The 144,179-nt window shown below is 40.5% G+C and overlaps 2 protein-coding genes and 1 pseudogene across 8 annotated transcripts; 2 read left to right on the top strand and 1 right to left on the bottom strand.

Moving 5' to 3' along the window:
* The first annotated feature begins 34,805 nt into the window (after positions 1-34,805).
* Positions 34,806-67,228, top strand: NFE2L2 (NFE2 like bZIP transcription factor 2). Of its 5 annotated transcripts, none has more exons than XM_090281122.1 (5): positions 34,806-34,822; positions 63,147-63,413; positions 64,308-64,397; positions 64,963-65,148; positions 65,549-67,228. In XM_090281122.1, the coding sequence occupies exons 2-5, from the start codon at positions 63,150-63,152 to the stop codon at positions 66,776-66,778; spliced, it is 1,770 nt and encodes a 589-aa protein (XP_090137248.1). In that variant the 5' UTR covers positions 34,806-34,822; positions 63,147-63,149; the 3' UTR covers positions 66,779-67,228. The 5 variants fall into 5 exon arrangements, with proteins under 5 accessions (XP_090137248.1, XP_090137213.1, XP_090137239.1 ...); XM_090281087.1 differs by lacking the exon at positions 34,806-34,822 and adding an exon at positions 35,103-35,299; XM_090281113.1 differs by lacking the exon at positions 34,806-34,822 and adding an exon at positions 36,771-36,832.
* Positions 67,229-73,716: 6,488 nt separating this feature from the next.
* Positions 73,717-81,737, bottom strand: HNRNPA3 (heterogeneous nuclear ribonucleoprotein A3). Of its 3 annotated transcripts, none has more exons than XM_090281027.1 (11): positions 81,597-81,737; positions 79,448-79,570; positions 79,211-79,357; positions 78,912-79,122; positions 78,520-78,609; positions 78,341-78,436; positions 78,175-78,249; positions 77,596-77,742; positions 76,778-76,903; positions 76,612-76,681; positions 73,717-73,827 (listed from the first exon to the last, which is right to left on the bottom strand). In XM_090281027.1, exons 1-10 carry the CDS (start codon positions 81,666-81,668, stop codon positions 76,629-76,631), a joined length of 1,140 nt encoding a protein of 379 aa, XP_090137153.1. In that variant the 5' UTR covers positions 81,669-81,737; the 3' UTR covers positions 73,717-73,827; positions 76,612-76,628. The 3 variants fall into 3 exon arrangements, with proteins under 3 accessions (XP_090137153.1, XP_090137144.1, XP_090137161.1); XM_090281018.1 differs by lacking the exon at positions 73,717-73,827 and adding an exon at positions 74,561-76,519; XM_090281035.1 differs by lacking the exons at positions 73,717-73,827; positions 78,341-78,436 and adding an exon at positions 74,561-76,519.
* A 39,400-nt stretch (positions 81,738-121,137) lies between these two features.
* Positions 121,138-121,911, top strand: LOC150022289 (ephrin-A5 pseudogene; annotated as a pseudogene).
* Positions 121,912-144,179: the final 22,268 nt, after the last annotated feature.

Genomic DNA, 144,179 nt, shown 5'->3' with positions numbered 1-144,179 from the left:
TTAGCTCTTAAGATAAAAGCTCATCTTAGATAGCTCTGTTTTAAGAGTCAAGGTAAATTCCAATCCGGAAGCAAGAATGACTTAGAACAGATGCCTTTTTCCAGTTCCACCCCAGTGGAACCCTTAGGCTGAATTTTACCTCTTAAAAAAAAAAAAAGGTCAGGATGTGTATGGACTCAGTAAGGGTGGAGAAAGGAAAGCTGATAGTGACTCAAGACAGTTTTTGGAAAGAGGATTATGCTTCCACCCCCACAAGCCTGATGCTGGGAACTACCACTTAGGAAGATGAGGCAGATCTTGACATGAAAGCAGGTTGAAGTAGTGACCCACCCTAAGAAAGAAGCTAAATTCATTGTTAGCTTCTAGATTGCACAGTTAAAGATAAAAGATCAGCAGTACACTGTACCCAGTATACTCAAAAGCCTTATCTTCTGGTGAGCAATTTCAATTTTAGGACTCTGTGCTAAGGAAGTATTATAATTAAGCGTATATACAAAGATTGAGCTACTAGGTAGATCATCCAAGCCATGTTCATCATATAGAAATAATTAGAGCAACCTAAATATCCAACTGTAAGAGTTTAGTTAAATAAACACATTTGTATACAGGATGGAGCAAAAGTAGGTTTATTGCTGTTCATATGGGAAATAATACAATAATGAATAAATAATAATTCAAGAATAAACTCTTCCACATACTCACAAGTATAAACCTACTTTTGCCTCACCCTATATTATGTACTATTATATTTAAAGTAATGGTATAGATAAATATTTATTAATGTGATAACATGTCTAAAATTTATTAAGGACAAACACAGGAACCAACTAATATGTACTCAATGATTCCATTTTTGTAAAATAAATAAATGTGTGAATATAAGTTTGGTTTTAAAGACTCTTAAAGGGTTTCTGGCTCAAGGTAGCTCTCCAGATCTCACTAAAATGATTTTAAAACACAAGTACTCGCAAAGAACACAATTTATAAAAGTGCAAAAAGAAACTCGTCCTGGCTTTACCCCAACCCAACTTTGTGTCTTGCTTCCATTTCTTCAAGCAGAAGAATGCTGAGGAATGAGACAAGAGGGTTGGAAAAGATTTTTTTTACTTTTTGTTTTATACTTTCTGTATTATTTGAATGTTTTCATTAGTACGTATGTATTTTGGTAACTTTAAAAAATATTGAAGGATAGATCTGAATGTGTTAATATAGTAGCATCACACCATTTTGCACTTCGTTTCACATAAACTTGGTAAGGGCAGAAGGAAAAAGAGAAAGAATGAAAGAGGAGAAAGGGAGGAAAGAGAAGAAGAGGGAGAGAGCAAGAGAGAACATTTAATTGGTGTGGTGATTTCTGCCTGACCTTTTTTTCAACTAGGTTGAACTTAACCCAAAGTAAATCTGAAAGAGATGATGTGAATGTGACCCATTTCTGATCCCTAGTGCTTTTCATACTTTGAGTGTCTGGTCATGGGGAGTGTGATTCTAGTGTTAACAGATCCTCTTATTTCTGTTTGTTTACATTTAAATAACATGGCTTTTAAATACAACTACTTCATTAGATGCTCAGCTGAGGATGCAACATTTTGTTCCAACCAATGGACTAAAGGTACTTTGAAAGATAATTCTCATTCCTCCCTTCCTTAATTTAAACATTAATTCCCAAAGCTATAGAAAGCCAGTGCAGAAATTAGTAATCAGTGGTGTTTTGTATTTTCTCCCCTTCTCTCTTTAGTCATATTTTCTATCAGAATAATGAGGAAGTGTTCCTTTTTACTATAGAAAATTATATTTTAAAATGTGTTAACCATATCCACCTTCACCTGGCTGGTAGGCACTCAGTGGTTTACGTGTTCTCTTTTCCAAGGGCAACAAGATTTTATGACTCTATTCTTAGAGCCATCTCATTTCCTTCTGTTGCCCCAATGGAGGACTTGTGATGCCACAGCATCACAATTTTGTACCATACAAAACTCACCCAATCCCAACCAGAGGGAAAGGGAGGTAGGGGGAGTTAGAAGAGTGTATAGGGGGCATAAATGGTGATGGAAGGAGACTTGACTTGGGGTGGGGAACACACAATGTAATGTACAGAGGATGCATTATAGAATTGTGCACCTGAAACCTGTATAATTATATTAACCAATGTCACTCCAATACATTCAATAGAAAAGTAAAAATAAATAAATAAATAAAGTTCTTCTGGGTCAAAAGGAAATCAAAAGTAAAATTAAAAAATACCTTTAAAGTGGCAATAACAAAAATATTAAAACCATAGGAAAATAAAACTTTACTTAAAACAAATGTACACCCTAAACACTTTGATTACTAGAATAGAAATTAATATGAAATAGTTATGCATTCAAAGCAAAACTTAGAAAAAGAAAAACAAATCAGCCTGAAAGAATAAAAGAATTTTAAAAACAGAAATTGATAAACAATTAAAATAATAAAACTGATACAGTAAAAGAAAATAAAGCTTTTCCAAAAGTTAAAAAAAGAAAAACCTCTCCCAATACCAATCTGTGTCAGATGGTACTAAATAACTTGACCTTCAATTGTTTTTTCCATTGTTTAAAATGCTTTGAAATTTTAAGAAACTAAAATTTATATTCATCAGTAAGAAAATTTTTTTCAGAATTTGAAAAAGCTTACTTTGATAATGCCATTTGTAGCAGAAACATTAAATAGGCTGCTACTTTATTATGTAAATTAAAGAATCATTCAAGAAACTAAAGGTATTATAGAAAAGCAACTCAGTTTTATTTTTGGCTGCAAAACTGAGCAATCAGGATTGGGCTGTCCCCAAAGAACAATTTTGAAACCCTGAAAGGGTAATCAACCATTTATCTCAGTGGCCTGTGGGATAACCAAATCCTTTGTCTACTTTAGAAGTTAGAGAGTAAGACACAGCTGAAAGCTGCCTACCCTTTAAAGGAGCCCAACCCTGTGGAAATCTGTCCCAACTGGTAGCCTGACCAGGTTTCGGGGTTAATGGTTCCAACCTGTAGAAAGTGAGACTCCAAAACTGTATGTTCTTTATGGAGGATGGATACTTGAATAGATGCCTAATTACAAGGGATCCAGTTATAATACCTTATTATGTGATGAAGAAAAATTTATTTAATCCCCTAGACTCCTTTATTTTTATGGATTTAAAATGGAAATCCTACTCTTTGTTCTGCAAATTAAATAAGAGGCTCCCTATGGGTGTTCAATGCTAAAATATAAAAATAAACTTTAAAACCCTGGCTGGAATGCCTCAGCTGGTTGGAGCATTTGTTGTCCCATACACCCAAAGGTCAGGGGTTCGATTCCTGATCAGGGCACATACCTAGGTTGCAGGTTCTTTCAGTGGTCAGGGCATGTGGGAGAAAGCAACCAATCAATCTTTCGCTCTCTTTCTCTTTCTCCCCCACCCCCTTCCTCTCTTTCTAAAACCAATGGGAAAAAAGAATGTCCTCAGTGAGGATAAAAAAAAAAAAAAAGAATAAGCTTTAAAATGTCTATTAAGAAAAAAGGATAAAACATGCAATGTATAGCAGAGTTGTTGGACCCTTTTAAGTGTGGGAAGCAGACAAGCAGTTCCTGATGAACCCAGTGGGCAGCCTGGGAACATTTTCATCTTCCCTTTTAGCATTTTGCACCTTGTTTATTTGTTAAATTAATACCCTGGCAACAAGAATTGCATTTTTCTTGCATGGAATCCATCTCTAAGAAAACACACACCTGGAAGCTGTCAACAACAATTTGCTGGCCAAGTTACAGCGGGCCCATTGACAGGGTTGGCATGGATCATCAGCCTTAATCCTTTCTCAGTGCTCTGAAAAGCCAAGGACACAGGAGAGTGCCTGTCAGGGGAGTTCACGTGAATCCCATTCTGCCTGCCCATCCACAGCAGGCTGGCACCACTACTGCCTCCCCTGTCACGTGACAGTACTGCAGAGGGTGCCCAGCTTGGCTGAAACTGTATCTGGGGAAATCTCAAACAGCTACAAGTCCGGATATAAGTTCTGAAAACCCTTGTTGGGATAAAGGCCTGTCTCCTCAGATCCACTAAGATGCCTGGGCCTCTTTGTTCATCACCTCCAAGATCTTGGATTTGCTGTTAAGCCACTTACCTGATACCCACCTGCACCCCCAAACTCACCACAACTTTTCTAGGATAGTCTGTCCATTGCACCACTTTACCTAGAACTCTTAGGTATGCTAAAATTTCCTTCCAGATTTGACTGTTCTTAGCAATCTAAGGTCAGTCTAATGATTATTCTCATGCCCACCTCCAGCAAGCCTGCTAGGCTGGCCCTACCCTAGGTCTCCACACCACCCTCCCCCACCCACACCACCACACCCCGGACCCTGCCATCTTCTTCGTTGGGCCAGCGCCGCCTTGCAAAAGCCAAAGTATAAACCCTACTAGTCTGTGGCACTCTTTTTGGCCCCTGATCACATATGACATATGACAGACCTTGGACATGTTTCTTAGAGTCTACAATATTTGATAATAAAAGAGATGCTGATGGCATATTTTCTGCTCCTCCTGCCTTTTGTTGTTGTTGTTGTTTTGTGTCTAGTTTATTTAACTTAACAAAATGTTTTCAAGGTTTTCTGTGTTCTAGCATGTATCAAAATCCCATTTTTTTACCCTCTTGCTTGTTAAACCCTCCTTATTTCCCTACTTCTGAGATGGGCACTGAATAAGGTACCAAAATGATCTGAAGAGGATGAACTAGTTGTGCTTAGATTTTGGAGCTTGGCCTCAATGGGGAGGAACTGGAATCCTCACCTACCAGTCCAGCCATGATATCTAATTTTAAGTTTTAAACATCTAAAATAAGAACAGCTATGAAAATACCAACCTTCTTGTGAGAGCGAGATAAAATGAGCTAATAGATATGAAAGCACTTTGCCAACTATTTAAAACAAATAAACCTGTTAGCAATCATCATAGTGGTTCTTTGCCAAGGCAAACTCCTGAGAACTTGAGTGGAAAGGTCAGTGCATTACCCACCTCCTGCCTTCTTCTTCCTGGCCCCACCCCTGATGTCCCAATGCTCACTGCCTCTATCAGACCCAAATCTCCCACTTCCTTCCTCACACCCTATGGAAACTTCTCAACTAGCTTTGATCTCATTATCAGATTATAGAAATTCACAGTAAGGCATGAGTAAGGATTAATTCTTCTGGAATACATTTACATTTTTCAAGAATTTGTTAATCAGAAATGAATAACTAAATATATATATATATACATACACATGTATATATGGAATGAACTGTAGAGAAAAACTGAGAAACTTTTGAAATGTATTTTAGGCTTATTTTTCAGATTTTAAATTAATGCCTATGATAGTTGGTGCAAATGCATTCATCTTTTCACCAAAATATTGTACAGAAATATTCATAGGCACATTATGTGAATAGCCCCAAACCACAACCAACCTGAATGTCCATCAGCAGTAGAATAGATAAATTACAATCTATTCAGGTGATGGAATACTACACAGCAGTATGAATGAATGGACTAAAACTTTATACAACAACATGGTTGAGTCTCACCAGCATGGTGATGATTAAAGAAAGCCAGGCACAAACAAGTACACACCACAAGACTCCATTTATAGAAGGTTAATAATCAGATAAAATGAATCTCTGGTGTTAGAAGTCAGGATGGTGTTTACCTATTTAATGGGGAGGTAACAGTGACTAGGAAGGAGGCACTTGGTCAACTTCTGGGTTTGTAATAATCGTGTTTCATGATCTGAGGCCTGGTTATGTAGGTGTATTGATTTTGTGAAAATTCACAGAGCTATAAACTTGTGTATGTATGCATGCATACTAAATTAAAATATGCATGTTTTAAGTTTAAATTTAAGTACGCATGCATATAGTACTTAAAAGTTTGCTAAAAAATTAGCAGCACATGTTTACTGTAGAAAATATAGAATATAGGAAATATATAGTGTTAAAGAATAATTTCAAAAAAGGTAAAATTATGACTGATTTAACTAGCAAGTGAAAACATATCACATATTTTATTTAATTCATTAATTAATGAGGGAAACAGTAAAATATAGCCAGTGCAAATGGATTTGACTTATGGAGATCTATATTATCTACCAGACAAAATTCACTTGCATTGCATTAATAGAAATCATTTATATAGCTACGAACAGAAAACAATCGCATACTATCACTTTTCTATATCTTAACCTTTTTCTCTAGAGTTTTAAAATAGTCTTGTCAAAAACAATGAAAGGAGAAATACCAGAATGAACAAACTAAATTTCACCCACTGAATTTCAAAGACTTTCTTACACTAGAATAAAATCAAAACACCTCGCAATCCTTCTATTCAGGCATAACCTACACATACATGTTTGTGCCATATTTTTTTTTTTTTCTATTGTAGCTTTTAAAATTTTATTTAAAAATACCAGAATCACATTTACTTATCTCCAGATTGTAGCAAGCTCTCCCTGGTTTATCAAGATGGTTGAAGTTGAACGTTCTCATCTGCAAGTTTTCTCAGTATTCCAGGATATACCTTATCTGGAAGAGTGGATTCACATCCCGAGAGTCTTCTGCTCTCTTCTGGCTGCTTCTACTGTTGCTCTTGCTGGTAGCAGCATAACAATCTCTAGGTTAGATCCTGGGCTCAAGCAGAGGGAAGGCAGAGAGGACTGGAGACACTTGGGGAGAATTTGGCACGGTGGCTTCGAGGGGAGAACTGGAGGAGCAGCCGACTGGGTCCCAGTGCTCTGTGCCATATTTTTTAATAGCGTGTGAGAATTGTCTCATATCTGTAGCAAAATTTTTAAAAAGTTTCCATTTTTTCTCTACAGAGGGTCCTTGAAGGCGAAACACTTTACTGTTTCCATATTGAGCACATATTTTGAGTACAAATTTTTCTTTGTTCCTGAAAGCATTTGTCCACATTTCTGATTATTTCTTTAGCATACTTTCTTAGAAGGCGAAGTACTGAATCAGAAGATAGGGCTATTCGAAGACTTGATACATATTGCCAAATATTATAAGAATATTTTGGAGTACATAGTTGAATTGGTTGAAGGGAGAAAGAAAAAACTTTTCTGGACCACTTGCATACTCTTGAATTTACTCCTACCAATAAGACTTTAGGAGTAAAATGTATGTTTATAGTCTTGCAAGTACCCACCACCTGCCTTCTTCTTTTCCTTTGCTTTTGGACTTCACTAGGATTGAGTAAAATCTTAGTCATTGACTAAGGAAAAAGCGTGGTTTGGCACAACACATCACAAAAACCACAAGTTCAAACACAAATCCAAGACTAGTAGAGGTCTCCCTGCACTGATGGCTTCATCTATGTTAGGTTATAAATTCCTTGGGGATTTTCCAGAACAGAACTCAAACCCCACTTCCTCCGTAGGACTTCCTGTGTTCGCACATATTTTCTGATTTGTTTTGCCAGTCTGGATTTTAAATTCTATAAGCTACATGTATCTAACCACGACCTCAATTATTCAATAGTGTTTATCAATTGCCTACTAAGTGCCTGGCTGATTGCCTACTAAGTGCCTGGCTGGTTTGGCTCAGTGGATTGAGCGTCGGCCTGCGAGCTAAGTGTCGCTGGTTCGATCTTCCAGTCAGGGCACATCAGAGAAGGAAAACTCTGACTCCAAAAAACCTCCGCTGCCTTGCGGCATACCTCTTCAGGGGAAAGGCTAAGGGAGTAAACCCCGACAGAAAATCCGGAGCCGGAGTCCCTAAGGCGGTTTGACGTTGTAGTCAACACCGGCAACTCCTGCGGCGCACCTGAAGCCAAACTGTATTGACTCCGTCTTTCCCTTGGACCCTTCAGCTGCGAAGAGAGGGGGGGTCTGCTGCATGGGCAACAGCAGACCCTCCATATCACCCTGCCCAGGCTCTGTAGCTTCAGCTTCACTGGAGAGGACACTCCAGCGTCATCACAAGATGTCGATTCAACACGGGAGGAGACAGATACCGTGTCACTCCCGAGTCGGACTGCACAGCCATTCTCGGCGGTGCAGATAGACTCTTAAGAAGCTACACCATCGTCTCTCGAGACGGACGGCTGCCGACGACTAAGTGCCAAGCACTCTGGTATGTTTCTGCCTTGTGAGTCCAAAAAGTATCATTACCAAATAATCCATAAAATATACCATATATATGCAATGAACATCATGCATTATAATGTCAAACTATTTCTTGTTTCATTGCACTTGTTGATGATTTCCACCCACATAAGACTCTCCTTGAAGGCAGGGGTTATGTCTTCACTTCTCTGGTATCTTCCAAAGTACTGTGCCCTTTAATGGGCACCCAGCAGAGAGCAACTGAACTGAAGACATTAACGACTCATGTCTGCATGGACCACGTAAGCTATTCTTTCCAGCTCCTCAAACTACTCATAGAGTCTCTGAGAGAGTAAGTACAAATGCTTGGGAAACATGAAGTAACTTATTACATAAGCGATCATTTTACATTTTATATCTTCACCAATAGGTGGCGCCATCAATTTTGAAATTATATTTTGTACAGCTCAAAAATCTAAGTATGGCATTCATTCAATAAATATTTATTGGGCCCTGATTGGTGTGGCTCAGTTGGCTGGGCACTGTTCCACAGGGTTCCATTCCTGGTCAGGGCATATCTCTGGGTTGCAAGTTCGGTCCTGGTCGGGGCGCTTACAATAGGCAACCGATTAATGTTTCTCTCCCACTGATACTTCTGTCCCTCTCTTTCTTCCTCCCTTCCCCTTCCTCTAAAAATAAATTAATAAAGTATTTTAAAAATAAATAAGTATTTATTGGGCACCTTCTATGTGGAAGCTGCTCAGACAGCCACCACTAACAGAGGAAAAATTAAAATTCTTCAGATATGCTTCATCATACTTCCTTTTCCAGTAATGCCTTAAAGGACATTCCACTTTCATCCTTGTTTTATAAAGTAACATCTAAATCTTGGATAGCTACTCAAAAACAATAGTTTTACGTTTGTGTGTGTGTTTCAACCCAACTTATTCCAAAGTTAAATAAAAAGCAAAGCAGAAAAGTCTGGATGGCTCTTTAATTAACACAAGTTACCACTTCTCAGTGAAAGGAACTTTCTTTCCCTTTGGAGGATAACAGAAGTATGATCCAGGCATACCAGAATTATTTATACATCTTCCAAGGCTGCACAGTCCATCTGGAGATAATAAAAGGTCCATTCCTCTGTGTTTATTTCAGAAGGTTTATTCTCTGGAATGACCTGAGGTTACAAACTGTAGAGCATTTGTCAGCTGAAGAAGGCTGCCACCTGAATGCTACCCAGGAAGCCTCTAGTCCCCAGAAGAACCCCTCTAAAGTCTCCTCAGAGTAGGAGACCCTTCTGCCCTTCCTGATAACATTGCCTTCTACAGAGGCTGAGATCAGAAAAGGAGCAAAACGAAACAGGGAGGAGGAGCCATGGAGAAAAGGAACCGCAGTAGTTGCATCAAACACCATACTAATTTATCCACCTATGGAGGAGAGAAAGGGAACCTCTGACTAAGTCTGTGCCTCTTTTTTACTGAGCTTCTTTAAAGTGTAATGAATAGCATTATGTGCTTTGGGAGCTGCAAAGATGGAGCATACAAGGATCTTTGCCATCCAGGAGCTCCTTGTCCAGTGTCTTGTGTAGTGGTGGTTAGAAGGGTGGGCCCCAGGGCTCTGTTTATTTGAACCCTGCTTCACCACTTAAGCATTCTTGGATAAGTTATTTTATTTAACCTCTTCTTGCCTCAGTTTCCTAACCTGCAAAATGGGGATAATAGCAGATACTTCAAGGAGTCATTAGGAGGATTACATGAAAATAGCATTAAGATTTTAACAAAGGCTGTCTATTGTTATTAAAACAGACTAATACACAAAGGAAATTGTGCCTTTGTGTGATAACTCAGAGGCTGGAGCAATAACTTCCGGTTAAAGGGGCAGGGCAGAGCAAAGCATTCATTGATGGCTTTGTGAACGTGCCATTGTGATTGAGCTTTGAAGAATAAGTAGGATTTGAACATGCAGAGCTGGGGGGAAGGAGGGTATTTCAGGAAGATGACTATAAACAAACGTGATGGAAAAGAAGGTCAGAAGGTGTGGAGTGTTTGCAGCAGAAATCGTGATTCAGTTTCGCTGGTGTGAAGGGCACAGGGAGGGAAATGAATGCTGAACATTTTACTGTAACAATAGACGGGAGCTACTTGCAGGGCGCATGTCAGGCAATGGAGTTTGAAAGCCATGGGAGGTGTTTGAGCAAGAAAGTGGCATGCTCACAACCATGCTCTCACAACTGAGCTGACAACCGCGTGTGACACATGTTAGAAGGAAGAGAGATGGGTACCACGGCAATAGCTGCCATCTGCTGAATGCTAACGTGCTGATTCATTTATGTGATGAGATAACAAAGGCAAAGGTAGTGGGAACTGAGGGAGAAAAGAGATATGAGATACTGAGGCGTCAAACATGTAGGAAACAAGACAGAGGAAGGAATCTCTGGCTTGGGTGACTGAGAAGATAAAAGTAAGGATCTAGCAGTCCTGGCGTGGAGAGTGGGGAACTCAGTGAGTTAATTTGTTTGAGTTTACAATCAGCCAGTGATGTCCAGAAGGCAGCTAGGAATGTGGACCTTGAGAGAAAAACGCAGGGCTACAGATGTCCTGCCAGGTATGACAGTAGATGGGAAAACAGGAGATTGGACGAAATTACTGAGAGAGAGCGGAGAGAGGGATGAAGGATGGCCAAGGACAAGAGCTGGGGGCACGCCCATATTGGGGAAAGTGAGAAGGAACTGGAGCCAGAGGAGAAGCAGATGATGAGAGGAAAGGCCCAGAAGAGCAGCAGAATAAAGAGACAATTTCAGTGTGAAAGAGAAGCTGAGAACAAAGATGAATGATGGGGAAAGATCTTTAGGTATTTCGATATGGCAACTAAATGGCCATTGGTGATCTTTGAAAGAGCAATTTAATTGGAATGAAGAGACAAGACACTGGGTTGTGAAATAGGATGGAGAGAGCAGTTTCTGAATTCAAGTCCAAGTTTTCCTCCTTAATAACCTCAGGCAAGTGACATGGCACAAAGGGACATGTGACGGACCTTCACACTCCCTTTTAAAGCATAAAAATCCCCTCTCCTCCTCTATGGTTTTTAGGAATTCTCAAAATACATTTTAAATAAAGTAAAGCAGCCCTTTCCCCCCTCCACCCAGCTGAGAATCTCTAGGATGAAGTCAGTGTAATGAAAGATTGCAGGCTCAGAGAGGAGCAAGTATGGTTGGAAACAGTGACTTTGCAGCATAACCACTTGATCAAATGTCACTATCACCTTGATAGCCTGTGGACAGGAGGAGAGAACTTGGATGGTGTGTCCTATCCAGAGTTGGGATCAGCAGGATTGGCTGCACAGGGCAGGGGTGATGAAACCAGGGACATTAGGCAAAGTGTTGCTAAAATATCTTCGAATGGAGCCCAAGCTGTGTAGCCTTGTGCAGTGGTTGCTCTTATCTGCTGTTTCACTTTCGGCAGTTTTCAGTTATGTGAGGTCAATCATGGTCTGAAATATTAAATGGAAATCTCAAAAGTAACAATTGATAAGTTTAAATTGCACGCCATCCTGCTCCATCCCACCCATCCAGAGTATTCACACTGTATACGAGGTCTGTCCAGAAAAAGTCCAGTCATTGTTAATAGAACGAAAATGGTTTGCGTGACATCAATGTAACCTGGCAGCCAAGGAGAGTGGACTGGAATGCACATGTGTGAACAATGATGACTTCGCTGTACTAGTCAGTGGGGACCATAGACATAGTTTAGTGAGCTTCTGCACTGTGTGGCCATCACATTCGAAATGACTGAGCTAGCCCTGGCTGGTCTTGCTCAGAGGGTTGATCACTGGCCTGCGAACCAAAGGGCAAAGTGCTTAGAAAAACAGCGGCACACAGTGAACACTCAACCACAGGGTCATGAGAATTAAGTAGAATAATACATATGAAGTGCTGAGTTACAGCTAGGTGATCCACGGTGTTCAGCTGAAGTTAATTAGCCGCTGTTGTCATAGTCATCATCATCATCATCATCACCATCATTTCTTTACACAGCCAACACCACTCCATTAGTTAGAGAGACCTGGGGACTCCTTTGCGCAATGGAAAGACAATGTTTTCTCCTATACTAATTCCACCTCCATCATTTCCTTTTGTGTAATCTTAGGCAAGTTGCTTTTCTTTCTATTCCGGTTTCCCCAGGTAAGCCTCCTATACCTGTTGTCAGCATTAAATCTCACTCATGACACATGACTCCTTTGGAGGCTCTGGTGTTAGAACCCTACACACAGTCTCACTTAGATATCGTACAGGACCAGAAGCAAAGGCAAGGGTCTAAGCCTCAGGGAAGTCAGTTGGTCCCAGTGATATTGCCAGACCCCTTAGGCATACTGTGCCTGTAACACAAGCCCCATCAGTGCAGCCTACATGTAGGGTCACTGGGAAGCATCCATTCCACTTGGAAGCAGAGGCCCAAACCAAAACGGGATACACTGGGCCACCCACCATGGCCTCAGGGGTTCTACTTGCCTGGTTCTGTCTTTTTGTATTCGGTTCTGTGTCAGTTACCCAGGACTTGCTCTGTGTCAGGTGTTGTACTGTTTCTCTTGTATTCTCTTACTGAATCCTCAAAACAACCTGGTGAGGAAAGAATTGCTATTCTCGCCATTTCATGGACTAGAAAACCGAGGCACAGGGAGGTTGCATATGCATTGCGCCAGGTCACACAACTAGAAAGTGGCAAAGTTACTAGCTGACCTTGAGCGGCCTGGCAGCAGAACTGCCTCTTAGAAATTTCCAGGGAGATTGATAGTTTGGATCAAAATGGAAATTGGACATAATCTTGATCCAACAATTTCATCTTAATGAATTTATCTGATAGATCTGCTTGTCTTGCTGTGTAAATGCTTATAATGGCAAAAGAAGAAAAAAAGTAAACATTCATTTATACCAGACTGGTTAAACAACTTATGCTACATAGTTGCCATGGGGTGATGCAGGCTCATGAAAAAGAACTGTACAAGTTTATATGCATTCACATAAAATGCTTACAGTCTTCAAAATAGTCTGAAAATTACAGTCTTAAGTAAAAATATAGCATGCTATCATACTGTATACTCTTCCAGAGATAATAAAAATCTAGAATACCCCTCCCTGCCACTATCCCACCCCCGCCCATTAAGTTTTTAAGGATTCTGAGGATCTCCCAGACTAGTGGTTCTCAAAATGTGGCCTTCGGACCAGCGGCAGCATTATCATCTGAGGACGCGTTAGAAAGGCACACTCTCAGGCCCTACCTGCTGAATCACAAACTCTGGGGTGGAACCCAGAAGTCTGTGCTTTCACAAGCCCTCCATGTGATCCTGATACATGTTAAAACGTGAGAACCACAGTCCTAAGCCAATGGCTTCACTTGGGAAACATTAAAAATGATGCCCGAGTCTCACCCCACCCCAGAGATTCCAATTGAACTGTCTCAGGATGGGTTTTTGATATTCCATGGATGATTGAGACCATTGTGACCTAGACCTGTGGAAGCAGCCACTTGCATCTGGGAATGGCTAATGGCACCAATGGCATCACATCAAACTGCAAGGACTAGCAAATATGTAAGAGCACCATGACTTTCCAATTTTAAGTCCTATTCCCTTCCTCAAACCCAGCATCTATCTAATCAAGGAGGCAGCGCCATGGGTGGGCAGTGCTGTTTGGCTAAGCAGGCATGGGCTTATTCGTTTAAGCACTTTAATGATGTTACTTACTTTAAGCCTCTAAATTCAGTCTTAGTAAATATTGAGAAGAGACAGGGGAGAAAAATACAAAATAATTTAAGAGAGAAAATGACATCTATAAATGGCATAGCAAAAGCTTAGTGTTACCAGCTCACTATTTCTTGGGCTTTATATTTTGTATTGAAGATGACATTATATCACATAGCACATCTCCGGCACAGTGGGGGTTCAGCCAGCATTTGTCTAATAAATGAATCCCCTAATCGATTAACGTATGAGTGATTCTGTCTTTAGCATCCACTTGACAACTCACTACCAATGCTGTGTTCTTAGAGTGGAGCAGGGGGGACAAAAACCCACTGACAATAAATGTGCTAGGATCAGGTGCAAGAGCTGAGTGTTACTTGAGGGACTATAAACCCAGATCGGGGCAGGGAGGGGAAAGCGGGTGTGGTGGTTATTACAGCCAGCAACCAAATATTTCCAGGTCTCCTCCTTTGCTTATAGTTGGGATGACACATCCCCACTTCTTGGAGGTCTCTGTGGCCACCTGACTTGCTTGAGTCACTGAAACGAGAAGTGTTGTGTTTTGATTCTAAACAGAAGCTTTAAGAGCCAGTGGGAGGTTTGTCCCACTTCTCAGGAGGGAGACCAACCTTCCTGGTTTGCTTGAGATGGAGGAGTGTCCCAAGGTGTGGAATTTTCAGTGCTAAAATAGAGATAGTTCCAGGCATCATTTCAGGTAGTGATCTTTCCATCAGCTTGGATCCAGGAGGGAAGGCAATTTGAAGCAGAACCCCCCCGCCACCTCCCAGAGATGCAGAGCATTGAAATATAACCTGTCTGTGTCACACCACTAGTGAGATCAGAGATGAACTCTAAAACACATCTGTCTGACTTCACAGTCCATAGTCAGGCGCCACACTACCAGGTGTAAGTAATCTTTATTACAGGTGTTTTTTTTTTTTTTTTTTTTTTAAAGATTTTATTTATTTATTTTTAGAGAGAGGGGAAGGGAGGGAGAAAGAGAGGGAGAGAAACATCAATGATGTCCAAGAGATACATTGATCAGTTGTCTCTCACACACCCCCAGCTGGGGACTTGGCCCGAAATCCAGGCATGTGCCCTGACTGGAAATCGAATTGGCAGCCTTTGGGGCCACAGGCCGGCATTCAGTCCACTAAACCACACCAGCCAGGGTGCAGGTATCTTTTTTTTTTTTTAATTTTATTTTCAACCTTGGAGACTCTGGTTCACAAAGGTAGGTGAAAACGCTACTTTCCTGAATTAATTGAATAACGTTCATTTCACAAACATTTATTGTGCTCTACTGTATTAAAGGCCCTGTGTCTGGATGTTATGGGTAACACAAGATAAAGAAATGCTATGATTTCTTTCCTCAGGAAATGTATGATGTAGAGGAGAGATAGACATGTATGTACATGGCTAACTGTATCACAAGACAGAAGCTGATAAATTTATTAAAACATATTATATACCTTTCTGTATTTGGCAAGTTTACTGCAATAAGCATATAGTGGTAATATTTCAAAAACATTTGCTTTAGAAAGCAACTTTTCAGGTTACCAATTCTTGGAATAATAATAATAATATCTTTTTCTGAAGATCAGTACCATTTATTTAAAGTACACTTGCACCACTGGTCTTCAGTAGGATGGAAACTTTAAGATTTTATTTAATGTTGCTAACAGATTTCCTATTGTATTGATGGTTCTTTCTTTCCTCTGTGTGTCCAGTGGCTCAAGTCTGCATGCCCACTGGGCAGAATTCTCCGTTGTGGATCCGGGCCAAGGCCAGCTAACTGGTCCAAAAGACATAGTTCTTGTTAAGGAGAGAATGAACAGCCCTCCCTAGGGATCCTTCCCACGGTCCAAAGGCGTTAGAATGAAGCCTTACCCACAGAGGGGGTGGTGAGCAGGCATGCCACAGAGGAAATTTGAAGCCCAAGACCTTGAAGATAACAGGGCTTTCTTGCCAGCCCTAGACAAAGAAAGTGTGGCTTCTGGGGAAAGCCTCGCTGTCCTGCTGTCTGCAGTTGGGCAGCCTCCAGCGGTGCAGTGAGCCTTTGGTCGCTGAGTATAGTCACCAGCACCAACTGCTCTGGTGGCTTGGACCAAAGTTAAGCTGCAAATGTGTGCGTGTTGAAGCTGTTTTGGGAATGGAGGTAGCAATAAGGAAACCTGCAAAGCGTACTGCTTTGAGATGCTTTGTAATAGTGGTGCTCCCTACAGTGTGGGTTTCCTCATTGCCTAGATCCAAGAGCATCTCCTGGGTCCTTTCTGTTAGAACACTGAATGTCCTTGGAGAGTTTGAGTGGACAAGGGAGGGGCTGTCTCCCAGTTAAGACAATCAGGCAGGGTAAAACCTCAGCAGCTGCCAGGAGGTAGTGAGTGCAGAGGGCCTGGGGCCTGTTCATTCCAGGTGAGAGATTTCTCCCAGGTTTATAGGTAAATTACTTCCACTGAGCAAGCCACAGACTTGAATGTCATCGTAACTTGTGCTTGACACATCTTTGCCCAAGAACAACACAAATTGAGCATTTATGTTCTTCATACTTCAGAAGGAAAGATATAGACTGAGCCACTTTCTCATGCCTTGAGACACCTCGTAAGATACATATACATACATGATATGTGTATATATCATGTTATCCTATTATGCTAGCCAGGATGGACTAGGTAATACATTAACCCCAAAATATTAATGAATTAATGTGACTAAAGTTTACATCTTAACTCACAATCCACTGTAGGTAGAGGGCTCTCCTGAGCAACTCCAAGAGGTTCCTTTCATTTTAAAATGCCATCGGCTTCAATGTTTGGCCTTAACAGTTACCGCAGAGGGCGAAGAGAGCACAGTACGTATAAGAACACACAATGGGCCCTGGACGGTGTGGTTTAGTGGATTGAGCACAGTCCTGTGAACTGAAAGGTCCCCAGTTCAATTATCAGTCAGGGCACATGCCTGGGTTGCAGGCCAGGTCGGCAGTTGGGGACAACCAATCAGTGTTTCTCTCGCACACCAGGGTTTCTCTTCCTCTCTTTCTCCCTCCCTTTCCCTCTCTCTAAAAATAAATAAAAATAAAAATATTTTAAGAACCCACACACACAGTGGGATTTGTTGCTAGGTCTACATGCACTGCCCAGTACTTCTGCCGCACCCCACCCGCAGAGCCTGATCAGATGGCCCCATCCTACCTGCACGAGATGCAGGAAAATGTTGCCTCTTGTGTGTCAGGAAGAGAAAATGAATGAATGAGTATCTATTCAACCTTTCCTCCAAGTTCATACAAATTGGAGTCATTACATACTATTTTTCTTCTAATTATGATTTGCATTTAATACTATTTAGTCTGTCTCCTTGCCTTGTACTGTGTTCTATGACATTCACATGCAGCATCCCAGTTCTCACAACAGCACTATGAGTTGTCAGGACAGGTATTATTACACACATTTTATAGATCAAGGACCCTGAGCCCCAGTGTAGCCACATGACTTATCCAGAGTCACATAGTATTAAGTGGCAACTCCCTTTCAGCTAAGTGGTCTCTCCATTATAGTGGTCTCTCTGGTGTAGCATGCTGTCTTTTCCAGTTCAAAATAAATTAAACAGATCTCAGTATACAAACTCAGGTATGCAAGAAGTATATCTTTATTCCACTAAAAATCAACTCAACTTATCTTTTAAGCCCTGGCTCTCTGTTGAAAGACGTCATTAATGCCTGCCATCATTTTGGTCCCCACCTTTGAGGGTGCGTCTAAGTTCAGAATGAGACTGGGTGGGATGCAAGGTTAGTGCCAAGATATTGGGAGATCCATTTGTTTTTCAAGTCAACTTTTTGAGGAGGCACCAACCAAGATGTCTACAGTTCCTTCTAGTCTTCTTTTATTGATGCTGATACATCTGTGCCTGCTTCCTGTCCACATGGCCCCTTTGTGTCCAGCAGCTCTCTGCTACTTTGGGGCCACTCCAGGCTCTAGAAAGTTCTGTAGGTCCACGCCACACAGCCATGCTTCTGCCCAGATTGCTGCCTTCCTGAGGCAAAGGGGCAGGGTAAGAGGGAAGGACCCACCCATGCCTTTCCTTTCAGTTTTCACCCATCTTTCCTCCGACTCAAGCGTTTCTAGTCTCCCAGGGAAGCCCCCCTCTCCGCAAACCTTTTCCTTCCAAATACTGTGGCTGTACTCGAAACCCTCTCCTGTGCTCTGAGGGCTTTCATAACACAAAACACGACTCACAGAAGTTTTCTTGTTCTCATTTTGCTTTTTATCCTGTCACATCATTCCTCCACCTAAGGCAATGAGACAAAGGCCTGCTGTCCATGGCAGAAGCTGAGGAAAGGGGAATACCAAGAAAAAGCCATTTCTCCATCACATGTGTGTCACATTTAACTTCACCAGGTCCTTGTGAGGTGAAGTCTCTGACATTTTCCTGAAACTAATGGTGAGGGGAAGAGGCACTGATGGGAGTTGCTACATTTGGGAACTACCGATGAAGGCCCCACCTGCCTGGCTGGGGTTGAACTGTACCATTCCTCCTCCCCCACCCCCCCCTCTATGGCTCCACCCCCCCATGGATGGATCTTACAATCTCGGTGATCAGATTTTCACTTAAGAATTGGGGACCTGTTCTTCTCAAAGCTGTGAAAGTCTGTCCATAGATGATTTACTAGTTTTCTAAATATGGGAAAGGTGATTTGTTTCTTTGGGTGTTTCAAGTGTTTATCACTTCTTCTTCCTCAGCTATGAGCACCTCCGAGGGTCACGCTATTGTACAGTACAACCACAGTGACGAAAGGAAAAGGAAGCCTTGAGACTTCTTGAGCGGAAAGATCACATACTGCTTGTAGGAGCTGAAGGAACTCACACCAAATGACAGGCATAGAGATGATGCATTAAAGCAAACTATTGCTTTTAAAAAATCTGACTTGCACCAAATCCTATCTGCAAAATGAATTTTAAACTTATTTCCAGGCTTACTAATCTTTCAAAAGATGTTTGTTTTAAAGAGTATGGTTGGCTTTTGGTCAAAAAGTGAAGTTTCGGTAATGCACAGTAACAATTGTAGCATAATTACTGGCCACAAAATACCAGGTGCCTAACCAAGCCTTTTCTACTCATTTAAGAGCCAAGCCAAACAAAAATGCCCTGCCTAGCCGTACCCAGTAGTTTATGAGCTCAGTCTTTGTCACCAGGAAGGAATTAATTCTAAGAGCAAAGCCATTATTAGGCACAACCAGGCATTTCTGTTGTAAACACCTTTTGTTAATACATGTTGGGAGCTGAACTTTCTCACATTTGAAAGAGGCCAGCTTGAGAGAGAATTTAAACCAAGCCAGTTTCAAGGTTCTTTTCTTTTCTTTTCTTCTCTTCTGTTTTCATTTTTAGATTTCTGACATCATATCTTTGGGGCCTGCACAGTAGGGAACTGCTGGCCTTGGAGTCCAAAGACTCCCCCACTTATCATTTGACCTAAGGATTGTAGTGTTCCCAGTTCTTCTGTGAACAGATTGCTTTTGTGCCAAGAAAATGAACTAGGAAAGAACAGACAAGACACAGGAGTGTTGTAGGAAAGAAACATATCAAGAGACTTCAAGATGCAATTCCTCATTATATGTAAGGAAGTTATTTCCTAGATTCCTTGAGGTATAAAAAGCTAAGTGACTTTGCTTCATACATTTTATTTAATTATTATGATAATATCATAGCAAAAATGTATATTTCTTCTCTTTTTTATTGCTTCCTGTTCGTTATTGAGAGAAGAAATCCAATGTGACTTTTTTGTACTCTATAATAATGAGGTTATCTATTTGTTTTGTATGGGCTTCTCAATGTATGTGCATGTGTGTGTACATAACTAAATTGAATAAGACAGCCACATTGTGTGGTTACTACAAACACAGATGTAAGGCTAATAATGGGGCCCAATTTTGTTAGAGCAAAACCCCATCATAAAAGCCCTCTGCTATGCTTTGGAATGGATTGCTCTGTACTAGAGGAAAAACAAAATCTTCACTTCTCAGAACAACCTGAAAAATCTGTGGTATGTACCTCATTCTCCTTTCCTCACCCGGGGATTAGAAGGAAATTCTACATTTAGCCAAGGTGATGGGCCCACCTTGGTTTGTCAGTGTTCCCACGACATGGAAACAGCCTGGCCCCTAGGAACAGCTGACAGAGGCTCTGGGCACTGTGTGCTTCTTTGCGGAGGAGGCAGCGATGGTGTAATGGACACCACTGAGCCGGGGCTGTGAGCAGGGAGACTGAGGGTCTTCACTGAGTCTGTTCTCTGTTCTCTCAAGGTTGGTGCCTGTCTGCATTACAGAGAAAAGAGAGATTAAGTTATCGGGCTTAACCATGGGGCATTCTTGTGTTTGCAGATCAAAAAAGGTCTAATATCAGTAAGCACATGTGATTCCACCTAATATTTGCCCAATATCACAGAGTGAGTAGGTGCTAATTCCAGAGTCTGACTCTCAGCTACCCCCAAATGATAACTGTATATCTGTATTTCAGGTGACAGACCAGGAGCAAATGCATTTAAAAATAAATAAATAGTGCTATCAGTAGGCTATTTCCTTTCTTCTGCAGTCTCTGGTTTCAGCTACTGATTTTATTCACGTCATAGTGTGAAAGTTGGATCTATGTTAGACAAGAGTGCCCTGCCTGTAGCTATGGGTCTTGCTGTGCAGCTGAAACCAGCCCGTCGCACCAGCTTTCTCAGGCTGGCTGCCGCAGAGCCCACCTGCCCCCAAATATCTTCTTCTCAGAACTGCACAGAGCCACACACCCCATCTCCCCAGCTAACTCCCACCATTAGAACCACTCAGCTATGGCCACATGCCTTCCTCCCAGAGCCATTGTTAAAATTCCTTTGTGAACCCTATTAACCTTGCCTGTTAAGTGAACTCAGGACTTGGATCAAATGCATTTTGTTTGGGAGCTGATGAGTAAACCCCGGAGCATGAGGGTAAATCATAGACTGTTAGATGTGGCAGTAACACAAGAAGCTGTATTGGCCAATCCCAGCATGCACAGCTGAGGAAGCTGACATTCAGGTGCCAAAGCCTTGGCGTCTTAATTTTAGGTTGACCAGTCACCCTAGTTTGCCTGGGACAGAGGGGTTCCTGGAGTGTGGACTTCCAGTGCTGAAACTGGGAAAGTTCTGGACAAACCAAGATGAGTTGACCACTCTACTTGACTGGAGTCCCAAACTCTTCTGTTTCTCTTCACAGGTTGAACAAAATTCTAGGTGGGCGAATAACAGCAAACACAAATTCACACCTCACGGTTTTATCGCAGCTGGTTCCCTTGAATGGTCAGTCTCCAGCCATGAGCTGGGTGCCACACGGAAGCCGCCGTGTGAGGTAAAGCTTTGTCTGCCTTGTGACTGACAGAATTCTTAGCCTCTTGGACCACAGCATTCGGAAAGCTGGTTAGATGGAGCCAGTCTCAGGAAATAAGTCCGTGGTCTGGTTTATTCACTTCCTTGAGCCAGAGCCGCTGTGTCATCCGCAGCATGGGGTTCAGCGCCTTCAAGATCAGAGGGCTGCTGCTATTTCCCTCCGCCCCCTGTGGCTGCAAAGAGAAGTACTAGCTCAGGGAGAAGGGTCAGCAGAGTGTCCTGTGCTAATCGCTTCCTTCTTCAGAAGTTTTGTCATTCCTGCAATAAGCAGTTACTCTTGGCTAACTTTGGATTTTTTTTTTTTTCTTAAATGTCAAGCACCTAATTTTAAAATATTTCTTGGTTTTATTTCTCCTCCTGGTCTGTTTCCCCCGCCCTTGGTTGCTTGGCGGTTGTTTCCTCCACCAGGCCTTCTGCTTTCTGTTCTGCTGAGACCCAGGCTCCTGCTCGTGCCTGCCCCTGGGGATTGGTGCACGCTGTATAAAGAAGGGAAGGAAAGGGTGAAGCGAGGGTGGAATAATGCAAGGATCCCAGTCAGGCGAAACTGTCATTGTGTAAGTTTTCCCTTCCCCTTCACACACCTGCTAGAATCTAAATTTTTCATGATCCACCCTTGTTCTCAACCAGCACTGAAATGCCCTTTTTAGTGCCCACATCAATTTACTGATCAGATAAATTAATCACTGCTAATGGGAGTTAAAGTCAGAAGCGAAGTCCTCAGAAGTGAATCTTAACTGTGACCTGTGTAGGTAATAGCCCTCCTAGGTTGTCTTAACACTTTAGTGAACCTAATTCCAGTGGAGGGATTTTGATATTGGAGGAGGGTTAGGAAACATAGTGGAGGATTATTATTTTGGGCAGAGCTGTGTAATGAGGGTTGCCAGATTTAGCAAAGAAAAGTATAGGATGACCAGTTGAATTTGAATTTCACTTAAACGATGAATTTTTTTTTGTATAATGATGTCCCTTGCAATATTTGTGAAATAATTATACTAAAAATTACTCAGTGCTTATCTGAAATTCAAATTTAACTGGGTGTCCTGTATTTTATCTGGCAACCACATGACCTAAAATGTCTCCCAAATATACAGCCTGTGCAGTAGAAGGCCAGGATTGCTGTAGAGTTTGGAACAGTTTTCAAATGTTTGGCAGAAGGGAACCAGCCTGCCCAAGAGGGCATCGTGTGGTACAGTCACATGAAATCTCTGTTCTGCAAGCCAAGCTTGCTGAGGTGTGGGGCATCTGAGGTAGGCCTGAACAGGATACCCCTGGAGACTGGCCGAGGTGCCAGTAACAAGGGCGTGTTCTGCTGGATCCTTCCCCAAAAATACAGTGTTTGGTTCCGGTGCTGACAACTGACCCGTCTGATATCCATCGTACTAGAACATTATTTTTAGATCTGAGGAAGGAGTGGCAAGTTTTTTTTAAATGAGGTAGTAGGTATAGGGGAAACTACATTCAAAAAGCTCAGTCCTGACCAGGAAATGCAATCCACGGGCCTGTTAGCATTAGATGTAGAAAGGTAAGCCCCAGCAGCTTTCTGTGTAAAAATATCTAAGAATAAGACCCCACACATTTTTTTCACTTTCTTTTTAATTCTCATCTGAAGATATGTTTATTGGTTTTAGATGGCAGGGGAGAGATAGAGATAAAGGGACAGAGAAACATCGATGTGAGAGAGACACATTGATCAGCTGTCTCCCAAATGTGCCCCAATGGGGGACTGAACCTATAACTTAGGTATGTGCCCTGATCAGGAATCAAACCTGCAACCTTTTGGTTTATGGGATGTGCTTCAGTCAACAGAGCCACCCAGTCAGGGCATTTTATTCACTTTTTTTTAATATATAAACAAAGGTGATGCTACTAGCTTCAAGAAAATTGCTTTTGCACCTATAATAATCTTTTTGTTTTCAACTAATTAAAAAGAGGCTGTTTTGTTATCTGTTATTGTCTTCTGCATTGGACACACCATGTCTGCTCTCCCAGAGTTTTGTCTGTCCTGCTCTGTGCTCTGGAAGCTGACCACTGGGGACTCGCTTGTCCTCTGTCTTCTGGCTAGTTCCAGCCAATGGGAGACTTCAGCAAGAGATTGGAGGTTGGAAGGACAAATAGGTCAAAAGAATAATTGTATTGTTGTTGGTGTTTATTAAAATGCTCATGGTATCAACAATCTTATAAAATGCACTCAAAATTATGAATAGATGAGTACTTCTTTAACATGATAAAATAAATCTGTATTATCCCAAAAGCCAGCATTCTACTTGATGAGGACTCAAATTCAGAAGCCATTTGAAAATTGATAAACTCAATTATGTAAAAAAAACTTTTCAATTCTGTGTGGCAAAAAATTATCATAAATTGAAAAACAAATAGCTTGAAACTAATATAAAATAATATTGAATGTCAACTATAATTTTTAAAAGTAAACTAAAAAATGACAAACTGAAAAAGTATTTTCAACTCATATCACAAAGTATTAATATCACATACAAAGCACTGCTAGAAATAAATAAGACAAAAAAGTTGACAGTGCAATTTTAAAATGTCAATGGAACTGAATAAACACAAGGTTCTGATACCAATTGCAATGTGTGGGTGGGGGAGTTTTTCCACGACAAGCAATTCTCAGACACCAGTTGGGTGGTCTACCATTCAACTCAGTGCAGACCTCTACCTGAAGTAATGTCAGATCCCACAGGTTACGGATTCAGTCCTACAAGACTGCCCACTTCAGAGGCCAATCACAAATCCAGACTGTCATCTGTGCTTCTAATGAGGGGGTATAGATCAGAAGTTCCAACGGCCCCCTCCTTGGGTTTGACTAATTTGCTAGAGTGGCTCACAGGACTCAGAGAAATGTTTTACTTACTAGATTACCAGTTTATTATAAAAGGACATCACTCAGGGAAAAACCAGAAGGAAGAAATGCATGGGACAAGGTATGGTGAAAGATCTCAGAGCTTCCATGGCTTCTCCAGGTACATCCCTCTCCTTGAGTCTCCACCTGACCACCAACCAGAAGTCTTCTGAACCCTCTGCTTTTGGGTTTTAAGGAGGCCTCATTACGTGGGCATAACTGATTAAATCATTGGCCATTGTTGATTGACTTCAATCCTCAGTTCCTCTCCCCTCTCAAGAGATTGGGGAGTGAGACTGAAAATTCCAGCTTCTAATCACACAGTTGGCTCCTCTCCCAACCAGCTCCCAGTCTTTGGATGCTGTCCAAAATCCACCTCATTAACATAACCATAGACACATTTACTGCTTTCCTCACTTAGGAAATTCCAAGAATTTTAGGAGTTCTGTGCCAGAAATGGGCAAAAACCAAATGTACATTTCTTCTTTTTTTTGAGTTTTAACTATTTATTTTTACAGAGAGGGGAAGTGAGGAAGAAAGAGAGGGAGAGGAACGTAAATGTGTGGTTGCCTCTCTCATGTCCCCAACTGGGGACCTGGCCTGCAACCCAGGCATGTTTCCTGACTGGGAATCGAACCAGTGACCCTTTGGTTCATAGGCCAGTACTCAATCTAGTGAGCCGCACTAGCCAGGGCTCCTAATGTACATTTCTTATTGTTAACCTAAAAACCCAAGAACCCAGTTAAAGGCAAAGCATTTATTTGGGGTCAAAGAATTGCAATTTAGGGTACACAGATTTAAGTGGAAGCACAGTCTAAATTATAGGGTAAAGTAAGGGTTTTTTTATGATAAAAAGAAAAGGATTAACAATTACATGAAAAGAAGGAAAAAATTCCTACTGGTGCTGATACGCTGAGCTGCTCTTAGCTGTACATGAGAGGTTACTGATTCTATCTTCAGTTAGAAGGTCCATGATCATCAGTCCTTGTGTTCTCTACGTCTGCTTTCCTGCTGACTTTACAAACAATAGGAGACTTGAAAAAGGTATATGTTAGACAAAGAAAGCACTATTTTCTGAGTTCCTGGAATTATGTTGTTGTGGCAATGCCAAATTTGCTTAGAACAGCAATTTTCAACCTTTTTCATCTCATGGCACACATATACTAATTAGTAAAATTCTGCAGCACACCAAAAAAATCTATTTTTTGCTTATCTGACAAAAAATATGTATAATTTTGATTCATTCACACCAGAGGGCTATTGTTGTGTTGGCTGTTGTCATTTTTTTAATTTGACAAACTAAGGGAAAAGAGGTCAGTGCCCCTGATTAAATAGTAAGGTATTTCATGTTTTAAAAATTCTGTGCTGCGGCACACGGGTTGAAAACCACTGGCTTACACCAAAGATAAGCAGCTGAAATAAATATTGATTCCCTTCTGCAGGCTCACAGTGAGCCTATGGGCTTACATAGCACATGCAATCCTATGTGACTTTGGGTATAAGTAAAAGTGAAATTGGAAAATAATTCTGAATTAAGTTGCAATGTAAAAGTGAATGGCAGAGGTCATTAGCTCTAATGTACTAAGCATCAAATGGATTTGAAATTAAGACTTTAACATTTCAGCAAATTAAAATGTTTATGCAGTCTGCAAATTCTTAACAGTAGTACCACAGAATATAGTCAGCAGGGGCTCCTAAGTTATAAATACAAAAAATTACAAGGAACCCTAAGAATTATTCCTTATTTTCTACCGCCATTACTTTAAATTAATAAAAATATTTTCTAAAAGTAATCTGACATTCTACTAGTGCAATAAAGCAAACCTCACATTACAAATACCCCTCAAGATCATGTTCCCTTGACTCAGAATAATTCCTTCATAAGTAGAAAATGAATGTTACAAATCTATTAACAAAAACATATAAAATGATATATACTGCTTCCTTATGTCAACATAAATACCAACGTCTCTAGTTAAACTAGCAGCTGATATTGGTAACATGCACCCTAATACAACACAACAAAAGTGTTTATGCAATGCAGTCTCTTTCCTATCATCTTCTTACAAAAGCAGTGTTAATTTTTAAAGGAATCTTAGAAATCAACAAGTCCACTGAAGCAATTATTTATTCACTTGACAAATATTTATGGAGTGCTTTCACATGTAATGTAAAGTAAAAAGCCATGGGATAAAATGAATGACACAGTCCCTGGCCCTTAAGTAGCTTAAGTCTAAGCCTATTTATTTATTTAAAGACTGTCTAGATCTGTTGCGTTCAGACCAGTATTTGTTTTCATTATGCCAAATATCAAGCATTTATGGATCTTTATGGATTGGCAGTAGTCTATTGTTACTTCAGTGCTCTTCACATAGTAATTTTTTGGTTTTGAATTATCATTTCAAAGGATCTACCTGCTCTCCTTCTTCACAAGTAACTTTCTATACATTATACCAGTTAGCTTCACAGCAATCTTCATTTCACAGATGGAGAAACTGTTGTCAGTGAGGTGAATCAGTTTTCCCAGACTCACATAGATCTGCCTGTCTCTGGGGCTTATATTCTCTCTTCAATAGCAACCAGCAGGATTTGCCAAAATGTAGGCTAGAAGAATTGTAATTTGTGTTAATACTTTAAGAGTACATGATTGTCATTTGACTTTTAAATCCTCTGCTTCTTCACAAAGAATTTCTTGAAGAAAGACAAATATATGGAAATCTTAAGTTGAATTTCAACATGAAAATTATGGCACAGTTTATATTGCTTCACTCCTCAAAGATTGTCATTTATTTAAATAAGTTCCATAGCAAAAAATTATATATTATAGTCCCTACATTATTTAATTATGCACAAAGCATTGAATGGTATCTTAAGACCTGGCTTGCCCCAGAGAATAGAACAAAGGTTTTGGAATGAGTTAAACCTATGCTTTCACATGAACTCTGCCTTGAACCCTTAGCTAAGGTACTGAATCATGGAACTGTGTGGCCTTGGCCACATTACTGGATCAGATTGAACTCAGCTTTATCACCTGTAAAGTAGTTGTTGTGAGGATTAGTAATAACACATAGAAAGTGTTTGGAAGTAAAGCCTCATATATAGTAAGTACTCAATAAACTCAAGTCTCACATAGAGCACTACACACAGTACACACAGTGATTTTTTTATTAAATTGAATTCATTATGAGGAGATACAGTGTTAGTATTATGTGGCCTTTTCCTGGAGTGGACAGTTGAAATTGAAAGGACATGTTTCTTGCTGCTGATAGTATAGTACTTACTTCCTCAAGAGACTAGTACAAGCAAACTTTAGCAAGAAATGCCACCATAATAAAGAAGTCTATAGTGTACAATAAAAACTTCTTCTGCCTTATAAACCACTATTGTCACAAAATAGCTATCTATTTAGTGTTTATAGCCTTAAAAAAATGAAACTTCAGTGACCTTGTCAGGGTAATTAAGAGATGACTTTAACAAAGTTGATTAAAATTGTTTATAGTAATAACTAGAGCTTCAAAGGAAGAGGAATCAAGGAGGAAAAAAACAGATAATAGTTGTTGCTTCTCAGTGCAGATCAGGAATGTGAGTGAGTCCATAAAAGCATGATGTGTAGAAGAAATTCTGAGGCAGAAGTTGAAAGCTCACTATTTTGTAGTTTCTTTTTTTCAGACCTCAAATATGTATTAAGGTGCATATTTTATATTTTCTGGAATTTTTATGCATTTTAAACCAATAGTTAATGATATTTTCCTACCATAACCCCTCTTTGCTACGTCATGAAAATATAGTCATCTTCAGTCATCAGAGAAATGAAAATTAAATGCAAATTAAAACCATAGTTTTATATATATGTGTGTGTGTGTATGTGTGTGTGTGCGCCACACACACACACATACACACACACACACACACACACACATATACCAAGCCATCTCGCAAGGATGTGGATGAAATGGAGCTCTGATAGATTGCTGGTGGGAATGTAAATGGCATAACCACTAGGAAAAGGTCTAGCTAGCTCTTATGAAGTTAAACATACTCCTATTATATGACACAGCCATTCTGCTCCTAGGTATTTACCCAAAATAAATGAAATGCATATCTGTACAAAAGCTTGTACATTATCGTTCAGAAACCTTATTTGTAATAGCTAAAAAATGGAAACAACACAGTGTTTATTAATATGTGAATGGATAAACAAGTGGTGGTATAACCACATAATGAATACTACTCAACAATAAAAAGGAATAAACTACTGATTCATGAAAGCAAATACATGAATATCAATTATGCAGGATGAAGGAGGCCAGATTTTGAAAAAGAGAATACATATGATTCCATTTCTAATATTCTAGAATATGGAAATTAATCCACAGTTACAGAAAGTAGATCAGTGATTGCCTGGGGATGGAATGGGGGACAGGGGGAAGCAGGATTAAAATGAAGCACAGGCAACCTTTGGGGAGTAATGGATGTGTTCATTACCTTGACTGTTTTGATTGCTTCACACATATACATCAAAACCTAGCAAATTATATACTTTAAACATGTGTCATTTATTGTATGTCAATTATACCTCGATAAGGTTGTTTAAAAAAAAAACATTGTGTCAAGTTTTCATAAAAATGAAGAGACAGCCCTGCCCTCTGCCATTAGATTGGGTAGATCAAGTGCCCGCTTCTTCTGTGCCGTTCTCCTCTTCTTGGATATGGGTTATTGGAATGTGTTATTACTGGACCATAAGGACCTTGAGAGTAGAATCCATCTCGATCTTTCCCCAGCATGGTACCCCTCATCAATTGTTGTTTTTTAAATGAATAAATTGCCTGGATAATTTTTGGCAAAACATTTCTCCCCAAATTCCCTAATTAACCCTTGCCATTTTTTAAAACATCCATGGGAGTCAGCAAATCTTCATGCTTAATTAAGAACTTCAGAGCCAGAGTGATCTGGTTAGCGACTTACTATTGCTTGGCCATTGATAAAATTAGCTAGCCTCTCCAAGATTCAGTTTCCTCATGTCTAAATGGGTAATAATATACTCATGTCATGGGTTTTCTGAGAAGATTAAATGAAATAATCCAGATAAAGTGCATGGCTCATAGTCGAAAGTCAATTTTTAAAAGGCAAATTTACTTCATACATTTACCATCACAAACTTTTGACAGTTTATGAACCCTAAAGACTGAAATATTTTATCTTCCATCAGGAGAAAGAAAATGTGATGAACAGGTAATTGACTCTTACAAGAAGAAATAGCTCTAAACCAGCATCGAAGTTACTTGTATCTTAGGGCTTTTAGAAACATATAGCCAGAGGACTTTAATTATTGGAAGACGTGCAAGGGTTACAATAGTTTAAAGCCTTGTCAGTATACTTCATACCTTGTTCTTAAGACTTCTTCATTAAAATAGAAAGATAAATACCTTCCATTAGGTGGAGAGGCTAGAGTTGCAAACAACCCATTTAGTTTCTCCCTACCCTTTATTTTGAGGTTCTTAAATGTAGAATACTGTTCTTATGTTTGTTTGCAAGTTTTCTGTCCGTGAAAAATACTTTATCATTCTGTCCATGGGGAATTAATTAAACAGAATGTGGAAAAATGTAATCTTTAGGGAGTTTTGCTGTGAGTACTCTCAGTAAATATTGCACAGACAAGGGACTCCACAGAGATCTCACATACAGTGAACTGAGCTTGGGTTTTAGAACCAGCCAGTTTCAGATAATTTTCTTGAGCTTCGAACAACTCAATTGTTTTGTAGCCTTCTGATTTATAATATTGGGCCTAATCACATTTCCCTGATTTGTGGAGAATTTTTATAAAATACATGAATTATTATCATTAATAAATTGGATTATTAATCTCCAAAAATAAGGTGCTGACGTGTAAACAAAATATATATCTGGCCCTTGAGATCTGGCTCAGTACTAGATTTGCCTTCAAAATTCCAAGTCAATTTGTTGTATGAGAAGAACATAATATCAGGAGTCAGAAAGTAATATTCTACTCCTGGCTCTGCCAATAGCTAGCTCTGTGATCATTGGTAACCACTTCACCTCTCAGCTTCCTCAAATGTAAAACAGACAGTTGAACTACATCAGGGAGGGAAAACACCTGCCCATGGCAGCCATCGTTAATCATTGAAAATTTTCTACCCAATTAGGAAACTGCTTCTGATTTCTTCTCAGCAAAGCATTGTAGGCAGCCACAACCAATCAACTGGAGTTGGCAATCAAACTACAACCTACCTGCTATCTTTGAGCAAAGACACCTCTTAGGGTTATTTTAATTCTGTTGTTACCCAAAGGCCAAAATGAGAGTCCATGGTATTGCAAAAGCCAGAAGACAAATATCTTGGCAAATCTTACTTCCCTTTTTCACATTCAAGCCTCTGAGTGTGTTAAAGACTTTGCGAGTCCTGTCCATGGGGATGCTCTGTTCTTCTACCAGTGCATCTTGCTTTTTGTTTGTCCAAAATGAAAAGAATTGAACTGATTTCCCCCTAATTATAAAAATGCTTACTGTAAAAATCTAAACAATGCAGAAAAGTACAAAGAGGAAAGTTAAAATTATCTGATATTTGATGCCCATTATTAATATTTGGTAACCGGCCTTGTAGATATAGCTCTAGGTATAAGTGTTTTTCCATACTGTGTTTATTTTCCCTGTACATCAATGTTATGTACAGGCAACTTTGCATATCACTCCGAAGCTGCAGTTCTTAGCCTCTACTCAATGTATTCATAAAATTCTATCTTTGTCTGGGGACTCCTATTCTGCTGAGTGAAACTTTGCAAATATAGTAGATTGAAAGGGCAAAGAGTTCTTAGACTCTTACCACAACCACACTTAAACTCCAGGCTCCACTCTAGTAGACACAGAATGGAAAGATTTGCAAGGCTTGTAATTAAAATTCAATTTGAAAATGAAGTGGACTCTGTAGCGTGAGCAACAGCCAGTGTTCCTCCAATATCCCCCCATCCCACACCCCCACATTTTTGGCTTATTATAAAAGTCATATATGTTTATTTAGGAAAACACAGATAGGAAAAAAAGGGAAAAATAAAATCATCACTAATTGGAATAATTATGATTAACATTTTGACCATATATGTTCAGTCTTTTCCCCTCTGTGCCTATATATTTATATAGGTAACAACACATATAATTCAAAAGCACTCTTAAACTCCTGGATTTTTCTCTTTATGCACTACACTGCAGTTCCTACAGAGCACTGTTTGTATTATGAGCAGGAAACTACGAGTTAAAACTGGCTCTGGAGATTTACAGCTCTTTGTATCAGTAGTTTGCATAGTGAGGTGTGCATACCAAGCAACCAAGGTTATGGGTGTGTTTCGAAATTAATACACCAATTATTTTGAACACTGCTGTACTGGAGTGCAGTTTATCCACTGGGCATACTGCTCCTGAAGTTCAAATTCCCTCAACAGATATTCAGAAAGTATCTTACATAACTGGTATAAATGAGGTCATGTCAAGTCCAGAATCTCTGTATGCATTTATATCTCCACCTACCTAACTGATGAAATGTCTGATTCCTAAAGTGTATTTGATAAGGAGATTGTCTCATGATCATTCATCTGATGGTATGATACTGATGCATGCTGTGTCGAGGTGATTTACTTTGTCTATAGCAACAAGCATATATTATAGGGAAGGTAACTTCCTTATGCACAGGGAGGCCTATTTGCTTCTGAGGGTTTGAGACTCTATTAATTGCAAGGTACCATCACTATATCTGTTGCCAATGATGGTTAACAAAGAAAACGCAGCCAGGAGAAACCTCACCCTTGATAGTCAATATATGGTGTTTTGGTTATCAACTGATAACCAATATATGCTGTTTTAGTTAGCTACATTAAAACTTAGTGGCTAAAAGCAATTTATTGTAATATCTCACAATTCTTTATGCTGACTAGGCTCAGCCAAGCAGGCTTCTGCTAGTCTTACCTGGCTGAGTCCTTACATATGGTTGCAGTCAGAGAGCATGTGTGGCTGGAGTCCTCTGGGGCATGACTAGGTGTGCTGGAAGGTCCAAGACAGTCTCTTCACTCACGTGATTGGTGACTTTGTTCACATAGCTTCTCTCTCCAAGGAGTCTCATCCCCCAGGGCTTCTCCCCATGGCTTCTCTTCCCATGAAGATTTCAGACTTCATACATGATGGCTGACTTCTAAGACTGTAGAATTAAAAGCAGTCATACCTTTCCAAGGTGGAGACCAGACATCGTGTCACTTCCAGCCTCCATCCATAAATCAAAGCAAGCCATAGGGCCACTGTTGATTCAATGTCAGGGAACTACAAAAATATCAGGGAAGGGAGTGATTTATTGGGTGCCATCTCTGAAAATTAGCTATCTGATATACTCCAGCTGTAAACTGAACAAATTTAGAATTTCAACTATAATTCCAACAGAGTCTGGATATTTTCTGGCTCAGACATGGAGTACAATTAAGAGGAAGTGAAAAGAAGAGGAAATAAACCTCAAAGTGATGAAGAATTTTGAAATATAAGTACTTTCTTTGGCCTTGCAAACTTAGCAGCTTAGATCACAGAGAAGGTGAAGTAAATGGATCATTGCATAACCATTATCCAAACTCTGTGTGCTCAGAAGGCTTACTTTATGATGGTTATTTTTTATGAGAGCTTTAGAGCAAATATGACAATTCTGACACATTCCAAGAATATACGGTGGGTTGTCTTTCCAAAGATAGCCAAGAATTCAGACATCAGTGAAAATGTAGAAGGGTTAGTAGAATGTGAAACCAAATAGGGGGAAAAATAAAATAGTAGCTGGGAGAGCCTGGCAGTACAAAGGACTTCCATGGCACCAGGACAAGAGAGGAATAACCAGCATCATCTGTCCTGTTCCTCTGGAGCTTCTCAATGTGTAATAGCCTTGCCCCCACAGCACAATATAGCAGTTTACAGTGCAAGGCCTAAGTTCTCACATAAGACAATTTTATTCCAGTGTCCACAAAGACTGGAAATCTGCTTGACATGAGTGGTTGGAGACCAGGATTCCATGTGTGTGCGTGCGTGCTGAGCCACTGTTCAACGCCAAACAGCTTTTCCTTAGTGTTTATTTTTCTTAAACATGTTCAGACGTTTACCATATTGTTCTACTCCCTTTGAACATATGTATTCTGCAGATGCCTGAAATAATATACTCCCAGCAATCGCAGTTTTGTCAAAGTAAAGGTTATTTCATTCAGTCTAAACTCAGTGGAAATCGGTTGCTTAACAAGGAAATTCCAAACATTTTATAAACTCCTTGCGGACCACAGCCATGTCATACATGACTTTGGTATCTCTTTCCTCCTGGACTCATTGTCTACCTTCTTGGATATAGCAGTTATAACAAGTAACTCAAATTGTTCACAATATACTCTCTGCCCTTCTTTGAGACAGAAATGCCATTTCATTATGTCTCTGAATGTTTCCTTTCGGGGCCATTGTGAATAATTTCTCCTAAGGCTTCTTCTTCAGTCTGCAGATCATTTTACAGGCTTTTCACATAACAGCTGAAAGGGTTTAATTCAAGGTGAAGAAGCTTACTTCAATTACAAGTGATAATTTAGGCTTCACTTACCTCAAGGAATATTTGAACACATAAATTTACAGATAAGTCCTTGGAGTGTCAAATTATGCAACCAAGAGAAAGTAAGTTCTTTGGGTGTTGATCTGCTATAGTCAGATGTGTGTGTGTGTGTGTGTGTGTGTGTGTGTGTGTGTGTGCAGAGAGATATTTTTGAATGAAATAATAGTAAGGCCACTGCTGGCACTATTTCACCTGGTTTTTCATAATTTCCAGAAGCTGGAAACTGAAAACCAGGCTTGTTAAAGAGCTAGACTGTTAAGACACAAGAGGAGAAAAAACAATTTATTCTTTTTTATATCTTTCAGATTTCACAATTCCTGTTTTCAAGAACTTGAAGTTTTCTGTGAACAATGATTAATTTTTAAGTAACTGTTTTTGATGGAAAATGTAATATATATTCACTATCTTTGAAAAGATAGTTAAAATATCATAAAGATAAAGCCATTCATGATCCTATAACTATTAATACTTGAACAATTTTCTATTTTTTTCCTAGGCACATGTTTTTACGGAACGGATCCGTGCTATACAAACTTTTATAACTTGGTTTTTCTCACTTTTATTTTAAAAATTATATCGTGAGTACGTCAAAAGAAACTTGTAAAATTATGGTATGTCGTAGTACTGCACACTGTTAAAGGACGCCATCTGTAGTACGGTGTGTGGGCTTTGGTGGGAAAAGAAAGGTATTTAGTGGGCTATACTGACTGCTCTGACGGAGAGACTTGTTCGTTTGCCCTTGGCGTCCAGAACCTAGCCAGATTGCAAGCGCGTGGGAGTAGGTGGAGGGCGTTCAGGGTGACTGCGAGCACGAGCTCCCCGCGCGGTACACACTTCCCCTTGGCAAGTCCCACTGACACCAACCCCAGAGGGAACCGAGGGCAAGAGGGCAGTTCGCGTTGCGCACGGCCGGGTCGGAGACGTTACCCCCGCCCTGAGGCTGGCGCCACTCTCGGACGGTGGGGTGAGATAAAGCGGGGCAAGGTTCTCCAACTCCAAATCAGGGAGGCGCAGCTCCAATGCCAGCCCCTCTGCCGGGACTCCAGCCGTGTTTGTTCCAACTGTTTAAACTGTTTCAAAGCGCTTGAACCCGAGAGACCTTCGACAAACAACTTGTAATCTCTCGGGCGGTGAGCGTTAGTTTTATTTGCAAGGAGGGCAAATGGAGCGCGGGGACCTAGTAGCTCAGACAGCCCTCCTTCGGGCACCCCGCCAGTCCGCGGGCGTCCGCCGCCGCCCACTGGGACCCCGGCCCGAGGCCCTTTCCTGCCCCCGGACCGCGAGCTTCTTGCGTCAGCCAGAGCGAGGGTGGGGGATTTTCGGCAGCATTGCCCACGCGGCCAGTCTGGGAAGGACTGGCCCAGGCTCTTGCCCCGCCTTCGGGGGGCGGGAGGCGTGGCGGGGCCGGAGCCCAGAAGGCGACTTAGGCCTTGTCGCTTAGAAGCGAGTGCCGGGGAGCCGGTACGAATCGCGGCCCTCAGTGCCTCCTGGTCCGCGCCGCGTCTGGGCAGCCGGGACGAAACCAACGTCGGGGAGCCTCAGAGCACCGTCCCCAGCTCAGCATGATGGACTTGGAGTTGCCGCCGCCGGGACTGCAGTCCCAGCAGGTGCTGCCCTAGACCTCTAGGTCCCACTGTAGAACCAGGACGGGGGCAGGGGCGCGAGGAAGCCGCGGTCCGGGAGGGACAGCAGCCACTGGCTTCTCCCCGCCGTCTGTGGCTGGAGCCTGGACTGCAGTGGCCGCGCGCGCATCGGAGCCGCTGCGTTTGCGCCGGGGCGGGGCGGAGCGGGGAAGCAGGGACCCAAGGGGTGGCGAGGGTAGTGGGGGCGCGCCCGGGGGGTCCCACCGACAAGGCGTCCGCTGTATCAGAGGGCGGCTGGGTGGGGGGTTGGGGACTATGTCCGCATGCGTGGAGCGAATGGGGCGTCTCTTGTCGGCTCCCGTGCCGCCGGATTGGGACTGCGGAGCTCCAGCCAGCCCCCCATGTTTGCACGGCTCCCGAGGCTGCGGGGCAGGAGGGGGTGGACGCTGGCGGTCTGAGCCGGCGCGGGCCGGCACTTCCGGGGCAGAGCGGTTCCCCCGCCTGGGAGCCGGCAAGAATGTGCCTAGTCACGGGGCCGCTCGTGGGGGAGCTGAGGTCTCCTCCGGGCCGGGACCCGGAGCCCCCTTCCATGCCATCGCTGTACCCGGCCCCACAATTGCACGAGTAGTTTACTCACCCCACTGGGCCTGTTACAGATAAGGTTCGCGCGCCCCAGGCTTCAAAAGAAAGACAGTACATCAGAGTTTGGAGTAAGGAAAGGTTTATTGATGAGAAGGCCTAGCGTGAGAAGATGGGAGAACTAATTCTCAAATCCATTGAGGCGTCTTTCACTGTCATGGCAAGGGAGGCGGGGCGAGGTGGGGGGGGCGTATACATGTAGGCATCCAAAAGTGTCCAAGGAAGAGGGCAAAATTTCTAAATCCCTTTGTTCCTGGTGGACCCTTACTAATTAACCTGTGTCTAGTTCTGGGGTCATTACTTTATGCGTATTTCCCCACCTCTTCTGCTGATAAAGGAGTTCCTCAAGAAGAATTCCTCTAATTACTTTTATAGCTGGAGCTATTAGCCTGAAGGCCAAAAGAGAGAGGGGAAGCATTTCACTGTTACAGGCCAAGTCCACCTATGGGATAGCTCTCTTAAACAGCTTGTCCAGAAAGCCCAGCCCCCAGGTGGGGGTGCAGAAGAGGTCCCCAAGTGCCCAGTGCGCAAGGGTGCCCCTACGTGCGGCAGCAAAGCGGGCCTCGTACAGTGGGAAAGGTTCGACTGGAAGACCCCTGGGTGGCTCCCAACTTGCGGGGAAGAGCGAGAGGGGTGGGGACTCTGCAGTTGAAGTCGGGCGCGCCCCGACCTTCTCCATCATCCCGCGGTGCCTTCTGGTGGTGCACGCCCAGTGCGTGCCCTTGGTCTCGGTGACAGTGGCCGGTTGGCTGTCACGGCGGCCCTCGGTTGGCCCTTTCCTGCCTTGTAGCGTGCAAACCTTGCCGCGCTGGGGCCAAGGGACAAGTTGGAGCTGTTGATCTGTTGCGCAATTGTTATTTTTCCCCAGGGCGGCTTTGTCTTTGGATTTAGCGTTTCAGAATTGCAATTCCAAAATGTGTAAGGCAGGATATTTTGTTTTGTGCTGTCAAGGGTAAGAGTTGCGAGTGTAGATTAGAATTTTTGCTGCTAAATGTTACTAAATTTTTGGCTTTCATATATTATTTCTCCCTTGGGTGTTTTATATAGTTTTTCTTTAATGTTTGAGAATTTGCCTCAATTTGTTAGCATGCCGCTGCGTTTGTAAGGGCTCTGCTATAAAGTTCGGTAAATTGTTTTAAAAATGAAAATAAGTTTCTGTTCATACTTTGTAGGGACATTTAAAGGAGTAGATATTTATATTTCCTTTTTTTTTTGTAATTGGGTACTTGGGGAAAAAATTGGTTCAAGGAAATGTGTAAGTAACTTAAGTACAATATGTTTATGTTCTTAAAACCTGATGTTTTAGACTTATCCTGAAGATCTAAAGTGAGGTTTTAAGTAATTGACCATGTGTTTTGCTTTTTTTTTTTTTTTTAAAATTGTTTGCCTTGAACTTTCCCCCAGTAATGATTGCAATTGTATTCCCTTGGTTCCCACAGGTATGGAAAAGTATGTTTTCATATTTAGCTGCTGTTCAAGGGTAATCTATATGATAAAAGGATATATTATGCTAATGGACTTGCGTTTTCCTAAACTCAGGAATTGTGGCCTGGAACCCTCCATTTAAAAATTTTTCGCTTTCTTTACTGTGTAATTTAACATTCTACATACAGAGGTGCATAAAGCTTATATACCGCTTTCCCATTTAAATGTGAATTTTCTAGTTATGTTTGATAAGGTAACTCCTTTTCTACCTTTGTAATCAAATACAATTAGCATATTTGAAGACTATGAAAAAAGAAAATGGAGTAAAATTTAGAATCAATTTCATGTCTATAACTGATTCATATTAAGTCATTGTTTTAGTCCAGAAAGATTTGAACAAAAAGTCAAAGTGGATTCTGACCTTTTTGTCAAAGAAACTCCAGGTATGATGTGGTATTAGGATATGGTTTTTCATTCTCTGTGCAGAGGAGGTGTTGATGAACAGGTCTGTAAGGAGAGCCTTAGATTCTTTATCTCCAGTAGGTGGAAGGAACCATCTGTTACCGTTTTCAAGGGTGTCTTAGAGAGATAAAAGTACGTTTGTGTGTGAGGGATGAAAATGATCTTGGACAAGACCGATAAGATTATTTTTGAAAGAAAAATATGACAGGCCTCTCATCTCCTAAGTGAATGTTAACCAGAGAACAACTTGACTTTTTAGATGTGAAAAGTCTCTTGAAAGATTGTGGAAGCAGTATGTAGGAAAATAAATATACAACTCATACTAGTCTTTCTGCATTAAGAATAAGTTGGTCCATTTTGGAATCTTTCTTTTTTGTTAACTTGGGTTTTTACAAACAATGCTGGGGGAAATAAAAACCTTGTCTTTAGGATTGTTAGTAAGAGTTGGAAGCCAAATACATTATTTTTCTTAATATTTACTTTTTACTTATGATGAGTTATATTTATAGGACTGCTTGAGAAAAAGGACCCTCTATAAACTATAAGCACTTTTCCCCCCTGGGAATTTCTTGTCCATTGGCTGAACACAATTATTTAAAGGGATGTTTGCATAAATAATATTTCCTCTTTAATTTTTGCTTGATCTGGGGTAAACCATTTAGTATAAAACTTGGATGCAGGAAGAATCTGGCACTAAGATGATAATAGATGAGTTATTGGCTACTTCCTTGCGTGTCAGGCAGTGTGATCATTGCTTCACATGCATAATTTCACAGTGACCCCATGGGAAATACTGTTCTCTCCAGTTTCCAGGTGAGAAAAGAGGCATAGAGAGGCCAAGAGTTCTGCTTAAAAGTGACCCAATAATTGAGCAGCGCAGGTGGGGTTCAAATCCCATAGCTCTTTATCACCACTTTCAAATTGGACCAGGGCTAAGTAGGCTTTGCACAGAAGGAAAAGCTCACACTTTAAGGAAAACTGGGGAAAGGAGAGGCAGGAACTAAGGAGATTAACCTTTTCCAACTTGTCAAGAAATTCTAGTAGCTGTGAGAATGGGGAGGTGGACCTTCTTGCATACAGTGAGTAAAATAAACCTGTCAATGGAATTACCACATGGAGGGCTTTTAAGGAAGCTGCAGAGGCCTAGACTGGGTTAAGTTAATAATAATAACTTAATCATAGTTTTTAAGATTTCTGGGATTTCTGTAGTGTCTGAGATTCTGCCTCACAATTTTCAGAGATAGAACATTCTGTTCCATTGGCTCTTTTCCTTTTGAAGTTGTCGTCCAAAGTAAGTTTGATATGTATATATATATATGATTAAACCAGGTTGAAGGAAAGTGGGTAGAATAGAGAGAATTTGAGTTCAAAACAGCTAGTAAAATTAAACACTAATCTCCTGTTTTGGCATTTATGAAACTGTAGCAAGGATAAGGGCTCAAGTCTATGTCATTGAAGCTTACTTGGAATTTTGAGACTAGCACATTTCAAAATTAAATAATTTCTTAGTCCTTATCGTTAAACAATTGTTTTGAGAATTATTGTCTTATTTGTCTGAATCAAGGATCCTGCAGGATTTTTAGGATCTAATGGATAATTTGCCTCAAAGTTGGTCTGGCCCAGTCACTTCTAAAAGTTTGCTGAAAATCTGCTATACACCATAGTACAGGAGGACAGGTTTACTGGAAGCAGTATTTAACCTGCTTTCTTCATCTATAGCTGTGTGTTTAAGTTTGCCATAAAATGGAGAATAGAGTTTATATTTTGCTAATATGATTTCTAGGAGTTATTAAAATTTCATGACCACCTGCTTTTAAATATGCTCCAACAAACATTTATTTAAAAGGCTATAGGCCAAAGCTTTTTCAATTGATAATGTTCTCTGGAAATGAGCACAAAAATATGTTCAAGTGTGTAATTCCTGAATGGTATTAGAAAAATACAAATGATGTTCTTACACCAACCCCCCCAAAAGAAACAAGATTGCTAAACAAAATCCCACTCTTCCTAAAGTTGACATTTTCTTTGTCACTCTGCCACAATAAATATTTTATAACTATTAGTATTAGGAATTTTAGGAATGCTGAGGGTGGGACGCACTTTTAACCATTTTACAGCATATGACCTATAATACTCACTTGTCACAAAGCCTCATATATGAAAGTATTTTTGTATGCGAGAGCATGTAAGTTTATTTGATCCAAATTCTGGTAGTGGTAAAGACAATTCCAGGGCATAGGAAAGATTTAGAGCACTCAGTCTGTCTTTCAAAGGCCCTATTAACAATTGACTCTTGAGAGTCATTATAATCCATCAACAGCCTGTATTCTCAAAGACTATATATAATTCTAAGTAGTCATTCCTCTCTCACAAGCTTGGAAATGGAAACTTTGGGGCCTGTAGTATCAGCAGCATGCTACAGAGATCCAAAATCTCCATTTTTTTTTTTTTTTTTCAAATTAGAGAAGAAAAATGTCAGGTCATTTTGGCTTTGAAACCTTCTGAATTAAAGAGCTTTTATTTTCTGTATTAGGCAGTTCTCTTTAATGGTGTTTTAAAATCTCTTAATGCTTGTCTTATCTGTGTGTTGTTTTTTTTTTTTTTTTTTTTTCCTCTCTCTACAGCTAAATTGTAAGTACTTTGAGAGCTGGGCATAGGATTTATGTCCCTCTATTTTTTTTTTTAAAGATTGTATTTATTTTTTAGAGAGAGGGGAGGGAAGGGAGAAAGAGAGGGAGAGAAAGATTGATCAGTTGCCTCTTGCACATCCTCACTTGAGGACCTGGCCTACAACCCAGGCATGTGCCCTGATCGGGAACCGAACCGGTGACCTTTTGGTTCACAGGCCAGCATTCAGTCCACTGAGTCACACCAGCCATGGGTGTTTCTCTCTCTTTTTTAACTTTTATGAGGTATAATTCAAATACCATACAGTCCACCCCTTTTTAGTGGGCAGTTCAATGATTTAGTATATTCAGAGCTGTATAGCGATCACCACACTCAATTTTAGAAACTTTTCATTACCCTAAAAAGAATCCCATACCCACTACAGTCATTCCACAGTTCCAACTTTCTTAGTCCCTGCTAACCACTCATCTATTTTCTTTCTCTACAAAGTTGTCCATTCTGGATATTTCATGTAAAGGGAATCATACCATATGTGGTTTTGTGAGACTCGCTTCCTTCACTTAACATAATGTGTATCAGGTTTGACCATGTTGTAGCATGTATCCAGATGCCATTCCTTTTTCTTGCTGGATACTATTCCATTGTACAGATACACAAAATTTTATTTATCCATGTATTAGTTGATGGATATTTGGGTTGTTTCCACTTTATAAATTTCTTTTTTTCCTACAGCAATGGTTTGCTGTCTATCAGAATCACCATCAATATTTAAAAATACTGCTGCTCAAGCCATATTCCTCATTAAATCAAAGTCTCTGGGGGTGGGTCCCAGGCCACAGTATTATTTTTTGAGCTTCTGAAGGGATTCCAGTATGCACTCAGGTTTGAGAACCAGTGCCCTAGAGAACGTAGCTCAGTGCTTTGTAGCCATTGATATCTAGTGACTTAGAAAATCTGGTTAGGATGTCGTACTTAAATCATGAAAGGAAGTGTTTTTATATTTGTTCATTGACCTTCACAGCCTTAAAATCAACACCTAAACCTGAGAACTCTGTTTTAAGTGCTTGGTCAATGTTTGACATTCAGTAAATACAACTTGAGCTCTTTAATCCCTCATGGAGATTTGGGTGATAATTTTTTTATCAAAAGATTTGCCCCAAGTGAGTCAGTAGAATTTTTTCATGTTTTGTCAGGAATGTGGCCTGTGATAACCTGCAGCCTAGATTACTTGGGAATAGCATAGAAATGGCAGTGAGGCCTTGGCTGGTGTGCTCAGTGGATTGAGTGCCAGCCTGCGAACCAAAGGGTCACAGGTTCGATTCCCAGTCAGGGCACATGCCTAGGTTGCAGTTTAGGTCCCCAATTGGGGACGTGAGAGAGGCAACCACACAGTGACGTTTCTCTCCCTTTCTTTCTCCCTCCCTTCCCCTCTCTCTGAAATTAAATAAAGAAAAGGCAGTGAGGACTGGGGCTTGGGATAGGTGGTATCTTGGAGGCTAGGCTGAACTCGGCCTTACCCTAAGAAGCTCTGTGCTCTGCATTTCTGAGCCTCATTACTTCTCCCATTAAAAACAAACAAACAAACAAAACAAACAAACAAAAACCTTAAAGCTATAAGGCATCTTTTAGCAACTCAGTTTTTTGATTTTCAGTATCTGCCTGGCAAAGTTAACTTTATATTGTGATCACAATGGCTACTATTTATACTCACCTGAATGGCTTTCTGGTTTACATATTTGAAAACTGGGGCTAACTTCTAAATTGTTTTTGAGAGAGAAAGAGGGAGAAGGGGAGGAAAGGAAGGAAGGGAGCAAGGGCAAGCGGGGGAGGGGAGATGTGCAGCACCGCAGTCCCACGAGAGAGAATCAAGGGTGTGGTGCTGTGCCTTCTGAAGCTGGCTTAGCCCCACCTTGCTGACAGGATGGGAACAGGCCCAGAAGGGAGTGGCACAACCCCTGTGCCAGCCAGGGCTCTCTCCAGTGTTACCAAGCAGAGATTGTGCTGCCCAGCTCCAGTCTTTGCCCCCGACCATCCTCCCATTGGAGAGGTATATTTAGTCTCCCCTGGGAAGCTGCCTGCTTTTCCAGCTAGTCATCAGTAGTTTGGAATTCTATTAACCCATCCTTTTCCTGTTGTTGCTTCAAGATTTAAAAATTAGTATTCTGTTCTTTCACTTGTTCTTATGAGTTTTGTACTCAAATGATGTGCAACATACGTGTTTACGTCAAAACAGAAGGGTTTCAGTAATAACATTTAGGTTTTATGCAGTGCGTACTTGCGTTTTAATGGATCGTTTTCCCCATTAAATGCCCTTTCCCCTTTTTGCCGGGATGTAGCTGACATTCAGGGTTGGTTAGTACCATCTCCCCTCTCCCCTTCTGAAGTCTGTGTGAGAGGCAGGGTTGACAATATCGACTGGGTATGTAGGCGGCCTACTGATAAGAGTATGGAACTGACAGCCTGGACTTGACAGTCTTTTGTCTGCTCTGCCTCAGCACAAAATTATACTGTCATACATGGATGCAGAACCCAGCCTATTCCCACTCTAAGGGAGTAAAGGGAAAGATGGTCATTATGCTTTGTGCCTTCTGTGACCAGAATAGGAACAGAGGTGTGACATATGGAACTACACTACGTCTTCAGCTTGAGGGCTGACTGAGAACCTGTACTTCTTGCTGGTGTGTTTTACAGTCCTGGAGTCTTGCTGTTGTGTATAGAGTGTTGAGGAACCATCTTTTTTTTTTTTTTTTTTTGACCTAGCAAAAACCAATTTTGTTTTTAACCATTAAAATCCTGGTAATGAAAACCACCAAAAATTAAACCAATCTTTCTTTACTTGCAATAGGGAAAAAAAAGTCAACCAGTCGTTTTTGTTCTTGGTAACTCTCAATGAAACATAATTGAAACCTGCAAAATCTACATTGAAAAAACCAACCCCAAAGGGCAGGGCTGCTTTACTTCGTGCTGGTTGGGTCCTCCCCTCACCCCAGCACCATGTGCTCTTCTTCCCCTCGTACCCCAGTGTCCTGGGGTTCAGGTTCCTCCTCCTCTCCCAGAGGCTCACCTGTGCTAGAAATTTCTTCACCAGCCTGCATGTTTGGGAGAATCCTTGGGGCAGCAGACTGAGAGTGAGGACAGTGGCTCCGAAATGGGAGATTCCAGGTTACATTTCACTTGTAAAATAGGTTCTGCAATTAAAAGGAGAGGGGCTGAGGGGAAAAAGAAAGCTGGTTTACAGGAGGAACCTAGGAGGAATGCAGCCCTTTTGGACTCTTCCTGAGAGAAGCCTCAGGTTGACCCAGAATTTTTACCTGAGATAGCTCCTGAATCTGTAATACCTAATTTGCTCTTCCGCTTAAGTTCTCCTTGTGAGAAAACGGAAAGCACTTTTGAGTACTGACTTGTACTATTTTCACACGCGTTATCTTTAGTTCTTTTTTTAAAAGATTAAAAAAAAAATTCTTACCCAAGGACACGCTCACTGATTCTAGAGAGAGGGGAAGGGAGGGAGAGAACGAGTGAGGGAAACATAAGTGTGACAGAGAAACCTCAATTGGTTGTCTCTCACAGGCTCCCCTACTGGGGATTAAACCTGCAACGTAGGCATCTGCCCTGACTGGGAATTGAACCCAGTGGCCTTTCAGTTTACAGGACAATGCTCCAACCAATTGAGCCACACCAGCCAGGCCCTTTAGTTTTTTTAGCAACCCTGTTGGTAGGTTTTGTCTTTATTGAGAAAACTCTTTGGGGAGGTTAAGAAATAATACAGAGCTCAGTTTAGAAAACCAGGAACCATGCAAGATATTTCAAAAGGAGAGAACATAATATAGAAAGTTAATTATGTAGGTGATAGAAGAGCTGAGAAGCCAGGCAGCCCAGAGATTAGCAACCTCAGGAAGCCACTGCCACCCCTAGGTCTGGAGGGGCAGAGGGAGGTGGTGAAATACTAGGACCTGGAACACCTGGCCTCAGGAGCTGGGACCACTGAGAGGTTCCCCTTTTCTCACCCTACAGCAGCTCTCCAGTGTCTCCTTCACCCCCAAATCCTCAGTGGAATGTAGTTGGAAGCCAGTTGGCAAGGGAGCCTGGGAATAGAACAGGGGTGGTTGTCCCTCCTCCTTGTGGGTGAATTGCATGGGAATCCATGCAGCGTGGGATTCACGTTTCCCCATCTGCAGGGAGGGTAAGACCACAATGCTTACTTTAATCTGACTTCCATGGAACATTTTATTCCGTCTAGTTAATGGAGTATACGTATGTGACCACAGAGTAATTCAGTAACAATGTAAGCTTAGGAATTTTTCTAAACAGTACAGATGAAGGCTCCATAAGAGAGTTCACGTAAACAAGGAATAAACTAACAGTAACAAAGGGGGAGATGGGAGGGAGAGAAGGGGTAAGAAGGGGAAGGGTCTAGTCAAAGAACATGTATGAATGACCCATGGACATGGACAACTGGGTGGGGACTGACTGTGGGGGGGGGCAGGGTGCAGGGAAGCAAGAGGGGGAAAAAAAGTGAGACAACTGTAGTGGAAAAACAAACAAACAGAAAATTTTTTAGTGGGGGGGGGAATAAAAATATAAAGAATAGAAATGCAAGTTCAGCGAATATTAGAAGGACAAGGATTTTCCTTCCGATAAGACAGTCCTACAGATTTAGAGACTTGTATGTGGGTTATGTTACATAAATTAACATGTGTTTTCTGTTTTCAAAGGGCATAAGCCTACAATCTCATTACCTGAGTGATTATCTGTATGCATAGGCCTCACTTAATCCTGTCTGCATTGCTGCCTCCTGAGACTCAATGGTTTGGCTGAACTAAGTGGCTGGGTTGGTGAAGAACGGGGTGGTCTGTGGGCTTCACTTTAAAACTGGTTTCTCTTTTCTATCCTAATGGCTTGGACAGAAAAAGCCCAGAGGCCTGAGATGGGGGAAACCTAAAATATTTCCCTCAGTCCAAAATAAGTATAATGGGCAAAAGGGTTTTGGACAGGTGAGATGTACCTGGCACACCTTCCTCCAAAGAAGCCCTTCTTTTCCCTAATGTGGGACATTGAAAAATTAATACCTGTCTTTTGTCATCTAGTGGTTACGGATTAAATGATGTCCTTTAACCCTGTTGCCCCCAGAATACAACAAGGATGCCAGCCTGTCAAACCAAGCATGCCGTTGTCCAGAGACAGCCAACCAACCTGGAGTCTGCACGATCCTTCCCCTTGTGGGAAGGCCACCCTCCCCTCCACATCCCCACTCTTATTAGGGATTTCTTGACCCACGGGTAGGTAGGACGACGACCATGTCCAGCTTGAAGCAGCTAGAGGAGCCCGAGACCTTCATCCATTGTCCTTTATAAGATTGTAAAGGGTCTTAAGTCTGAGAGGGAGGAATTGTTATTTTTTATTGTTAAAATATTTAACGAATTAATTAATTAATTTTAAAAAAAGAAGAAGAAGAATATATGAAAGGGTGAGGCGGGAGAGCTTGTATGTACGACCCATGGGCATGGACTTGGAGAGGGGATTGTTGGGGAAGGGGGGTGCTGGGCGGAGGGGAGCAAAGGGGAAAAAAAAATTGGAACTATTGTAACAATATAATCAATAAAATATACTTAAAAAAAAAAAAAAAAAAAAAAAGAGAGTTCACAATTTAGATAAGTATTTTCATTGTTGGTAGGTTCTGTGCCCCCCACCCCACCCTTTGAGGTGCCCCTGGGATGCCTGGGCAGGATTGATCATATATGGATATTTCAGTTTTGGCCCCTGGCTTTTGAACTTGTGGGCAGGGCATTCAGGGAGGACAGAAGGCATCTTAAGAAGAGCTGGGGGAATCTCACAGCCTTTTCTCCCTAGACATGTGGGTAGAAATGACTCTGGTGGGTAGAAACTCATTCATCTTCCTTCCTTCTGTCCCTGACTCTTTGGAAGTCTAGGGCTCCAGGAGCACACATCTCTTGCCCCATGCTGCAGGTCTCCAAAGTTCACTTGCTAGCAGTGCAGTTGTGCTATGAAGCTTCAGCGATTATGCGTGCGATGGCAAAGATAATGGAAACGGAGGGAACAGATTAAGTCTTTTCATTTTGGTTCATATTACCAGTTCACATCCTCCAAAACCAAGTTGTGAAGAGAACCATCCTTTCGTTGTTACACCTGAATACCGACAACTGTCAATTTCATGGGGAAGAAAAGGGTGAGGGACTAACATTTACTGAACACCTGCCGGTATTGTAGCAGGGCCTAGACATGTTCTCTACTTGATCTGGACAATAAACCTGTGGTGATGGGGGCTATTACCTCCATTTTACAGACAAAAAAACCTATTCAAAGAGGTAAAGTAACTTGTCCAAGTGCCATGCCACTCAGAATGGCAGAACAGGGATTGAGATGTCTGTCCATAATCCCTGCTCCCCCTTCCCTGTTTTTCTCCTCCCCTACCTTCTTTCTTTCTTTCTCTGATGACTGTGGGTGTTTTCTTAGATGCTAAAGAATAAGGGGCTTCTTTACAAAAATTAAGACAGAGTCCCAACCTCAAGGAACTCACTCTGTGTTTATCAAAGGGGTGCTGCTAGTACATGTGCTGAATGGACTTATCTCTGGAGTGGAGGCCACTCCCACATTACAGGATATTTTGCTACAACCAGAAAATGGACCCATCCACCCCCATACCATTCCAAACATTCCAAGGTGGATGTAGTAACCCAGTGGAATCACTGCGATGCCTCGACTTCAAGAATATGACTGCTTGTTCTCAGGAAATTTCAGGCTATTGCTTCCTTGGTCTTTGTAGAGAGGCCCACCCTCTCCTCAGATCACAGCCTGCTCACACCTTATATTCTAACCTGAAAGGGGGTAATGGGAGAGAGATCATAGAAATTGATGGAGGCTCTAGAAACCAGAGGGACCAAGTACGTTTCACTTCTTAGGCAGCGTTTCTAGTCGGGTTTCCTTCACAGAAAGCAATGTTATTTATTGGTAGTTGTTACCATGATTTACCACTTCTTGGGCCTAAAGCTGGGAGGAATTGGTCTGAAAAAGATAAACATTATTTTTAATTTTCAAGATGAAGTTAAAAAGCATATGCCATATCTCTCTGGGTCCTTATTGCCTTTTCTACTGGGTACTTTTTGAAGATGTCTGAGAACTGAGGTAAGAAAGTAATAGGAGCTGTAGCATAGCTGAAAAGGTTGAGATATGGTAATACTTTGATACTTGAGGACAGAAGTCTAGAGGTTGGTCATTTCTTATCTTTTTTCTTAGGGAAATAACTACCGTTCTCTAAGAAAGTATACTTAATCGACATTTGTAGTGATTGATTGTTACATTATCCAAATTGCAAAATTTGTAAATGGATATTTGATGATATGTACAATAATGTTTGTTCTCTCAAAAAAATCAACTTTATTGTTAACCTTGAGTGTGCGTTTATAGTTCTTAAGATATAATGCTTTGTTTTTAGTAGAGTACCCAGAGAATAATTTGAAATATCGTTTCTGTGAATGAAGTTAAATAATTTTTCTATGACTAATATTTGGTTCATAAATGATATTAAACATGATATCCTTGTTACTCCTTTAATAAGAACTCTTTAATCCCAGATACCTTAGGTATACAATGAAAATACTGAATTCTGGGCGTAAATGTACACTTACTCATTTCACAAATATTTATTAGGTATTTACATACCCTGGGGAACTTTCAGGCCATGACGTTATTTTACTCTTTGAAAGTAGTGCGGCAAATGTGTTGTCCTCCTTGAAGGACATTTGCTTTTTAAATTGCCCCTCCTAATTAATCGATCTCTTTGCTCTTTGTACACCTGGATTATAGCATGCTTCATATCATAATGAGTATAAATTAGTTTACATCTTTATTCCTTCTACTTAAAGTATGACTTCCTGTGGGATAGGGACTGTCTTTTATTCATTTTGTAACTGATCTCTGGCACCATGCCTGGTACTTAATTAATAGTAATTGCTCAATAAACATGAGAGTGAGTCTCCTACTGTGCTCTAGGAGCTTGGTGTTTATACAAGCTCCTCTGTGATATATGATAGCTCCATAACAGTACAGAGGAGAGGTAGCATTTTAACTAGACGCTTTTTTAAGCCATGGGTTTCATTTGGTTCGAGCTTTAGTTGGAAGCTTGAGGGAAGGTGCAGGCGAGAGGAGGATGGACCTTAGCTGCGTATTGGGTCTCTAGGGCTGAAAAAGTTCATTTGGGGGCTTTCGAGTGCCTTCGAATGCCTGTGTGTGGCATTGCAAGTATACAAGGCTGGAAATCATGGAAGGTTTTGGAGAGGGCAAGACACAGGATGTGGGTGTGGACAGGAAGTTATTTTCACCTGTGAATGGGAGTTCGGACAGGTTGGAGGCAGAGAGGGTGAGAGGGGCTCGTCGGCATTGAGTGAGGTTGAGCTGATTTGGCATCAGCGTGTGTACTAGGGATCTGTAATTGTAACTTGAAATTGTACCTTTGTTAACTACTTAAAAAGAATTTTTTTAAAGTTTGGCCCCATGATGCAACCATGTGTGCTCGAGTATGCATGCCCTGTTATTCTGCTGTTTTAACAGAAACTCATCTGCCAATGTATTAATTTCATTGATTTCAGGAAGGGAAGATGAGCCAGAAGCTGCCGTTTTGCTGAAAGGATGGATTGTTTTCTTCAAGGCAGTACAAGAGGAGTTTCTGTCACTTTCTAAGATCAGTTTACATTTCCTATATTCAGTCACCTGTAACAGTCCCATTCTAGACCGCCAGGCCCAATGATTGTAAGTAGTCACCCAAGAAAAGAAAGAACAGGCAGTATCTTCTCTTTGCTTTTGAGTCCGAAGCTAACAGAGGTGGGCATCTGACAATGTTGGAGAGGGCAGCTGTGGTCTCTCAGGCTCTTTGCAAGGTTGGGCTGGTGCTAAGTGCTTTAACAAACTGGGTTTGTCATGCGCACGCCTCGTTCTGCCCTGGGGGGTAAGGAGCACTATTCCTGTTTTATAGGCAGAGAACTCAGGCCTTGAGAGGTTGATAGATATGATAGATCTAAAAGTGGTCTGTGACTCTGTTTCGTCCTCTTTAAGAGCACAGCATCCCTAAATTAAGAAAAGAACTGGGCACAAGATGGAGCATGTGGTACGCATTCAGCTAGTTGTGGCCATGATTATTATCATACTCATATTTCTTATTTGTCAGGGATATTTGAGTGTGTGAGGATCAGAAATGTCCATCGCCCACTTGGAAATCACCTCCTTGATTCTAGCTGTGTAACAGCATAAACACTCTTCTTGCTCTTTGTTAAAAATGTCCTGTGGTCTTCCATATGCATGTCCCCATTATGAGTAAGCCTGACTGTTGGCAACTGAAGCTTCCTGAGACTGAAAACTGATCCCCAGGGAGGCCCTAACATGTGCCCTAGGACAGCAGAGGCCACGCCCTGCCTAACTTCTCTGTGGGACCCTCTGGCCTGTCTGCTAGATCCCCTGGACGTAGGTGGACTGAAAAGCCGTCTCCCCAAACTCCTTCCCAGATACACTCCTTCACTTGTGGCAGAATTTCTCACTCTGGGGTTCTGGGCCTAGAAACGGAGTAGTGTCCATGGAAAAGATGTCCGAACAGAAAGAGTTTGGGGAGTGGAAGCGCGTTAGTGGAAGGCTGAATCCAAGCCGAGCTGACTGACCCCTGAGGCCTTGTCTTCCTCCAAAGCCCATACATACCCTTCTCTTAATCATTAAAGGTTAAAATATTTCTATAGTAATAACTACCTAAAAGTAACTGGCCTTAAAAAAAAAACAAAAAAGGCAGAGTGGTAAAGGGAAAGACCCTTCTAAGACACTCAGAGAGATGACACGGCCGAAAACTTAGTACGTTTGCCACCCTCCGTTGTTGCCATGCTGATGTCTGATAGAAGCATAAGCAACTTAGGAACTCGCTTAAAATTTTTTGTATAGTGGTTAGACTCAGAAGCCTGAAAATTAGTTTCTTCTCATGTTCGTTTGACATCTGCAATAGGAGTTGAATTTGTATTAAGAGTATTAATACCTCACCCCTGAGTTGTCCAGTATTTCAAAGGGGTATTCACACACTGTTTTTTCATATGAAAAATGATTCTGTGAGGATGGGCATTCTGTCTGGAATTTCCCTTCGAGGAACAGCACAGTGAAGTTAGGTGGCCAGGCCAGAGCTGCCCATGCAGCTGGTTAGCAGCGGGGCCCCAACTGCCACCCCGCAGTGTTCTTTGAGCAGCCTCCCTAGGTTATTCCGAAATAAGAGCCTCTGTTATTTGAGTGCTTCTGTAATATAAACCTGGGCTGGAACTCACGGTCGCCATTTATTAGATAGAGGCCTTCAGGCAAAATTACTTAACCTCTCCATGCTTCGGTTTCCTTGCTCCAAAGGAGTGGTGATACTACTACTACCCGCCTCACAGACTGCTGTGAGCATAAACAGATAATGAACACCAGTGCCTGGGACAGTGCTGAGCACATAGAAAGTACACAATAAGCGGTGGCCATTATTATTACTTAGATTACGTCATACCTGTCCTGGACACATTGGCACTGTGATCTTTCCTTCTCAAGTCTTAATGTCAAGGCTCACCAACCTCTGTCCTTACATATTTATTTAGTGTTAATTGAAAGGATTTGCATGAAGGGAAAAAAAGATTCCCGTACTGATTTGAAGAGAATGTAATATGATATATACACTAATTATAATTTTGTTTTTAAAGATGTCCAAATTGCTGCCTGGCAGTTGGCAACAGTGGGTACTATGCCTTTTCAAATGTGTACATCTGAAAGCAGTTGAAATATTTCCAAACTAAGGATTATTCGTATTCTTAGTTGGAACAGATAACACTTTACCATCCCCAAAAGCCCCTTATTTCTACCCATTTTTCAGATGACTTTTGTAATGATTATAGTGGCATGTGGACTATAACTTTGCTGAATAATGTCAAGATGACCCATGTAATCATTCTGAGTCCTCTTAGTAATTCAGATTCACAGTAGCACTTTCGGGTCATTGAGGTAGCTTTTCGCAAATAATTGCTGAAAATATAAATATGACCTAGTGCAGTGTGCAAGGGTTACTGTTCCCAGTGCCTTCAGGAAGTAGTTTACAAAGCAAAGTTGATTCAATAGAATTCCTCCCAAGGACTCACTCTATAGGCTCAGGTAGAGGTGCTCTGTCCAATGACATATAGCCACTTCTGAGTGCTTGAAATGGACTAGTGCAACTGAGAAACTGAGATTTTCAAATGGAATAACTTTTGATTTAAATGTAAAAAACAGCAATGTAGGATTTTTCTGTTAAATTATCACTTTTGGTAGCACTGCATTTCAGGATGTTGGGTGAGATTTGTTGTAGCATATGTTGAATGTGTTCATCACTTCTAATGTCATTCATGAATTTAAATTTTGGTTATATGTTAAAGTAATTTTTAATATAGTGAGTTCAACATATTGTTCAAATTAAATTCACTTTTTTTAGTAAGGCTACTAATGGTTTTTATACCACGGGTGCGGCTTGTGTTATATTTGTATTGGATAGTACTGCTTTAGAGCATCTGCTATTTCAGGTAGCTGAAATTAACCTGTTTTAAGTTCAGAACTAGTTTCAAGCTTATATTTTGGTCTTTGTAGAATCAGAGGTATTTAGAGGAAAGGATCTTGGGGGTCACCTAACCCAACCCTATCCTTTGGCAGGTGAAGAAACCAAGGCTAACTGTTACTGTTACGGCCTCATCCCAGATGGGGCCCTAATGTTCTCTATAGACTGTTGCTTTGTGTCCGGGTTTACTTGGCACTGGAAACACGGTGAGCATCAGGGCTGCAAAGAACTTAAACTCCCACCAGATCCAGACTAAAAAAAAGAAATTATTTTAGGTGGTAAGTAAAAGACTTCTTATGCTATGGACAGTGTGATCAATTATGTGTTTGATGTATATTTTTGTTAGGCAGTATAATGATCCCTTCATGGGGAATAATAAATAAGGTCGAAATTCTCATGCTTCGTGTGAGCATTGACTTTGGAAAACTCCATACAGCTGGCTTTCAGATGTTAACTTAAGGCCTTTTCTCTTAAGCCAGAGATTTTAAAGCAGACAGACCCACAGCTTTTGTCCTTGAGCAGACTAAGATCTTGCCTTCATGTGTTTATTATTTAGTCAGGTTGCCTGAGAACATGTGGTAAGAGCTTAGGCCTGTTTTATGCTCTTGTTTTCTTAGGAGTGTAGCAAAACTGATTTAAAGGAAATAGCAGCCAACAACTACAGTGAACACCCTTAGAGCAAACCAGAATCTTATATTTTCAGGAGCAGAGGAGGAAAGGGAGGCATTACACTTACTAAACGGTGATTGATTTATGAGTTTGTCCATCAGATTTAGAGGAGGGCAGCTTCATGGTGCAAGTGCCAGGGTTTTGTGCTCTTAAAGTACTAGAAATGTGAGGGCTGATGTCTCCAAGGGGTTTCTTTCTCCAAGGAGATGTAGAATTATTTCTTGGGTTGCACTTGGTCTTAGTGAGCCTTTGGATGAGTCCATTTGGAATGTGCATTTAGTGGGTACATGGCCTTGACTCCATTATTTGGGAGTTCTTAGAGCTCCACGTTAATTTTGAGCCACTTTTGCTCGTAACAGAGCTGATCTGTCTGAAGGGGCGTGGAACTGGGAGGCTCTTAGTCAGATTGTATTGACCTTGGGGGTGGGGGAAGGAAGGTTTAAGATGGAAAAGTGGAGGTCAGTCGTGTGTGTGTGTGTGTGTGTGTGTGTGTGTGTGTGTGTGTGTGTGTGTGTGTGTGTGTTAGGCAGTGTAATGATACCTTTATGGGGAATAGTAAATGAGGTAAAAATTCTTCGTGTGAGCATTGACTTTGGAAAACGCCATACAGCTGGGGTTCAGTCACTTTCTCCTAATAACAGAGTTTCATAGGCCGTTAATTTGGCTGATGTATAAGATTCAATTTTGTAAAGGTCCATTTTCAAAGTAATTCCTAATAGTTCATGAATTTTCCTATTGTAATATAAATTGCAATAGGAAAGTCTAATTTAAAATCTAATTTGTATTGGGGACCAGATGACTTCTCCTGGGTTCTGCTCAGTTGGATGAGACCTAGGGCTGGTTACCATTTATCATCCCTGGGCCTCAGGGTCCTCATTTATCAACCTGGGGTTTGGACTGTGATCTCCAAGATCACTATTAGCTCCTCTTAGTCAGTTGTGTATTGTAAATGTAATTTAATGGCTAACAAACATCTGTTCTTGAGGAACACATCCCTAGAAAGAATGTCTCTTTAAGGAATTGGTAAATAGGTCAGCCTGGTTGGACTTGCTTTTTCTTTGAAGTTTACCTTATCTGTTGGAAGGGCCGAGGTTGCTGATTCAGTGTTTCACCTATTAAGACTTTGCCCAACCTCTGTCATATCTGTGTACATCAGAGCCTGTACATTTCTTGCCATCACCAGTGTTCTACCAGCTCCAAAGGCACCAACCAAGCTTAGCTTTGCTGGAGCAAGGCTGGTCATCAACTGGTGGTTAAAGAAATACCGTCTTCTGGCCAACTGACCTCTCTGTATGTGAAGTTTATTCTCTTTGTTAGCCTTAATTTTATTTTTTAAAAGAGTGGGAAGGGCCAATTTTGAAGTGATTGTGGCATTAACATAGAAGACCTTGTACAAACAGTTAATATGCATTTATTGCGTGGGTATCATGTGCCAGTATGATGCAAGGTATGAAGGACATGTAAGTTGGGAAAAAGCAGGGAAAAGGGCACTCTTACACATGGCTGGTCAGGTTCAAAAGGTGCAACCATGGTGTAGAGCTACTTGGCAATATCTATCATAATTAAAAATACATATACTCTTTGACCCAGAAATCTCATTCTACATATTTATCCTACAGATATCCTCACACATTTGTGAAATGATTTATGTACAGGGTACCCATTATACCATTATTTGTAATAGCAGAAGATTCAAAGTAACTTAAAAGTCCAACAAGAGACGGACTGCATAATTATATTATTAAATAATAGTATTATAGTACATCTTTATAATGAAATACTACTCATTATACAACTTTGACCTGATGTAGAACAACGTCTGAAATATATTAAATAAGGAGGAGTAAGTGCAGAGCACTATGATTATGGGCTACTTTGTGTGTATCTATGTGTGTATTTGACAAAATAGCTTCCTAAGAAAATATAAGAAACTGATGGCAGTGGTTGCCTTGGGGGAGAGTAACTGGGAGATTATTTTCACAGTTTTTACTTTTTAAATTTTATTTCGTTGAATTTATTGAAATGACATTGGTTAATAAAATTATATAGGTTTCAGGCATACAAGTCTATAATACATCATCTGTAACTTTTGCAATTTTAAAATTTTGTACTACATACGTTCGTTATTTACAGAAGACATAGTCAAGAGTTTACAGTTCAGTCAGACCATTGTAAGACAGCCCAAATAAGACATGTAAAGTATAAAATACTGGCTTTGTGGAAGGATTGATTTAACTACTAAGCTCTCCTTGTGCAGTTACATGGACCTAATTCACCCGTGAGTCTTCAGGGCTGGCAGGTGTGAGTGTCAAGGGGGCTGCCTTCTGAGTCTTAGTGCCCTGCCTGGGGAGAGGGTACTGGTGCCGCAGCAGTTTCCAGACCTTGTCCTGCCTGCTGTGTGAATATTCAGAAGTCGCACCACATGTGGGAAGAGCCTGCCAGGCTCAGAAACAGTTCTGGGTTGGAGTCCTGGCTCTGCTAGTTGCTGGACATGTGATTTGGGGCAGGGATGCTCAATGCTCAAAGCCTAAATCTGTTCATCCATAAATAAAGATAAAGCATCTTCCCTAGTGCTGCTGCAGTAAGACCCGAGTGACAGGGACTTCCCAGGAACACTCCTGTGAACTGTGCAAACACCAGCTATAGTAGAAGCTCTTAGGTACCTGGAGGCTGGCAAACCGGAGCAAGAGATGCTAATTCAAAAATTAAAGTGAAGCAAAAACATATCTTCTTCCCTCTGCCAAATAACTTGGCAGAAGATGTAAAAGCAGAAAAGTAGACCAAAGGTAGTTCTGGAAGCCTTGACCTCAGACCTCTTGGGACAAGTCATTCACCCTCTAGACTTGTTTCCCTATTTGAAAAATGAAAGGGGCTGGCTGTGTGAGTCCTATGGTCTCTTCCAGCTGTAGCATTCCGTGACAGTGTAGCATTAGCAGTAATTCCCATGGCATCTGAGATGAGTCATACTGACCGAAAGGTTCAAATGGGAGGGGGAAGTCTCTCTGCATATGAGAATTTTCCTCACACTGGAAATCTGAGCCTCTGTGGGAAAAACTTTGCCACTGCCAGGAGGGGAGACCAAGAATGCATAGAGTGGGCAGGTATTCATTGTTTTGTGTTCTCTTGCACTAGATCTTTGGAAGCCAGGTTTAACCCTTGGTTTACTGGGTAGGATGCTCATACGGTTGTGACTGGTGTACTTTATGTCAATTGTCATGCCTATCTATGTGAGGTCTTTCTGTGCAGTTTAGTGATGCCTTAGTTCCTACATGTTTCTCATCACATCTCAATACTAAGATCAGACTGTTTTTTGTCTTTTTGTCCCCAGCACCTAGTACAGTCCCTGGCATGTGAGAGGTGATATACTCATTAGGTGGGAAGATGAATTAATGATCCATTTAGGGCAGTATGTACACTAATCTTGTTGATCTGGACTACCACCTTTATTGTAAGTACCACCATTCTGGTAAAATTGAGTTTTAAACATTAGTAGCTTATTATTTCAAGAAATAATTCATACTTTAAAAAGTTCACAGTAAGATGATTAAAAAGATCTCTTGGGATATATTTTAACAGGATCGGCACTTCTAAAAGAATGAAGCTAAGTATTTTAAATAGGTTCTCTCTATATTACAATGTATGATATACTTATCTAAAAATTGCCATCATCACCAGTGCTCACTGCCACCATGGGCACACAAGTCTTTGGCTAATAACAACAACCAGCATATAGTACTTACTTGGCCCCCAACCTAGATGACTGTCCTGTTTTTACCTTTTAAAGCTAATTGTAGGCAGTTAAATCTGAAAAAGGAGATTTAAGATTGAAATAAATAATTGCTTTTTACAAGTACAGGACCCAAAATGGGTCAAGGACAACTCAGGGAGTTCAGAAGCGTTTGAGCGCTGCCCTCCCTCCCCGGGTACCCTGTAGGAGGAGGGTGCCCAGGATGGGCAGGTGGGGCCCTTTCACCTCAGGGTGGGTATCTGAGCCACCTTATTATCCACACCCAGTTAATTTAAGTTTATGTGAGGTAAAGTAGGTTAGGGAGTTAGATCCGGAGTTAGAGCCAATGCTCCTGAAGGTTCTGTGCCTGTGTGTGTTTCCCTGTAGAATCATTCTAATAGTAATGTAAGACCGACTCACAAGGGTGAGCAGTTCCTTTCATATGTGCAAGATGGCATCCGAAACTGAACAAATATATGGCTTGTTCAAAGGAGGAAAAGACTAGAAAAATGGATGTTTGCTTATCAAACCAAGCCATTCTCATGGCAAAGCAGTGATAATCATTACGTAAATTCCTTGAGGGCTAGCAGCAGCATCCTGCTAAGATAGACACAAACCACCAAGCAAAAAACGATTGCAGTGATTTTCAACAGGTGTGCCGCAAGAATTTTTAAAACATGATGGGCCACTGAGATCTTTTCCCTGAGATTTCAAATTAAAAAAAATGACAACAGCCAACACACAAATAGCTGTCCAGGGTGAATGAATCAGATTGGCAGAAAAATGTACTTTTTGGTGTGCTGCAGAATTTTAGTCATTAGTTTACGTGTACCATGAAATACAAGAGATTGAAAATGGCTGCTCTGTTGGGATCCAGGTGTGAATCTTCTCATAGAAAAGTCACATCCATGCACTTTTAGTAGCAGGTGGGATTACCTACTATTTTGGAAAGTAACTTCTCTTTTTTGCCCAATACCTATGTATCTCTTGAGTAAATAAACAGTCCAACAAGTTTCTGTTCTAGTCACTTTCCAGTCTTGCTTTATCTTTGCATCATGCTTTGCAGTTTGCAGACTAGCGTAATGGGTGAGTTCCAGTAAACTGGCGGTATCATATTTCTTAGATTGAGTCATTGCTAAGAAACTTGTTTGTGAACAGGAAGCAGCCCATGAAAGTGTCTGTACGGACTAACATGTCAGACTGAGGAAACTGGACCACTTTCTTGTTGAAAAACAGAAGGGCAGAAGGACAGTTCTACAGCCAGGGAATAGCAAATTTGTGATCTAGAGTTTCACTTGTTGAATAATTCCTCTCTTGGTGTGTGTCTAGAATTTTTATGCTGCTTAAAATCACTAGTTGTTGAAGATGAGGGAAGTAATCTTTAGTGAGATTTCTCTAGAAGGAAAACTTGGATTAGTGGTAACTGTCACTACCATTAGGAGTCTCTGCTGACATATATAACTAGTTGCTAGGCTAGTGACTTTAAAACAGAGCTGTAATTACACAGAAATGAACCCAGTGACACATTTGTCCTAGGTGGCTGGAAGGCCCTTCCATCAATAACATTTTGTGATTCTACATATTGGGGTGTGTGTGTGGGGGGGATTTCTTTGTTGTTGTTTTTAACTTATTGGGGTGACACTGGTTAACAAAATTATATAGATGTCAGTTGCACAGTTCTACACCTTATCATCTGTACATTGTATGTTCACCATCCCAAGTCAAGTCTTCTTCTATCACCACTTAATCTTCCTTATACCCTCCTTCACCCCCACCACCATGATTCAAAAGTATTTGAGTATGGGAAAACTATAAAGAATAACCTGTCATCTGCCTTTTCTAGAATTCTCACTGAGAAAACAACGGGCATTGTGTTTTGTGTCTTTTTTTTTTTACTGTGTGGTTGCCTCTCACTTGTGCCCCTAACTGGGGACCTGATGTGCAACCTAGTAATGTGCCCTGACTGGGAATCGAACCAGCGACACTTGGCTCGCAGGCCGATGCTCAATCCACTGAGCCATGCAGCCAGGGCTGTGTTTTGTGTCTTGTAATGAAGTAGCAGGAGAGAAGCAAAGAGAAGTAAACCAGTAGATAAATATTTATGAAATCTAATGGTCATAAGTGAGATGTATTTTAAAAAAATTCTTGCCTGGTGTCATTTTACCTTATTTAGTAAGGATTGTAACTATCTTGTGGATCCAGGAGATCTTTTTTGTTGTTTTATCAATTCTTCATAATTCAGGCATGCCCTCAGTTTTTGTAGTCTGTTCCTCTTCATTTGGTGTATACCCTAATGTGGTAGGATGTGATTCATATTCAACTTTGCTCAAAAATATTTGTTTTAATATTTTATGTTTTTAGAGAAGAGGGGAAAGGAGGGAGAAAGAGAGGAAGAGAAACATCGATGTCAGAGAGAAACATCCATCGGTTGCCTCTCGTATGCACCCCAGCCCCGGCATGTGCTCTGACCGGGAATCAAACCTTCCACCTTTCACTTTGTGGGATGATGCCCACCCAACAGAGCCACACCAGCCATGGCTGCTCAAAAATACTTAATCAGATTCAGCTTTTAGGTATATAATAGAACCACCTGGGCATAATATAAAGACTGAGATGTGTGAAAGAAACACTTTACCAGGTGTAACTTAAGACTCAATGCTAGTAATTAATATTTACATGACGAGATCTCGGAGGAATAAATTATAAGATTTCTTTTCTTAATGAAAATATATCATTTTAAGAAGAAATAACTTGAGATACTGTCTTAACTCTTGTACTGTTAAATTGGAAGTGAGGATCAATTTTCATTGTTTACAAAGTTCATAATATGCAGTTTATTTTTTTCTAGCAGTTTATTGGTGAAATTACTTTTAGAAGGAAACTTCCCACCACCTTCCTGTCATTCTTAGAACAAAATAGAGGGTGGGAGACGGAAGGGAGAAAGAAAGGGTCTGGGGGGAGGCCGGTTGCAGCCCTCATTTACACATTTGATTCCATAAAAGTAACCATTTTTTCATTTCAAATACTTTTTCAAAGCCTCAGTTTACTGAATTGCTTTAATTTAGGAGAAGATTGTGATATATGGTATTTTCATTTTTGCTTTATATATTCTGATTTTTTTAATCTTAAAAGTGGCTTGCAAAACCACGTATTTAATATGGGATTCTGTGTCAAGGCCTTTCTTCTTTGTTTATCCTGGGACAAAAGTGTTTGTTTCCCATAAAACATGTAACATTACCCAGATGGCAAATGATGATATATACATTTTAAATATGAGTATTTCCGTTGGGCCAGATGGTGATTTAATGCGAATTGTCGAACACTTAAGTTTCTTATTAAATTGTCTTTTGTCTAAGCCAGGCCAGTAACGTAATTTGGAACATAGTCAGAAATCACTAAAGGACAACAAGAATTCAGACACTAAGTGTCTGCGGTATTTGCTCTATGTGGCATGTGAAGGCTCCCAGCCAGCGACTGCCTTGCCCTCTGAAAATTTTCACACCTTGAAGCAATACCTGCCGGGATGCTGTACAAACCATCCCCCAGCTTTCCTCTCCCTCTCCAAACCCTATCTGCCATTGTGCAGCGAGACTTTCCTCCTTGGGGGCTTGGAAGGGGGTAGGGTGGCTGTACTTCCTCAGTGCCTGGGATTTATGCACATAAGAGCAGTTTTAGTTCTTCCTTACGCACTTCCCTTCCCCACTGACCACTGTCACGTTGTTTGCTACGGGCTCCACCCAGATTGTTTCCTCTTAAATGGTGTTCAGCTTTGCAGGGATGGGTCATCTGTGGACGAAGTCATGCGCAAGTCACAGGGCTCCTTACAGGAAACACTCGCTGCCTGATAGGTTAGCGCAGGACAAATGCAGTCCTGAGCACATGGGGCTTCCCGGCTCTGAGTCTTGGATGGACAGACTGTTCTCATTTTCTCTTTCCTTTCTTCCTTTCATTCTTGTTTTAAAAGATTTTATTTATTTATTTTTAGAGAGAGGGGAAGGGAAGGAGAAAGGGAGAGAAATATCAGTGTATGGTTGCTTCTTGCACATCCCCAACTGAAGACTCGGCATGTGCCCTGACTGGGAATCGAACTGGCGATCCGTTGGTTTTCAGGCCTGTGCTCAATCCACTGAGCCACACCAGTCAGGTCTTTTTTTTTTTTTCTTCAAATATTTTTATTTATCTATGTCTTAGGGAGAGGGGAAGGGAGGGAGAAAGAGAGGGGAAGAAACATTGATGTGCGAGAGAAACATTGATTGGTTGCTTCTCTCACGTGCCCTGATTCGGGATCGAACCCGCAACCAAGGCATGTGCCCTGACTGGGAACCCAACCAGCAACCTTTGACTTTGCAGGACGAGGCCCAACCAACTGAGCCATACTGGCCATGGCAAAACTGTTTCATATAATATCAAACCCCTGCAGGTTTTTCTTTTGAAGCTTAAGTGAAAATCTGAGTAACAGAATATTATTTATTAAGGCCGTGGCAATCTAAATTTGATCAAAATGATTTTTTTTTAAAAGCCTAAGTTTTCTTTCAGAGACTTCTCATAGCAAAAATAAACATTACATAAAAATAAAAATACAGAAGGAAACCCCTGAGAACATTTTGAAACCTGTTTGGGGCCCTTTATGATCTCAGTGAAGGCTGCCCAGCCTGAATTAAGGACCATTAGATGTAACTCAAAACGTCTTCTGGTGACATTCTTGGTGGAGACAGTAAGCTAGGGCTATAAGAGTCCTCTCTCCCCCAAGGGTCTCCTTTGTTTCAGATCAGATAATGAAATAAGCAGCTTAAGAGCTGACCCAAATGATACTCCATGGTTTCTTTTTCCTGTTCCTTGATAAGGATTCATCAAGATGTCCTTTTCTGATAGTGTTACCTGAAATTTTTTTAAATTGAATTGGTTTGGAGCTGTGCATTAAAGCGTAGTCAAGTCAGGAATTTAGTGGCAATTGAATGGGTGCCTGTGTGTACATAAAAGTATACATAAAAGTGTATGTTATTTAGCCCTGGTTGAGCACCTGTGGTCACTAGTGCAATTCTTGGTCAGGACACAAGCCTGGGTTGTGGGCCAGGTCCCTGGTTGGGGGCACCCAAGAGGCAACTAACTGATGTTTCTCTCGCACATTGATGTTTTGCTCCCTCTCTTTATCTCTCCCTTCCCCTCTCTCTGAAAATAAATAATAAAGTGTATGTTATTTATTTTTTGCAAGACGTAAAAATACCATGATCTCACCTAATACAGGAACCAAATGAACAAACAAATGAGCAAAATAGAACCCGAGGCCTGGAAACAAGGAACAGACTGAAGGTGACCAGGGGGGAGGGGAGGGGGTAAGAGAGGGTAAAGAAGGGGAAGGATCTAGTCAAGGAACTAATGTAATTGATCCATGGACATGAACAACAGGGTGGGGAATGACTGTGAGAGAGGGGGGAGGTGGGCAGGGCAGGGGAGGAGAATGGGGGAAAGATGGGACAACTGTAATAGAACAATAAAAAAATGGGGGAAAAGTAGACATACTATATATTATACTGTTCAAGGCTAGACTGACGATGACCTCCCCTGAGCAGCTCTCAGAAGTTTCCAACACCAGCTTTCAATCAAAGCGAGAGTTGGCCTCTGCCACCCACCCAACTGTGCTGTTCTAGGCTGGGTGGCCTGCTCCTCCTTTGTTGGGTAAAAATAGCCTGACTGCTCACTGAAGCCACAACCATGTTATTTTTGTCCTCGGAAAGCTGACATTTGGAGAGCTCTAGACATACTGAGCCGGCCTGGTGCTTCCCTCTCTTTCGGCAGAACTAAAATACAAAGTTTGATGCTGTGCACAAGTTACAAAGCAGGTCTAGCCTTATATAAGGATCAAAATAACTATTCCCTCATTGTAGGACTCTCCCAATATCTTCAAACTTAATACCGTCTGTCCTTCCCTGGAATTGTGTGTGTGTGTGTGTGTGTGTGTGTGTGTTTTAAAGGTTACTTATGATTTCTCAGGACTGAACCTAGTGGGCACCTATCCCTTTCCCAACTGTTTGGATAGACAACTGTTTGGATAGACTTCACCCATGTCACAAGATTTCCATCAGCTGAGACTTCACCTATTAGTTCATGCTTCAGGAAATAAAACTCAAGTCAAGGTGAAATTGTTTTAGTATGTAAGCAACAGAGAAGCAAGAAATGATGAGGAAAAGATAAGCCACTGTAGGAAAAACCAGAAAATTGGTGCTATTTCACAACTGCTAGACTGACAATTTAACTTGGGTTCCCCCCCGCCCCCCCTCTGTAAATGGATTTGCTGAGCAAGTTTAGGAAAAAATTCTATATACTCAATCATGTTTTCCAAATTCCATTTCTCATAATAAATCAGTGGCCTGGAGTACATGCTGTAATTTCTATATTCCATTAAACAAGTGTGGGATTTCTTTTAATTCAGGAACTTTTAGCATGCAACGTTTGTTAACTTTGGTCTTTCATGACCTCTACCATCTTTAATAATCCAGGTAATAAATTATTAGACTGCATGGCTATGTTTGTAGGTTATCTTTTATTTATTTTTAAATGAATAGATTCATTGAGTGGTTAACTGCCCTTCAGAACATTGAATACCATTCAGATTTTGTTTGCAATTGCCCCACCACCCACCATCAACAATGGCATAAGGTGAATTTTGTGGTATCTGCCATTTTAAAACCATCGTCTCTGTTCTTCCTTTTTTCTTTTAAACTTAGGACATGGATTTGATTGACATACTTTGGAGGCAAGATATAGATCTTGGGGTGAGCCGAGAAGTTTTTGACTTCAGTCAACGACGGAAGGAGCATGAGCTGGAAAAACAGAAAAAACTTGAGAAGGAAAGACAAGAACAACTCCAAAAGGAGCAAGAGAAAGCCTTTTTCGCTCAGTTACAACTAGATGAAGAGACAGGTGAATTCCTCCCAATTCAGCCAGCCCAACACATCCCGTCCGAAACCAGTGGATCTGCCAACTACTCCCAGGTATGGCGTATTCAGCTCCTGGGAAGATGTATGGCAGGGTTTTAGGAAAGAACATTGACCCAGGAGTTAAAACATCTGGATTTGAGTTCCAGCTTGTCCTTTTACTATGTCTTCATGACCATGTCCAGTCATTCGCAACCTCGGCCTCCTGATAAGTTCAATACCTGGCTGACTTACGTAACAGTTATAAGGATTAGGAGGACATAAATTACATGAAAGAGCTTTGTAAGCTATAGAAACAGCATGGGAGAATCAAGCAGCAGTAGTGGTGGTGGCAGTAGTGGAACCAGTAGTAAGGATTACTTTGGCACCAACTGTGACAGACACTGTGACTGTTGTAAAGCACTTGATATATACTTATCTAATCAATCAATGCAGTGATTATGTGAATTAGGTGCCATTATCCCCAGTTTATCTATAGATGAGCAATTGAAGCTCAAAGAGATTAAATAACTTGCCCAGAGCATTCAAGAAATAAGGGGAGCTGCCCTGGCTGGTGTGGCTCAGTGGATTAAGTGCCAGCCTGAGAACCTAAAGGTCACTGGTTTGATTCCCAGCCAGGGCACATGTATGGGTTGCAGTCCAAGTCCCCAGTTGGGGTGTGCAAGAAGCAACCAATCAATACAGCTCTTGCACATTGGTGTTTTTCTTCCTCCCTTCCCCTTCCTCTAAAAATAAATAAAACCTTAAAAAAAAAAAAGAATGGGAGCCAATTTGCACCCAGTCTGGTTTGATTCTGTGCTCTTAACTATGACACTAAAGTAATTTCTGAACTAAGAAATATTTGATTAACCAGAATGTAAACACTTTAAGAACCTCAATGATGAACCTTTAGCTCGGGAATGGAATGTTAACATAATTTTTACTTCATTTTTGTTTTCCCCTTTTATCCAGGTTGCCCACATTCCCAAACCAGATGCTTTGTGCTTCGATGACTGCATGCAGCTTGCGGCGGAGACATTCCTGTTTGTAGATGACAATGAGGTATTATATTTGGTTCATAGCAAAACTCCACAGCTACACCCAATATCTCCTATGTGGGTCCCTTTAATGTTTCTCCATTAAAAAAAAGAAAAACAAGAATGCAAACATTTTAGCAGGAGATTTCTCAGTGAAATCTTAGCCTAAGTGTAACTTTACAGACTCCACATAAGACAAAACTGCTAGCTGAATCAGCAGAACCGTGGAAACAAGTAACACAGTTGCCGATGAGTAGAGCAAGCAGGATAATACACCAAAACTTATTCCAGTAACAACTGTAATAAACCAGTTGTGTTTGAAGCACTATATATAGTATTATATAAAAAGATACAAATTAAATCCTAAAGATTATTCTTACCCATTTTCAAGCTTACCTTCAAATGTATAGGATAAAACAAACCAATAAGAAGTAAATTTTGAGTCAGTTGGGTAAGAAAAAAATGTTTCTTTATATAGAAAGAGGGTTGTAAGTCATTGTAAGTAGAAGAGCACAAGTGTTGTGATGGTGTGAGCCTTGGAGGGCACTCACCCACTGCTGGCAGCAGGATTAATGCCTTGTCAATTTTAGGTTTCTTCAGCTACGTTTCAATCACTTGTTCCTGATGTTCCCAGTCCCGTCGAGAGCCCTGTCTTTATTGCGCCTCATCAGAATCAGTCACCTGAACTAATCCTTCAGCTAATCAGTGATTTAGATAATATGCAGCAGGACACTGAGCAAGTTTGGCAGGAACTATTATCCATTCCAGAATTACAGGTAACTAAGATCTAATATAATAAATACCAAAGATGCTATTTTATATTCAGTGCCTTTAGTCATTCTAGTTATTATTTATATGCCACTTATTATTTATATGCCACCTATTCATAGGAAGGATTAGAGGGTGACTTTCTATCAGTCATGAGAGCTGCCCATGCTCACTTAAATGTTATTTTGTTAAAGGGGCCCGATGGTTTGAGGGTGAGTGAGTTATTCACCTGAAGTTGATCTAGAAACTCTGAAAATGATAGATGCTTAGGCATAAATATCTGTTGGAAATGGAGTTATCGCTGAGTTATAAAAAACAGCTTGGAGAAAATGGGGGGTGGGGAGTTTTACTCAGCTATTGAAAATATTTAACCTTGATTTACATAGTATAAACTTCTTTTCCATGCAGTGTCTTAATATTCAAAATGACAAGCTGGTTGAGACTAGTACGGTTCCAAGCCCAGAAACCAAACAGGCAGATGCTGACGACAGTTACCATTTCTACTCAGCGATCCCTTCACTGGAAAAAGAAGTAAGTAACTGCAGTCCGCAGTTTCTCAATGCTTTTGAGGATTCCTTCAGCAGCATCCTCTCCACAGAAGACCCCAGTCAGTTGACAGCGAACTCATTAAGTTCAAATGTCACAATAAACACAGATTTTGGTGATGAATTTTGTTCTGCTTTTATAGCAGAGCCCAGTATCAGCAACAGCGTGCCCCCCTCTGCTACTTTCACTGAGTCAATCTTTGAACTGCTCAATGGGCCCATTGATGTTTCTGATCTATTACTTTGTAAAGCCTTCAATCAAAACCACCCTGAAAGCACAGCAGAATTCAATGATTCTGACTCTGGCATTTCACTGAACACAAGTCCCAGCTTGGCATCACCAGAACACTCAGTGGAGTCTTCTCTCTATGGAGACACACCACTTGGCTTCAGTGATTCTGAAATGGAAGAGGTAGATAGTGCCCCCGGAAGTGTCAAACATAATGGTCCTAAAACACAGCCAGTACAGCCTTCTGGGGATATAGTTCAACCCCTGTCACCATCTCAGGGGTACAGTGCTCCAATGTGTGATGCCCAATGTGAAAACACACAAAAGAAAGAATTGCCTGTAAGTCCTGGTCATCGCAAAATCCCATTCACAAAAGACAAACATTCAAACCGCTTGGATGCTCATCTCACACGAGATGAGCTAAGGGCAAAAGCTCTCCACATCCCATTCCCTGTAGAAAAAATCATCAACCTCCCTGTCGATGACTTCAATGAAATGATGTCCAAAGAACAAGTCAACGAGGCTCAACTTGCATTAATTCGAGATATACGTAGGAGGGGTAAGAATAAAGTGGCTGCTCAGAATTGCAGAAAAAGAAAACTGGAAAATATAGTAGAACTGGAGCAAGATTTGGATCATTTAAAAGACGAAAAAGAAAAATTGCTCAAAGAAAAAGGAGAAAATGACAAAAACCTCCATCTACTGAAAAAACAGCTTAGCACCTTATATCTCGAAGTCTTCAGCATGCTACGGGATGAAGATGGAAAACCTTACTCTCCTAGTGAGTACTCCCTGCAGCAAACGAGAGATGGCAATGTATTCCTTGTTCCCAAGAGTAAGAGGCCAGATGTTAAGAAAAACTAGGTATGGGAAGATCTGACCTTTTCTGAGCTAGTTTTGTGTGTGTGTGTGTGTGTGTACTGTTATGTATACTAAAAGCTCCTACTGTAATGTGAAATGCAGAAATATACTTTTAATTCTATGCAAAATTATAGTAAAAACTAATGTAGAATATAAAATTTTAAAAGCATTAAATGTTATCAGTATGTTGAGATCAGTTTCACTGCAAACATTAATTTCTTAGAACACCATTTGAGATAGTTTCTGTACACGTGTAAATACTACAAAAACTTATTCATACTGTTATCTCATTTGTTACATCCATAGATTTATGTTTTGATATCTGGCTAAAAGCAAATTGTTGCAAAACTAACCACTATGTACTTTTTAATAAATACTATATGAACAAAAAAATGGCCTTTTTCATATTAAATTGTTTAGCTCTGGCAAAAAAGGAAACAATTTAGTTGAAAAGCTGGTACTAATAAATATGATTGTTAAATTACTTGTAATCCATTCAAATTTATTCACAGAATTTTCAGTGACATTAAATACCTTTAGGTGTTTTGCATTTTCAGGATGTTTTCTTGGAAAATATGCATCTCATACTAAACTTCTGGTGCCCGAGATATAGAAAAGTAAAGTATATCAAGAAGATATTTTAGCCCTGGCTGGTGTGGCTCAGTGGATTGAGTGCCAGCCTACAAACCAAAAGGTCTCTGGTTTGTCTCCCAGTCAGGGCAATGCCTGGGTTGTGGCCGGGTCCCCAGTTGGGGGTGTGCAAGAGGCAACTGATTGATCTCTCACACATAGAAGTTTCTTCTCTCCCGCTTTCTCCCTCCGTTCCCCTCTCTCTACAAATAAATAAAATCTAAAAAAAAATTTTTTTTAATGACTTCAACAGCAGATACATCTCAACGAAGGAAAAGTGGTCTATCTTGACATAAAAACTATGTGCTAGGCATCGTTTATAAAGTATAGAGGACAAAATGGAAGCCTGTTTGAGATGACAGTATTTGAAGGTGTGGGAAACCCATTCTATTAGCTAAAGAGTATTTCAGACAGGACAGAGGAAGTCCAGAGTCTCTTGAGGTCTGTTTGAGAAAAGCAAAGACTATATATGGCTGAAAATGGAGAGGAAGGGGAGGAGAGTGTAGAAAAGCAAACACGGCAGAGCCTTGTTAAGCCTTCATAAGGACTTTGGCTTTTACCTAGCAAAGTGAAGAGCTATTGGAGGTTTCAAGTAGAAGTAACATCTGATTTTTAAGTCTACTATCCTGCCCTGTGTGTTGACAATAGTCTAGAGCAGCAGTTCTCAACCTGTGAGTCGCGACCCCTTTGGGGGTCGAACAACCCTACCCTTTCACAGGGGTCGCCTAAGACCATCGGAAAACACATATATAATTACATATTGTTTTTGTGATTAATCACTATGCTTTAGTTATGGTTGGGGGCACCACAACATGAGGAACTGTATTAAAGGGTCGTGGCATTAGGAAGGTTGAGAACCACTGGTCTAGAGGGTAAAGGTGGAAGCAGGGAGACCAATGGGGAGGCTCTGCAATATTCATATGAAATATGGCGTATAGGTCTAGGGTGATAGTGAGAAGGCATTAAATTCTACACGTTTCAAATGTAAAAACTGAATGGATTTTCTGACGGATTCAATATGGGGTGAAGGTGGAATTGAGGACTTGAATCTCTTTAAGAACCAACTTGCCTGGAGATGGAGACTAGTTAAGAGGGAGATCTAGGTGAGAAAGATCAGCTCACTTAAAATCAGTTTAATCTCTCCCTGGCTGGTGTGGTTCACTGGATTGAGTGCCAACCTGGGAACTGAAAAATATCAAGTACAAAAATCAAGGCCGCCTCATAACTGAAAATCTCCCTCCTGCCCAATAAACCATTCACAGCCTTTATTCCTCACCTAATCAGATGTGTCTTGGTTGGTTTTGTTTTAGAAGTGGGGAAATGATTCATTCACACGGTCAAGCATGTTTAGAGTAAGCACCATGCAAACTGTTCACTGAGGGTTATCTATCCATTAGGAGCAAAGACTAGAGCCAGACTGCCAGGGCTTGCTGCTGCCATTCTGGAGTTACGTCCAGTAACTCAAATCACGCTCATTGCCTCATCTGTCAGGGATGTAGAGGATAAAATTGAGCTACTCTACAGAAAGCACTGTACTTGAGCACTCTATAAATGGGCATTTTCTCTCCTTTTTTTTAGCCTTATATTAGGATGCCTTTTGGTTGCAAATGAAAAAAAACTAAAGTCAAATTACGTAGCTTAATTGAAGTTGACTGATGACTGGGAAGCTCAGGTTGGAAATTACAAAGGTAGGTAATGGACCTAGGCATTCAAATGTGAAGATTGTAGCTGACTTGTGTGGTTAAGAATTTCCTTCCCAAAATAAAAAATAAACGAGGAAAATAATTTCTTCCTGTAATTGTAATGAGACCCCTGGAGACTTTTCCAACCTGAAAACAAAAATTTCAAATCTTCAATAAAGTACCCCACACCCTAAAGAAAGTTGTGGGTGGGGGTTGAGGGGTGATGGCTGGAAGTTCCCAGCAGCCCCACCTGGAGGACCCAGAATTGGCTAACACCTACAAGGAGAGCACCACTGGACAGACCAGAACAGACTTCATTAGCCTGACAGCAAATGCCTTTGCTCACAGGCATTTTCTATTTAACTAAATTTTAAAATATCCTGTCAAATTCATGTAACCTAAAAACTTTTTAACTACTGGACATACTGCGTATTAGAAACGAAACTATTTAAAATACAGGTACAACTCAGTTTATTGTGCTTTGTTTTACGGCACTTCAGGTATTTTACAAATTGAAGGTAGGACCCTCCACCACCCAAGATTACAGCTCCCTTAACTGCGGTATTCTGGAACCAGTCCACTATCCGAGGTCCGCCTGTGTATGACAAATACTATGACTAAAAATGTAAAGCCAAGCTTTCACCTCTTAAATCTGATTTGGAGCTTCATGTCCTCAGATTAAACCTGGCTAATAGCTAAACCTTACTTGAACTTTGTTCCTAATTTATAAAATATGTACCAATCCCTTTTACACTGAGGTGTATCAAGCGTTTTATTAGACACCTTAATTGCATACTGTATTTTGTGTATTAAAAATTTTTTTCTTACTGATATTTCTCAAGCCTATGCTTCTTCCAAGGGGGATGGCTGCTTAAATGTTACCTTACAGTACTTCCCATACCCACACTTTTGCTTTTAGGCCCCCCAACACATACAATTCTTTCCCATTTTAAGGCTACTTAACAGGCCAGTTTACAGCTTTCAGTTCTTCTTAACCTCCAGAACTGTGAAAACTTAAAAAAGACAGTAAAAACTTTATAATCACTTGTGGAGACACTGGCATAACTAACTTTGTCACCCATTAAAGCTTTAGGTATGCTTCAGGATATACTCTTAAAACAGTAGCCATGATTACCAAAACTATTTTGAGATCATGGAGCAGGAACTAGGTTTAGCACTTTTTAGTCCATTTTTGCATTCAATCAACAGATTCAAATGAGGGTGGGTATGATCTCCATTTACACACACACAGTTAGGTAAAAACACTTTTAATCTGGACAGAATTTACAGCAGAGAATTTTGATAGGGACAAAGTTACTTTATTTTCAGTAACATCAGTGAAATTTAACATTCCTTCATTATGGGCAGCAATCCACATCAGTATACACAGTACTTCTGTCATTAAAATCACAACTTTAACATCAGATTACTGTTGCCAAGTATCACAAAATACCAGTTATTACTTCAGTTATTAGACCTACCATTAGCCTCCTTTAGTGTTTAAGGCACACCTACTAAACCAAATTTAATATTACAATAAGTTTTCAATGTGATTCTACATATTTAATACATGAAATAAACATTCTAAGAGGTCAACTGGCATGACCAAACTGCTGAAGGGTGGCATGGCATAAAAAAGTTTAAGCCCCAAGTAACTTGCCCAAGCTCACAAAACTACTTAAATTCTGCTTTTAAAATTTTCACTGATAGGCAAAACCTACTAACCGCATTTCTCCCAGTACCTATTAAATAAAGGTAATAGTTAAATCCAAAATAGCCAACTTACCAGGTTCCTTTGATATAAGTATGTACTTTAAGGGATGTTAAGTTTACTCAACATTTGACACAATGCATGGACTAATACAATGTAATTTTTAAAATTACCTTGTAACCTTCAGCTATGGCTAATAACATTTGTAAAATTTTCCCATCTGTGATAAGCCCTTTATTAAGTAATTGTAATGGCTTTAGTGAAACTTAGTAATTTTAACTATTTTTTAGAAGTATTTTGAAGCTGTCAACACCCTATACATAATTCTTCTCAGTGGAGGAATCAAGTAAATAAGAAAAACAGACACAGGGAAGTGTATGTGAGGGAAGTGGGGTGGGCGAAGATGAAGAGGATATAGGGGAGATAAAGGGTAAGGAAAAATACAAATACTTATCCATATGTACTAATAAATTTTATAAATTCCTATCTCCTAGCTGGTATTCAGTACTGTGTCCACTTAACTTCTACCATGACAGTTCTCAATATCTTTGCCATTACCTGTATTTGCAAATGTGATGGGCAAATATAATGTATTTTAACTATTACCTTCCTCTAACCTTGATACTTTAAATTCTACATTAAATCAACCTCATATACTGAGTATCCTATTTTTGCAAAACACTAATCTTCAAACAATTGGTCCATGATGAGTACCTGTAGGATTCCAATTTTTCTTGCCCATTTTTCATATTAACAATGTATTCTCACCCGATTAATATACTTATTCTGCCAGAAATAAAATTCTGAGCTGTCTTGGAATTCAAGTATTAAGCTGGAGTTATGAGGTACTTAAGAGCTGCATAATATGAAACCACTGAATATATTATACTATGACACCAACACTTCAAAATGTGTTACAATCCTGTAAGTCCCCACATGGCTTCAACTCACAAATTATTTCACTTACCATGATCTTAACAGCTGTTAATGCTAAGAATCCATTATTTGTTATATTTTTATATCCCATTTATCAAAACCCTCAACTTTATCAAAATTTAATAGCTAATACATTTGGTTTAAACTGCAGTACTGTAGTTGAAAACTACTTGATTTCATGAAAGCTTTACCCAACCTACCCTCACAGAACAAAATTGCCTTTAAGAAACCCAATACTTCCAACATCTGAAAGGAATCCCCCTTTCATCCTTGTTTTTCACTTGCTTGTCTTTTTTATATTTTTGACATTGCCATTATTCTTAACTACATGTTTTCCCCAAGTATCCCATACATTGTCTTTAAGGCTTAAAAGCAATTAAGTTTTTTGTTTTAAGATATTTTCCCATGCCTATTTCCCAGGTCAAATGTTTTCCATTAAATATAATCCACTTTAAAAATTAACTGACATGTAAAGGCTCATTCCTTCCAAGTTTCCTGTTATTTATTACTTGCTAGTAAAGTATGTCATTCACCTACAGCATTTCAGTCACATGAACACTGTGAAGTGACAAAACAACACACACATTTCTAAAAATATTTTAATGAAAAAGTTCTTTCTGTAAACATTTCAGTATCCTACAAATGAAACATTTGAATCCATTACAGACCACCTCTTAAGATCAGAAAACACTGCAATTTAAAATTGTGAATACTTCTATAAGCTAACAATCCTTTACATTACCCTGCACATGCATGCTTATTCCCTACTTTGTGACATCAAATTGTGACTTCTATACTTTTAACTCTTAAAACCAAGCTTATCTGAATTGTTCAGTTTCTTAACAGATGGTCTCTTTAGTACCAAATTCTTTCCATGAATGGAAATGGAGTTTTTGTTTTTTAAAATAGTGTGGAACGCAGTAACCTCTGAGTTGTTTTGACAAAACCAGTGAAGTTTTTTGCCTTGACCGTTTCCCTTATGAACTTCCTTGTTTACTGGTGTTATGACTTAAAAGCATCATTTTTTTCAGAAATGACAGTGTAGCTACATTTAAATTAAATCACTTTATTTCATAAAGAAATGAGATGAACTGAAAAGAACAATTCCTTTAATAATGTTTCCTTTCATAGGAAATTTGCTTCATTAAAACTGTTCCAAAAAAATTCATCAATAAAGTAATTACCTTGTGCAACACTTCAATTCTACAGTGATGTGTAGAAATTTAGCCCTGATTTAGTGACAACCAGTCGTTTTGTGAGAATGAACTCTGGCAAACCTACTCCTGTTTATGTAATAATATCATTTATAATTTAGAAACTAGTTTTAAACATATATCCCCCCTCAGCTGTTCGTTTTTTTTAAGTAAATTAACATCAAGTCTCAATTTTTAACAAGCCTTTTTGGGGCAGAAATAATAGCCCTTATGAAATCAGCATCTAATTTGAAGTTTATTCTTTGGGAAATTGTCTTTTAAAAATAAGTGTTAGCATAATTAGGCCCCCACTGCTTCTGGTTAACAGGTTAATTCATGACACTTAAAAACCTAAAAAAAGGACCAAATATCTATCCTTTAGTCCAAGTAATTCCCTGATTTTATATGCAAGAACTTATGTATGAAACCACTTAACCAGACTATTTTTATATTTGTATCATCTGGCAATTTAAAAAAGTTCTTTCCAAGTTGTTTTTCCTAGAATGAGGATTGGCAGCTTAGTGTTCGTTAAACTAAGTCTTGAGGCTACTCCCCTTCTTTCTCATCAGAAACTGACTTGACCCTAAAAGACACCAACAATGAACTGTGTGTGTGTACATGGCGCCACATCTCCCTCAACATGAACACTCATGGTTATTGCAGGGAAAAAAAATTTTAAACTGTTTAAAAACGTTTTGGACGTGGTTCCAAAAGAAAGTTTCAGCCGAACAACTTTGCTAATGTACCTGATAGTTTTAAATGTGTAATAGAAATTTGTAGGAAAACAAATGGTGTCATCAGGTTTTACTGTGAGCTACAAACCTTACCCAGCCAGAAACCTTCGTATTTAAGATGGTAGGAAAGACATTCCTCATTTAGGCAAGTAGGGTTTCATTCAACCTGCAAATCAAAAAGATTACTCTTACCTTGCTTTACAAAAAATTACTCTTTAATTAGTGAAAAAATTCAAATTCAAGCCTTACCTAATGCTTATTGCCCTTCCTTGCAGGTCTAAATGCTAGACCTAGTGACTGTGGCAACTATCTCTCATTGATGTTCCAAAAGGCGAAGAGCTCCTTCCTGCTAGACTTTCTTCGATATTTCAGTTGTAATAAGCAGATTTAACTAGCTTTTGGAAAGTTGCTCACTATCACCATAGTATCTTATGCCTTCACTTCTCTGTAGTTGAAGCTCTTGCTGCTGCCTTGTCATTCTTTATTTATGCTGACTTGTCCATACTCAAAGGCTGCTGAAGTCCTGTCTTAGTGATTCTCCTTTGATCCACACTGTGCTTAAAAAAGCACATCTTAGGTCCTTTTAAAGCTGGTTAAATCGCTCTCCTCATGGCTTACTTTTCCACACTGTTCACAAGGACTAAGCTAATACAACTTATAAACAGGTCACATACACAGATTTCACCTGCTTATAGGCTGCAAACATCACTTACTGAAATATATTTTCACTATTAAACTAGTTCCAGAACACAAAAAGTTTGTTAACAGTACAATTAACTTCATATGCCATTAAAGGATACTGTCAAGGTTGTGTCAAACAATTACACAAACATAGAAACAGGAAATGTTACTCTCCCCCCAACTCTTTCAACCTGTATTATATGAATGAAAGAACTTGAGACAATTTAGCTCAATTTTAATAAAATGTTTCCCAAGCATTATTTTGACCAGGTACCCAGGTATGTTATAAACATTGACAGTGTCCATTTATATAATAACCACACTTGAAGTTGTTAAAGACTTAACCATTTTCTAATATTTGCCTATTGTCTATGCTGCTTATTCACATACGTCCATTAACAAATGGCATGTTGTCTGTTACATTTATTGGTTTGTGAGTGTTTTCTGGAAAACTGCAGTATCTGTGAAGACCGATTTCCATGCTGGCATTGCATGCATCCAAATATTAATGCACAGAGGCACAGAATTAGAGCAACAAGAGAGCATATGCAAACACTAGCACGCCCCATTCCCCTTTTTATTGCTTCTTTTGCTTAGTACTTCTTAAAACGAAAGAACCTTGAATCCAATGTTCAACTGCCAAAGAAATAATAACAGCAGGGCACATACTTTGGGCTTGAATAAAATTGTAAGCACTAGGCTGGCGCAAAACAGTAGACATTGATGTTTATATATATTTATATATATGACCTCATTATCTAAAAATTTTCTCACCCAGGGTCTTCCAAACAAATTAGTTTATATCAACATGATTTAGGTTCAAGCATACACATAGAGTAACAGTGTGTTCTTTGGGATTTTGAATATAACTCAAGACGATCCAAATTTCAATTCAGGTCTTTGGAAAGTGGAAAGCTTATACTAAGGAACTGGGGTTACACTTCTGCATTATGTCACACGGGTCAAGTATACCTAGACTGTCCTTTGTTCCATCCAGTAAAATGTATAGAGGGTACAAACAGGAAAGCATGCCAGCCAGGTAAGGGTTCAACAATGCATGACTTTTATTCTCTTGTTTTTTTGAGTTTGTATCAAAAAAATATATATATTAAACCAAGGAAAATAACTGAAGATTTATGGGCCTCTTGTGCTTTAAAAAGGAAAAAAGGTAGCCACCAATTTGCTCAGATATAGCAGGTTTAGTGGTCCTGTATTCTGAAAGTTTTTAAGAATGATTTTTAATGGAGGAGGAAAGGAAAAACATCCACTACCTCTGCAAAATTAAAAGGGCAGCAGACATTCTTTACACCCAAATAAAAACTATGGCAGCAGTTCACATGTGACCAAGGTGAATGTAGATGGAGATGTTCTAAACACAGCTAGGACTCTCGGCAAAGCTAACACACTAAAATCATGATTACATTTTAGGGGGAAAAAAAATGCACAAAACCAAATAGGAATTTTGAGATTTTTTTCATTTGAAGGTATATCTTAATTCTATTAAAGTCACAAATATGCTAATTTAAATACCCAATTCTATTTATCTAAAACACAATGCAAACATACAAGTATCTATTCTCTCCACATGTTAGAGCCCATTCATTTTATGGTTTGGAAACGGGGAGAATAGATTCCCCTTAAACTGCAAGTCAGCAGGTGTTTCTTTACAGTTAACTTTAGCAAAATTCATACAAAAGTGATTAACAATGATCTTCTTTACTTGTTAACTCACAAGGAAACACCTTCAAAACTGCGTTTTGTTAAATTTTCTGTACTAAAATGTAGAAAAACTGAACTACACAAATATTGAAAAGTTAAAAATTCCTTAATTTTTTATTCCTGGTACCACTACCACAATTTACAGGGCAATATACCTGATGTAATGAAAAGAAAAAGAAAAAGACAAAGCTACAACAGATAAAAGACCTCAGGAATGTACATCTAATTGACACTACATTGCATTAATCAATAGCTGCACTTTTTGCAAACTGTGGCTATGACAGTCCTGAACAAGAAGGGTTTCCTGTTTAAGCTGCAGTAACTTTTCTGACTATGGATCATCGTTCCTTCTGTGGCAGATTTTTACAGTTCCTCTAATGCATTTGGGACGACTGTCTCAAAGTAACCTGCAGCTTTCCTGACAACTCCTCGCTCTCTCTCCTGCTAAGAACTGTAGCCTGTTGAATAATACAGGATAAAAAAATTATTACACTCAGTGAACAGTTCCACATTGTTTTATCATCATAATAAAAATTTAAAAGATACCTACCCTTTTCTGCTGAGTTTTTAGAACCTTCTGCTACCATATCCACCACTTCCACCACCAGATCCATAACCGCCTGGAAAGATACACGTAGAGAATTTTAAAAGAAATATACATGAGTTTATAAATTAAAAAGGATTATAAAGAATTTTGATGGAAAAAGAGTATTTACCACCATATGGGCTGCCCGAGCTTCTTCCACCAAAACTGCCCCCACCTTTCATGGGTCCATAATTTGATTGCTGTTGTCCACTGTAATTTCCAAAATCATTATAGTTCCCACCACCACCGTAGTTACCTGAAATCACAAAGTTATTATTTGTGGTTGACTAACAATAACCATTTCCCTCTTCTAATATCTGCACATTATCTTACAATCATGGCAGCATACTCTACGACACAGGCAATCCTTTGAAAAAGAGGATTGTACACAGCTTCCAAACTCTCCATCAGAGGCCCACTAGCAAACCTCAGACATGGGTTAAGAAGAGTGGAAGATGGTCCGAAGAGCATGTATCTAGATAGCTGTCATATTTTATGTTTGATGCTACACTCTAGCACATGTTCTCATCTTCATACCACTAACACCATCAAAATATTCAGTTTAATTCACTCTAATTCTGACACAATACAACTTCTACATCACTTACAGAAAGTATTCTACATTAACTGCTAAGAAAAATCTTTGTTTCTACATTAATACAGTCCAAAACTCGGTGCACTCTTGTCCAGTTTAAAAGTGCTTAGTCAGGTAAAGTCTGACAATAAATATATTACTGATAAATGCCCATTTTTAAGTGCAAAATAAAGAGCTGAAATCATTTAAGTCAATTTACTAAATAACAAGCACAGGAAGAAAATTCAGTTCAATCATCCATTGAGTATTTTTTAATTTTATATGTGAAAGTTGACCAAATGCTACCTTTTAACACTTAAACATCTATAATGGAGCTATATAAACAATGAATATTTAAACAATTGAAAACTTACCACCAAAATTTCCCCCTTCATTGTAACCATCATATCCTCCTCCTCCACCACCACCGCCATATCCACCACCTTGGTTTCCGTATCCTGGTCCACCACCACCATAGCCTCCTCTACTACTATAACCAGGACCACCGCCATAGTTACCACCTAAAAAACAATTGGGCCACACACAAAAAATATATAGAAAGTTGTTACTGAACTATAGTTTATATTACACTTAAGCCACTGGAAAAAAAGCACATGAACTGATTTAGCACTAAAGCCCGGGTAACAGAACCAAGAGTCTAATAAGGATTTCAGATAAATGCTGAAATAAATTTTGGTATTAAAAATTGTTCAATTCTTTAAATTTCACTAAGGAAAACAGTAAACAGTCTCCTGAGATATAACACCAACTCAACTAGTACAACAAACCTAAGTAGTCAAAAATAATTAGCTAATGTTAAATCTTTATAGGAAAAGTCTAGTCTATTAGTTCAGAAGTACATTTTAACCATTAAAATTAGAAAAATTGAAATACTTAATTTTCAATAAAGCATAGGAAACAAAGTCAAAATATCAATTTTTAAAAAAACTTACCATCACCTCCAAATCCATTATATCCACCATCACCTCCTCCATAACTACCTCTGCTACCACCTCCACCATAGCCTCCTGAGGAAAGCAACATTATGAATTAAAACTGTAACAATCAACTTTCTAATAAATTTTAAGTAAACACATACTTAGAAGATAACCATCCTACCTCTTCCACCAAAGTTTCCACCACGGCCAAAGTTACCACCACCACCTCCAAAGTTTCCTCCACGACCCATAAAGCTGCCAGATCCACCCCCACGGCCTTGAACACAAACAAGGAAGATCTTGAAGAACCTTACAAACACCACTTATGTTTACTTTTTAAGTACATATGGTACTACTCACCTCTTTGCGATCCAGCAGACTGCATTTCTTGTTTAGAAAGAGCCTTTTTCACTTCACAATTATGCCCATTAATAGTGTGGTATTTCTGAACTAAAATTTTAAAATCAAACAGAAGTTATTTGATGTTTGAAAAACCACACAAATGATATCCTTTAGCACATATATAACATTAAATAGTTATTAAGAAGGTAGTGAAAGAGTGAGGATGAGGGAATGCTCTGGGATGTTAACATTTATTTCTTGATCTAGATGCTGGTTACAAGTGTACTCACTTCATGAAAACTGAAATATACACTTTAGATACCATTTTCCACAATTCAATATTATAAGCAGTTTAGCAAATTTAGAGTAGAAAAAGCAGTTTCTGCTTTCTTATTCAAGTTGCTACTTACCGACAATTTTATCAACTGTATCATGATCATCAAAAGTTACAAAAGCAAATCCTCTTTTTTTCCCACTCTGCCTATCTTCCATAACTTCTATGGTTTCAATCTTGCCATATTTTTCAAAGTAGTCTCTCAAATTATATTCTTCTGTATCTTCTTTAATACCACCAACAAAAATTTTCTTCACTGTTAGATGGGCACCAGGCTTTACAGAATCCTGTATGTACAAAATACATAAGTAAAAAAAAAAAACGCGCAAAATTTTACAACATTTTAACATGTTATACAACATGGTATTAAAATACCTCTCTAGAAACAGCTCTCTTTGGTTCCACTACACGCCCATCAACCTTGTGTGGTCGAGCACACATTGCTGCATCCACCTCTTCAACACAAGAGTAAGTCACAAAACCAAAGCCCCGGGAACGTTTTGTTTGGGGGTCTCTCATCACCTACAAAATAAAAAATTCAAAGCATTGAAACACCTCCACCACAAGTCCTCTACCCTCTTTAAAAACTTTTTTTTTGTTTTAATAACTTACCACACAATCTGTGAGTGTGCCCCATTTCTCAAAATGTTCTCTTAAACTATCATCTGTAGTTTCAAAGCTCAAACCACCAATAAACAGTTTTCTCAACTGCTCTGGTTCCTTTGGATCATGGCCCTGAGAAAACAAACCAATACATTTTAATTATTTCTTTTTGTAGGTGAATTGCTAAAATGCACAAGCCACTATACTCGCTACAAATGAACTCAGTATCAAATTCTATACCGTTAATATTTTGTTGAGTTAGAAATTGGAGGATCATACAAATCTCATCAACTTAATAAAGGAATCAAAATACCAAGAAACCTATAACCAGCCCTTCAAATGTCAACACCACTTCAACTAAACTGATGTCCAAAGGACTACTAGAATCAAAAGCTCCTTAATTTTGAGGTACAAGAGTTCCTGAGGATAATTATTTCAGACGATGCTAGTGAGAAACCACTTTATAAGAAACCAACATTGCAAAAGCAGTAGTTCCTCCATAACATTTCTTTTCCCGTCAGGCATTTAATTTTAAACCACAAAGCTGTGAGATGCAACTTTAAGTCTCGAGTGACAAATTAAAAGAAATTTGGTTACAAGCAAATCAATATATTAAAATAGGCATTCCTCAATAAAATGCTAATCCTCCCAAAAAACCTATAAAAAAAAATCCACCATGTTTCTTGATGACTTTCTGTAACCAATTTGTTATAGGTTATGTGCAGCAAAATTAGCTATGTGCACTTGTAGCATATGACAAAATTTTCAAATACATCTTCTAGGGTCATAAAAAGGACACGCTGCACTTAAAATTTATGCTTGAAATGAATTTTTTTTAAGATGTGGATGTAACTGTTTTACAATTTAACCAGTTCTTCAATAAATTACGTAAGACTGCCATTTAATCCATGCGCTAAGATATGGTTCATCCAAAGTCCTTACATAAAGGGGCTCACATTTACATTCTAATGTCTTCCTGTGTCTTCTAAAGGTAAAGATATTAAGGCATTTAATACGAAAATACTGTCCCATGCTAGAAAAAAATATTAAAAGATTAATAGCCTAAAGCATTAATTCTCTTACTCTTTTTCAAGTCCTGATTAAACGCATTTAGTCAGCAACACCAAACTGACTTAAAATAGCCAACCATACCCCACGTAAAATTATCTCAAGCATACAAAAAAAGTTACCTGTGGTCGCAGTACTCTAAAACAAACACCCAAGACTCTATAACCGGAACCACAGGGAAAGTAAAGATACAATATTCAGCCCCGACCAGGTAGCTCGGTTGGTTAGAGCATGAAGCATCTCCCAGTACATCAAGGTTTAGGGTTCAATCCCGTCAGAGCACTTACAAGAATCAACCAATGAATGCATAACTAAGTGGAACAAATCGATTTCTCTCCTTCCTCTCTAAAACCAGTACTTTTTTTTCAAGCTATTTATCAATGTAACAAACATGTATAATTTTAAGTATTTTGGCAAAAATAATTAGAAATATTAAAAAGCGGCAAACTTAAAAAATTTTATTTTCAAACGTATGCTGACTAGAATTTTGTCGCCTTAAGTCTGTTAAGTCCTAACATGCACAGACAGAACATCAGGAAAAGAACCGCGCCCCGAGACTCCAGGCCATTAGCAGCAATTTCTGCCAGGCCGCCTCCTCCGTCTTTCTTCCAATCCCGCGCTCTTTGCCGGCGTCGGAGCTAGGCGGCGGCCATTGCGGTCCAATGCGCCATTTCGTAACGCGGCAGCGGATCAATGTCAATGTGGCCGCCGCCCGCCTACTAGCTCTCCCGGATGTGCCTGCACATCCCCTCCCCTCCCCCACAACCTCCTCCCAACCGCTCCCGCCCAGGCCCGCCATGCCTCCCGCGGCCTCAAATGTGAGGCCGCGCGGCCGGTGAGCCAGCTTCCCCCCCGAGGTCTCCACAGCCACGCTGTGCCTCCAACGGGCCACTTATGCAGCCGAAAGAGAAAATGAGGCGGGTGAGAGGCCCCAAGGAGGCCTCTGAGGCCCGTTCCCCTCCCCCTCCCACCGCCCGTCTCAACGCAGAGCGCGGGACCGCCGACCAATCCACCCGGCCTCCCCGCTCCCACCAAGCCAGGCCCCCCATGCCGGCCACTACCCATCAACCCCCCTCTCTCCCCCTAATACCTCCTCCCCCCGGCGGCGGCGGCGACGGCCGGAGTCGGGCTGGGGGCGACCGGGCGGCGGTTTTACCTCCATTTTGAGACCGGACTCGCCTCTTCCACCTCGAGTTCAATATGGGACCGAGAGGAAGAGGCGGGGCCAGCCGTCACGTGATGCGCTTTCCGCGCGCCGCCAGCCCCGTGGAGGAGGGGCGAGTTATGAGAGGGGCGGGGCCAAGTGGGCGCGAAGAGGGACTGGATGAGCGGGTTGGCGGGCAGAGAGCGGGGGCGTGGCCGGCCGCGGGAGCGCGCCCGCCTCACCAACTTCGAGTGCGGTGCCGCCCTTGCCGCGGTTCGCGCTCGGGCGGCTGTGGGGACGTCAGCTCGTATTCAGCCAATGGCGTGCGCACACGTCGAGAGAACTCCGCGTGACCGCGCGTCACCGGAAAAAAAGGCCTTTCCTTTTCTTCTCGCGCTTCTTTCCCCTCCCCCACGTAGTCAGCTTTTTCTCAATTTCCGAATTCATTTCACTGACGGAACCTGCATAAACTCATGCTTCTTCTTCCTTGTTTCCAAGTGCGCGGGACCTGTTTCTGTCACTGCGACACCCACTCTGAGGGCCCGTACTAAAAATCCCTTTGACCCCAATATATGTGACTCATGGTCACTGGAAAGGCCTCTAAACGTAGCTGACATAATGAAATTTTACCTTTAAGGAGCTGAGGTAGACTGGTCGAGGTCAGTTCGTTAGCAACTCTAATCAAATCTGTCGGCACTTTTTTAACACTTTCTAGTTCCTGTGGAAAGAGCTGAAGCAGCTTTTCTAGGGGATGGAATTGAGGGAATTGAATGACTTACAAAACTAAATGTAAAGTCGCCAGGTATGCTACCTATTGGCTAGTGATTTTTACCTTAATGGTTTTCTAATCGAGTGGTGAAGAATAATGGATGAGATCAGAGACTTAAAAACTAGGTATATAATCCTTTCTCTGCCTAGCCAAGTGATTTTAAATCATTTGACCTTACTGAGCTTCAATTTTAGTATTTTTTAATGAAAATGGGGATGAGATTTGGTAATCTCCAACACCCAAAACAGCCATACATCTGTGGATCCATGATTAAACAGAGATGCTGATGAAAAGTGACCACAATTGACAGCTCTTCTCCCCTGCTAAGAAATACCTTGCATTTTAATGTAGCAGTCCATACAAAGTCCTTTAAAACTGATAAGGCCTTCCCTTGGAAAGATTAGAAATTTAATCAATTGCATTGTAAATTGTTTTTAAAGCAGTTTGTGCTAACAAATGGGGGATGGTCTGCTTGGAGCTTGTAAAAAGGGAGCACAAAAGTAAGAATTTGTTAATGTTTATCTAGCATTGCCCAGGCGGAACAGGTGTTTTATTTGGCAGACGTGAACAAAAAGTACTTTGTTCCAGGGCAGAAACCAGTCACCAGTCCTTAATGTAACTTGGATGAAATAACGCTCCAAACTAGCCTCCTCCTGTTGCTCTAATTCCAGAATCTCAAGTAAACTGTTATGTACTCTGCTTTTCAAGCACTCCTAATACTCAGCAACAGTAGTTGAGACTGGGAAATTTAAACCCTTAGGATCTCATTAACATATATCAAGGCCTGTGTGGCTCAGTGGGTTGGAGCATTGTCCCTTAAACTGAAAGGTCACAGGTTCAATTCCAGGTCAGGGCACATGCACGGGTTGCAGATTTGATCCCTGGTCAGAGCAGCGCGAAGATGTTTCCTTCTCACATGGGTGTTTCTCTCTTTTTCTCTCCCTCCCTCCTTCGCTCTAAAAGCTATGAAAAAATGTCCTCGAGTGAGGTTTAAAAAAATGCACATCAAGGCTTCATGAGTTTGATTACTATGAAATAGTCATGGGCACCTTGATTACTGATTCAATTCTGAGTATGTAGAAACAAGAGAAGTTAAAGACCTTAGGAAGATGGTATCCACACCAAAGTAACCCATGAGAAACTACAAGGGTGATCATGAAAATTGATCATATGGCTTTATGGCATGTTGCCTAGGTGTTTTCTAATGAATTACTTTTAATCAATAACTTGTGTTATTATTCTTCCTTCTTTGAGTTGTATTAAATTCTTATATTCTTTGAGAAATGTTCAGGGATGAGATACTAAGTACTTCCACCAGAAGCATGATTTGTCAGCCCATTTATTCAGATCTTTTGCCCTTGAGTAAAATGTGGATTCCTCCCTTTGGATTCAACCAAATTTGTTGTTCATTCAGACTCTCTGTGCTATTTTTTATGCTTTTGTCTAAGTTTTTCCCCAGTTTTGTGGCCACATGGGATCCTATCCAAATATTCCTGCTTCAGTTCTTGACCCTGTTGGACACAAACTTGATCCTCAACTGCTATAAATAAATAAAATCTTAAAAAAAAAGAAAAGCCACAGGCCCAATATGATATCACTTGTGATAAAAGGCCATGATACCAAACCTAAATTTAATACTTAAGTATTTGCAGTTTCAGTCACTCCCTTGAGTGGAATTTTAGAATAATCAGTCTGGAATTTCCTGATCCACAGTAGTGAGAGAATCTTCCTGATGAGACCCTCTGATCTTCTTATAAGGGGTGTCCTTGCCTGAAATAATCCACTATTAACTTCTTAGTCCCACCCTCTTTCTGCCTATGAAAACTTGCCATTTTGTACAACCCTTCGAGTACCCTTCTAGTTGCTAGATAGGAGGCTGCCCAGTTCATGAATCACTTAATAAAGCTAATTAGACTAGGCTGAATTTTGTTTAAGTAAACTAGAATTTAAGGGAGTTCAATAAACTTATTAAGGTATTATAGGTCACACAATAGGAAACTGAGGTGGAATTCATGTCATAGTTAGCTGTGTTTATATTTTAATATTCTTGAAAGTAACAACCTTTTCTTATAACATTTTTTTGGCCATGTGTCTGTCATATTCACTACCTTTTTCAACATGTCTGCAGAAACTACTGTTACAGAACCCCTGGGCTGCTCCAGTTGAAAACAAACCCACGGGCTCTTTAGTTAGGGGCCCGATTGCCCGCCGCCAAAATTATAACTCTCAATACCAGAGTTTGGTGAAAAGAAAAAGAATTCTTTATTTAACAGTTATATAGATTTAGTTATTTGCGGATTTCTGTTGTTAAGTCTTATGCTCTTTAAAATACCCACAAACACATATCCTTGCCTCCCCCCCTTCCAAACCAGGCTAGTTTTCGGAAAGTCAGAGAAACTGTTTCCCTACTTTCCAAACACAGTTCAGCTTTACCAGCAGCTGCCAATCATTCAATCTGATTGGGGAGGTCCTTTCTGTGCTGTGGTGCCCTCCAGCTCTCAATGCAGGACCGCCTGGATTCTCAGCCTCCTTGCAAACTGCCTTCTTCCTGCAAACCGCGCAGATCTCCTCTCCTCCTCAAAACCGCATGGCGAGAGCCTCTTAAAGCAGCCCGGAGACCTCTTCTCCAAGCCACATGGAGAAGGCCCCTTCACCAAGCCACGTGGAGGGAGCACACGGGAGAGCGAGAGAGCGAGAGCCCGAGAGCGCGAGCGCGAGTGAGAGCCCGAGTCAGAGCGCCAGAGTGAGAGCCAGAGTGCCAGTGAGAGCCAGAGCCCGAACGAGAGCTTGAGAGAGTCCCAGAGTGAGAGCACAAGCGAGAGTCAGAGCGCCAGAGCCAGAGCCAGAGTGCCAGTGAGAGCCAGAGCCGGAACGAGAGCTTGAGAGACCCCGCTAAAATGTCTGCAGCTGCTTATATATCCCTGACTGCGTCATCTGACGCAGTGGGCGTTGCAAACAGTTCTGACCATTCACAGACCCTTATGTAGGCTCTGTGTGCTTTCCATACCATCCCCTGGTTCAAGACTCCTCCCATCTGCCTGAGGCTTTGGATGCATTAAAGCCATTTGCATAAGAAAGACAGTAGCCACCAGCCTCAGGCATGTGGAAGCATTTGAAAAGCTGCTTACTTCTCCCCATCCCCCAGCAGCAAACTCTGGGGATTTTTGGACTCCCCTGTTTCTGTAACACTACTAGAGTAGTAGGCAATTTATGCATGTGTTGTTGAGTAAATAAGTGAATGAACAATGAATGAAATATTGTGGGTCCCCTTCAGTGCCCTGCATGTTCTACTGCATAGTATGTGGACCTAGTGCAACATGAAAATGCAGGGCCCTTGTTCAAAGAATTTCAAGACACTGACATCAGAGCATTAAACCATGCCAGGACCATTCTGAGTGCAGCACCCTGTGTGACTGCAAAGGTTATATGCCCATGAGGCCGGCCCTGGTGCCTAGAATAGTGCTCTGTTTAGAGCAGGCTCTCAGTCTCTTGAGAGATTTATTCATTTTCCATTTTATGGTTTACCTCCATTTCCCATCAGTCACTCATTTCTCTTTTTTTCTTCTTTTTTTAAAAAAGATTTTAATTTATTTTTAGAGAGAGAGGAAAGGAGAGAGAAAGAGAGGGAGAGAAACATCAATGTGTGGTTGTCTCTCACTTGCCCCAAACTGGGAACCTGGCCATCAACCCAGGTATGTGTCCTGACTGGGAATCGAACCGGCAACTCGTTGGTTCACAGATTGGCACTCAATCCACTGAGCCACACCTGTCAGTCAGTCACTCATTTCTTAAGTTCAAAATTCAGTTTCTGTCCCAGGCTACAGAAATTTTTTCTCCGAAGTCACACATGATTATCTAACTGTCAAATTTATTTTCCTATTCTCAGTGTTAATCCTCCTGTCTCAGTCAGTTTGGGCTGCTTTAACAAAATACCATAACCTGGGTGAATTAAAAACATCTATTCCTCACAGTTCTGGACACTGGGAAATCTATCAGGGTGCCAACATGGTTGGCTTCTGGTAAGAGTCCTCTTCCTAATTTCCTTGCTGTGTCCTCACATGACAGAGAGTACTAGTTAGCTCTTGTGTTTCCTCTTTTTAAGGACACAAATCCCATCATGTAGGCTCTACCTTCATGAATTTATTACCTCCTAAATTTCATTTTCCCTTTCTGTCTCAGAAACTCTCATGTATGTGAGGTTTCCATAGGTATGTGTATAATTACATTTGGTTATTTTCAAACAAACAAGCCAACAAAATAGAAACAGATTAATAGATACAGAAAATACTGATAGTTGTCAGAGGGTGGGTGGGGTTGGGAGGCTGGGTTAAAAAGGTGAACAGATTAAGAAGTGCAAATTAATAGTTACAAAATAATCATGGGCATGTAAAGTACAGCATAGGGAACATAGCCAATAATATTGTGATAATTGTGTATGGTGCCAGGTGGAGGATTGCTTTGTAAAGTATATGATGATTTAACCACTACGCTGTACACCTGAATCTAAAACAAAAGAGTATTTAATGTAAACAGTAATTAAAATATAAAATTTTTTTAAATTAAAAGACAAATTTGGGTGTTTTCTCTTGTCATCCATTAGACCAGCTGACACAACCTTGAAGACTAGTTTCTTTCTCCCTTACACTGTCTTCTTGAAACTCACATTCAAATAGAGAAGGGAAGACAATAAACAAAATAAGTAAAATTATATACGATATTAAAAGTGATAAATGCTATGGAGCAAAACAAAAATAGGGAAGTTGGTAAGGAGTGCTGGGGGAGGCAGGAGAAAATGCATTTGGGTGGTCCAACATGGCCTAATTGAGAAGGTTGACATTTGTGTAAAGACTAAAAGGACGTGCAGAATTGAATGTGGGTATCTGGGAGACAAAGGAAAAAGAATACGAAAGAGAGCATACCAAGTGCAGAGACCCTGAAGCAAGATCATGTCTGGAGCAAGGAAGCCAGTTTGTTAGAAGCAGAGTGAGTGATGTGGTAGAGAACTGGAGGAGGCTCAGGGGTAAGAGGGAGTTGATCGTGCAGGACTTATAGGGTAGTGCAAAAAGTTCTGGTTTTTACTGTGAAAGGGGAAACCATTGCATGGTTTTGACTTCACATTTTTACAGGATCACCTTTGAACTCTTTACCAGGTAAATCACTGATCTCTTTTTCATGCAGATCTGCTTCTGGGTTTTTCTTTGAAACTTTTTGTTTGTTTCTTCATTTTTCTTGGCTCTATATTGGTTTCTATGCACTGGATAAAACAGCCACCTTTCCCAGTTTTAAAGTAGTAGTCTACAGGAGATGAACCTGATTGTTAAGCCCCTGTAGCTCTTGATTGTCTTTCAAACCTTTGTGATTGTTCAGGCAGGGTTCTTTGTCCTTGGTGATTGAGGCTGTGCCAAGACAAGTTGGTGTCCCAAAGGGGAAGATTTCAGTCAGCATCTAAATGGAGGCTGAAAGGGTAGCATCTTTTTTTTTTTAAGTATATTTTATTGACTATGATATTACAGTTGTCTCCAACTCCCCCCACCCCGCCCCCCTCTGTCCAGTACCTCCCTTCCCTCCAGCAATCCCACCCACCTTAGTTCATGTCCATGGTTCGAGCACATAAGTTCTTTGGCTTCACCCTTTCCTGTACTATTCTTAATACCCCTGTCTATTTTGTACCTACCAGTTATGCTTGATCCCTGCACCTTTTCCCCATTCTCCCCTTTCCCCCTCCCTACTGATAACCCTCCATATGATCTCCATATCTGTGGTTCTGTTCCTGTTCTAGTTGTTACCTTAGTTTGTTTTTGGTTTTTTAGACTTGTTGATAGTTGTGAGTTTGTTGTCATTTTACTGTTCATAGTTTTTATTTTCTTTTTCTTAAATGTGACCCTTTAACATTTCATATAATAAGGGCTTGCTGGGAAGCACTTTATGGGCAGCAGCTTTTAAAATATGCAAATAGGTCTCTTTCAGGGAAAGTCTTGTTACAGAAACCCCAGCCTATGCTGTTCTGGAATAGCTGTGAGGTCTGATTGCCCAGTGCCAAAGAGTGTGACTCCCAATACAAAGGTTTTGTGGAAAAGGAAAGGGGGTTTATTTAAAAGTTTTACAGATTCAGAATAATGGTGGGTTTTTACTGTTATGTTCCACTCCCTTTGAAACACACAAAAACACTTAGTACTGCCTCCCCCTGCCAAACCAGGCCACCTTCAGAACACACTAGTCATAGGTACCGTTTTTCAGAAAAGCAGAAGTCCTTGGCTCCATATTCCTGGCCACAGTTCAGCATTTCAGGCATCTCCCACTAATCCATGCTTGGTTAGACAGGTCCCCACAATTCCAGCCTCTTCAGCTGTGCGATCACGTTCTCCAGGCAGGTTTCCCAGTGGTTCTCTTCTTTCTTACCTCAGACCTCGTGGCAGACTCTCCAAACCACTTGTCTTCCCCCTTACAAGCCAGACCTCCTAGCTGAATCCTGTCTACACCCCTTTCAGATCCTGTGGCTTCTCCTCCTTTTATGCCTGCTTGCCCTTATCTTAAATGCTGACCCAGAGCAACATATGTCATTGTTATGAAAAGTAACTTAAGCCTGTCACCCGCCCTTTTGCCCTGGGCTGCAGCACAGCTATTATCTAACAATCAGCTTGCCACAGATATGCAAAGTACCTTAAAAGCTGTACTATCTCCTTTCCCCATACCCAAAACCCTGAGCTGTGGGGACTTTTGGGGAGCCCCCCCACCCCCGCCCCACTCTGTTACAGTCTGAGAGATGGACATTGCTATCTACTTACTCCCTCTGCACTGAGCCCTATTTGCTACAGTTTACGGCATCATGATGGTTGCTTGTTGAGAACAGATTACAAAGGGGCAAGAGAAGGAGATTATTACCATAATCCAGTTTAGATATGGTGGTGATTTAAACCTGGGGGATAGATAGCTGATGACTTGGTGAGAAATTATTGGATTCTGGCTATTTTTTGGATGGTAGAGCCAACAGAATTTTTCTGTCAGATTGTTTCAGCAAGTGGTGTCCTGCTGTCCACCACGACCCTCTAGGCAAAATTCTAGAGGCAAATGTTTGGTAATAAAAGAAAGAGGTCTTTATTCAAAAGCTACACAATTCTGAAATAACAGCTTTCCACATGAATTAGTTAATTAGGCCTATCAATTAAGGCTAAACTCTTTAACTCTTTAGTTATAGCTTTAATCACTTAAGGCTATCGAGGCTGAAATTGTTAACTCCCAAGTTCCCTTAACATTCCCCCTGTTAGTTTTTAATTATCTTATTTCTATATGGTTAGTTTATAAACTAAAACAACATAAGATACAAAAGCTGCACAATTCTGGAAGAATGGGAGGCTTCTGCCTCAAAGCTCGTCCCCCCCTCTAGAACACCCAAAGAAGAATAACCCTGTGACCCTCTGTCAGGCCAGTGTGATCCTAGGCTGCACCCAGAGTTCCTTCTACCATTCTTTAGGAAACACAGACAGCTGCAGCACAATCATCCAGGAATCCTTGATGAAGAGAGCCTGAGAGCCAGTGTCTGCCCTCCTTTTATTTTAGGTCTTCTGGCCCATAATTACTGTACATTTGCTCTGGAGGTGAGCTTCTCAAACAATCTTGTCTTAGGCTGTTTACCATTGCCTCGGGCAACCTCCTCCTACCCCCCCCCCCCCATACTCCTTCACAATAATCAGATCAGATATCAGATCAGATATCTCTACTATATCAAGATTGGACTTGGGGCATGAGAAAAAGAAGTCAAGGGTGAGTAGGTGCAAAGATAGAATTAATGAGTCTAAATTCTGAATCTTTTATTTAAACAGTTGGGAAGAGAGACTCTTCAATGTGGTTGCTGAAATGAAGGAAGGACGTCTGCAGTTTTTTTGTTATCTCCTTAGCACCATAAGGAGAAAGTCAGCCAAAGAATGGAGCCAACTGGGAGAGGAAGCACAGTCAACAGATCACAAGCACAAGACAAAGTTCTGATGGCATCGTTTGCTCCCCTTGATCCAGCGAGATTTAAGCCAGGATCTGTCCCTGGACAGTTCAGTTAAAGGAGTGTAAGTTCTTTTTGTACCTAAGCAAGTTGAATTGGGTTTCTGTTACTTGGAGCAAAAAATCCCCAACTAATATACTTCAAGAATAAGCAAGGGTATATACCTTTTAGGCCTCATTCTTTGCCTTAGATGCTGAAGTGACTTGAGAAGAAAAGGGTGAGGGAATGCAAGACCCTATAGGGGTCTTTTTTACGACTATTGTTTTTGAAGAGTTCTTTATTTTAGCCAAGACAGAAAACAACTAGAAACCTGAGGGAAAAGGGGTACAGAATTAGGTGATTTTTCTCAGTTGAAGGAAGAGCAAGAAAAGAGCAAGGGGACAATTGCCTTTTCAAGTTCCTCCAGATTATCTCAGAGATTCTCTGAGAAGTGTCTCAAACAAATCTGCCTCATGTATTCCTTAACATTGCACCCTACCTTGCCTCTGCTGCCAGCCACCTCCATGAGAACATCATCCCTACTGTAACAGAGTGGGGGCCCTCCCCCAAAGTCCCCATAGCTCATGGTTTTGGGGACGGGGAAAGGAGATAATACAGCTTTTAAGGTACTTTGTACAGTAGTCCCTTTCTATATCATAGTTCACTTATCATGGCCTCACTGTATCACAGGATTTTTTAAAATATTGTATTTAATTATTTATCATGGATTTTTCCCTGTATTGTGGGATTTTGTGGTACTGTATTCATATGTTGTTAAAGTTACATAAGTTTAAGAGTGTAGAATATGTTTAAGAATATAAGTAGTGTTTGTAAAACTGTGGAAAAGGTTAATAAGGGACTGGGAATGGTTTATAAGCATGTGGGAAGGGTTTATAAAGCCTTAAAATATATATATATACTAAAATAAACGTAAGGTTCCTACTTCATGGATTTTCACCTATTGTGGGAGGTCTAGAATGTAATACCCGCAATAAGTGAGGGAATACTGTATATCTATGGTGAGTTGGTTGTGCTACAGTTGGGCAAAAGAGCAGATAATAGGCTTAAGATACTAGTCTTTCCTGAAGGGAAGCTATGCTGCCCCCAGGTAAAAGAGCAGGTGATAGGCTTAAAATACTTTTTATAACAATGGCTTATGGCACTCTGGGTCAGCATTTGAAATAAGGGCAGACAGCCATACGTAGAGAGAAGCCAAAGTCTGAAAGGCTGTAGACAGGAGTTGGCTAGGAGGTCTAGTGAGAAGGAAGAGAGCTCCGATGTAGCAGCTAGGCAGGTTTGTAGGATATCTGGTCCACCATGGGAGAGGGCCATGAGGGTAGAGTGAGTATAGAAGAGAAGAGGAGTAGCCATGAGCTAGAAGGGGATTCAGCCATGCTGCCTATATTGGAGTAGCGGCTACACAGTTTGTAGTGAAGCTGGTCCATGGTGAGAAGGAAGAAGCAGCTATGCAGTTTGTAGTCAGGATTTGGCCACACAGCCTGGGCTAGTAGGAAAGCAGGCATGCTGCTGCTCTGATCATTCCAGCTCTAGCTGACTCTGAAGCCACCAGGAACTCTGCTTGCAGTCCCAGACTTTATCCGGACCCTTGGAACTTGGGACATAAGGAGAGGACACTCTCTTAGGACTTGTGCCTTTCCCGGACTTTACCACGATCCAGTGTAACACAGCACATGCTTTTCTGGATTGTTACATGGAGACTGATAACAACCTACCCCAGATCCTGAAGGAGGGAGGTGACAGATAAGGAATGAGGAACTGTTGGGCTTGGTTTTGGCTTATAGCCTTTTGGGGAGCAAGGGAAGTGCTGAGTCCCGTGAGAGAACAAGGCTCCAAGGAGGAATGCTCCCAGCCCCCCAAGTCTGGAATATTGTAAATACAGACCTGTTTTTCTCCACACTAATTGTTGGGTCGTACACCAAGGCACCATGTGAATGAGCCCTGCTCTGCTCAGTAACAATACAGCACCACAGTCCTCTGAGGGGACACTGAGCCCATTGTGGGCTGTGGTGTAGTGTTGACAGGCTACTAGAATGACACTCTCCCCAGCTCTGTTATACTTGTACCAAGTCTTACCAAGGATTTCATGAACAACAGAGCTAAAAACCTCAATAAATATAACAAAGTACAAGTAATTTAAAGGAAAAATAGATGATTACAAAACAAAATTAAGAAAATAAAAACGTTTTAGCTTTTGAATATTTTCAAAGTGATCTTGGTTATTTCCTCCCATTTATTCTTCCAGATGAACTTTAAAATCACCTTGTCACATTCCAAAAACAAATTCTAAAATAATTACTATAAAAATATAAGTTTGTGGAGAATTTACCTCTTTACCATCCTGAAACAGGAAACATGGATTATAGCTATCTCATTTAGAGACTTGAACATATTTACAGGAGGAGGCAACAGAGCAGAAGCATTTGAAAATGCAAGATGGATGGAGTGAGATCATAGAGGTGGGAGAAGAAAGACTCTTGGGTGCAAAGGGAAAGCCTAGCCCTAGACTGGGGAGACAGTTGTCTTACTTGAGGATGGATATGGTACCAAGTAAGATTGTAGGTAGGACCTCAGGACATCAATGCCTGTTGGCCTCTGTTCTCCCTGGTGAGTAGGAAACAAAGTTATCTGTCTGTTGAGATGGTTAGGGGTGGTGGAGGTTGCTGATAATTTGAAAAGCGGTTGTGAAATAACTAATTAGGGCCTCCAGAAACCCAGTTTTGGGGCTGGAAACCAAACAGTGACTTCAGTCTCTTTAGCTGGGTGATTTTCTCTAGCAGGTCTCTGTAGACTGAGAGTATGGACACATCAGTCAGCCAGTCAGTTTGGTCCAGGATTATGGGGTGAAATAGGAGGTCTTGGGAAACAAGGGAGTTGAGAGTATTGACAATATTGACTAAGGTTGTGGATCATGAAGACCAGATAAAGAAGTGAAGACTATAATGGAGTAGGAGAGAGTTGAGCAATCAAGGGCCCAGATATTGAAAAAGAAGTGTGGAAATAACTGGACAACACAGTTAGAATCAGAGGTTGTTGTCAAGTGGGGTAAGTGAGTGTAACGTGTCAGAGGTGGAGAAGTCCTCCTTGATCACAGAGTCCATGGAGCTGGGCAGCTGAAGTAGAGGGGAAATGATGCCTCCTGAGGGTAAGAGATTCAGGGAAATGTGAAGCCAGAGTGTTAGGTTAGTTGGACAGCTGGAAAACTGGGCATTTGTGCTGCCTGTCACTACCAAAACCAGTAAGTAGAGACAAGGATTGAATCTTTATGAGCACTTTATTCAGATGCTGGTGATCTGAGAAGACAGCTTTTGAATCCTAAAAACTATCTTCCCAAGTCATCTCAAGCCAACCTTTTATAAGAAGAAAAGGGCAGCTAAGGGGTTTGGAAAAAACATTAATCTGATAAGAGTTGCAGTCCAGCAGTGAGTTTCCTAGTACTACTTTACCTGTTAATCAACAATTCTTTAATGTCATGAAGTTCCCTGGAACACAATGGCTCAGATATCATCTCCATCATTTGCAGACCCCCTAGGGCTCAAAGGTTGAATTGCTGTTGACCTCTTGGAGTCACATAGGTCATGTATCCCAGTTTCTGGAACAACAGCTTTCCACATCTGTTAATCTCTTAAGCCTATAAACTAAAGCTAAAATATTTTCTTAAAAAGATTTTTTAAATTTATTTTTTAGAGAGAGAGAGAGACATCATGTGCAAGAGAAACACTGATCAATTGCCTTCCCATGTACCCAACCAGGGACCTGGCCTGCAACCCACATATGTGCCCTGAATGGGAATCAATCAGTGAGTTTTGATTTACAGGGTGACACACAACTCAGTGTCTTTAACTCTTGCATTCCCCTATCAGTTGGACAAGAACATAAGATTTATCTTTGATGACAATACAGCTTGGAGTAGAAAACTGTGCTGTATGCCACATCCTCAATTAATACAGAGAAGTGAAAAAATGTACAGAGATAATCAGATGACTTTTTAAGGGATTTGATGCTGGTTAGTTGAAAGAAGAAGGAAGATGAATTTTTAAGTCAGCAGAACTAGCTTCTTCTTCTTCTTCTTTTTTTTTAAGGTAGGGGTTTCTTTCTCTTTTAAAGATTTTATTTATTTATTCTTAGAGAGGGAGAGAAACATCCATGTGTGGTTGCCTCTTGTGTGCCCCCAACTGGGGACCTGACCTGCAACTCAGGCATGTGCCCTGACTGGGAATTGAACCAGCAACTCGATGGTTCGCAGGCTGGTGCTCAGTCCACTTAGCCATACCAGCCAGGGCAGAATCAGCTTCTTAATGTGAAAATAATGATATTTTCTTTAAAGGGTTAAATGAGATAAATGAGTGTATGTATTTACAACACAGTGCCTACATGACATTCTACTAGATGGAAGGGACTTGGAAAGCCTGGGGTCTTCCTTCAAAGGACACCACAGCCCAGTAGAGTGCTAGTATTGATTTCTGGTCAATGTAATTCATATCCCACTGAGAACAAATGGTAGGTAAAACTGAAATAAACTAGGGCTAGAAGGGTTCAGAACTGAGAAGCCAATGATCAACTGTCAGCTCCAGTGCTAATGAGACAGGTTAGTAAGCCAGGACAGGTGGAATAGGGAAACTGAGACAGATAGTTAAAAGGCCAACCAGTTTACAGCTGTCTAGTAAATTGCAAAATTCTATCTTTCCTAACCAAGGACACTTAAGAGTAAATGGTTTAATTCTGGCTGGGCCACTCAGTTGCTTAATGTCCTGATATGCCAAGGCTGTGGATTTTGTCTCCAGTCAGGGCACATACAAGAAGCAACCAATGAGTGGAACAACAAGGTGTTGTCTCTTTCTCTCTCTCTCTCTCTCTCTCTCTCTCTCTCTCAAATCAATCAATAAAAATTTTTTAAAAGAATAAATGGCTTACACTTCTCCCCAACCAAAGAGTAAATAGCTTAAATCACTTTACTCAGGGAGATAGATAACAGAAATCCAGTTAGTGCCACTTGTGCCAACCATACCCAAGGACTGATTAAGTCAGGGGAATAAATCTCATTTTGGTGAATCAGCACAACGGTGATGAATATTCTTTTGTGATCCTCCCCTAATATCTCTTCTAAAATTCCTGCCTTTAGAAAACAAATAAAAACCCTCAAAGCAAAGACCCAGCTCAAGTTCACTCTGGAGCATGCCCATCTCTCTTCTCTCTCCAGCATATGTCTTTACTTTTCTTTCCTAAACTCTAAGGGTCCCCACAAGACTTGCAACCGGGGGAGCAATAGGCAGTGGCACCATCCCGTGAACCTGTCCCCAAGGCTCCCTTTTCTCTGATTTTTCAGTAAGCTGACAGCAGCGCCCTCCCTGCCCCCGGCCTGTTTCTTTCCTATAACATTTCTAGGGAGCCAAAGCAGAGCACCACCTAGGTTCTCCTGTTGCTTCTTCCATCCCAATCCCTTTCTTTGTTTCACTGTCCCAGCTTTAATAAATATATTCTCAAACTCACCTGAACTCATGTTGTGAAAGCTTTCCTGCATGAAGTCAAGAACCCACAGACTACTGGCCAGCCTGAGACAGACCTTCTCCAGACCAGTCCCTTTCCGATGACACTGGGAGCAAGGGAGAGAGTTTTGAATGGGTGAGAACAATCTTAGCGTGAAATGGGAGTCAAATATTAGGAAGACAAAATAAGAGGAAGGAGATGTGAGCCTAGAAAGGGGGTGGACTTAATGTTGGTAGACAGGTTCCCAGCTCAGGATTACTTCCATACACCTGGGACTGTTCTATGTTACAAGTTGGATTTGGCATTTCTTACTATGGTATGTTGGTAACTATCACCGGTCAGCTCTCAGTTTTATCTTCATTTCTCAACCTTGTTTCTCCAGCACCAACACTACCATGACCCCCCCCATCACCCTAGTTTTTATTTACTTCTACTTTAATTTTAATATCATGCATCAATCTGGCTTCTATGTGGCCAAGAAAGGTCAGGGCACACACTGACTAAAAATAATATGAAATGTAAGATTGTGAAGAAAATGAATTTTGGTGATGAAGTTGTTTACAGTACAGTTAGTTTCAGCTACTGTTAGGAAGAAAGTAATCTGAAAGAAATGAGACTAAGACCCATATTGACTGACAGACCTTTAATTTTCTTAGGGCTACCTTCTCCCCCATTTTTTAAAATTATAGATGATTTCAATAAATAAAAAAATTTAAAAGAATACACTTCTCCTCCCCAATCAGAGAATAAACAGAAAAGTTGATAGAATTGTGCAAAAATTCACCCCTGTATCTGTCAACTAGATTCAACAGTTGTTAATAATTTGTCATGTATTCTTTTTAAAATTGATGTGTTAAAGAGAGAAACAGGAACTTTTATTCATTTTTCCACTTATGTATGAATTCATTGGTTGCTTCTTGTATGTGCCCTGACCTGAGCTCAAACCCACAATCTTAGTGTATCCAGAAGATGCTCCAACCAACAGACCTACCTGGATAGGGTGTCATACAGTCTTTATGTATCTGTCTGGAAATGCATTGCAAACATCATGACACTTTCCCCCTGATGCTTTAGATTGCATAATGTAAAAAAGAAATGTATCTTGTATGACACATTTCCATGGTTTTTTAAATGTATTAAATGTTTTATTATCAATTGCAGTCATTTTTCCTTTTGATAGTTAAATTGTGCCAATTTGACTTTTATATTCTTTTTAAAAAAATAATTTATTTATTTGTTTGTTTATTTATTTATTTATTTTTAGAGAGAGGAGAAAGAGAGGAAGAGAATCATCACTGTGTGATTGCCTCTCACTCGTGCCCCCTACTGGGGACCTGACGTGCAACCTAGTCATGTGCCCTGACTGGGAATTGAACCAGCGACACTTGGCTTGCAGGCCGATGCTCAATCCACTGAGCCACAGCAGCCAGGGCTGACTTTTATATATTTTTTGTCATTGCCCTCATTTATCTTAAAGAGTTTGCTTGAACTCTCTCTCAGGTGTGTTTGAATTTTGTTAATCAAAACAATCTCTATAAGTTGGAATTTTAGACAATATGCAGAAGAGATTTGTGATGAAGAAAGGGAAAGAGTGGCTTCTGTAGAGGTAAGCCAGTGAGATTGTCCCTGGAATCAGCCCACTTAGGCACATCTTGACCTGGAGAGTCTTTCCATCCTTTGTATTTGCACCCCAGGTTCTCTGAAAACTCTGCTTTTTTCAGAATTTACTGGCAGCAGGAGGTCAAAATTACTATATGAATATTTTGTTTGTAAATGAACTGCCTGCTTCTTTAAGGAGAAAAAGTGAAGATAACTATAACCCAAATATAACTAATTACAGTTAAAGGGAAATTCTCATCAGTAGCAATATAGGACATTAAATGAGGAAAGCATGTTAATGTGTATAGTGACATAGAACTTCTGACTGAGTCACTGAGAAGAGCAGACCCATGGGGCCTTCCAAAGACAAAAATTTAGCTGTCTGGTGCCTTCTTTATGGCCTTCTGAGCTCACATTGGTACATGAAATCTCACAACTTTGGGCTATGTGAGAGTTATTTGTTAAGAACATTTCTTATGACAATAATACCTTAACCGAAAACAGTTTCAAAGGGTGGATATCTGGGTTTGGCTCTTTCAACAAGCCACACCTTACTAGCGACTTCGTATTCTGCTACCTACTTTGGCCCTATAATCTTTTTACTATATGGCTGTGAACATGTATTAGATAGAGAAGAATAAATTACTCTGAGTGGCAGTTAGGAAATCTCCTTTCTTGTAGAGGGAAAGACATAGTTGCTGTGAATATAGTAATGCTCAAGACATAGTTGATAGAGGAAATTAAAATAATCCTCTGTGAAGGTTTAAGCAATGGAAAAGACACTTAAGCTTGCCTGTTTTTTTCAATAATTTCCAACCTCTTTACATTCTATTTAGATCCCCACATAGATTTTAGAGTACTTCCGCTTTACTTGTTGATTTTAATTTCCTTGTGTTTTCCTTTCCTCTGGTTCATCTAGTCCTTCTAATTATTGCCTTAGCATCATAGGACACAGTATCATTTTGTTTCCCATCAAGGACTTTTCTTTATACTTCAAATTTCCTAACAAGCAGATTTGTGGTTTCTTGATTTAGTGAACTCTTTCCTGAAGACATAAATATGAAGGTGATTCTACTAATCCTATACACTACATAAAACTATACACAATCTCATAAGATAGATAATTTGTAAATTAATCAAGGATGTAGGTTTGACAGGCTTCAATGTGATTCAGGTGTTCCTTCTCTTCTGTGTTGTATGGAGAAGCAGAAGTAATGTCCATGCGGGTGCAGGTTCCCTTTCACATCAGAGCTCTGCTCAAGTAAAGTTGCTCTCAGTAAAGGAATCTTGGTATGAGCTGCTAAGAAGTTACTTCTCCTGCCCCCACATCATTAAATATTAATAGAGGAAACGATGTACTAAGAAAAGTGCTTTTATTTACTATTATACAGCTAAGCAAGCAAAATAATATACCAGTTACCATTACAGCATATCTTAGACACATTCTTTAACCTCCAAAAGTGTATATAAAAATCAAAAGACAGAACAAGCCCTATCTTGGTAGCTCAGTAGGTCAGAGTGTCATCCCAATATATGAAGGTTTCGGATTCGATCCCGGGTCAGGGCACATACAAGAATCAACCAATGAATGCATAAATAAGTGGAAGAACAAATCAACATTTTTCTCTCTCTCATCCTCTCTGTCTCTTTCACTCTCTAAAATCAATAAATAAAATTTTTAAAAAATTAAAATTAGAAAACAGAGTAAAAAGAAGTAGGTGTAGAAAGACACAGATCAGTATATGGCTTTACGGTGGGCATCATTCTCTCTATTCCCTTAATAGACATATTTTTTCTGACATTTTATTAGTTTATTTATTTATTTTTATAATGGAGCAATATATGTAACATAAAATATGCCATTTTAGCCTTTTAGGTGTACAATTCAGTGACAGTAATTACACTTACACTGTTGTGTACCCATCACTGCTATCTCGAAAATTTTTCTGTTACTGTAAACAGGAACTCTGTACCCGGTAAGCAATAACTCCCCATTCCCCTTTGTCCCAGCCCTGGGAACTTCTAATCTACTTTCTGTCTCTATGAATTTGTCTGTCATTTTTTAAAAATAAACTTTGGTAGCTATATGTTTGGGAAATGGCTTAAGGAATGCAAAAGAGCAAGATTTAGCTCTTTTCCTTCAGATAACTTGACAGGATGACATTTGAAAAACATCATTGTGGCATTATCTTTTGCTTTTCTTAGGACACAACCTTTGTTCTAATTGGCAGGCCTGCTAATATAGCTGTCAAAATTGGGAAATTAGTGTTTGAGATAGAAAGGATGCAAAAAGAAAAAGCTACATGATAGCTTCTGAAAGCAAAATAGTAATGGCCTCACAAGCTGAATTTTTAAGAGAGTATTTTTCCAAATTCTCTAGTACTCACTGGCTGAATTAGGAGGGAGCAGCTCATAATGTTCTGTGGTATAAAGAGGATACTCTTCTGTTTATATTAACTAAGCCACAAGTCTTGATACTCAATAACAGAAAGGGGGAAATAGTTAAGTTAAGGTTGCCTGTTAGTAACAAAATACTCCAGATAATAGTAAATAAGTTGGAAGTTTGTTTTGCTGTCATATTCCAGAAGCCTTTTTAATTCATGAGGTTGTCAGTCCAAGTTTGGCAAGGCGTTCCATGAGACTTGAAGGCTTAGACTCCTTCTATCTTGCTATCCACTATGCTTCATGCCAGAAATTAAATTTACACTGCAGCCAGAAGGCAGGGTGAAAGGGGAAGGAAGGGCACATCACCTTTCTTTCAGGACATTCCCTGTAAATTGCACACACAATGTGTATTCATATACCATAGGGCAAGACTTAGTGACATGGCCATATCTGACTTCAAGGAAGCCAGAAAATGGGAACTCTATCATTATGGAAGAAGGGACTTACAGATATTGAGGATATAATGAGCATTTTCTGCCATGAAAAAAAAGGTGGTTTGAAGAATGAGACTTCAGGATGGAAAGCAGCAGAGTGGAAGGTCATTTAGGGGGCTCTGGGCAGCCCAAAGGCAACCCATCATGAGGGTACTGAGTATCAAAAGTAGGTTAGTTTTGAGTCCAAGGGACTGGAAAATGGGTTTTGCTAGCTGAGAAAGTGAAAACAAAATATGCTCTACTTTATTTTTAATTTCTATTTATTTTTAGTTTTTAAAACTTTTTATTTTTTATTTTTTTATTTTTAGAGAAGGGGTAAGGGAGGGAGGAAGAGAGGAAGAGAAACATCAATGTGTGGTTGCCTCTCCCATGCCCCAAAGTGGGGACCTGGCCTGCAACCCAAGTGTGTGCCCTGACTGGGAATCAATTGAACCAGCAGCCCTTTGGTTCACAAGCCAGTGCTCAGTCCACTGAGCCACACCAGCCAGGGCTACTTCACTAACATTGTTTTAAATTTGGATTTATCTTAAGCATTAACGATTACTATTAGGTATAAGACAATTTAAAAAACAGAGAGTATTGTTATTAAGTAATAGAGCAATAAAAACATTTTTGGGGAGAGGGAGAAAGGAAGTTTCAAACACATCTAAGCAGTGACCCAAGCAGCTTAAACAATCATTTAGCATTAAGCACCTTAAAATGTGCCAACATGTTCAGAACACTTGATTCCATGTGGCTGAGAGAGGAGAATTGTCACAAGTTTTAATCCCCCAATTTGAAATAATTTTAAGTCTTTTCTCTTTTTAGCTAAAAATGACCTTGGTTTCTCAATTTTAAAATTACACAATCCTTACTCTAGACCTCATAATAAGTAACAAAGACAAACTGGTCACATACTAGTGTAATTGCTAAAGTTAGAAATGTATGAGGTAGTTAATCTGAGTTAAGTTTCTAAAATATAGAAAACTGACTTTAATGAGTATTGCTATTTACTGAAAGGTAAAACAGGGTTACAGCTGGTGGGTGTGCTCACTGCTCTACTGAATCAGAAGCCCCCCACTTCCTACCCCCACTCTGCAGTCTCTCTGAGTCTCCAGTCTGCTCTCATGAAGCACTTTGGTATAAATGACTCATGGACATGGACAACGGGGAGGGATATAATTGTGGGAGAAGGGGTGGGCTGGGTGGGAGGGAGCAATGGGGAAAAAATGGGACAACTGTAATTGAAAAACCAAATAATAAAAGAAAAATAAATAAATAAATAAATAAAAGGAAGCACTTTGGGTTAATTAATTCCAGGCTGAGCACTTATATCATTATTTCTACTAAACTAGCAACACAGAGCCATATTAAACCAAGAGTTTAGATGTCCATGAAGTCCTTTCAAGTGCTGCTTTCTATTCATTGCCTATCAGAGCTCAAGCTAGCCCTACAGGTAGTCACTAGGGTATACGCCCAGTTGTTTTAAATTCTGCTCTTTTTGTAAGTAAGGAACAGAGGGCTAACTCAAATTAGTTCAAATAAAAAGGGTGGGGACAAGGGATAATAAAGATCTCACAAAATCAAATATAGACAGACTTCATAAAAGTAAGGCTGTAGCCCTGGCTGGTGTAGCTCAGTGGATTGAGTGCTGGCCTGTGAACTTGAAGGGTCACCAGTTCGATTCCCAGTCAGGGAACATGCCTGGGTTGCAGGCCAGGTCCCCAGTTGGGGGTGTGTGAGAAACAACCAACCTATGTATCTTTCGCACAACAATGTTTCTCTCCCTCTCTTTCTCCCTCCCTTCCCCTCTCTCTAAAAATAAATAAAAAATAAAATAAAATAAAATAAAAAGTAAGACTGTAAACTGTGAAGCTGTCAGGAACCAAAGAATCTACATTCTACCTTTCTCTGTCTCACTGGGGCCAAGTAGTGTCTTCTCTTCCTTTCTCTGAGCACATCTACTCCATTTTCCTCTCTCATGTAGCTGGCACATTAATGTGCATTTTCCTAAAACGGCAGACAGCCTGTAAGTCTATATATGACCTTTCAGGTTAACCATCTTCAGGCTTCAGGTGTATGCTTAAAATCAGTGACGGAGGAGAACAGAATACTGTTTCATACAGGAAAGCCAATGGGCAAACTAGTTTTACTTCAGGTGTCTATCTTTGGCCAATTAACCCTGGTGGCAGGGTTCCCAGATGTTAAAGATTAATATTGTTTATCAACAACAAAGAAAATTGTATAGAAAAAGCAAAACAAACAGGAAAATCAATGACATTTCAAAATGGTAACAGTTACAACATTTTAACACTCCCTAATATTTTCTTAGTATAATTGCTAGATTTTGTGATACCCAGTTGGTAAGAGCTTAAAATAAACAATTTGTAGGAGCAACGTTACAGTGTGGACAGAGTTGGGGAATAGACTATAACTTTTTTATACTATGTACTTGTTTCTATGTATGTCCTTTTCTTCTTTATTTTATTTTCATTAAAACAAATGTAAACACTGAATTTCTAATACTAACCCTAAATCTGCTAGGGAGGCATTTGATAAACCAAAACTTGTGAAGATATTTAGAACTATCAAAAGTATCAAACCCTCATGGTGGCTATTACAGTATTCTAGAACTAAAAGAAGATTTACATTACAGGTCATTTAGCTGAATTCTACACTTTTACAGAAGAGTAAAGTAAAACACAGACAAAGAAAGTGAGTGATGCAAAGCCACCGATCACTGGAGATGGAGCTGGACTTAACTTGTTATCGCTGCACTTCTAAATTCATATATTTCTCAAGGACACTGTTATGGACTGAATGTTTGTGCCCCCAACCCCCACTCATATTTTGAAACCCTACCTCCCAATGTGTTGGTATTTGGAGGTGTTGCTTTGGAAGGTAATTAGGTCATTAGGGTAGAGCTCTCATGAATGGGACTAATGTTCTTAGAAGAGTCACAAGAGAGATGATTTGTCTTTCTCAGTGATGTGAGGACACTATAAGAAGGCTGCCATCTGCAACCTAGGAAGAGGGTTCTCACCAGACCCGAATCTATTTTGGTCTTGCACTTCCCAATTTCCAGAATTATAATAAATAAATATTTGTTATTTAAGCCATTCACTCTATGGTATTTGTTACAGCAGCCCAAAGTGACCAAGAAAGACACATAAAATCTAGTAAGGTTATTTGAAGATTTTTCTCTCAATATTTAATAATTTTAACAAATTTGCATTTGGTTGACTGGTGACCATGAGTGTGTTGCTTACTCTCTAGGGACAGTTCTTTTGAGTTATTATAATTCACATTATAAATATGAAGTTCCGTGTGTATTCAAACCCATCAAAGAATTGCCCAATCAGATTATAGAAAGGATTCTATGTTTCAGGTGTTTCAATTAGTTCATTATTTCTATGATGATGTTATTCTGCTCTCTCTTTATTTTATTTATGATGTTTTATTTTTTTCAAATTATAAGAGAAAGTTTGTTTAGGAAGTTACAGAGTTAGTAGAAGTGAGCTGTAGAAGAAATGAGCTAAGGAAACAAGTTACAGAAGCAGAAGAAGGGCCTTGGGGCTTAGAAGAGGAAAAGGCAGAGACAAGGCACCTGTGGGGAAGAAGCAGGGGAAAGGAAAGTTGCAGGTATGCTCCCAAGAGGGAGAGCCTGAAATTTTATTATAATAGAATTTAAGATATTAGGCCTGGAGGAACTATTAGAAATTATGTAGTCATTAATTCATGACTTATTTTATGCTTCTAATTATTGATGCAATATACTAGTGAGGTACTATAAAGGAATATGAAAAATCTGGAACTGCATAAAATGAAGCACTTTTTGGAGAAGAAACAAAACTGAAATGAGGCCTCATCTTTATCAGTGAAGCTTTATTCATTTACACCATAATTGTTAGTTGAATATTTACATAAAGATAGATTTTTGTTTTTATTTGTATTACCTGAATCATAGTATTTACAGATATAAAATAAGAAGGTGGTCATGTATATGATTTCTATTATAGCAAATAAAACCAACTTTTAGGAATTCTCCTACATTCATAAAAGCCTCAAATATACATAGACTATAAATATATCATTGATGTTGAGATTTTTCTTTGTAGACAAATCTTAAGAGCATACTTAAGTTTTACAATAAAGTTTGAATACTCTTTATGCTATTTTATAACAAAAGCTGATTTCTATAATATATTCCTTTTTAATATTTGCAGTGCTTTAAGGAACAAGGCACCCTGTCAGCTATAAGGAATATGTGTTCTGAAGTCCTCAAGCTAAAGTTCTGTGTCAAACACTTAAGTTTTGTTCATGTTTAGTGACCACACACCTTGGAGAACTGAAAGGAGTCTTTCAGCATAGCAATGGAAAGGACAGACACAGGCTATTTTTAGTTGCCAAGAATATCACATTCTAGCCAAAACATTTTTTTACATGGTACTATGAGCCAAGTCCAAAGTGTCATTAAAGTATCCCTTAATATGTGGAGCAAAAATTGTTTTTAAAAAGTGCTCGTAAAGTAAAATTCCTGAATAGTAAAATAAAGTTTAAAAATATATACTTAAATTTTTAAAAATACCTTGCTCATTCCTTTGGAAATCTGCTTCACTAGAGTTGAATAATTCTCAGGTAATAACTGTGCAGCCATTTCCCCTATCCCTGGCTCTCTGTCCATTTCAAAGTTAGATCCTGTGCTGTGAGCTTAAATCTCTAAGCAATAAAGATAATAAGGCAGAAACAATATGACTTCTCCTTTGCCCCCTATATTTAAAAGGTAGAAAGTGGCTGGAAATGTACATAGATTAAGGGCCTGCTAATTGCCAAAAGTGTTTGCAACCATTGTGTCAGTTAATCCTTTTATTGGCCATTTTGGAGATTAGAACACTCTGTGTCAGAGAAGCTAAATAATTTGTCTAAGATCATGCGGCTAATAGGAGTAAGACTGGAATAAAATAACAGGTCTGACAGGAAACAGAGATAGTGTGAGGTAAATGCATCACCAGGAAAGCAACCACACATGTCTTTCTGCTTGGCCTCCTATGCTAACAGTGGCAGTAACAATAGCTTAGGCGGCCCTGGGTCTCTGTGCAGGATGAAGGCAACTGCCATTCCATAGAAGCTATACTTATCTGAAATAAAGCCCATGACCTGCCAAAAAATGGAAAGTATAATATTGAATTCCTTCTTTTATTTGCAGTTTTGTAGAAAAAATTATCCATATAGTGTCATATAGCTCATCATGCAGGGTGACCTGTAACATAGTCGCTTCCTCTTCTGGTGACTTAAGATAAGCCTCACAGGTTTATTTTTGTGCTTTCAAACCTTTCCCCATTTTGTTCTCTCAATTAATGGGCAATTTGTTTCTTAAGACTCAGCACTGGCTTTTAGTAAAGATTATTTTTCTTTTCAAAGTAGTGTGAAATGTAGATACTAATTGTGTTTTGCTCATCTAATTATATTTGTGAGTTAAGGGATATAAAATAATCCACTCACTAGTTTCTCACAATAAATCTCTCAGATCGAAGAGCAAAATGGTATAAATTATAATCAAAATAGTACATGATGTCATTTCATGCCAGAAGAATGAATTATTTCCAAGGGCTCTCCCTGAGAAATTAGGTTGGGAGGTTAGCTAAATCCTCCCGATGTCTTATCCATAAGAGAAACGAAGCATTTTGCAATACACAATTTAAAGTGAAGTGATAATTATCACCTAGTCATCTCTTACCATATAATTTCTAACATCTTCACACCATTGGGTTTCAACAATTCTCTGCTCAAAACAAGCTCAGCAGTAGAAACTATTCACTGTCAAAATCAATTCCTTGGGACTTTCGGCGAAGATTTAGGTGTAGGTAGACACACTTCATCTTCTTCCACAGCCGTCAGAAGAATTGCATCAACCCTAAAAGTAAAAACAACCAGAACTACCAGAAAACTGAACTGCATGGAAGTCCCAAAAACAAAGATATAAAGGAGTAATACTCATCCAGACAGGGAGGAGGGGCAGAGCCAGGGCAGAGAGGACATGGTGTAGTGGCAGTGGTGGCGGTGGCAGAAGCAAAGCAGTGGCTGTGACCAGCCAGTGGAAAGTGCAGTCACACATTATAAAAGTCAGGAGGGACACCTGGGAAGCCACCCCAGCCCCAGACCAGACCATGCAGCTCACAGTTCCAGCACTGAGGAAACTAAAGCCTCATTGCTTCTGACTGTGCAAACCAGTGGGGGATTGGGGGAGAGGAAGAAACTGCTGGTCTCTCAGCAGGGTCCATTTGTTTAGAGGGCCTCCACAGTCTTAGGACATCTGCAAACCCATCCACTCTGGGAACCACAACCAAAGCAACATCTAGAGGGATGCCAGTCACATACAGGAAGCAGGAGAAGTGCTTGGAAAAAGGATAAATGCTGAGCAATTAGCATCGTTCCCTCTCTGACCCATCCCAGGCATACAATACCACAATGAGGTGAAACAGGATGCCCTGCACTGATGAATACCTAAGGCTCCACCCCTTACAATATAACAGATGTGACAGCTCTACCTAAGACACAGAGGCAAACACAGGAGCCTGTCAAGATGAGGAGACAGAGAGGTATGGGCCAAAAGAAAGGTTCCAGTGAGAGAACTAAGTGATGAGGAGACAGCCAACCTAACAGGTGCAGAGTTCAAAACTTGATAACACTGCTCACAAACTTGACAGACACGCTTGAGTACGGCAAACACATAAGGGAAGAAGTGAAGGCCAAGCTAAGTGAAATGAAGGAAGATCCACATGAAACCAATGGGGAAGGGAAGAAATTGGGGTTCAAATCAATGATTTGGAATATAAGGAAGAAATAAATAGTCACCCAGTACAGAATGAAGAAACAGAATTAAAAAAAACAAGAAGCTTAGGAACCTCTGGGACAACTTTAAATATACCAACATCTGAATCATAAGGGTGCCAGTAGGAGAAGAACAAGAACAAGAAATTGAAAACTTATGGGAAAAAATAATGAAAAAACACTTCCCTAATTTGGTGAAGGAAATAGACATACAAGTCCAGGAAGCACAGAGAGTCCCAAACAAGCTAGACCAAAAGAGAAACCACACCAAGACACATCATAATTGCAATGCCAAAGGTTAAAGATAAAGAGAGAATCTTAAAAGCAGCAAGAGAAAAGAAGAGAGTTACCTAGAAAGGGGTCCTATAAGACCATCAGCTGATTTCTCAAAAGAAACTTTGCAGGCAAGAAGGGATTGGCAAGAAGTATTCAAAATGACGAAAAGCAAGGACCTACAACCAAGATTACTCTATCCAGGAAAGCTATCATTTGGAATGGAAGGGCAGATAAAGTGCTTTCCAGACAAGATAAAACTAAAGGAGTTCAACATCACCAAGCCATTACTATGTAAAATGTTAAAGGGACTTATTTAAGAAAAAGAAGAAGATCAAAACTATGAACATTAAAGTGACAACAAACTCACAGCTCTCAACAATTGAATCTAAAAAATAAAAGCAAAAACAAAAACAAACTAAGCAAACAACCAGAATAGGAACAGTATCATAGGTATGGGGATCATTTGGTGGGTTATCCGCTGGGAGGGAGAAAGGAGAGAAAGGGGGAAAAGGTGCAGGGATTTAGAAACATAACTGGTAGGTACAAAATAGACAGGGGGGTGTTAAGAATAGTATAGGTAATGGAGAAGCCAAAGAACTTACACACACGACCCACGGGCATGAACTAAGGGGGCGGGGATTGCTGGAGGGAAGTAGGGTACTGGGTGGAGGGAGGCAAAGGGGAAAAGTTGGGAAAACTGTAATAGCATAATTAATAAAATATACTTAAAAAAAACCATTTCCTTGGCTAAATTACATACTAGCATAACAAAACAAAAAATTGCTGCACAAGAAATAAAGCCTTTGATCTCGTAAGAAATATACACAGTCACTCTCCCCAAATGCCAATTTGTCACCTGCAGATAACAAGCAGGACTGCTGCTGCCCCTTAAAACTCCTGAGAAGGCCTCCAGGCCTAAACAGAACAGAGCCAGTCCTCTGCCCTCCACTACCTTCAGCAATATAGGCACTTTTGTGATTTTCTTAGGATAAACCCCCTCTAGACCATGCTCTTGCTCCTGGGACCCCTGAATTCCTTGTCCACACCCCCAGAGCACCCAGCAGAGTCTGCAGAATTCCTTCTCTTGATCTCTCCTTCCTAAGGTGCACTGTTCTGTGGGCTCCTTAGATGAATGGGCTGTGGTGTCCACAAGAATACTGCAGAGGTGGGTCTGAGCAGGAGGTGGAAAGAGAAGTTGGCAGCCTGCAGGCACTGGCTTTCATCTGTAGTCTTGCCCCAGGCCCTCCAAATATTACCTGTTTCCCTGGAAGAAACTGAGGTGGGCTTACTCCACCTGCCCTAGGGCCACGCCTACAATGGAAAGTGCTCGTTGGATGCGGAAATTAAAATGTGTTGCTTTCTCTTAGGGATCATGTAAGGAGCAATTTTGTCAATAGCCTGTTTCTTTGTGGAAGCTGCACATTTGAGTCCCCTGTAAAATGTATACAGTTGCCATAAAATACATTTTGATTTAAACCATAGATTATTTATATATCACGCTTTACATGGTAAATAGAGAGGCTAGTTCCCATTGCTCACCCATGTATGGTGTAGCTGGCAGAGGGATACCTCTTTATCTCAGACACACTCTGATATAATTCTGCTGAAGTGAACAAAGATCCTTGTTCTATGCACACAGAATGGAAGCTGGGCCTTCCATTTGATTATGGTAATGAACATATCATGCTGCTTGGAGATTTCAGGGAAAGAATTCTCAGAGAAAATGGGATATGGCCTTCTTGTCCTCTGAACCTATGCTACACTCTATCAGAGACATCTCAAGTACCTCCTCAGATTCGTCTGACTGCACAGGGCAGTTTGCTTTTTTAGTCCAAACACAACTGACTGGGGCCCCTGTGGTTCCGCTGCTGGGGCTGACATCTTGCTTATGGGGGTGTTGGCTCTTCCTTGCTGCTGCTGTGCCAGTTGTTGGGTTTCTGGTTCTTCCAGCCACTTTGAGACTTGGATGAAACACCACATTAAAGAGCATGGTATCAGGCTTCCCAAATGACTACCAAAGAGTCTGGATGATGCAATGCAAAGGGCCAGGGGTTAACTACAAAGATGATATTGATCGGTAGAAATAGAAGAGTGTGGCAGATCAATCCTCCTCCTCCTCTCTCCCTTTCATTGACTGACTACCCCTTGGCACAGTTTTTCCATAAAGCCTACTTGCGCATTGCTTCCTATTCTTTCCCACTCTCCTTTCTCTCACCGTCCTGGGTTTACACCTCCCAAATAAAGCAAGAGCACTCAATCTCTCTCTGACTCTGTTTTCCAGTAAACTGGGCTAAACCATAGGCCTGCTATATGAATATGAAAAAAAATCTTGAAAGTGTGTAAAGTACAAATTCAGGTGGTCTCAGGAATAACTGATAAAAATCTATTTATTTTATTTTTCAGTTACAGTTTCCATTCAATATTATTTGGTATTAGTTTCAGGTGTACAGCATCGTGGTGAAACAGTTGTACTTTACAAAGTGAAGTACAACTTGATATTTCAAGCACCCGTTGTCTGGCACTGTGCATAGTTATTATAATACTGTGTTCCCTATGCTGTGCTTTACATCCCCATGACTGTTTTGTAACTACAAGTTTATACTCCTTAATCCCGTCACCTTTTTCATGATAAAGACCTATTTCTATACCAATATCTTCAAATTGCATGCATAGTAAATAATTATTTCAATATGAATTTGGAGGTACTATAGTGTTTGGATATGAATGTCACCAGTTCAATTCCCAGTCAGGGCACATGTCTGGGCTGCAGCCAGATCCCCTGTTGGGGGTGTGCTCTCACATCCATGTTACTTTTCCTCTCTCCCATCTCGCCTCTCTAGAAATTAAAAACTTTTTTTTTTTAGTTGAGAGTCAAGTACCTGTGCAGCACTATGCCACACTAAAGTCCTATGCCTCAGTGAGGTGGGGAAATAACTGAAGGTCTCAAGGATCTAGGAAGACTTCATGATAGACATGTAAGGGTGCTACATCCACGGGAGGGGAGGCTTCCCTACATCAACAAGCAATTCTTGGACACCAGCTGTCTTATAATCAGCTCAGTTCTGACACTATCTATCCACTCTTATATGCATTTTGAGACATCTAAAAGATATTCTGCTCAATAACCTGTTTCAATTCCTTACTTTGAAATAAAATATCACAATACTTTTGGTCTGAACTACACCATGATGTTTTTAGAAATATCCTTCCTTTAAATGGGTTGGTCTGCACAGTCTCCTATAGGCAGCTTCAGTAAGACTCAGGAACCTCTGGCTAGCATCAGATCACTGAGAAAATGTTGTTTTTAGAATTAAGAAATTAAATATTTAGTTTACATTTAATCACAAAAAATTACCAAACCTTGATCATGTTAGCATTTAGTAATGGGTGCTTTACAACCATTTATTATCCTTTCCTCTAAGCTCAGTCAAAATTTATCTCCTTGTGGGCTGAGTAATTTGACTGGAGCCTAATTGCTAAACATGGGCAAAGTTCAGGTTAAGACTCCACTTTTTTATTCCTTTTCTCTTGCCTCTCACATGCCCCCAACCCAGGACCTGACCCTCAACCCAGCCATACGTCCTGACTGGGAATGAAACCGGCGACCTATCAGTTCACAGGCTGGTGTGCAATCCACTGAGGCACACCAGCCAGGACTTTTTTTTTTTAACTTTTGCATTTGTTTTGTATTAGGTACCTCCTCCTGAGACTGCTGGTTAAGGGTGCAATCAAAGTTAAGGAAGATTAGATTCTTTTGAGGTTGTGGACAATTCTGTTCTCAATTTCTTTAAGATCTTTTATTATCTAATTGCCTACATGAAAGAATATAAAGAGAAAGAGGTTGCTGGAAATCTGAATCAGGCTGCTAATGGATCTAGTGTCATGGGAAAGAGGGCGGAGCATGACTTAAACACACAGTTAATTTGCTCAATGGTAAACTTGGCCTGATGTGATGTCTCAGGCTCAGATCAACCATCAACAATATTTCCTTTGGGGATTGGTTTGGGCAAAAGCAAGAAAGAAAATTAGAAGAAAGGAGCAGAGACCTCAACTTTTCTAAAACTAAGAAAACAGAATACAATAAGATTCTGATGAGAGTGAAAGTCTATAAAGGACAGCATCAGGGATGAAGTTGGAATGACAAGGCTGGCTGGGGTAATGTGGTGGGACTTCCGCACATCAAGGAGAAGCCTGAAAAAGGGTAATACCTGATGTGGCCCTTTCCATTGGGGCTGAAGAACATTTTTAAAATTTTAAAGTTACAGTTGGCACACAATATTATATTAGTTTCCGCTGTACAACATAGTGATTAGACATTTATATAACTTACAAAGTGATCACCCTAGTAAGTCTAGTACACATCTGATGCCCTACATAGTTATGACAATACTACTGATTATATTCCTTATGAAGGGCATCTTTGTGGAGAGGTGTTTCCAATGGACATAATCTACAGGTGAAGACCTGATGCTGCAGATCTTTGTCTCCAGGGAGCATGCTATTGAAAGCTTGCTCTACAAGTTTTGAGTTAGTCTTATGGGCCCTTATAAGTTCTTTACAGTGAATCAGGCGGTTTCCTTTTATCAGTGCAGGTACATACATTCCTTGATCTAATCTCATGGGTCTGCCAGTAATAATTTCAAATGGAGACAGTCTGTTTGCCAAAGGGAGTAGATCTTAGGTTGAGTGATATCAAGGAAAGAGTTTAGGCCAAAGTGGATTAAAAGATTATATAAATTTTGCCCTGGCCAGTGACTTGGTTGGGTGTTGTCCAACAAATCTAAAGGTCGAGGGTTCCATTTCCAGGCAAGGCACATGCCTAGGTTGTGGCTGGGCCCCACTGGGGGCGTGCACAGAAGGCAACTAATCAATGTTTCTCTCTCACATCAATGTTTCTCTCCCTTTTTCCCCCTCTCTTCCCCTCTCTCTCTAAAATCAATAAGCATGTCCTTGGGTGAGGATTAAACAAACAAACAAACAAACGAAAAGATTATATAAGTTTCATTGATCTTTTGCTAATGCATGTATGACTTAATCTTTGAATCATAAAAAAAGTTACATAAGTTTTACCTATTGAGTTTTGATTACTCTGATAGTTGGTTCTATATGACTGGAGAACATGAGATGACAAGAACAATGGAAAGGTTGCAATATTGGCCAGATCTTACAGATTGTAGAATTTGTCCAGTGAAATGAGTTTCCCAAGTGGGGAAGATTTTTCCAGGAGTATTTTATTTACTACTGAGGCTGTGGCTGTGGGGCATGGGAATGCTTCCATCTAATGAGAAAACATATAAATCATCACTAACATGTATTTGTACCCTTCAGAAGGGGCAACTGAATTAAGTCCACTTGCCAGACCTCAAAGAGTCCTAAAGGCAAGGGGAAGTGCCCCATAGAGGTATGAATGGGCTTTCTCTGGTTGTGCTTTTGGCTTTTTTGGTGTATCTGTGAAGCTATTTTTGGAGATGGATTCTAGCAGTTTTGGTTTCCCATGAAACAATTTTGTCAGTGTTCCAGTGAGTTAAGTCATGTACAAATTATAATATATTATTTTGTATGGAATCAGGGAGAAGTGGTCTGTCATTTGGACCTACACATAAGTTTCTTTTAGGGTCAAATTAACAGCCCTGTTCTAACTATTTCTATTTTGTTCAACAGCTAAATACTGTGCTTCCATAATGTTATCTTTTAATATCCAGTTGCTTGAGGCAATAGCATAGGCACTTCCACTAGGGGCTGAGATTGTTTTAATGCTGCTAACTTAGCAGTAGTGTGAGCCAAATGATTATCTCTACCTTCCTCTGCCTTAGCCATTGAATGAATATCCAGGAATTTTTATGATTGCTAAAGGTTTAGGTAATTGGATAGCCTCTGAGAGTTCTAAGGGTAAGAACTGTTTTTTATCTTTTGTCACAAAGAAGTCAACAATCTTCTCTGTTTCCAGAGTACATCAAAGTTTTAAGCAACAGCAATGGCTTACTTGCTATTAGTATAAATGTTAGCCATTTTATCTATGGCCAAATTGCCAGCTCAAATTAAATAAAACTCTGCTTTTTTAAAAAAAGAATTTTAAAAATATATTTTATTTATTTTTAGAGAGAGGGGAAGGGAGGGTGAAGGAAAGGGAGAGAAACACCTATTGGTTGCCCTTTGTGCACCCCCAACTGGGGACCTGGTCCACAACCCAAGCATGTGCCCTGACTGGGAATCCTGTCTTCATCTATGCTGAAATACTGTTTAAAAGCTTTTAAAAATCTATCATAATAATCAAAAAGTTTCATCAGATTTTTGAACTCATTTTTGAACTTTCTTCCAATCAATAACTTGAGGAAAAGCCTGGGGTATCTTTGTGAAGCCGTTGAACCAGATTTAAGGCTTTGTCCACAGTGTCTCCTCCTCGATGGAAAAAGCCTCATAGAGTTTTGCCATCACACATTGTTTAGTCCTTCTCTCTCCTATCTTTTTCCTACTAGCATGTGGATAAACTGATAGAGGTCAGAGAACCTTAGATTGTACATTTGGATTGTGAGCAGAAATTCTCTAGCAACCCCAATGGAGTCCTCCATGGGTGATAAGAAATTAAGGGGTTGTCATCCAAGGCCAGGCACAATCAACAATTTAACTTCAGACAGGGTGGTAAGAAGGGGCAGGTGTCTAATGCAGCCTTAGGCTCATCATTATAAAAAGGGAAAGGAGCAAGTGAAGGCTAAAGACAGGAGGACAGGCAGACAACAAAGAAGCAGAAAGTGCAGATAGTGAGACAATTGAAAATATTAAAAATTTTTCTTAAGTTTAGTAAGCTTCTGAAATAACTCAGAATTTACTTTGTTTACTTTAGAATTTGTGTTTTGGAGAGAAGCAATTTTTGAATCACTAATATGTTTGGAGGCCTCAAAATCCCAATTAAAATATTTGCACAGATATCTAGAAAGGAAGACATGTCCTTTATGAATGTTTTTAATGATGGGTGATCAATGAAAACATAAAAGAATGCTATAACATCTATGATGGAATTGTTCCTTGGCATTTCCTTGTTATAAAGGTTCATGCTCTAATCAATTTCTCTGTGGCAAGCTTCCCATTAGCAAGGATTCTCTTTCTGTCTTCTCCGCTTGCTCCTTGCTGGAGCTCCTTTCCCCTAAATTAGTACAGTCCAGATCTTCTGTGGTTTCAAGAGAAACCACAGAAGGCCCTCTCCCCAAGTCTTCAATATGCCTAGTCTGATCTAAAGGACATATCTGCCTCTCTTCCTTCCCTTCCTTCCCCAAGTCACCACTCCTCACTTCCTTCTAGGCAGGGGACACAGTCACTGTGGTGGACATTTGCTTAGAGTCTCAGATAAGTCCCCTCAGGGTGTATGCAAAGTAATTAAACATTGTCTGGAATGAAAAAAGACTGCCTGCCTTTCTACACTGCTGCAAAAAACAAATAACAAAAACAAACAACAGCCCTTACTGGTGTGGGTGTGGCTCTGTTGGTTGGGAGAAAGGTCATGGTTGATCCTGGTCAGGGCACATGCATGCATAGGTTCCTGGTTCGATCCCTGGTGGGGGCATGTGCTAAAGGCAACCAATCAATGTTTCTCTCTCACATCAATGTTTCTCTGCCTCTGTTTTTCCTTCCCTTGTCCTCTCTCTGAACATAAATAAATAAAATCTTAAAAACAAACAAACAGCAAAAATGAAGGCAAACAGGAGCGCTTGGAAAGCGCTTGGATAGGAGCACCGTGGATTCCAGAGCTGCCACACCTAACAGGTGCTTAGCACATAGTCATTGCTTTATAAATGTGTATGGAATTTGTGAACTGGCTTAGCCTCTCAGCCAGGCAGCAGTCTGGAAAGGAACATCTTTTAGGGCTCCTGTCTTTATACTTAATTCTCTGTACCACACCTACCCTCTTCTTTTGTTTGGTTAACTTGGTCTGTGGAGGCGAGAGCTGCAAGTATTTCACTGTGGATTCCTAGCATGTGTGAGGAGATGTTTATTTCTTATTCACTGATAGCATAATCCAGCAATATTTTTTAAAACTGGAGTGGTTATTTGCTAACAAGCAAGCAAACACATAAAAAGAGGGGAGAAAAGATGGGTATTGCTAAGAAGTTGCTGAAGCTGGGATTTCTCATCAGTTCTTACTTTTGTCCTTTTGCCTCTGGGGCACTATCACACTGCCCAAAGCATTCTCTAATTGGGCATTTGCCTGTCCCACAACTATAGTCGACTGTGCTGAGCCCCTGGGCTTTCTGAAACAGACACATTAGCAAGAAGATAATTTGCTTCTGGCCCTCTCCCTAGACTCCCCCAAATCAAAAGGCTCATATCCTTCAGTCCTAAGGCTGAGAGGGTAAAGGATTAAAATGTGCTCCACTTCTGTACGAATTCCTCATTCAACCAGGCTGCATGTCTCCAAATGTATTGTAATTTCTGGAGAGAGAGTGAAGGACAGGGAGTGAGGGGAGGAAGATGAAAGAGAATTTGAAAGAGATAAGGAAAAGGAGAGAGAGAGAGAAAGTGGGGGTTAGATAATGTCTGTGTGCTCTGGCTTTTATAATTTTAAGAGCAAAAATGTAAGTATGTGCATTCCCCCTTTAGAATTCCGTATCATAGATTAATGCGTCTCTACAGGTTGCTGGGCTTGGGGCAGAATCAGCCGGAGTCGTCGGAGTTCCAGGGGCGCTTGTGAGAGCTCCTTCGAGGCTCTCGTCTAGGTACTGTGCCCGGGAGCTCCTTCTCGCTTCCGGAAGGCAATCGAAGACTGGCATCAGCCCATTCCGGAGCTGGAGGGATTCATTTGAAAGTGATCGTTTCCCTTCCCGCTCTCCAGCCGAGCTGTTGGTTTGGCGTCGCCCTGCCGGTGTGGGCATCCCAGGTTCTCCTGGCTGGCCGGCTGGTAGCCCCTGCTCTTCATTCACTGCGGTGCGCCTACACCCGGCCGAGAAGAGCGCCTGCGGTGTCGTCTCCCGCCACCTCCTGAGAGACAAACTTTTTTTTGGAGGTTTGCGAGGCAAGGCCGCTCCTCCCCAGCTTAGTTGACCCTTAACCAGTTCCAGGACGCCGGCGGGGCTGGGTCTGAGGCTCCGGATTCCCACCCTTCGCAGCGCCTCGTCCAGATTTCGCAACATAGGCACCAAGTCCCGCATCCACACTGAGCCCTCCAGTCCTGCAATTTCCCACCCGCCGCCAAAGTAACCTGGAGCGAAGCGGGGCCAGTGCGATGCCCTCGCCGCCGCCACCACACACTCGCATGCTTCTCTCCATCTTGTGATTCCTTTTTCCCTTCTGAGCCCTCCAGTGGAGGGTGCGAGTTTATATTTAGCCCCTCCACTCCACTGCCTCTTTTCTTCTCGCTCTCCTCCCCTTCCCCAGCTTGTTGTGTACCTCTTTCTTTTCTCATCCCTTTTCCTTTTTATTTATTCATATTTATTTGGCTCCCGCTCTCTCCTCCCGCCCGCCTCTCTCCAGATCCCTGGTCTCTTCCTGGAGTGGCACGTCCTAGGCTCCGCTACTGGCCAGGCATTATGTTGCACGTGAAGATGTTTTTTTTTTTTTTCACTGTTTTACATTTTATTTATTTATTTATTTTTTTAAAAGTATATTTTATTGATTATATTGTTACAATAGTTCCAATTTTTTCCCCTTTGCTCCCCTCCGCCCAGCACCCCCCTTCCCCAACAATCCCCTCCCCAAGTCCATGCCCATGCGTCGTACATACAAGCTCTCCTGCCTCACCCTTTCATATATTCTTCTCCTTTTTTTAAAAAATAATTAATTAGTTAAATATTTTAACAATAAAAAATAACAATCCCTCCCTCTCAGACTTAAGACCCTTTACAATCTTATAAAGGACAGTGGACGAAGGTCTCGAGCTCCTCTAGCTGCTTCAAGCTGGACATGGTCATCGTCCTACCTACCCTTGGGTCAAGAAATCCCTAATAAGAGTGGGGGTGTGGAGGGGAGGGTGGCCTTCCCACAAGGGGAAGGATCGTGCAGACTCCAGGTTGGTTGGCTGTCTCTGGACAATGGCATGCTTGGTTTAACAGGCTGGCATCCTTGTTGTATTCTGGGGGCAACAGGGTTAAAGGACATCATTCAATCCGTAACCACTAGATGACAAAAGATAGGTATTAATTTTTCAATGTCCCACATTAGGGAAAAGAAGGGCTTCTTTGGAGGAAGGTATGCCAGGTACATCTCACCTGTCCAAAACCCTTTTGCCCATTATACTTAGTTTGAACTGAGGGAAATATTTTATGTTTCCCCCCTCTCAGACCTCTGGGCCCTTTCTGTCCAAGCCATTAGGATAGAAAAGAGAAACCAGTTTTAAAGTGAAGCCCACAGACCACCCCGTTCTTCACCAACCCAGCCACTTAGTTCAGCCAAACCATTGAGTCTCAGGAGGCAGCAATGCAGACAGGATTAAGTGAGGCCTATACGTACAGACAATCACTCAGGTAATGAGATCGTAGGCTTATGCCCTTTGAAAACAGAAAACACATGTTAATTTATGTAACATAACCCACATACAAGTCTCTAAATCTGTAGGACTGTCTTATCGGAAAGACATCCAGTTGCAAGGCATTTGACATTCTTCTTGCCTGTAAATTAAACATCTTTGATAATGCCACAGACATACTTTAACTTTCAAATGAAAACAAATTTTAAATGAAAAGAAACTTTAAAGACCGTTAGCTGCACTACTTTATAGTCTACCACTGGGCATTGTGATCTTTCTTGAATCATGATTTTTCTCCCTAAGATTACCTACCCTCCTTGTCATTAAAGGGACTGCATTAAGTTCATTTTTAATTTATCCTGTTCATTTGCATAAACACAACAAGAGCAGCAAATGATCACTTATGATCTTTAGTTCTGCTTTGCTGGAACTTACGCAAGGAACATTTAGGGTGACCTTCAGTCTGCCCTTCAGGGCACAGAAGCTGAGCCACATACCTGGCATTCAGCCTTGCCTGTAAACACCTGTCTTTTCCAGGTCCTCCTGGTTTTCCATTGTGCCTTAAGGTCCCTTCTAGCCATCTTTCAGGAAAACAACCTTCATTCCTTCCCTGGAAAGATTGCTATGGACCGCTCATCCATCCAAGGTACCAGGCCTTTTATCTCGTGGACTTTTATTATCTTTGAAAGTCAGTCCCAGTTGCTCAGGGCTTTTTGGTAACAACCAAAGCCCAAGCATGTCTCCTTTAGGCATGACATTCCATTCAAAGTCTTAGTTAAAAAAAAAACAAAAAAAAAAAACCTCTATTAACAACTGGTCTTATTAGTTTTATGCAAAGAAACTTAGGTCATTACTTACTTCTTTAGAATGCCAAATTCTAGAGGGATCAGATAGGGAGAAAATATATACAGTGTGAAGGAAAATCCTTGTCCTTCTAATATTCACTGAACTTGCATTTCTATTCTTTATATTTTTATTTTTCCCCCCACTAAAATTTTTTCTGTTTGTTTGTTTTTCCATTACAGTTGTCTCACTTTTTTCCCCTCTTGCTTCCCTGCACCCTGCCCGCCCTTCTTCCACATTCAGTCTCCACCCAGTTGTCCATGTTCATGGGTCATTTATACATGTTCTTTGACTAGGCCCTTCCCCTTCTTACCACTTCTCTCCCTTCCATCTCCCCCTTTGTTACTGTTAGTTTATTCCTTGTTTACATACCTCTGGTTCAATTTTGCTCATTTGTTTGTGTTGTTCATTAGTTTCCTTTAACAGGTGATAGCATAAGGTAATTTTCTTTTGTTGCCTGGCTTATTTCGCTAAGCATAATTCTCTCTAGTTCCAATCATGTTGTTGCAAATGGTAGAAGTTCATTCTTTCTTTCAGTACTTATTCATTGTCATTTTCCCCCTTTGTACTCATGTTCCTCTCTGTCTCTCTCTGTTTCTTCATCTTCTTAAAGCAGACCCTTTAGCATCTCTTGCAATGCCGGTTTGGTGGAGATGTATTCTTTTAGCCTTCTTTTGTCTTGGAAACTCCTTATTTCACCTTCCATTTTGAATGAGAGCCTTGCTGGGTAGAGTATTCTTGGTTGTAGGCCTTTGTTTTTCATTACTTGGAATATATTTTGCCATTCCCTTCTGGCTTGTAGTGTTTCTGCTGAGAAATCTGATGATAGCCTTATTGGAGCTCCCTTGTATGTTATTAGTTGTTTCTCTCTTGCTGCTTTTAGGATTCTCTCTTTGTCTTTGAATGTTGGCATTTTAATTATGATGTGTCTTGAAGTGGGCCTGTTGGGGTTCATCTTCATTGGGACCCTCTGTGCTTCCTGGACTTGCATGATTCTTTCTCTCTTCATGTTAGGGAAGTTTTCTGTCATTAGTTTTTCAAAGAGGTTTTCTATCCCTTGCTCTTCTTCTTCTCCTTCTGGAATTCCTATGATATGGATATTATTACGTTTCATGTTGTCCTGCAGCTGTCTTAGAGCCTCTTCAGTCTTGTTCAGTCTTTTTTCGTTTTGTTGCACTGTCTGTGAGTTTTTGTCTACATTGTCCTCCAGCTCGCTGATCCGATCTTCTGCTTCCTCTAGCCTGTTTTTAATTCCTTCTACTGTGTTCTTCAATTCAGAGATCGTATTCTTCATTTCCTCCTGGCTCTTATTGATAGCTTCCATGTCCTTTTTGATGCTGGTATAATTCTCAGTAAGTTCCTTATAGTTCTTCTGGAGTTCACTGTAGTTTTTCTGGAGTTCTTTGTAGTTTCTGCTGAGCTCATTGAGCTTCTCCATAATCCATGATTTCAATTCCATATCTGATAGTTGGCTCCCCTCTATTTCATTTAGCACTCGTTCTGGGGACTCTACACTTCCTTTCGATGGGGGGTTGTTTCTCTGTCTCCCCATTTTTGTGACTCCTATTGTTTGTTGGTGCTTCTTAGAATGATCTGCACTTCTTGGATCTGCCCCTGGTGGCGTCAGATCCTGTACCAGTCTGGGCCTAGGCAGCCTGTTGGAGACTTCCAGGGATCTACTGCCTTTGTCTGACTCCTTTAGTTGTTAATCTATTCAATCTTTGATTAGCGGTCAGGCTTAAGAACCGTGGGTATGGTAGCTTAATTCCTGTAGGCAGGGCCTTTGCTTCCCCTCAGGCTGACGGCACTTGGCCGGGAATGGTCTGCCTGCAGCACTGGGGATGAGTCAGCACTGGGACCTGGCCGCCGCTTCCCCAGCTCTCCCCTCAAAGCCACCACACCAAACTCTCCCCAAGTGTCCAAGGTAAGTGGGGGCAAAATATTTTTGTATGTGATCTGCTTAAGAGCTCTTTTTCTCCAGCTGTTTCTCTCCGGCTAGCAAGAAACCCTGTGGCTTTTTGCTTTTCTCAGCTGGATACTATTTTACTTTCCACTCTGTTGCTGTAGGCTGGGAAGCTCAGCTGGGGGTTTAGACCCTGCCCTTCTCAGGGGGAATCCCCGGCTGCTGAGCTGTTTCTCAGTCCCTTCAGCTGCTACCCGTGTGACACCAGCCAGCCCCTTCCACGTCTCCGCACTCCCTACCGGTCACGTTGTGATGTAGCGGCCTTTTCTGTCTCTCCGTGGTTATAAGACTTCTCTCCAGCTGGTGTTCGGATGGTTATTCCAGATGATTTCTCCAAAATTACGTTGTAAATCCAGACTAGTTCTGGGAGGAAGTCAGTGTAGCTTCCACTTACTCCTCCGCCATCTTGTTTCTGAAGATGTTGACACTGATGTTTCTGGTGCTTTGGATGTGTGTGTATGTGTGTGTGTGTTCAGCTAGGATGGGGCTCCAAGGCCGTTGCTGAACACTACATCGTCTATGGGAACAGCAGCAACCCTAGATTTTAGAGGGGTCACTACCACGCTGAGGTCTGTATCAATGACTCCCTGGATGGTTTCTGCCCTCATTATGATGACTTGGTCCCAGAAGATGATACCCAGCATTGTGTCCTCTACATGTGACCTTTGATGGCTACAGTGCCAGCCACCATACTTCCGAAGGGTTTAAGAAATGGAAATGTAACAGGTTTCACTCTCCAAGTGGACCTCTGAAGCTCTCTGAAAAATTTCAATGCTTCACACCCTCTTATCTAGGATTTGAATTCAGGCAAGGTCTGGAATATTTCTACATCTTCTCTGCAATCCCAGATAATGGAAGAAGGTCCTGGCTAAAGCTCAAAGTCTTTGTGAAACCAACAAAGAGCTGTGGAAAAACTATAAGTGTTCATGATGGTGTTTTCGATGTTAATGACAAAGTAGAAAATTCATTAGAACTAGTAGATGACACCATTCACGAGTCAGCCAAGCCATCCTGCAGTGTGAACTTGGCACAGACACCAAGGATACCTCGCTGCTTTTGACAATCCTACTGTTCCTCCTGGATGCGGATGAAATGGGGCCATGTAAGAAACATGACAAGCTGACAGTCTTACAAACTCAAAGACCTAAAGTAACCACAAAGGATGGTCTGAAATGAACACTTATTAACTAAAAGCAGGTCATGGTGGGCAGTCATTGCCCTAGGCTAGAATCTTCTGTGATTAAAAAGTAAACCTTTACTTGTATTGAGCCTGTCTATTGTCTTTTCTTGCATCTATGATAACATACCTTTGGAATGTCAAGTAAGTTTCCCTTTTCTCCAAACCCCTGGGGCACAGCCACCACACCACAGCAGAGACCCCAAATCCCCCAATGTTATTGTTACCATGTTAATTGTTGACTTTTAACTGTCCTGTACCCACATATGTAAAACAAGTATGTGTCTATCATTTTACCTTTTTATCCAATCCCAAAGTTTCCCTGCCCCCCACCCCCACCTTTGCTTTCTCCCGCTTCCCTTCTCTCTCACCAATGGATTTCATTGCCTCCTCTTTTGATTGTAATGTATAAAATAAGTGCAAAACTGCCACCTTCCAGAGTGTTTTCTCAATCAATTAAGGTTTTGCTTCCTGGAAATTGTCAGTTTGACTCAAATAAACTCATAAAAATTCTTATAGGTTTGGACATTTCTTATGTTGACATGGCAATGCTTTTGACATTATAGTACAGCCCCCCTTCTGTCACCTGTCACAGAAAACATCAAGGTCTTGGAATGACAGAGATCCACCTAACTGTTTGTCTGAAAAAGGGACTTTTTTTTTTTTTTTTTTTTTGCAGATGTCAGATTTTTTTCCTTTCAGCCTGAATTCTAAACAACAACTTGGGGCAATGGGGGGCTAAAATAGATGCTCCCACCCTCACCCTGAGGCAGGATAGTAAGAAGCTAAGAAAATTCCTTGTTAGGTAGAATGGGGAAACTGAGACAGATAACTGAACAAAATGGTGAAGCAATTTACAGAAGCCAGATACAGAATGTCACCTCCCTAGGGATAACATCTAGGCCTCAGTTGTATTTCAGTTCCAGGCCCAGAAAAGCAACAAAACCAGATGGGTAATGCCAGGACTCTTACTGAGCAAACCAGGGCCCACTCACATGGTGTCTTGGTGTAAGACCTAACAATTAGTGTTGAGAAAAACAGGTCTCTATTTACAATATTCCAACCTTGGGAGGTCTGGGAGCACTCCTACTCAGAGCCCTGTTTTCCCATGAGACCAGCACTTCCCTTGCTCCCCAAAAGGCTATAAACCAAAACCAAGCCCAGTTGTTCCCCTTTCCTTATCTGTCAGCTCCCTTTTTCAAGATCTGGGGTACGTTGTCTTCAGCCTCTGTATAACAGTCCAGGAAAGCATGTGCTGTGTTACCCTGGATCATGGTGAAGACCAGAAAAGGCATAAGTCAGTCCTAAGAGAGTGTCCTCTCCATATGTCCGGACTTCCCAGAGTCCAGATAGAATCCGGGTCTGCAAGGCAGAGTCCTTGGTGTCTTCAGAGTCAGCTGGAGCAGCCACGATCAAAGCATCAGCATGCCTACTTTCTTATTAGCCCAGGCCATACGGCCGAATCATCCCTATGGACTGCATAGCTGCTTGCTGCTTCTTAATGGCTGATACGACATGCTCTTACATCATGCTCTTAGATCACAGCACACCTCCATCATGCTTCTCCAGTATGCTCCTTCTCTTACTCTAGCTCTTAATTCAAAACCTTATGGCACCTTCGTTTACATCAGACCTCACGGCAGATGGGAGAGGGCCTTCTACATCCTTCCAAACTGCATGGCCACCTCCCTCATGGCTCTCCTCTAATTATTTTATTTTTAAAGATTTTATTTATTTTTTAGAGAGAGGAGAAGAGAGGAAGAAAGGGAGGGAGAGAAACATACATCCATGTGTGGTTGCCTCTCACACCCCCCCAACTGGGGACCTGGCTCAGAACCCAGGAATAATCCCTGACTGGGAATCAAACTGGTGATCCTTTGGTTTGCAGGCTAGCACTCAATGCACTGAGCCACACCAGTCAGGGCTCTCCCCTACTTTTATTATTATAATTTTTAAATATATTTTATTGATTATGCTGTTACAGTTGTCTCAATTTTTTTCCCTTTGCTCTTCTCCACCCAGTATCCCCCTCCCCTCCAGTAATCCCCCCCCCCCCCCACTTAGTTCATGTCCATGAGTCACTCATGTGAGTTCTTTGGCTTCACCCTTTCCTATACTATTCTTAACATCCACCTGGCTATTTTGTACCTATCAATTATGCTTCTTAATCCTGCCTCCATTTCCCCCTTTCTCCCTCCTCCCCCTCCCAGCTGATAACCCTCCAAATGATCCCCATAGCTATGATTCTGTTCCTATTCTAGTTGTTTGCTTAGTTGGTTTTATTCTTGTTTTTTAGATTCAGTTGTTGATAGTTGTGAGTTTGCCATCATTTTAATGTTCATAGTTTTGATCTTCTTTTTCTTAAATAAGTCCCTTTAACATTTCATATAATAATGGCTTGGTGCTGATGAACTCATTTAGCTTTATTTTGGGAAGCAGTTTATCTGCCCTTCCACTCTAAATGATAGTTTTGCTGGGTAGAGTAATCTTGGTTCTATACCCTTGCTTTTCATCACTTTGAAAACTTCTTGCCAGTCCCTTCCTGCTTGCAAAGTTTCTTTTGAGAAATTAGCTGATGGTCTTCTAGGAACCCCTTTGTAGGTAACTCTCTTCTTTTCTCTTTCTGCTTTTAAGATTCTTTATCTTTAACCTTTGGCATTTTAATGATGATGTGTGTTGGTGTGGTCCTCTTTAGGTCTAGCTTGTCTGGGACTCTGCTTCCTGGACTTGTATGTCTATTTCCTTTGCCAGATTAGGGGAGTATTCTTTCATTATTTTTTCACATAAGTTTTCAATTTCTTGTTCTTCCTCATCTCCTTCTGGCACCACTGTGATTCAGATGTTGGCACATTTAAAGTTGTCCCAGAGGTTCCTAAGCCTCTCCTTGTTTTTTTCAATTCTTGTTTCTTCATTCTGTACTGGTTGACTGTTTTATTCTTCCTTATGTTACAAATCATTGGTTTGAACCCCGGCTTTCTTCCCTTCACCATTGGTTTTGTGTGGATTCTTCTTCATTTCACTTAGCTTGGCCTTCACTTCTTCCCTTATGTGTTTGTTGTACTCAAGCATATTCTATCAAGTCTGTGAGCATCATTATCGCCAGTGTTCTGAACTCTTCATTTATTAGGTTGGCTATCTCCCTTTGCTTTAGTTCTCCTATTGGAACCTTGATCCGCTCCCTCTTTTGGGCCATACTTCCCTGTCTCATCAATGTGACAGGCTCCTGTGTTTGCCTCTGTGTCTTAGGTAGAGCTGTCACACCTGCATTGTGAGGGGTGGAGCCTTAGGTATTCCTCAGTGTGGGGTGTCCCATTTCACCCTGTTGTAGCGCTGTATGTGGGGAAGGGGTCTGAGAGCTCAGCACTTCACTCATTTCCTGTATGGGACTGGCATCCCTCTAGCTGTTGCCCTTGTTGTGGTTCCCAGAGTGAGTGGGTTTGTGGATATTCTAGGTCTGTGGGGGCACTCTAAACAGACTATGCTGAGAGACCTGCAGTTTCTTCTGCCACCTCACCCACCACTGGTTTTCATAGTCAGGAGCAATGAGACTTTATTTTACCTGGTGCTGGAACCATGAGCAGCACAGTATAATCTGGGGCTGGAAATGCTCCCCAGGTGTCCCTCCTGACTTCTATAATGTGTGACTACTCCTTCCGCTGGCTGGCCACAGCCATTGCCTTGCTGCCACTGCTGCCACCATCATTGCCACTGGTGCCACACTGCATTCTCTCTGCCCTGGCTCCACCCCTTCTACCTGTCTGGATAAGTATTACTTTTTTATATTTTTGTTTGTTGGACTTCCATGAGGTTCAATTTTCTGGTAGTTCTGGTTGTTTTTAGTTTTGAGGTAGATGTAATTCTTCTTTTGGTTGTGGAAGGAGGTGAAGTGTGTCTACCTACGCCTCCATCTTGGTCGGAAGTTCTCTCCCCTAATTTTAAATGCTGACCCCTAGCACCATATGTCATTGTTATGAAAAGTATCTAAAGTGTATCATCCACCCTTTTACCCTGGTGACAGCACAGCTATTATCTAGCAATCAGCTTGCTATATATATGCAAAGTATCTTAAAAGCTGTATTATCTCCTTCCCCCATCTCCCAACCATGGACTGTGGGGACTTTGGGGACCCCTCTCCCTATTCTGTACCCTGTTTCAGGAACAGCTGCAGTGACTAAGGACCCCCTGCTCTGGTGCTGACCAATCAGTGGAGACTATGACCCTGAAAGGATACACTTGGAAAAGCTGATAAATATTCTTTTGAGATCCTTCCCTAAGCTCTCAGCCTTTAAAAACCTTCTAGAGGAAGGATGCAGCACATGCTCTCCCTCCCTGGAGCATGCTTGCCCCTTTCCCTTCTCCTTCTCCCCCCCACCCCAGGTGTGCATTTCCTAAATTCTAAGGGACCTTATGAGACTTGCAACCAGGGGAGCAATGAGCAGCAGCAGCTCGTCCTGGGCTAACACCCTGAACCTGTGTCTCCAGTGCCTCTTTTCTCTGACTTCTCAGTGAGCCAAAGCAGCCTCACCTAGCTTCTCTCCTGTTGCTTCTTCTATCCTAGGCCCTTCCGTGTTCCACTGTCCCCAGCATTAATAAACATCCTCTTAAAATCACCTGGACTCGTACTCCAAAATCTTTCCTACATGAAGTCAAGAACCCACACACTACTGGCCAGCCCTAGGCAGACCTACTCTGGGCTGGTTCCTTTCTGGTAACAACCCCATCCTTCCCCCAGCCCTCAGCCTTGATTTTCTCACCCTTTCCAATTTAAATAGACTCCAGATTAAAATGCCAAACTTTCCAGGTGACACTGATGGTCATCAGTTCCTGTGCATTCTCCTCTAATTGCTCATCTCTGTTAGCACACTGTATTAGTATGTGGACAAGGAAAAATAGTTGCAGATACAGCCAGTGATGGTGAGGCTCAGGAGGGTTGGACTCTCCCATACAATATTTATGCCTTCTCATTCAGGACTACAAGATGATCATGCAGGGCATCATGCCACCATGTCATGTCCAGAGGGGAGGTATTAAGAACAGATATAATACTACACCATTTTCTCTAGGAGTGTGTAAATGAACAGGCATCTAAAGGGTTGAGACATTGTTGTTGTTGTTGTTTTTTAATATGACCATCTTAAAGCAGTCTTGACAGTAAAGCCTGTACTCTGTTAAAGAACCTCCCCCCCCCCGCCCCTGGAGGTAGGTAGGGAGCCAGAATGCTAGGACAAAGCAAGTGTAAAATCAGAGAAAACTTAAGTTTGATGAGGGTGTGTAAGTATGAGTACCTCTAATTTTTTTGGTGACTGGGCAGTGTACACCAAATTTTTTTCCCCCCTTTGACTACAGATCACCATGCTGCTACAACTATTTTTAAAAAAGAAACTCAAAGAGGCATACTTTTTTGAAGAATAAAGTGACCTTTCCCAAGGCTGACAAGCCAAGGTCGATGAGTGCAGAATGAAATAGCTTTGGACACTCCTGAGGTACAATATGTACCAAGGAAAAGATGTCTGTAGCCAGAGGACATGTGATCTGGCTTTGCTGGAGTGCCAGTGTGCTGTGGCCTTTCCCCAACTGCCACCCTAGTGCCCAGGTTTTGCTTCACATTCCACGATTTCAGGGGCTTGGACACAGCACCTGTCACACAGAGAGTCAGCACTATTTGGGAGGACTGAAGGGAAATTTGGAATAAAAATTCCAAAGTGTGTGGAATAAAAAGTATTCATATGTTGTTTAAAAAAAAAAAAAAAGCAAGCCCTGGCTGCTGTGACTCAGTGGATTGAACGTTGGCCTGCAAGCCAAGTGTCATTGGTTTGATTCCCAGTCAGGGCACATAACTAGGTTGTACGTCAGGTCCCTAGTTGGGGGCACGATTGAGAGGCAACCACACAGTGATGTTTCTCCTCCCTCTCTTTCTCCTTTCCCCTCTCTCTAAAAATAAAATAAGTAAACAAGCAAACAAATAAATAAATATAAAAAATTATTTTAAAAAATCGTATTATGTTAAAGTTGAGACAAAATGTTTTAAATCATATATTGAGACTCATAGAATGAAGGTCAAAAGGTTATTTGAATGAATGGAGGGAAGTTGTTTATTGGTGGTTAAAAAATTCCTGCATATTTTTCAAGTTCTATCACTGAATCATAAGACTAGGAAATAAGATTTCTAAGTATTGGTAAGCAGGAATTTGGCAACCTTAGAGACAATCACCAAAAAGTTTCACTGTACAGTTATTTCACTACGAGTTTTCAAATTGTGTCCCTTGAGGCATTAAGGCAGAGAGCGGGGAGCGAGTGTCGGGAGTGCACAGAGGTTTCCGAGGTGCGCTGATCAGCAGGGCAGATGCTGTGCATCTCTTCCCACGTCTGTGCTCAGTCACGGCCACCGTGGTAGCATTCACACCGTGGAAAGCAGCAAACCTCCAAGGCAGTGCTTCTTGGAGAGCTGCTTGTTAAACAGTTACCAGCACACCCCTGGATCATATCTGAGTTTACCTGTGCTTATTGAGAATGCCTGTGTAAAGGAAGTATAGCTTTCGAAAAACGTCTTTCTGGGCCACAAAGAAGTTGGAAAACCACGCCTCAGTTGGATGTTTTCTTCCTCTCTGAGTAAAAATGCACAGTGAATATTATAATTTGAAGAACTATGAGTTGTTTTCTTTTACATCACCATTTGTTTTAAGAGACGGCATAAATTTTATTATTTACTAAAATGATAGCAGTTACATTACATATCATTAGCTTTCTAATAAATCTACATAAAATGACAGTTTAAAGTATTTAAAATGTTTTAAGATGTATCAAAAGAAAAAAAACAAAAAACACCTTGGTTGTGAGCTTGGAGTTTTGGAAATTCAGTCCTTACTGGATTAATGACTTAAGTACTGTAATTACAGGAATGAATGTATTCTGGAAAAATGCCACTCATCTATGTTTTATGTGCCAGGGAACAGTTTTAATGTCTCTGTAAGTTCTTGTTAACATCTTTGTTCTTTTTGGGTGATGGTATTGGGATACTGTATTGATTTATTCCATATTACTTTTGGTGTTCCAATCTTTTTCCCTCACAGGCTTGCTGTAGTGGCTCCCTAACATTGCACTTTGAGACTTAGGGTGAGTTACTGTCTCATAAAAGGTTGGTAATTTAAGCTTTAGATCACTCTCTGTCTCTGCCCCCACTCCTCTTCCTGTTCCTTTTTCAGGCTTTGTTAGGTCAGATTTCAGGTCACTATTTGGGCTATTTTTTGCTTTGGTCTCTTATCCCATGAGGCTAGCTGGCTTAAGGCATGGAAGATGTCAAGACATACTTGGGCTTAAGAGGAGGAAAGGAACTCATTTCAAGTTAAGCCTAAGCCATGTGCTTGGCCTAGTAACCAAAGAGATCTGCACTGGGATTATAGGCATCTGGTTCTTGGAGTTTCCATTTCTAACTGCCTTTAAATATTTTTCCCAGGACCTATGGGGAAGAGAAGTACCTGGGCTGGTGCAGGTTAGGTACTTTTGGGTCCTGTGGTTTAATAGCATGAACTTAATTCCAATCAAGGCTGCCATGTGTGGCAACCTACAGTCAAGTTACCTGGCCTAGCCTCTACCTTGGCCAGGCTCTTATGTAGGGCATCTTTCTCTAATGTATACAAGGTTACCCTTCAGGCCTTTTTTTTTTTTTTTTTTTAAAGGACTGAAATGTAACATACTATTAGGTTACAATGGTGTTTTTCCCATTTTACTTTTTCAAAAAAATGATTTTATTTATTTACTTTTAGAGAGAGAGAAAGGGAAGGAGAAAGAGAGGGAGAAAAACATCAATGTGTGGTTGCCTCTCACACATCCCCAAATGGGGACCTGGACCACAACCCAGGCATGTGCCCTGGCTGGGAATCGAACCAATGATCCTTTGGTTTGCAGGCTGGCACTCAATCCACTGAGCCACACCAGCTAGGCAGGTGTGTTTTTTAACCTAATAGCAAATCCTGCTTCAGCCTCTAACAGCAATGATTCCATTAGGTACACAGATTCTGACCCTGTGTCCCAATTTATCAGGCTGAAAAACAATTATAAGAATTCTTTTTGAGCCTTGGCTGGGTAGCTCAGTTGGTTGGAGTGTCATCCCGACACTCCAAGGTTACATGTTCAATCTCCAGTCAGGGCACATGCAAGAGGGAACCAATGAATACATAAGTGGGACAATGAATTGATGTTTCTCTCTCTCCCTCTCAAAAAAAAAGAATTATTTGTAGTGCTCACTTCAGCAACACATATACTAAAATTGGACCTGTACAAAGAAGATTAGCATGACTGGTGGTTACCATGGCTAGGGCAGTGAGGGTGGGCAAAATAGGTAAAGGGAGTAGAAAGATACAAAGTTCCAATTATAAAATAAATAAATCATGAAGATGTAATGTACAACTTGGTAACTGTAATTAACAATACTGTATCATATGATTGAAAGTTGCTAAGAGAGTAAATCTTTTTTTTTATGTTAAAAGATTTTCAATTATCCTTGGCTGGTGTGGCTTAGTGGATTAAGTGCTGGCCTGCGAACCAAAGGGTCATCAGTTCACTTCCCAGTCCCGGCGCATGCCTGGGTTGCCAGCCAGGTCCCTGGCTGAGGGTGAGCAAGAGGCAGCTGATCCTTGTGTCCTTTGAACACTGATGTTTCTTTCTTTCTCCCTCCTGTCCCCTCTCGTTAAAAGTAAATAAATAAAATCTTTAAATATTTTTTTTTCAATTACAGTCGAAATACAATATTATATTAGTTTCAGGTGTAACTATATGGTGATGGATGTTAGCTAGATTTATTATGATGATCACTTCACAATATATGCAAACATTGAATCATTATGTTGTACACCTAAAATTAATATAATATATGTCGATTAAACCTCAATTTAAAAAGAAAATTATTTTGAGACAGGAAAATAAAGCAGTACTGGCATGATACCATCAGTCTCTCCCTCTTGCCTGAGTTCTTTTGTTGGGAGACTTTTCTGCATCTCACACATTCTCCTTTCTCCTTCCTACTCTCCTTATTTCCTAGGCTTGTCTGGATATGTTTGAATTTAAGTAGCAGACCCAGTTTGAGTCCATTGCCAGGGGCCCCTTGGGCTTCTGCTAAGCCTGCCTTGCCAGTCTGACAAACATAACCAGGCATGTCTGAACTCCACCAACGGACAATAGGTTTTCTACTATGTAAATAAAGGAAGGGAGCAGGAAGAAGAGCAAAGTCAAAGAAAGAAAAATGAAAAAAGGGTGTGACACTGTGGTGCTGCCTTCCCCACGTCTGTTTTTGATTTGCAACTTGATGGTTACTTTGATGCAAAAGTTGCTGTACACTCACTGGTCTCCCTTTCTTCTCCCCATGTCTTGGACCATCAATAGTTTGTGGCTCAGGTTCCTTCCTGGCCTAGGTGTAGTGTGCATCAAAAATGCTTAAAAACATTTCTGACAAAAAAAAGTCTCTTTTCTACCCAAGGAGTAGTGATCAAAAAAGAACTTAGAAGTGAAACTAAAACAAACATAAAAACGTTGAACTTTGCTTTGAACTGAGTACACTATTGAAAGAACAGGGCTCTTTCTGCAGTGACGTAGTTCAGCTCTGACCAGTTTCACCAAGTCTGTTCAAGGACTTTCTGGGGAAGTGGATCAGTTGTGGTGTGTATCTTTAAGGATGGCAGCACTAATGCCTGCTGCCAGCTTCAGCTCAGACACAACGGGAAAACAAACCCCCAAAATTAGAATCAATCACATCGATCCATTTTTCTTCAGCCTGGTCTTTGCAAGAAACAATGAATGCGCGGCCAAACTCACTATCCTTGTACCTTGTATTTCTGGGACTGTTAATGAGATATCATAGCAGATATTACAAATTTGATTTGTGTGATGTTTCTTTAAAATTAGTCAGATGAGCAAGTGCATGGAATTAGTACAACTAGCGTCATGTCAAATCTTTTTGCAGGTTATAATGGGGACTGTTGTCTCAAACTCTCAGCAACAGAGATGTTGCAGAAGAAAAACAGCACCTCCCCAACAGTAAAATAAATTGAGGTGGCCTCACTCTCTTATCATCCACATTAATCAATTTTCTAATTACTTCTGCATTTGTATAAAGAGTGGTGGTGGTGGTGGTGGGAGTGCAGCCCGATCACCAGCATCTATTTCTCTACTTAGAAAAGGAGTTTTTGAGAGTTAAGAACAATGTGGCAGCACCCTGTCTCCCCTTTTGTGGTGAAACTGTCCATAGTTTTCCACTGAGCCTCATTCTCTTCATTCAGTTCCCTTCCCTTGCAGCTCTGGGTATAGTCACAAGGCTGTCCTGGCGCTGGCGGGAGGTGGGTGTCTACATGGAAAGGAGAATGCTTCTGGGAACTTCCTGCTGCTGGGGATCCTAGAACATAAGTCCATGGTCATGTACATATGAACAGCAAGACTGAGGAGCCTGGGTCCCTAACATCATGGATCACTATCAGTTCTGGCACTGCCCACCCCACCCCCCAACTTATGTAAGAAAGAAATTTAATCTGTGGCCTAACAAAATAAAAATTTATTTCTTGGTCACACTATCTGTCCAGTGCTGGTCAGCAGGGGGACTCTGCCCATCACTGGTACTCAGAGACCAGGCTGAAGTGTTTTATCTCAACGAATGCTTCCACTATTGAGGAGACAGGCAAAGGGAATGTAGGGAATTGCATACTCTTTAATGCTTCCCCTAAAAATGACACGTGTCTCTTTGTCGACCAATGTGAGTCACCATGCCTAGCCTCAACGAGGGCAAAGAAGTACAGTTCAACTATGTGCTCCAAAGGGAGGAGAACCAGAATGTGTGAACTGCCCTAATGACTACTAAAACTTCTATCTTGTTTAAGAATCTCTTATTTTTTTCTCCCCCTTTTATTGAATTTATTGGGGCGACTTTGGTTAACAAAATTATACAGGTTTCAGGTACACAATTCCACAACACATCATTTCTACACTGTGTTGTGTGTTCACCGCCCCAACCCAAGTCTCTGTCCACCATCATTTACCCCCCCATAGCTTCCTTCACCTCCCCCAGCACTGACCTCCCCCAGCCCCGGCAATCACCACACTGTTGTCCGTGTCCATGGGTTTTCTCTCTCTCTGTTTTTCTTTTTTGCTTAATTCCTCCACGAAGCAGCAAGCCTCTCAACCACTTCCCTGTGACAGCTGTCACCCTGCTCTGTATCGATGAGTCTGTGTCTATGTAGCTTGTTAGTTCAGTTTGTTCATTAGATTCTACATATGAGTGAAACCATATGACATTTGTCTTTCTCTGACTGGTTTACTTCACTTAGCATAATGTTCTCCAGGTCCGTTCATCTGTCGCAAAAGGTAAAATTTTCTTCTTTTTTTATGGCTGAGTAGTATTCCACTGTGTAAAAGTGCCATAGTTTCCTTATTCACTCCTCTACTGCTGGACACTTGGCTTCCAAAATCTTGGCTGTTGTAATTATTTTGGGTTTTCAGCTGCTTGCAGCTTCACTGACTCCAAACCAGCACAGGAATGACCAATCAATGCTATGATCAGTAGGTTTAAACCAAGTTCCATGAGGCAGGTTTCTGCTGGGTGTCTCCCTCATACTCTGCAGGATTTGCAATTTGCAGAGGTCTTTTTAAAATTTATTTCTTTATTTACTAATTTCCCCTCTTCTTTTTAAAGACTTATTTATTTATTTTTAGAGAGGGAAAGGGAGGGAGAAAAAGAGGGAGAGAAACATCAATGTGTGAGAGATACATCGATTGGTTGCCTCTCCTATGCCCCCAACTGGGGACCTGGCCCGCAACCTAGACATGTGCCCTGACTGGGAATTGAATCATTGACCTATCTGTTCGCAGATGGCCACTCAAACCACTGAGCCACACCAGCCAGGGCTGCAGGGTTGTTTTCTACCAGGGTCTTTTTCTGGGAAGAAAGAACCCACATCTTTCTTAAGATTCCCAGTCTCTTTCTCCTCCAACCCCCATCTGCCACATCATTTGCAGCTATACCAGAATTATTAAGACCTAGTGTATTGGAGACAATTGTCTAAATCTCTGGAATTCCCAGGAAACATGCTTTTATACATGTATTTCATAGCAGGATAACAGTAGCAGATAGAAGCAATAAAAGGTGCAGTAAAACACCATAGAACCTCATTAGCATTTGAATAGTTTTGGAATGTACTGTATTCTGATCTGTTATAAGTAAAATTACATGTCTGTCTGCCTCTGGTCCCAAACATATCTTTCACAGATCACTGACATTAAAACTTATTTTTCCTTTTTAAAAAATTTTTATTTATTGATTTTAGAGAGAGGAAGGGAGAGAGTGAGAGAGAGAGAAACATCATTTTGTTGTTCCACTTACTGATGCATTTATTGGTTGCTTCTTGTATGTGACCTGACCAGACATCAAACCTGAAACCTTGGTATATCAGGTTGATGCCCTAACCAACTGAACTACCCAGCCAGGGCCTGATATTTATTTATTTAAACCAGTCCTATTCTGAAATATACATATAAGATCTATAATCCAGAGTGTAGTTGTCACTTGGAAGCAGGCACAGCTCATTAAAAAAATAAAATAAAATAATTGGATTAGCCTCATGGATAAAAATTCTATAGATTATTGACAGAGGAAGTCTTTTTTGTTCTTGGAGAGGTAGCCTGTACACATAGTGGACCACACTTGCTCTTTTGCAGTCTCATTCTTAAGCAGGAAAGCAGGGCTGTATCAGATATGAATATGAAGGACAAAAGCACTCTGGAGACACATGCAATAGTCTATGTTATAGCTTTAACACACTCATTTAATTTCATTGGAAAAAATAATGAAACTGGTGAAAAGTATTTATGGAACCAGAGGAGAGCATATTTTGCTGGTTTTACTTTATGTTTGAAGTTTTGGGTATAGCTCTGCCCATAAATACTGAAATGCCTAGCATAAAGAACGCAGCCTGGGGCATACCCCATAAAACTTACAGTGCAATTAAATGAGCAGTTTCAACTGGAAATAAAACAGGCACGTTGAGTGGAATATGAATTAAACTCTGTACAGGACTGAGGCCTGCCCTGGGCCTTGGAGAGGGACCTGCTAGCTTCAATAGCAACTGATGCAGTCCATCTATAGGGCAAGGCCAGTAAGTAACAAAAGACAACTGTAGTTAGCATGAAGATCAAAGCATTCCAACTTGTGGATAATGTAGTTTCCCTGTCATGTCTCCAGGAAAGGCCCATCAAAATTATGACTGACAGCAAAGGGTAAAATCTACCCTCCCTTACATTGCAGGGACTCTGTACTCCTCCATTTTTTTTTGTTAAGCACATATTTTGACATGTTCATGAAATTTCATTTTCACCTTCTGAATGTTCCCACCTACATCAAAGTCACCCAGGTGTCATTCGATAAGGGTTTGTTGGTGGTGGCAAAAATGGCACCAGGTGTTAGACCAGTGGAGTCAGACTTGGCCTTGGTTCAGCAACCTCAGTACTTGAGATCTGGCTAAGAAAGAATTCAGAGCCAAGACTCAAACAAGAAGAGAAAGTTTATTTAGAAAGTCACAGAGGTAGAAGAAGTGATTTGTAGAAGAAATGGGCTCAGGAAACAAGTTACAGAGGCAACACAGGGGGCCCTTGGAGCTTAGGAGAAAAAGTGATGTAAGGAAATGTGCTTGGGGGGAAATGGGTGCCTCACATAGAGAGCTGCACTGGGTGCCCCCTCTTGAGTGTATTTATCTAGAGGTCTCAGGGGAGGAGCCCAACAGATTACTCATCAGCTTCTCAGGTGTGCCCTTTCAGGGTCATGGTCTCCATTGATAGATCAGTGCCAGGGCAGGGGGGGGGGGTCATTAGTCAACACAGCTGGTCTCGATATCAGCCATGATCTTGCTTGTCCGATTTTGCTGCTTTTCTGGGCCTGGAGCTGAAACATAACCGAGGCCTAGATATATTTGATGTGAGTCAGAACCTTGCTGTCCCGGGGCCTTAATGCTTAAGGGCTATCCTCCCTTGTTTCCTTCCCCCTCTAAGGGGGTCTCACCTGCATGACTAGCAACATGCCAGGTGAAGAAAGGTCAGGGGAGGGTCTGAACTACATGACCAGTGATATGCTAGGGGAGGAAAGGTTACCCTGGGGGTGAGGTCCTTGTTTTCTCAGTTTTGCTTTCTGCCCTGGTGACCTATATCTGGCCCACTGTCCTTGGTCTGCTCACATCGGTCTAACTGCCTACCACAGGCTCATAAAGATTTCAAATGGAAAACTAGACAGCCATCAAAACAAACACCAGCTGGTGTTACAGCCCACACTGTTTCCTGGTTCACTTCTGGGACTTTATTTGGAGACCGAAGGACAGTGATTCCTTGTCTGAAGGGAAAACTCAACTCAGTAAGAGATTTAGAACTACAGCCCTGGGAGGTACCACATGTATATATTTAGCTCATAGAAAGACTGGCTTTAAGTACAGAAAGCATGTTTATCCCATTTGAACCATAGGGTAAAGAATGTTACCATGACAAAGTTTAGCATTCTTTTCTTTGAGGAATGAGGGTAAGGGTGGAGGAGGGAAAATTTGACATTTTTTTTGTCCTTGAAAGCTCAGAGAGACCAGTTCCTTCCCTTTTACTCTTCTCCCAAGCACCCCACCTCCACTGTCCTAGAGGAAATGGGGCAGGAGGGTGGGTGGGGGATGGTCTTGGGGGTGGAGGGGTGAGGGGGGTTTGGATAATAGGACATGTGATTCGAATGAGTATTATCAGCCATTAAAAAATTCAGAAGTCAAACTATGAATCATTTCTTTACAACATTATGCTGTTTCACTGTAGTTTTGTCTGAATTCACCTCCTTTTGCCAAAGTAATTGCCGTCTGTCATTTTTCTAACTGTAAAAATGTACTGTATACATGAAAATTTCCCAAATGAAAAAGAATATTGTCCACAGGAGCATATACTTTGAATTTTTTGCCTACAGTTTTGCTCTATCCAGACCTAAATTTCAGCATATCTTACAGGCATAATGATAATTTATGTGGTGAACCAAACCCGTTCTTCGGTCCAGAGGCCATCTTTCCCTAAAATGAGCAATTCTGTGCACTTGGAATGGCCGGCCAGCTGCTCCCCACAGATCTGCAGCAGGGGAAGTGTCTGGAAGGTCAGCGGTCTGCTTGTACAGGAAGAGGCAAAGGCAGGATGAGAGAAAGCTGCTGCCTCGGAGCATATAAGCCAAGAGAGGAAAGCTGGAGCTAGTTACGAGGAAGGAGGATGTAAGAGTGAATTAGGCGCTAAAGCAGTAAAGCCGCTTTTTGTGTGTGACCCTGATGTGTTGGGTATTTCTGCCTTAGACTAAAGGCATAATAAAAAAGGCACTTTATTTAGGTTAACAGAGCATTATATAACTGGAAAATTTTAAAGTTTCATATGTATAGTGAACAGTTGGTGGAGGAAAAATAAGACTTCCCCTCGGTTTATTATTTGGATGACCAAAAAAGCCTTCACGAATTTTTTAGTGTTGCGTTTTTTTCTCTCTCTCTCTCCCTCTCTCCCCCTCTCAGACAAAAACTTGGAGGCATACAATGGAGGTGATTTTAACCGGAATGGCAAACTCTGTACTGCAGTTTTAGTGCATGTTCATAGTTAAAATTGTTTCCTGTTTTCCTTCGACAACCACGGTCAGTTTGAAAACAGCTTTGTTAATAGCAAGCTGAGACACAATGCATCAAGGGCATCTTTAGAGCTCTGGCGCCAGCTAGTGGTAGGAGAGGGGAGCCGTGTCGTCGCTCTCAAAACCGAGGCGGGGTCTGTCGTCTCATTGCTTCCCCTTAGCCCTGGTCCTTCTCCATCAACACCACCCCGATCAATATAATGGGGGATCCTTGCAGTGTGGCAGGAGAGGGAAAACGGGATTATGGATGAAAGTAGAGAAAATGGTGAGCAGGCGTGGGGGGAGAGAGGAGGCCAGACAAATATAATCATTTTTCCAAAGGTTGAGAAGAGAGTATTTGAAATATTCCTGCCATGTTGATGGCGCAGCTCAATCTTTTGTCAAAGAACGTTTAGCTTTTTGTTTTTCATTTGTAGATATATTTGAATATATATTTAGGACATGTAATAACTATGGAGCTTCTCCACAAACACAGCCCTGAAGACAGACATGTTGTAAGTCTAAAGTAGTGTTCATTTTTAAGTAGCAAATATTTCTACTGTGAACAGGCTGTTACCTTGTGGCACGACTCTAAGATGAATAACTCAAATGGTTAGTAAAGCAGAAGAAACCTCTGATATACAATGAAAAAATATATTAAAATTTTAGGCACCTCCCCCACCCACTTTATTTGGGATGTATAAAATGAATTTAGGCTTAGAGGCCAATTTGTACTCATATTGAAATAGGCTGTGATGATTTGCAGGAAAACTGAAAACATACAGTACTTATTTTAAGAACAAAGAGTCTTTGGCAGGCCATTTTTCTCATTTAATTAAGTCATAACTGATCTTACTAGGGTTATGGAGGGACTTCAAAAGCTAATAAATGAAATCAGAAGCTGAGACATTTCTTTCATTAAATAGTGGGAGCTGTTTATAACTTTATTGCTAATTGTTAAAATCAATTGTAAATACTAATATTCAAGGTGGAATTTATTATGAAAACAAGCTAAAGCTTGTAAATAACTTTTCTTTTTAAATATCATTCATGCATCTATATCTGTTAAAGAGAAAAAGGATAATCTGAATGAAATGTCTTGTAATAATATTATTAGAAGGCAGATCTAATTTAAGAGGAGGTTTCAGGCAGAAAGAATCGTCACAGTCTTACCTGGCTTTCTAAATTATGTTACTCTTCTGTAACAGAGTTACATTTTAAATACATTTTAGATCTCTGTGTGAACCATTAGATGGTAAAATAGCTGGTCATGGTGCTGCTGTGTGAGATTTACATAAACTACTCTGGTTTTTTTTTTGTTGTTGTTGAAGATTTTATTTATTTATTTTTAGAGAGAGGGGAAGAGAAAGTGAGGGAGAGAAACGTCCATGTGTGGTTGCCTATTGAGCGCCCCCACCTGGGGACCTGGCCTGCAACCCAGGCATGTGTCCTGACTGGAATCGAACTGGGGACCCCTTGGTTCACAGGCTGTTGCTCAATCCACTGAGCCACACCAGCCAGGGCTTGCTTTAAAAAAAAATTTTTTTTTTAAAAATAAACTACTCTTTTAAGCATATTTTACACTTTTGTTAAAAGCTGCCTATTTCATTAAAAAAAAATTCACCTAACCTTGTTACCCACTACTTTAAGTGCAGACATTTTCTTTTCGGTCTTGAGCATCTTATAACTTTTGATATGTAATAAGACCCTGGTTAAATATCTTAAAATCTTCAGTTTATCTGCTCTCCTCTGTGTCTCTTTTATTACTTTGTCGAGTTAAAAGCCGAGCCTATATAATTGTATATGAGTTAGAGATCAGGACCTGAAAGGGGTATTATTATTTTTGGAAAAAGAAAATTAATTTTAACAAGGCTCCTTCAGTGATGGTAGATTATTTGAAACTAAATTGAATGATAGAGTTGAATTGCCATAAAAATTTGAAAATTGCAGCAAGATAAAATAATTTATACTCTTTTAAAATAGCTTCATAGTATATAAGTACTTATTTTAAGTGCTGAGTTTGTGATTAGGGCTATCTTTAAAACTGTTTAATGGTTGCCTTAAAATATTTTGATGCCTACTATAATCCTTCTGTAATTTCCCATATGCTGCCAAGTAAATGCTTTGAAATGTCATTCCATCATAATTTGAAAGTTACTCATAAAGATTTTAAGATTTATCATTTGAGTTTAGTTTCTTATTACTTTTTGATATTATAAAATTAGAAATTAACTCTATATTGCAAAATGAACACATCTGAAGGAAGGAAGGAAAAGATACCTGAATGTACATATATATTTTAGAGATTTTTTCTGATGATTTTGAAATAGTATTATCAGCAAATAACCAGTTTACTCAGTTTAGATCCTCCTTTCATTTGAAATAGTCTATAGGATTTTTAGAAGAGAAGTAAAGGTAGGGTATCATTTTTACTCATGGTGTCTCTGAAAGTGACAATATATAAACAAATGTTCAAATAAATACATTCACACATCTTTCTGATATTCATATTTGAAAAGGCAAGGCATACTAAAATGCACATATACAAATAATTAAATATTTGGCTTCTAGATGACACGGTTGCTAAATAGCACAGTCTCCCCTCACAGAGTGACACTGGAGCCCTCCACAGCCTTTCCCGGCAGGAGCCGTTGGCACAGTGTGAGGGGGCACATCTGCCAGCAAAGTGCTGCAGATGGTTCCCCTCATTAGCCTGCAGAGTTCCAACCAGCCATCGCTGAGGGGGCCTGGGATCTCTCATGGACAAGATGTTAGGCTAGCCTCCTGTTCAATGTCATTACGGTTTCTCCAAAATAATCTCCTTAGTGTGCCCTGTGGGGCTTGCGCTGGTCTACATGTCACACTTGCAGATTTGAGATGGTGGCACTGTGTCCAGTTTGCCAATGGGCATTACACAATTTTCAGATTTGACTGAGTTTCATAGCAAGTGTGACTTGGAAACTTCTTCTTTTTTAAAATCCTCACCTGAAAGTATGTTTATTGATTTTAGATAGAAACAGGGGAGAGAGAGATGGAGAGAGGGAGAGTGAGAGAGAGACCTCGATGTGAAAGAGAAACATCGATGGATCGCCTCCAGTAATGACCCTACTGGGGATCGAACCCTCAACCTAGGTATGTGCCCTGACTGGGAGTCAAACTTGCAGCCGATGCTCGAACCAACAGAGCCACCCGGCCAGGGCTGACTTGGAAAACTTCTTCATCTAAATGCAGTGGCAGGACAGCCTTGATGCTCCCTTCATGCATGTGCTCACTTCTTACACTGAATGCACAGGCAGTCTCATTTCTCCTCTTCTCCTTGACCCACTGGTTTATTGACATTCTGGCATTTTAATTTTGTTTTGTTTACTCTTTGTTTATGAATCAACCTTAAAAATCAGGGCACCGAGCTCTGGCAACCGGAAATGTTAGTTAAGTTTAGCAGTAGAAACAGCAGGGGGAGCACATACTGTTTTATGCTCTGCAGTTTCTCTGGTTGGGTTATTATAATAATTATTATAATTGTTTTACATTTATAACAAAAAATGTTTACAATCTATGTACATTTATAACAGATATTTAGAATACAGATAATCATCATGGGCTAGACTATTACAATTTTAAGTCAAGGAGGGTCAATTTTTATTCTTTAATTATATGAAATTATTAGGATACCACTAAGAATAATTGATAGGCAAGAACTTGGCAGTAAGAGTTTTCTTCTGTCTTTAAGTCCAGGAAAAAATCTGTTCTGAATTTTGTTATTTTACAAAACATGAAATCAGCTAATACCCCTACATAATCTCTATGGCTGTTCCCTGGCATTTTTTCCCTCTGAAATAAAGCATAGAAATTAAAATATACCATCTGACATATGTTTGAGATTATGATAGTGAGGGGAGGTCCCACCACAATCACTTGGTGTTCTTATATGACCCAGACTTAATTTTCAATTTTGAAGTTAATAAAATGCAAAAGCCCAGTGGCCTTTAATATTGTTTTCTTATGCTTGATGAGGTTCTTGGGTCAGTAGGTTTTCACTCCTGTAAAATAATTCGGAATATCTGAATGACTTTTTGCTCTCTAAATAAGCCATTGTAATGTCTCTGGGCATACATTTTGTATATTATAGCCCATCCTGTATTATTCCGCTCTGTTGGAGGGGAAGGAATTCTAGAGTAATACTCAAATACCTGCATTGGTGATTTTGGCCATAATATCGGAAAAGTCACCTCCAGTATGACAGAGATTTCATAATTATGTTAAGAAGAGTTTTGTAAATTTAAACAATTTCTATTTAGTAATTTTTGAATTTCAAAAGAAATAGCTTAAAGCTAAGTATCAACTTTACATTGCAAAAGACATTGTATATACAACACATACAACTTTTTAAAAATTAAGAAAGAATATTATTATTATTATTATTATTATTTTGTCAAAAAAAGTATAAGACTTAAAATTCTATGATGGGTCAACAGTTCTGTGAATCTGCAGCTATGGTTCCCCCCATGTTGAAAAAACAAAATAAAACACAGTCTGTGATCGGAAAACTGTCAGGATGAGTAGTATTTGAGCAGAGACTTTGAAGGCTGGAAGAGCTTCATGGGGATGGTGGTGGGCTGGAGTATGTCGTTGCGGTGTGGGGGAAAGGTTCTTCAGGCAGAAAGAAGATCACAAAGGGATGGGGTTGCAAAGGGGCCTGCTTAGACCAGGATAGAGCAACTTCAGGTACTCACAGGAGGATGTGGGGCTATCTGTGAATTCTGGATGTGCAGCTGAGCAGTTAGGCCTTTATTCTGGGAGCAGAGGGAGCCAGAGAGGATTTTAGAGGGAGATGTAATAGAAATAATATTCCAGGGAGATTGATTTGGTGACAAGGAACAGGATCCTTGAAGATTTAATCAAATTGAGTTAACATCAGCATTAGAAAGCAAATTAAGAAAGTTATAATTTAAAGTCACTGTTTACATAATTTTAGAATATGATTTAGCATATTTTTATATCATCTTCCTTGATTAATACAGTTAGTGCTAAAATCCAGGATAAAAAGTCTGAGGAGAGCTGTGTGTGGGTGTTTTCTTTGCGTGCATGAATATTAATAATAACATCTTGCACTCGGGGAGCATGTTTTATTATTACAAATGTTAACATATTATTTTGCTTTGTTCTTCCATCAGCCTGGTGAGGTTAACAGATGCTTATAAAAATAACTGGTATTACATATGTCTCCCTCTGCCCCATGATCTCCTTTTGATTTCGTATGTAAATGTAGATTCATAGATTAGACTGAAGTTTATAGCTGTTTCAGTTTTTCTGTGAAGAGCTGAGATTATCATTCTATGGCTACTTGTTTTAAATAAGCTTTGACTTACATTTTATAGGGATCTTACACTGTGGTACCATAACTGATTCGATTATACACTCATAGGAAACACTTTTTGGAGGGAAATAAATTAAGAGCGTCCTCCAGTTGCAAGTGAATGTTGTTCAGTAATGTTCTTTCTTTTTCTAAAAAAATTACGATTTATAAACCTACTCTATTAATAGTGATATTAATACTGTATTGTACTTGATCCAGAAAGAAAGAGGTATAGTAATGTGAAAAAAGAGTCCTAATTACAGATAGAGAAAAGATTTTTAAAATTTTAATAAAATACAATATTTAAAAAATTTTAGAAGAAAATACAGCATACATGAATAAATTTAAGTCATACACTGTACTTTTGAAAGTACCAGAATATATTGGTGGTGCACAATATGACACTCATTTTCTTCTAAACCACTTGACAAAAGTTGAGCACTTAGAATATTTATTTAGCTGCTCAGTATTCAAAATCTTTTAATGCAGTACATGTGTTTATCTGTTGAACTGAGAGCCCCACCATTCAAGCAGCACATCATTTCTGGCCTATGTGGCCATAATTGTCATCTTTGACTTCCTGTCAATGCTTGCTTCCATCTCACTGTATATAAATATATCGGGCTCTTTAGACCTTGTGTTTGGCATTATCACAATTTTTGCTTGGCTCAGACAGGGCCGGTTGATTATCATTAAAGTATTATTTATTTCTATTTTATTAAGCCCCTTTTATGTTCATGTTACAGGTTAATTTATACTTTTATTTCATGCACTACTTGGCTTTACTGATTAATATGCCCCATGGCATTCAATAAAGTCAGGCAGTGGAGGAAATAAGAGTGGTATTAATTTCTAACATTGCTATAAATTTGCCTTAATAAAACTAGCTCAATAACATTGCAGAAGTAATACAATGGATGCTTCCAAATTGTTAACAAAGATGCAACTTAAACAATTTTCCTTCCTGAATTTAATATAAACCTACTGCGTTTTCTTTCAAGTGTTGAAATGAAACCTGCCATATATTTTTCTCCCTCTCTAAAAGGTAATCTAATAGTTGGCATAATACCATAGTACACAGCTCTTCATTTGACTTATTCCAATGCCTCATTCAAACGTTAGGTTAGAAACTGTGCAAGTTGACACAGGACCACAGGCCCCTGGGGGTAAAAACTTTACTTTTGGAAGATTTTGCATAAAGATTAAAATGTCTCCAGCATTGGCTATTTGTCCTTGTTTTGTATATTAATGTCCCATCCCAATAATAATTGTTACTGTGAGATCTGATAATAGGGTGGG

The sequence above is a fragment of the Furipterus horrens genome, unplaced genomic scaffold (genome assembly GCF_987537825.1).
Source record: "Furipterus horrens unplaced genomic scaffold, mFurHor1.1.pri manual_scaffold_1, whole genome shotgun sequence".
In the NCBI taxonomy this organism is placed as follows: Eukaryota; Metazoa; Chordata; class Mammalia; order Chiroptera; family Furipteridae; genus Furipterus; species Furipterus horrens.
This window is presented reverse-complemented; position numbering and strand designations above follow the sequence as displayed.

What these genes read in the sequence shown, in the direction of transcription:
- NFE2L2 (XM_090281087.1), top strand. Translation starts at nt 35,255, where the DNA reads ATGATGGACTTGGAGTTGCCGCCGCCGGGACTGCAGTCCCAGCAG. An exon ending in GATCTGCCAACTACTCCCAG is followed by an intron (nt 63,414 to 64,307) that starts GTATGGCGTATT and finishes CCTTTTATCCAG; the next exon opens with GTTGCCCACATTCCCAAACC. An exon ending in TGTTTGTAGATGACAATGAG is followed by an intron (nt 64,398 to 64,962) that starts GTATTATATTTG and finishes TGTCAATTTTAG; the next exon opens with GTTTCTTCAGCTACGTTTCA.
- HNRNPA3 (XM_090281027.1), bottom strand. Translation starts at nt 81,668, where the DNA reads ATGGAGGTAAAACCGCCGCCCGGTCGCCCCCAGCCCGACTCCGGCCGT. An exon ending in AGAGAGCTGTTTCTAGAGAG is followed by an intron (nt 79,123 to 79,210) that starts GTATTTTAATAC and finishes TTGTACATACAG; the next exon opens with GATTCTGTAAAGCCTGGTGC. An exon ending in TGAAGGGGGAAATTTTGGTG is followed by an intron (nt 76,904 to 77,595) that starts GTAAGTTTTCAA and finishes TTGTGATTTCAG; the next exon opens with GTAACTACGGTGGTGGTGGG.